Below are 144179 nucleotides of genomic sequence, written 5' to 3'. Positions count from 1 at the left end.
TAAAAGAGAGTATCCGTATGCATTGATTTGTATACTTATCTACAGTTTTGTTCCGAGATCTTTCAAATTTTGCACACTTGACCTTTAAACAAGAGAATGTCTACATGAAATGTTTAAAAAGTGTGCGAACAGCCCGGGCAACGTCGGAGACTTCAGCTAGGAAAGAATAAAGTTAATATTTTTAAACCTTTGGGGCTGATGGAAATTTTACCCTTGCTTCGACTTAATATCAAACGCGTAAAACACAATATGATACGTCCATAGAATATGATAGTTCTGTAAATATTAGAAAAAAATTGGTGCATTTCATTTTTCAGAACATTTTGCAATATATTACAAACATTTTTAAACAAATATTTAAATGTTTTGAACGCCACATCGTCCAAGTTACAGTATCAAAACAAACCAGTAATAATAACCCTCTCTCGTCAGCCGGGGTTTAATGCATCGCCGGAGCTTATATTTTGTACCGCGCCGTAATTGCTTATCTCCACACGAAAATGTACCAAAACGGCTTCCACTGCCGGCCCGGCCCTAAATGACGTGGCGCAGCCGGCCTAAAGAAAAAACAGCCCAACGCGACGACACCTGAACAGTGAACAAACATCAAAAGCCATGGAACTGCTTATTTGATTTTTTAGTATTGTTTTATTTACAAATATTTGTATCTTCAAGTTTTTTTTCATTTTATAACGGTTAAAAACTCATAACCCAGTAAGAATTTTTTCATTTTATTTATTAAGTTAAAAGAGATTTACATTTCACTTTCTTAACTTAAATATATTTAAAAAAAAATATTGAAGACAATATAAGTGATTTCTAAACGAAAATCTGAAACAGAAAAATCAGAAAAGGATACGGTCACATCTAGGACTCGAACCCAGGACCCTTGTCTTTCCGGGACACTGCTCTACCAACTGAGCTAATGGGACCTTATCCCCCTCGGTCACTTTTAACTGTATCATACTTCGAATAAGAACTACCAACATTGTCTTCATTTTTTCATCGCACATTTTTTACTGGCAACTATCTTTATGTATGATAGCTCAGTTGGTAGAGCAGTGTCCCGGAAAGACAAGGGTCCTGGGTTCGAGTCCTAGATGTGACCGTATCCTTTTCTGATTTTTCTGTTTCAGATCTTCGTTTAGAAATCACTAATATTGTCTTCAATATTTAAATATTACAATTTGAGGTTTTACCCAATAAAGTTAATCCGAAAAATAAAATTAAATATATAACATTAAATAAGTAGTTTTCTAATACTGTTCTAATAACTTAAGATTAAAAAGTTTTTTTTAAAATACATTTATACTCTCCGTTTCTAGTTTATCTGGAAGAAGATTGTATATTTGTACACCCTCGTGGCCAATGCCTCTTTTGCCACTTTCAGTCCTTACAGCATGTGTGTACAATTTGTTATGTTGCCTAGTATAATGTTTGTGTACTTGTGACGTTTGTTTAAATGTTGTGTTTGTGTGTATAAGTCCATTTTGGATTTTTTAGATTAGAAGGCATATGTTGTATTCGTACAATTTTTTTATTTTCAAAAGTTTCATTTCCTGATACAGTTTTTTTGTGGGAGTGTCCGGGTTACAATTGAAGAGTTTTTTAATAACTTTGTTCTGTATTGTTTGTAAATCATTTAGGTATGTAATGTATGTGTTTCCCCATATTTCTATTAAATAATTAAGATGGGACTGGATTAAACTAAAGTATAAGCCCCTCTTTCCCTCTGTTTGTAGGAGATGGGCAATTCTACCAAATACACCAATTAGTGTGATGATTTAATGATTTAATTTAATGATGATTTTTTTTTAATGATTTATTTGATTTAACCTTTGAAAAATAACCTTCGTCGATTCGACAACACCGGAACACAATATTAATTCTTCAATAATAGCAAATTCACTACGTGGCGTCATTTTAATTTAATTGAAATTAATCACTTTGTGCACACCACCATTTAATCAAAATAATCAACATATTTCCAAACTAATGGTTTCGGCATAAACTGTTATTTTTTAAGCTTCTGTCATCATTTTGGTAACCTATTTCTAAAAATTTGTATAGATTTTTCGTACATCGCGTTAACTGATTAACAGATTAAAACATGCCTAAGCTTAATTATGCACGTCGTCGAATCGACGATGGTTAGTAATTATTGACCAGTTGCCGGAATTATCGACCAGTTGCCGTTCTATGTTCCATCATGAAAATATTCGAGAAAATTCTACATAAATATATACTTAATCACGTTAATCCAATTCTTGATGACCGTCAATATGGTTTTAGACCCCAGATGTCAGTAACATCAAACCTCTTATGCATCTCAGATTTCTTATCACAAACTCTCGACAATCGGGGACAGGTGGATGTTGCTTATTTCGACCTGGAAAAAGCATTCGACAAGGTTGACATCGACATTCTTCTAAATAAGCTAGCTTCATTTGGTTTTTCCAAAAGACTACTCTGTTTTTTTGCTTCATATTTTCGAAATCGTAGACAGTTTGTTTATTATAATGGTTCCAGTTCTTTGGAATTCATAGTTTTTTCTGGAGTTCCTCAGGGGTCCATCCTTGGACCACTTCTGTTTCTGATTTTTATTAACGATATTGGTTCAGTCATCACACATTCGCTGTATTTACTATTTGCAGATGACTTGAAACTATATCGCTCAATAAAAAATCATCTTGACTGTATTCTCCTTCAATGTGATATTGACTGCGTCTCAAACTGGGCCAAAATAAATGGCTTGAACTTCAGTACACCCAAGTGCAATATCGTCTCGTATACAAGATCAAAGAAACCGCATGTATTTGAATATACAATCAATGAAATTATTCTCCAACACCTAAACCAAATCAAAGACCTAGGAGTTATTTACGACAGCAAACTAACTTTTCACCAACACATCGATGATTTAATAAGCAGAGCATACAGGCTTCTCGGCTTTGTAATTAGAAACTCATATCCGTTTCGTAACACAAAAACACTGACGTTATTATATAACACACTAGTCCTAAGTGTACTTGAATCAAACTCGATCATCTGGGCTCCACATGAATTAACATACACTTTACGCATTGAAAGAGTCCATAAAAAATTTTTAAGGTTTTTATTCTCGCGGCTCTATGGACGTTACCCTTGGCTTTACCCATCGATTTATATATTAGGCATGACCAATTACCACTCCCTAGAGACACGTAGAGGTATTGCTTTGCTTAAATATTTTTTCCAACTAATAAACGGTCACTTATCTAATAATGAGATACTGGCCCAATTAAATTTTTTTGTACCAGAGTCTCACTCTCGAGGACGTCATCACAATCTTCTATATAGTAGAGCAAGCCGCACTAATTTATTAATGAACTCACCTGTAGGGAGAGCTACGTACTTTTTGAATGCGGTAGATAAAAAATTAGATTTTTTTTTTGTGTCCTATAGCGCATTTGCGAGATTTTTGGCATTGCATATACACTGCATAAATGGTACAATTATAACGTCTTAGGCTTTATTACCTGTAATTGTTATAAATAAATGTACAAATTATATATAAATAAATAAATAAAATAAATAATAACGTCTTTTTGAAAATGCATTTTCCATCGGGTGTGATTTTACAAAAAATGAAATTCACCATAAATATACATAATATTATATCATTGGTGGAAAAAGCTTAGTCAGCGGCATGCCGCCTCAGCGTCTCAAGAAGAACAAAATGTCAACACGTCTGTTTGGAGAAGAGTCCGTCTTTTTTTTATTATTTGGTTAGAAGTGGGTGCAGCCTGACGGTCCGTAGTAATTACATTTTTTTTTTATTTTTTATTTATACATCTCTCCATATTTATACAGGCCACCGTGATTGAGGGGCAATGCTCTCGACTAGTAAGCTGAATGTCGCGGGATCAAATCCCGGCGTGCGCAAGTAAATTGTATTTGATCAACTTATTTGATCAAGTGGAAGATATTCTAAGTATCGCCATGTTGTAAGAACACCATTCAGAATTAAAACGTTGCTTGAAATTGCTTTAGCCATGTTTGGTTACCAGATCTGATTAATCAGAAATTCTCCCACCTTCCACTTTCCCATCTTGCTCATCTCCCCACTACTCTCAGCCTCACAATATACCCCACATGGGGACGCCATTGTCTCACTTGATCCAGACGCTTGGGAACAGTTTGGAGTCTTGCGGTATTCCTCTTAAAAAAACGCATAAAATGTTATAAATCCAGATATGTCAATTTCATTGCTCAGTACGGTCACAACCATTTCTTGCTCAAAATATCAATTTCGTATACCATTATTTGAACATTTCACTTGGTCGAAAACTTTCGCCTGGGGTAAAATTATTCGGTGTTATCGTGGTGGAGAAATGCCAGTTGCGGAAAGTCGAGCGGCAGAACGGCCAATATTCTTTAGACAGTAGCTACAGTAATATCAAACAGAAGAGACACACATAATATCGTGTGCGGTCCAATAAATTTATTTTTCGTATGAGGCGCAGAGCGCCAAAGGAGCTCAAGCGCCATTTAACAAAAAAGCCACAAAATGGTCGTCATGTTACTTATGTATTTTTGTACTGTTTTGTATGTTAAATTTATAATTTTGATATTTAAATACCAATGTAAAATTGTACCTATTAAGTCCCACTTATGTATTGTAAGTTCCTCTCGTCCTACAATGAGTTTTGTAAATCATCGGGATTGCTCTAGATAGAAATAAAAAATGTATATTATTTTAATTTTGAACTTGAATATTGAAATTGTCAATTATTTTCTGAACAAGGCAAATTTTAAAAAAACTCTATAATTTATTTGGAATAATATTTAATGAAAAAGATCAATTGGCTTGCAAAAAAGGTAGTGCTTGAGTCCCTTTGGCGTACAAAAATATGAAAGAAGATGGCTTTTGTGGCTTAAGCTTCTGTGGTATTAATATTTACAAACTCAGATAATGAATAATTCAAAAATAAATCCTTTAAGAAAACATCACTTTAGGGTTTGAATAGCAATAAAAAAGTATTAGATTAAATAAACACTTAGGACGGGTTTTTTCGGAGAATCTGAACAATTCATCAAATTTCAACGTTCATTTTCAAGTTCTGTGAAAGATTTTTTCAAGTTCTGTTTTTATTTCAGTTTTGTCAAGCAACTAGCCTACAATGATATAAAAACAGAACTTGAATAATTCTTTCACAGAACCTGAAAATGAACGTTGAAATTTGATGAATTGTTCAAATTCTCCGCAACAACCCGTCCTTAGAAATGGTCAAATTTGATAATTGTTGCATGAGTTTGTTTGGCATCAACTTTGAATTTTGATGAATTGTTCAAATTTTTTGAAACAACCTAACCTTAATATATGGTATATTTATACTGTTGATATTAAATAAATAAAAACAAAATAGGATTTTAGAAGAACAATTTTATCGGTAGTAGTGATAAATTTTATAGCTAAAACATTAGTATTAATTTAGAAAAGTTGAAGAACAGACTCATTTAAATCATTGTGATATCCTTGATAGTAATGTAAGAACTCACCCATAGATGGAACTCGTGGTAGTCTATTAGGCTAACCATAGATGGTGTTAGCAGTGGAGTATTGTAGACAGCGAGGGGATAATAAATAAGGGGTAACCTCAAGGTCGGAGTCCATATTAGTCCAAATAAGATATCAGAGCCTTCTAAATAAGATATCAGAGCCACAGTAAATCTAGCACATTAAGAGTCCCAATGTTTTTTTGAAGCCGGAGTTTTATTTAATCAATTTTTTGAATAACGATTGATAAAATAATTTATTAGATTAATATAATATTCAAGAAATTCGACTCATATGAAAGCACAAACGATTCACAAAAAATTATGATTAAATTTACTAAACCTTATTTTTGCATTGCTTAACTCCTGGACTTGAACCGTGGCTACAACCAATCTGTAGAATAAATTTTGCGCTAGATATCTACCTACTTAATATTGAATCAATACAACGTCTATGTAATAACGTGTTAATGTAATTAGCACAGCAATATTATCCTGATTAATGTGATTAAATTCAATAGCTTAAACGCAGCTCAAATCTAATAGTACTGAGCTTTCAGCGAACTACGTATCGATATGTATTAAGCACCTACATAATTATGTAGATAGCAGGGGCTATTCGGATTCAAACACAGGAATGTAGGTACTCTAAGATCACTTTACTAACCATTAGAGTACTACACTTACAGCCTACCTAAAAATGGTAGTGTAAAAAGTTTAATCAATTGTTAATCGACCGTGCATATGAAAACATTACTAATATAGAAACTGACGTGAAACAAACTGTTATATATATATTTTTTTATTTCGATGAAAGAATTTTTGAGCGGTCGAGTTCAACAGAGGGCGATCGAATAAGCACTAAATTCTATCACAAAATATTGCAGTTCGACGGAGAACAAAAATCGTCGGATGGAATGGGGATTTTTACAGTATGTATAAGCTGCGATTTTAGCTGAACTAAGTCGGTGGTCAAACAGTTGTTTTTATTCAGTCAATACATGAGACGTTGACTTGCAAAACCCGCCCTGGAATTTTCAGTAATCTGTATATGTCACGAAAAAATATTTGGAACACTTTGAATATACCCTTTATGCTAAATATCAACATAATTATGCATTCTTATTTTTATATATAGGGACAAAACTATTTTTTTTCCAATTTACTTTTTAAAAGCACTTTTTTTTAATTTCCGGAGGGTTGTTTTGTTAATCGATGTGTTATTATTACCATAGTTGCTTGAAATGGTTTTAGCCTGTCTGGTGACCAGATCTGAACTACTTCCCAACCATCCCCTACCCCACCTCATTCCCCTATTCACTCCCCTAAGCCACACAACACATTCCAATTGCGGTTGACAAAACACATGATCACAATATTATCGAACGACGTCTTTGATTGAATATAAAAGCAGATAAGCATTCGAGATTACCTGATAGAAATATTGGAATCAGAGGGGAGTGAACCGGGAAGAATGCAAACGCAATAAAGTTTATAACATGCACCACATAGTCTAATATACAATTTAATTTTAGAATTTATAACCAGGTATTCTTTAAAATGCGACAAACGATGTCAAAAGCTTGAAGCTTTTTGAACAAGTAAAAGAATTCTTAAGCGTTGCAATATTGATTTTGATATCATTTTTTCACTACTTGTATTTTCTATAATACATCCTTCAGTAATTATTACTTACCCTGTTATAATAAAATATTTTACATGTTTTTATCAAACTCTTTATCTTAGCTACAATTGTCATTTTTTTAGTGCCCTATTTATTCCACTGTAATATTTATTTAAGGGCAGATAATGATATTATGCGCATTGAGGGGTCAGCGCGCCGTTTAAAAGTTAATCCTCAAAGACAAAAGAAACGGTTTAAAGGATTTGCGAGAAGTAGGCTTAGTTAATGCGATTTTCTTAATTGAATTAGATGGGTTTCAACCTTTGCACGCAAAAAGAATTCAATGTTACTCAATCTTTTAATTGGTTATTTTTAAAATAGTAAAAAATTAAGTCATTCAGAAGCAAAGCGTTTTATCAAAATAAAAATTGTTATGTCAGTCATAGCTGATACTCTAATAATACCTGTTTTTTACTGGTGAAAAGTTACTGGTATGTTATTAAAAATCTATACTCACTCTCTTTACTGGCATATTGACCGCTAAATTTCTTAAAGATGCCGTCAAAAGGTTAGAGAATTTGTGTTTATTTCCACTTTACAATAAAATCTAAATAAATGGAATATTTCTGAACGTATCTGAAAACTAAAATCTGTTTTTGAAAGGTGATGAAATACACTTGTTTTAATTTAAATTTATTTCAAAAATCAAACATGTAGTTTTATAAATATTTAAACTTTGAATGCAAATATAAAAATAAAAATAAATGGTTTATCTAACGTTTTTTCGTCTAAACCACAGGTTCTCAAAATATTTCGACCACCGCCCACATTTAGATTTAAAAAAATCTAGTGCCCCTCATATTTTGAACGTATATTTGCATTACCATCTTTCGCACATCTTAAAAACAGTTATTGCAAATATATATTTTTAAACACGCTTTATTATAATTTGGATATGAAAGATATTTTTTTTTATTGGTGCCCTTGTTTACTCATTTAAAGTACGCTCTAGCGTGTTTAAATCGCACTTTATGGAACGCGCGTTTTTTAAAGTTACCATGGCAACATCAACAAATCAACAAAATGTGAAGTCTAAGGACGGGTTGTTTCGGAGAATTTGAACAATTCAACAAATTTCAACGTTCATTTTCGGGTTCTGTGAAAGACTTATTCAAGTTCTGTTTTTATATCATTGTAGGCTAGTTGCTTAACAAAACTGAAATAAAAACAGAACTTGAAAAAATCTTTCACAGAACTTGAAAATGAACGTTGAAATTTGATGAATTGTTCAGATTCTCCGAAACAACCCGTCCTAAATGTCAACTTTTTACTATAAATCCAACTATTAATCATATGTGATAGATTGGAAATTAATGTTTCTGTTTTTCATTTCCATGACAACAAGATATTGTGATATCACATCACGAATTCATTAATAGTTCTTATTTACAATTTTTTTATAATAATATCAATATTTATGTTTTCAAAGTGTACAAATAAAAAAAAATAGCGTAAAGTATTCGTGGATAACTGGTCTTTAAAACACTTGCTTTATTGAAAAATCCCGCGTGTTTTAAAGACCTGTTTATCCACTTATACTTTAATATACTAATTGCTTACCGATCGATTGGTACTGGGCGAATCGACTCTAATTTTAACGAGGTAATCAAACGATCGTGTTTATTTATCAAGGAAAATAGGAGTAGGAAAAGGATGCCTTTACGAAGTAATTTTTTACTTAAGTGAAGAAGGTTCCGTGGGCAATTTTATAATTTATGGATATACATCTAGCACCGTTCCACAACACAAACTGCTTTTTGATCAAACACGAGAATATTTTATTATTTGAATTCTTTTACAAACTTTTCATGAGATTAATTATATTGATTATTACGAAGGGAAAAACAATGCAACTTTATGCGATGATGACGAAATACGAACTTAAAAGAAAATTTAAAAAAAATTGCTATAGGTTCTTTTTGTAGGACCTTTAAGAAATGGAACAAAACAAGGAAAAATGGAATTTGGGTAGTAACTGGAATATTGGAACAGTCAAAAAGTGTTTCAATATTAAACTTTTATTTCGATTGGAAATGTAACAAGCACCAAAAGGAACAAGATAAAATTGCAACCGTTTATTTGGATTTTTATAGAATTTATCTGCCGTTGCCCCTCTAGATTTCTTAACGCCCCCTATTTTTTGTAGCCTTCTACTGCTCCCCTGAAAGCTTTCAGTGCCCACAAGGGCACAGAACATTTGTTTTAGATAAATGCATTGTAAACTTTACTATCACCTCGATTTTTTTATAAAAAAGTATTTAATAAAATAAAATAAAGTTTCATGACAATTTTCGTAAATTGGTTTCATAGAGATGTATATTTAAATTTTATATGCTTAACTTCAAGATTTGTAAATAAAGCGTGTTCCCTTAGTAAAACTGTTTAGTAAGTTAAAACACCACTCGGAGGACGAGATGACAGTAAGGGCTATTTTAGGATTTCTATGAGATCATTTGAGCTATTCCCAAAAGCGAAACAAGTTGACTCGCAAAACCGAACAAATAAGCCTGGGGGGTTAAAAAACAGATATTTGACGTGGGTAATTCCAATAGGTGAAATTTAAGTAGTTGAAATTTTCTTCATGTGTAATTCCAATAGGTGAAATTTAAGTAGTTGAAATTTTCTTCATGTGTAATTCCAATAGGTGAAATTTAAGTAGTTGAAATTTTCTTCATGTGTAATTCCAATAGGTGAAATTTAATTAGGTGACATTTTCTCCATGTGTAATTCCAATAATAACATAATAACTCCAAACCAAACATAACTAAACCATAAAAAGTGTATAATAAATAAACACGTTTTTCGAGATTTTACCAACTATACTCACACTTACAATACAAATATATGCACTCAATATATATTATTATTATTTTTTTTTTTACATATTTATTATGAATATTCAATTTACAAAAACTATTAAAATTTTATGAATATTCAATTTACAAAAACCAAAAAAAATAAATAATAATAATTAAAATTAAAACTTGTAAAAAATAAAAACTTTCTTCTACAACACATAAATACTTGTCACACCTATACATAACCACGTAAACACCTCAGCACAGGTTCTCCTAGTGAGGTGTTCACGAAACATACAGAATTAATCACATACAGTTTCACCTTCTCAAACCTACCTTACACAAAACATATTATAGTTATAAGTTTGAAATGTATCATGTACAAATATAAATAATTATGTGAACACTGTAAATATTATATAGAAATAAATTAATTATAATAATAATATTTTTTTTTTTTTTGGTAAACTAATGTTTTTTAAGACAAGATTTTTTCTATGCATAGCACGCCATAGCTCAGTGGTCAGAGCTGTCGACCGGAAATCGAAGGGACACGGGTTCGAGTCCCGTTGGCGTCATGTATCTTTTATCAGGAGATTTTTCATTGTGGATGAGTGTTTCAGGCGAATAATTATTGCTTGTAAAATAATAATAATAATAATAGATTAAATTTAAGTAGGTGACATTTTAACCATGTGTAATTCCAATAGGTGAAATTTAAGTATGTGACATTTTCTCCATGTGTAATTCTGGTAATGAAATTTTGTTTGGTGTATTTAATTCACCCCCGTGTCATTTCACCTGGATACCACACACCACAAACATTTTTTTAACAGCTAAAAACATTAGCCGTTAATTATATAAATAAATTTAAAAATATAACGGGCCAATTACTGACATCAGTTGATTTTTGGGTTCATTTTACATCACAACATCAGAAGATATATTGAATTAAGCAATAATTATTATAATTGTTTTAACTTACGGTTGAGAGGTCTAATTATGCTACACGGAACTTCGGCTCTGCTAAAAATACCCATTTTAAGTCAATTTGGCCAAGTTTGTATAAATATGTGTAGCAGCAAATGATGGTGTGAACTCAGTACCTACCCACGAAGATATATTACTTGAATATAACATGTTTCAAAGCGTTACTTGGAAATTGTAAAAATACTCAATTTTTAATTAAAAAATCTCCTTTTGAAATTTTCAAATAACTGTAAGAATTTTAAGCATTATTTTGTTTATTAAAGTAGTACAACCATTAAACTAGGCCATTTATAAAACATTATTTATATTATAAGTAAAAAAATATGGCAAAAATAAACAAACAACTAAGTAGGCATTAACTCACTTTCATTCATCCCACAACGAACCTGTCATCCCTAGAATGAAATTTACCTTGATACGAAACTAATATTCAAAATGAATATTCACTCAATCGTTCATAGGTCATATCAAATGCTTAGTTTTTTTAAATAGTGTTTTGTTCAGAAACCCTGAAATGATCGGAATATTCTATTTCGCATTAGTCAGAAGTACATTGGAATATTAGTCAAATGTACATTGGAATATTAGTCAAAAGTACATTGGAATATTAGTCAAATGTACATTGGAATATTAGTCAAAAGTACATTGGAATATTAGTCAGAAGTACATTGGAATATGCTTTGCCAATTTAAAAACTGTACATCAATAGCATGTAACGTATCAAAATAAATCTTTAAATATCTTACCTCCAAATTCAACAATATTTTATATCTTAATCAAATTGCTTACGTGTTATTTGTTATATGTTTTTTTTTATTTTTTTTTATTCCTGCAATACGTACATGTAAAAATATTGAACTGGTCACAGAGTATATATATTAAGGTATTATTATTGATTGTTTTTTTTTTAAATGGGACTTACAAAAAAATAAAGTCTGTGAACGTCTGAGATCTATTGTTAATAGATTATATCAATTAAAATTCTATGTTCCAATACGTACACTTAGAATTATTTATTTATCACTAGCTGAATCTATAACCAATCTATCCACTGTTTTGCTTCTATAATATAAAATAAATATATATATATATATTTTTATTATAAGATTTGTATTTGAATATACTACGGTTTTACACTGAAAAATTGCGTATTCATCTTCTCTTTTCAACCTTGATTTTTCTTCAATGTAATCCTAAAAAAATCGGTTTAACCATTCATGGTCAATTCAAAAACATTTACTACCACAGCACCAAAAAAACATAATACAACCTACTTGTAAAGTAACCACGGTTTACACTGAGGCAATTCGCATTCATGCTTTCTTTTTATCCGGTTTTCAGTCAAAACTTTCACCTTGATTTTCTTCTAAAGAACCCTTTTATAAAATCACACCAATTTTGTGAATGGTGTCCTTGAAACGTCAATATATTATCAGACCTTAAAAAACATCGAATAAATAGGGAGGCTTGTGTGTAAACATGTTTCATTATGGAATAAGGTAGAGGGTCGAATTAAATGTTATAATTTAATTTTTTAACAGTAACAATATGGTTTACTTCAATTTGATCTCTGAGGTCACTGGAAGCCGCAAAAGGTTACATTTATGTTTTAAAAAACGAACCGTACTTGGAAAAAATGGAACACCATTTCATTTGGCTTAATCGCAACACGTTAAAATTTTGACCTCAGTAGATACTTACTCATCTACTACAACAGTAGCGAAATATTCGAACATTGGACCTAATGAAAACTTAGAAATACTTGAGGCGAGTGGATGAATTTGAGTATTTGTTTACAAGATATGGAACGACTGATATGGATATGAAAGAAGGGTTATTGTAGGAAACTGCGTTAATGGTGGACTGAACGCCGTTATCGCTAATAAAAAAGGATCAAAGAAGCAAATGTAACAGTTCACAATGGAGTGTTGATACCAACCCTGATTTATGATTTATAGTGAGGCATCAAACTGGCAAAGGAAGGATAAAAGTAGACTGAATGCTGTAGAAATGTAAGAAGTTTCCATTCAACTTTAAACTACAACTTTAAGCTAATTCAACTTTAATTTATAGTTAACGAGACTTGCCAATTAATAGCAAACTGGCTGTTATCGCATCATCTATCACTCAACACAAACAAAACCCAAATTTTAAGATTTTGTCCAGTGCAAGCTACACCTTTAAATATAAATGTAAACATTAATAATAATATTATCGAACCTTCCCAAACCTGTTCACTACTGGGAATAGAATTTATTTATTTATTTATTTAATTCAAAAAACAGTTTTTACATAAAAAGCATACTCTGCACATCTCACTAGGGCATTCCTGTATCAAGATGTGCAGCTTTACAATAATATCATTTAAAAAAAACATATATGTAAATTTAAAATAATAACAACATTAAATTAAATTTAAACAAAAAAAGAAAAGTTTATGACACGGACGTTTCGAGACCGGTAGACAAAAATAAACAAAATTTTAGTAAGAAATGTATGAAAAAAAATAAAAACAAAAAACAAAAAAGTCAACAAAAGAAAAGAAAAGAAAAGAAGCATTATTAAGTAAGTTGGCAACAATAATATTCTTCTGTTAACTAAAGTACAAGGTACCTGTGCTGGCTTATCAGACACAGGCATAGGAAACCATACTGATAAGATAAAGAAATAAGAAAAAATAAAAAATAACTAGATAAAAAAAGGTAAATAATAACCGATAGGTAAGTAGATAATATTATAATAAAAAGTAAGTAAGTAAATATTTTAGCTAGACAATAATTAAAGTAAATATTTATACGATAATTAAGTAGATAATAATAATAATAAGTAACATAATAATAAATAAATAACCAAAAGTTATTTTAGAAGTAAATAAGTGCATGCGCAGTAAGTAAATAAGGATTGTATCGAAACAGAGCTTCCACAAGGAATTATGATATAAGCGACAACATGGGTGATCCAAAATCATCATTCTCAGCTAGTACGGAGATTTTGACCATTTTCTTGAATGAATTTAACGTACCTATAGTTTTTATATTTTCTCCAAGCATATTATATAGCAACGGAGCTTTATATGAAAAACTCCTTTGTCCGAAGGATGTTCTGGTATACACCGGCTGATACATTAAAGAAGAACCCATTCTAGTGATGCGCACTTGTTGAGATCTTTTGGCAGTAATAGTGTTGTTGAAAAATTTACAGAGAGCCTGTATTATGTACAACTGCCTTATTGTCATAATTTTGCTTTCACTATATAATAACTTTGATGGATACATAAAATTTCTCTTATACATTATTTTTAAAATTAATTTTTGCGCAACATTCAAAGGCTCTAAGGTAGTCTTGTTACAAGAACCCCAACAGACAACATTATATGAAAGCATTGATTGAACTAGAGCATAATATACAGTTTTTAATGTAACTTTGTCCAATATGTTTCTTAGATTTTTGAAAATGTAGGCTAGCCTTCTTATTTTGTTTCTTAATGTAGTAATGTGATTGTTCCATTTTAAATTTTTATCAATAATTAAACCCAGGTATTTGATGTTGGCTACTCTTTCCAAAGATTGACAGTTACACTCCTGCACACAACAATGTATTTTTAATGAACGTTCCAAAGATGGTTGATTTACAGAGGAAATGCTAAAAGTAATATATTTAGTTTTGTTCATGTTTAAGGTTAACAAGTTTTGATCAAGCCAATTTTTGACTGCCCTTAATCCTGCCTCGCACTTAGCATACGTTTCGTTCCACGTGTCAGCAGCAAACACCAAGACAGTGTCATCTGCAAATACAATTGAAGATCCAGAAAATTTCAGTTTACAGAGGTCGTTAATATATAACAAAAATAGAATTGGACCCAGAACACTACCTTGAGGAACACCATATACAATTGATTTATTTGAGCTAATGTGATCATTAATTATTACTCTCTGTGTTCTATTTTCAAGATATGATCTGAACCAATCTAAAGATTTATTAACAATACCCATTGAACTGAGTTTTTTAAGAGTAAACCGTGGGATACGGTATCAAATGCCTTAGACAAGTCTAAAAAGACGGCCATTGCTTTATTGCCAGTATCAAGAGCTTCTACGACTGTGGTAATCATTTTTAAAGCAGCATCACTTGTTCCCATGTTCTCTTGGAAGCCAAATTGATTATCTGAGAGAATTTCATATCTTTTTACATAAGACATCAACCTAATTTTAGCTAATTTCTCTATTATTTTTGATAACGTATATAGCAAGGAGATAGGTCGATAGTTATTTACATCTTTGTTATCTCCTCTTTTAAATAAAGGAATAACTTCGGAATTTTTGCAATGATTAGGGAACAAGCCATTCTCAAAACTAACATTTACAATGTGTGTAATAGGTATTACTAGTTCAGAAGCATTTTGTTTGTAGACCATTGCACTTATATTGTCATTTCCACTCGAAAAACCTGATTTTAGCTCATTAATCACATTTAAAACTTCATTACTTCATTCGTTGGTTTGAATTCAAAGCAGGCATTTTGCATAGATTGTGTTGGATTATAATTTTTTACTAAAGATTCTTCACTGGTGTTATTTGCACTACACAAAAGATTAGCAAAATTTTGACCTATATCACTAAAAAAATTATTCACATGGTTATTAATGACTGTTGGATTATCATTTATGGATACAATGTTATTATTTACTTTCAGTTTATTTATGGGCACTGATTCCTTTTGCAAATCCAATGCTTGTTTTATTATTTTCCATTCTTGCTTTATGTTTCCTTTTACCTCGTGAAGCTTCCCTTTATAATATGTCTGTTTGGTCGTTTTTATAATTTTAGAACACCAATTTCTGTATCTTTTATAATGTGCAAACAGTTCGATATTATTTGGTTCTTTACGACAACTCTTGTGTAATTTGTCACGTTTAATGAGGCAGTTAACAATTCCAGAAGTTATCCATGGTTTCAAGTGCTTTTTATTACAATGGATTCTCTTAGTATATGAGCAATTTCCAATATGTAATTTTAGACGTCTTATGAAATTATCAGCTGCAGTATTGACATCACTGGTGGATAAGACTGTATCCCATGTTTCCTCTTTCAGTGTCGAATTTAGTAGGTCATTATCCACAGTTAGTCTAAGCTTTACGTCTATTTTTTTTGATTTTGTTACTCTGGATTTAGGATATTTCAATAATGTAGCAAAATGGTCTGTAATACTGGTCCTGAATACAGCACTCTGAGGATCGTCTTTTGACTTAACCATAATGTGATCAATACAACTCTCAGTACTTGATGTTACTCTAGTCGGTGAAATAATTAATGGTTTTAGACCGTGGTAAATCAAAAGTGAAAGATATTGTTCACTTTCTATGCTGTTCATATCCAGAATATTTATATTTATATCACCACATAAAATCACTTCATGGTTATGTGTTGAAACAGAACGTAGTAAGTCATTTAGGTGGTCAAGAAAGGTATCAATGTGTGCTTGAGAAGGAGATCTATAAACTGCTAAAACACATACATTATAAGGTAGTTGTAATTTAAGACAGTTGGCATGTGGAATAGTTATTTCTTCAACAGAAACTATGACATCATTCCGAGTGTAAACGACAACTCCATCATTTTGTAAATAATTTTTTTTGGTGCTATGTGATGAATATCCAGTAATACTTGGGATATAGATTGAATCTTTCAACCAAGCCTCACTAAAAACGATAATGCCAAATCTATGTTGTATTGCGTCGAGAACAGCTATAGTATCATCGAAATTTTTTTTTATGCATCTTATATTCATACAATATATAGAGAGAGCAGAATGGTTAAGAAATTCATTACATACTGATGGGTCATCTATGTTGATATTGATTTCCTTGTCGTCATTTAGTTCTTCATCCAATATAGAATCCATATTAATACTTTTTTATACATGTTGCTGTTGGTGGTGTGACTCATAAAACAAAAGCAAATAATATGCGATGTAATTAATAATAATAATAAGAATAATAATGGGTGTATATTAATATTAATTTGAGCCCGTGAAAACTTGTCGAAAATGTAGGTATATCCCGTGAAGGTACAAACGAAGGAAATTATGTTTACATAATTATCAATCTTAAAGTAAATATTTATAATAAAGTGAATAATAGCAATAAAAGTGGTTATAGAGTGGTAGTAGATCTTTTGGTGGTAATAGATTGGTAAGACAAATAAGTTAGTATCAAGAACGCAACTAAAATGACAAATACATTCAATAACATTAGAAATACACAGAATGTGACTAAAATAGTGCGCAGGTATTTGCAATGATTTTATGATATTAACAAAACAACAATTATTAAATGATATTAACAAAAAAATATAGCTCAGAGCATGGAGCGTACTTAGGTTGTAAAGATGTTGCAAAGAATATGTTGACATAAAATAAATACATACAAAAACATTTGAAATACACAGCGATGTGGCCAAAATAGTGCGTAGGTATTTGCAATGAAAAATTTTTTTTTCAGGTATATGCACAGTTGTTATTTGTATGTTATTACCTAATGACAAATTATATGTGATAACAACAGCTAAGGGTGGTAGGTAAATATAGAATACATCACATTGCTTATTCATTATCCTATTGAAAATTATGAAATGAGTCTTAAATGAACAAGTAATGAATTTCATAATTACCGACTTATTATTCTTAATCAGAGCACGGTGAGTACTCAATCTGTAAATATGTAGGTGCGACGGGTGTGTTGCAATAGAAAAATAAGTTACAATTACCTGCGAACTAATCCAGAATCTGACCATAAAAGGAATATAGATATATACACGACCGGTCAGTGGTTGAGTGGGCATAGCGCTTGGGTCTCACCCGAGCGTCGCGTGTTCGATTCCTCGGCTGGCTAAGTCCTCCATCACAACACAAGCAACATTTTCGGCTTTCTGTGGTGGTAGTAGGAGATTTTCAAACATTGTTGGGTTATTCGTAACCCGGGAATGTTTGTCTTTCTTTTTAAAAAAAAAAAAAATAAAAAATAAATATTCTTTTATTTTTTTCCCAGATTTATATAGATTTACTAGAAGTATGAGGTTGCATGAGATCTTACTGATTGTGATAAAAATAAATGAGTATATAAATATTCTATAACAATATATTACAATATGAGAACATGAAATGATATCTTCATTAACAGCCATAATGACAGAGTGAAATAGAAGTCAGATAGATTGACTTTTTAAACGTTGCAGGTCATTGGCATTATTTATTGTTATGATTTTTGAGCTGTCAATTTTCTTCAGTAAGATACGTCCTGAAGATGTCCATGCATATTTAAAATTATTTTCTCTGGCGAATCGTTTAGTTTGTCCTAGGAGGAATTTTGCTTTTTGTGTTAAGTGATCCGATATATATATTCGTTGGGCATCTTGCGATACTTCTAGATCGTATGTATTTAATTTATTTGTGCTGGGAGTTGTGGCCTTTGAGTATGTTTTTATTTTGCATAAGAAATTATCTCGATCTAGTGTGTTATTAAAGGTCGCAATGATTGATCTGGGATTTTTTTCAGCAATTTTAGGCCCCATTCTATAGATTTTTTTTATTACCGAGTTCACATTTCCTGAAGAGTCCTCAAAGTTGATAATTTTTGTTATTTTATTGAGAATTTCTAAATAGTTATTAGAGATGGATTCTGGAATCCCTCTTATTTCAATATTACATATTTGAGACATATATTCTAGTCTGTCGATTTTGACGTCTTGTTGTGAGATTGTATTAATTAAAATGTTGTTTTGGTTTTTTAATTCGATTAGATCAGCATTATCTTTAACCTGTAATTTTTCCATAGAAGTCACACGCTTTTTTAGATCTTCCTGTTGATCCGCCATGAATTGGAATGACTTTAGTAGATCATTGTTTTGTTTTAATATTTCTTCATATTTGTGATCATAGATGCTTAGTTTATTGTCTACAAAAGAAATCATTGTTGTTTTAAATTTTTCAAGTTCCTTCAAGAATATTTCCAATGTTAACGGCTGATTAGAGCCATCTGTGAATGATGAAGCTAGATTTTCACTGGTTATTGTAGGTGTGGTTGTAAGCTTCGCTGTTTGTGCAATTTGTTTTTGATTTTTGGCAACAGGTGTCAGGTCTTGATTGAGTTCATTCATGTTATTATCGATAAGTTTCTGTTTAGTTGATTTCGGAATTTTAATGCACTTCTTACATTTCCATTGTTGCGATTGAGATTGATTTTTTGCACCTCGGCGAGAAGTTTCCACTATATCCGCACACAAAATGTGATATCCATCTTCACATACAGAACATGCTATAAAATCGGCCGGAACTTCAATGTTTTTTTCGCATGCAGTACATTGAGTATTCATTCTAAATTCGCTGAGCGTCTAAATTCACACTAAAAGAGCACTATTGAATAATTGTTTCCTTTAAGGATGGATAACTTTGCTACACTTGAGATCTTCACTCTTTGATATTCAAGAACTATGGCACCGATTTTTGAGTTTATGACACAAGCTCTCGAGGAAAAACAAAAAACTCTTTTTGGTGCAAAAAACACACTTTTTGTGAAAAGAAATACACTGGACAGTGCGCAATCTTCGATTTAGATGAATTGACCACTTTTTAGCTATTTTCTATTGTTGATTTTGTTAATTTTTTGATAATTTGAAGGAGATACAGAAAAACGTCAATACTAGACTTGACAGTGTTGCCCGTTATCGATATAAACATATATTATTAGATATAAACATAAACTGGAAAGAACATGTCTCAAAAATTGTAGCAAAAATCAGTAGTTTTTCTTATGTTCTGGGTACCTTGAGAAAAATATTAAACACCGAATCAGTAATAGCCGCATACTATGGTTATGTATATTCAATAATAAAATATGGTATTATTTTTTTGGGGAAACTCGGTAAACGCTAAAGATGTTTTCATCATACAAAAGAGATGCATAAGGAAAATTACAAACTCTGATCGTTTAGATTCATGTAGACCTATGTTTAAAAATCTGAAAATTCTGACAGTCACAGACATATATATATAATGGAGTTATGCATGTTAGTGCGATCATCTACAGACAAGTTCCCACTAAAAAACTCAACACATAAATACGCTACAAGGCTCACAGAAAACTTACTAATACCAAAAGCAAACAAAACAATATTCCAAAAAGGACCATACTACATGGCCATTAAAGTATATAACAACTTTCCACATAACATTAAACAAATACAAGATACACACAAATTCAAATCGTTACTAAACACTTTCCTTGTTAATAAATGTCAATACACGTTGAGTGTATACCTCACGTAAATGAAACGCCTCTTTTTATTGGTATATATATAATGATAATTTCCTTGTGATTTGAATGACAGTCAATTAAAACACAATTGAGTTTCTCTGTAATGAAAGAAGAGGTTTATTTTGTTAATCTCACAAGAGTTACATACAGAAAAGCATTCAGTAACAAAACATTACCTGTAATGAAAGAAACGACATTTAATGTTATTAATTTTATGTCAATTCCTTAATCACAATCACGATAAATTACAAATAAAATTTCCATCAATCTGTCATGTCACAACCCATAGATTATTTTTACTATGTCACCATAGATTACGAAATATCGAGTCGACTGTGTAGGTACTGTGGCGCACATCCAGCCAGTGACAGTCCACGACACACTTAAAGAAAATTATATTTTTCTTTACATCTCCCCCCCTAGGGAAGACAATAAACCCCAACCTATTAAGTATCCTCTTTTTGGTTCATTAATGCAGGAACTGGAGTTAACTTTGAGATGTGGAAAAAATTTGATTCTGATTTTTGTCGACCAGTGTTTATCTTGTAAATTGAGTTTGATAATTTTTCTATAATTTTGTAGGGTCCGATTCTCAATTCGTCTAGCTTCTTCCTATTAAGTTTGTTTCCATTCTCCACAAAAACAATATCACCAACGTTGAAGTTGAAGTGTCTCCTGCTTTTATCGTAAATTATCTTGTTGTAATTATGTGACTTCATAGTATTTTCCAGAGCTTTTTTTCTGTCTTGCATCAAACTGATGTCGGTCTTCTTATGTTTTAACTCATTTGGCAAAATCGTAACATCTGTGCCGTTAAGTAGATACTGTGGCGCATATCCTGTGATAGTGTGCTCCGTTTCATTATAGATTTTTACACAATTATGTGCTATAGTTGTCCAAGCTTTATCACCATAGGTTTGCAGAAAGTTTGATTTCCAATCTAACCACTCTGATTGTAAACTAAGCTTTATCATCATGGACGAATACCAATCTGTACATGATTTGTCCAAAAATAATCTGAAGATTTCAATTTTTTCTTCGTCCTTAGTAATGTCAAACCTTGCACATTCTGTTTCAAATACTTCCATCCAGTGACATGCACTTATATTTTTTCCATTAAATTTTTCAAGTACAAACCTGTCAGCTAACTTTTTCATGCTTTGTTTTTCGTTTTTCTGTTGATTTTCAACTAATTTTTCCAAAATTTTCACTATAGGGTCTTCTGAACTCCTGTTATTGGCAATAGACACTTGTTCTTTGGTAATTTCCTCTAGAAATTGGTCCTGAAAAATCATGTTTTTATCCTCATCCACATATGTTTGTGAAATATCTTCTGTCATTTTTATCCATACACTTCTGGTTTGGTGTCTTTTTTTAATGTATTTTTTACTATAGCATAAGCCTTAGAGGTGTAGATAGGTTTGTGGAGTGATGCTGCTTGACATTCTTCAGGAATCAGGAAAATTTTGTCATCTTGTGTAACAATTGAGGTTATGGCAATAAGATTAGACTTTCCGTCTGTTGTTGGTTTTGATTGAAATGTAAACTTCAACTTTTCCATATTGTGACAAGAAATGTCGTTTTATAATGATAATTTCCTTGTGATTTGAATGACAGTCAATTAAAACACAATTGAGTTTCTCTGTAATGAAAGAAGAGGTTTATTTTGTTAATTTCACAAGAGTTACATACAGAAAAGCATTCAGTAACAAAACATTACCTGTAATGAAAGAAACGACATTTAATGTTATTAATTTTATGTCAATTCCTTAATCACAATCACGATAAATTACAAATAAAATTTCCATCAATCTGTCATGTCACAACCCATAGATTATTTTTACTATGTCACCATAGATTACGAAATATCGAGTCGACTGTGTAGGTACTGTGGCGCACATCCAGCCAGTGACAGTCCACGACACACTTAAAGAAAATTATATTTTTCTTTACATATATATGTATTTTTTTATTTTTTCATTGGTATATTGTTATTTTATCTGTATAAACATTGTAATTATTATAATAAAACAAATAATATTATATAAACATTGTAATTAAATAAATGTGGTTAGCTGGAAGAAATGGGGTCTACCCATAAGCTACACCTTTTGTAATTTTTATTTTACAATAAATAATTTTTGATTTGATTTGATTTGATTTAAGCTACTTATAATAAAAAAAAACCGTTTTGTAATGTATTGGTACTATTATCACATTTCATGTCATATCATATTGATAAAAACAGGTATCTGCCTACTTTAAATTTTCTCTATGGTTATATAGTATATGGTTGACAGGATGTTCAAATTTTCTATAATATGGGATCACACTGACTTTGCGAGTCCTGTCCTTGAAACGTTAATACATAATTCAAAGCACAGCATTAAACCACATAATAGAGTACCATGTCCCGCAAAAAATTATAAAAAAACCTTTAGAATGATAATATTTTGATATATTTTTCATCCCAGGCAGTGTCTCCGCGTGGGGGGTGTCGAAGGTGGTATAATTCATCATTCCTAATGTGTTTTGCATACAATGGCGCCTAGTGGGGTGTGGGGTGTTGGGTGGTAGGGGTAGTTGGGGGCCCTTTGTGCCAATAATGCGAGCGATTTGTCTTGGCAGAGTGTGGAGCGGAGTATAGACTATTCAATGTATTCATGCAGCCGTAGACATTATGGTATTACGGCGACGTGGGTGGATCGTCTCGTTTCTGACCGGAACACGGAAAAAAATTCTTCATTAAAAGTTGTTAAAAAAGTTACAAGTAGTTTTTCCGAAGACATCCGTGTCAGAGTGACATGTAGTTTACTCATTCAATACGTGGAGTAATATTTTAAATTGTTGAACCTCGTTCTCTAGAACGATGGTAGATACAGGAAAAAAACGAACAGAAACGTACCTTCTAATAATAAAACGTACAAAAAGAAAAACACGTAATAAAGATGAAAAAATAAAATTAAATAAAACTGAAGGTATGGATATTCAAAGGAAATGACGAAAATGATAATCACCTTTTTAACATTTTTATTTTTTTAATTTTATTTTATTTATACGTCCATTGGGCTTTTACATACATACTTCGAAAAATATTCTGAAGATTGTAAATTCACAATAGTAACAGTAATAATACATTTAACCATATCCATTTGATATATTATAACAGCAAGTAAATAGTAAATGCATACAACAATTATTTTTAGGTATAAGCCTCTTGAACAAAAATAAGAATATGTATTGTTAAATTTTTACTTCTACCATCGTAAAGAATCACCTCCATAAGTTAGCGCACTTTCATCCGTACACTCTGTACATAGACAAACTTCAATTCTCCCAAATTTAGTACATAGTCGTAGACATATCCTCTTCTGCGTAGTTTTTTATATTCTTTATAAGTGTTATATACTTGTACTATTGTTTAATCACGTTAACTTTTGTCATAGTAGTGATTTTTTTAATATAAAAGTTAAAAACGAATTTTTACTTTCGTTAAATATTTCTCAAACATGAAGATTTCAATTTAAAGCGAGGCTTAAACGAAAAGAGCTTTCGCTATTAGATTCTAAAACACGTTATTATAAAGGAATAGAAAATTTAATGCGCCTTCGTAGTGTCGGATACGAGTCAAATCACCCGCCTACTTTTAGCTTTTCACTTCGCTGACTTGTTTCCTTTACTAACTGGCTCAAGAACTACCTGCTGCCGCTACCCCCTGCCTTCTCCCTTCTCACCACCTCACTCCACAGAACTACCCAGAGCCGCGAAAGGATTATTTATTCAAATAATATTTCTGAAAAAATCATAGTAAACAATTATGGATTACGATTTAAAAATTATTACAAACGATTTAATGTATGCGTAGAAAGCATTTGCTTTGAATTGTGGCTTTCCATTCTTACAACATAAACAAAAAAAATATATTTTAAAGAACTCTGCCCACATAACCGGAGCATACCATGATCATACTATTACGGACCAAATTATGGTATTAGGTACGAAGCAATCGCAAACAGTGCAAAAAGCCGCTTGCGGTTGCTTTGTTCCTTTCCGGTTATTCGTGGCACGGTCATAGCACGGTCATGGTATGCTCCGGTTATTTGAGCAGACTCCTTAAGGGTACAATTAAAATAATTCATATTCTGCTCTTTCATAAGATGGCGCTAATTTAAGTTTAAAAAAATTAAACATTTCGTTCTTAATTTTTGATGAATTATTAAATATTTATACGTGCATATTGTATATGGCATGTTAATTTGTAAAAATATATATAGCATAAAGAGCCCTCTGTCAGAGCGAATTTTGTGTAGCCTAATATATTTACCGAGCAAATGGTTTTTTGATGTGAGTTTTTTTCTGTTTGCTCGAAGTCAATCCAATTATTATGACATTATCCAACCTTTGACGGATCATAACTAGATTATGTTGAATTTGCGGACCCACGTTCTGTATAAATTCGTAATCCAAATGTCTTCCTATCGATTCTTGAAATACATTTTTATTTATATAAATGATTCGTGAAAGAAGAATGCGAATAAAACCAAAAAGCGACCTTAATTATTGAAAATAATTATATTAACATCAATTAAGTACGAAAAAATGTACATAGAATAAGACAACAACAACAAAAATCTGTCGTAACTGGGACTTAGAGGAACATGGGTTCCGGTGAGTATGGACTTAAAGCTACCGCAATTTAAAATGTGTATTTTGTTTATATTTATGAAACTTTCTGGTTACGAATCTATATTTCTGACACTTTATAGTAACGAATCTATATTTTGTTTACATTTCTGATTCTTTCTGGTTACGAATCTATATTTCTGATACTTTATAGTAACGATTCTATATTTTGTTTATATTTCTGATACTTTATGGTAACGAATTTATATTTTGTTTATATTTCTGATACTTTCTGGTAACGAATTAAAAAAAATGTAACTCTACGATGTATATCTCCCATTGTTTTTTTTTACATTTCAGAATTTTCTATTATTTTGAAATGGTGTAGTTTCATTTATCTTTGTAAATTTGTAATTTTGCATATTAAAAGTATTTCTAATGCATTTAGTTTTCTGACTTCTAACTTCTGTGCAGAAGTTATGATGAATATGTATATGATTTAAAAAGAATGTTTTTTTTAAATAATATTGATTCTTATGCTGCATACAGCGGTTTTTAGTGCTTTTTTATTGGTTAAAAATCAGTTGCAATGTGTTTTAATAGTTTATTTTGATTTTTTTTGGTACACATGAATTGGTATTACTTACGATAAATTTAGAACCGGTAACCTATAGATCCGGAGCCGAGGATCATATCCGCTCGATTGTGAGGTCTTCAAAGTGTTTATTTAAGCGGAGAAAAAAATTATTTAATGTAACTAACTAACTAAGCATCGCGCCGTTTCTGCAGAGAGTGTAGGCAGAGAGGACGGATCGCCAAACAACTAGGTCTTGACACACACTCCTTGCATCATTCATATGCATACATCGTCTAATTCACACTTTTCTATTATTCTGACTGTTGACATGGCCCGACTCTAGTATCTGGGTCACTTGATCGTGCCGTGTATTCGTCGGGCGTCCCCGATTTTTCTACCATTCTATCACTCCTGAATCTCTTTTCTTAGTTTATTCGCTCCACATGGTCAAACTATCTAAGCGTCGCTTTCACGATCTTACGTATTATGCATACATCAGCTTAGCATTTTTTGTAAATCTCCACATTTCTCAACGATCATAAATGGTTTTACCACACACACGTTCAGGGATCTCATTTCTAAAGCATTTAGTCTACTTTCATCCTTCCTCTGCCAGTACCATGTCTCACTGCCATACATCAGGATAGCTACCAGCACTCCATTGTGGACTGCTAGCTTCGCGCCAACTGCGTTCAGTCCTCCATTAATGGAGTTACCTGCATTTGCCCATTCATTCAATATCTCTGTCATACTTCCCATCCCTCGTAATCAACCCATTTAATGTTAGATTTTCATAAAGCCATATCCCCAAATCTCACCGTATAAGCAAAAACAGTGTATGCGATACACAAAACGATTATTACTAAGCATATTTTCGCATCTGTTCTAATATTACTTATATTCTAAATCTAGGACAATCGACGGCCGGCATAGTCCAGTGGTAACGCATTGGACTGCCATTCCGAAGGTCGCGGGTTCGAACCCGGCGTGCGCAAATAAATTTTATTTGATTAATTTGTGTTATTTCACAATTAATTAATTAAAATAATATATAGTATATTTGCGGCACGTTCCAGAGTGGAAGATACTACCAGTATCGCCCTGGTGTAAGACCACCATTCAGAATTGAAACGTTGCTCCAAATGGCTTTAGCCGTGTTTAGTGACTAGATCTGAGTAGCCAGCCTCACAACATCCCCCAATTTGGGGATGCCATAGTCTCACTGGCTCCAGACGGGAGCAGTTGGGACTCTTGTGAGGTATTCACTATAAAAAAAAAATATAAAAAAAATCCCCAAGTAAGCACAATATTTTTTTTATGAACATTTTATCTCACATCATCTTACAACATAGTCGAAAAACTTATTTCTAATCACATTAAAGGGCTGACGAAAAAAATGTTTAAATCGCCATTTACACTCTTTTGTTGAGAGTCCTTTATATATTTAGAACCCTTTAAAATAAATTTTGTTTTGGGTTCTGACAAATTGGTTTTGGAAAGTGTAAAATTATCGCAATTTCTCGTTGGCAGCCACGAATTTCACGATTAGTTTTGCATTCTTTAAAGTTAAACGTTTAAGGAACGTTTTATTTTTCACACAAAAATTTTTTTTTAAACTTTCTCTACCTAATATATAGGTACTTCGCGCCACTTACAAAACTAATTCTTTCAAAAGAATTTTTGAATTAACAAAAGAGAAAATACCCTAAAATAAAGTCAGAATCTTAAGAGAAGCAGCTCTGCGTTTGAAGTCGTGTATTCACAATATTTAGTGCGCGGCCCGGCGTTATGGACGGACCTACGGTCGCTTTTGTCCTAGCAGGCCTAGAAAATTGATCTTTTCGTGGGGCTTATATTAATTATTTCCGATGAACGTATTTCAAAAATCTCAAATGTTTCTAGAGGGATCCCTCGGAAAGATACTAATTGATGGTCTAGAAAAATAAAATCTAGTGCTTATCGCTAATTTTATAATGAATTTATGTTTTAAACCGTTTTAAATAAAATCTTTTCATGACTAGGTCCAGTTTTTATTAATATTTAATAATAATTACTTACATCCGCAGGGATCCCTCTAGAGACATTTGATGTTTTAGTAATATGTTCATTAGAAATAATTAAAATGTGAGCGTCGAGCAAACTCTCATTTTAAGAGTCTTAAGTTATTAGTTGTTTTCTAGTTTTGTTGAGCGTTCTTGTATAATATTTAACAAAATAGAGTTTTAAAAATGACAACATTAGTTGAAGTAACAATCATGGCGTAAAACATTAATTTAATTTTGGTTGCTTAACTTCATTGATAATTATTTCCAAGTGTTTCTTTACATAAAATAATCAACAACGCGTTTTATTACTATAATTTATTCTTCGTCGTATATTTTTTCAAATTTAACATAACTGCTGTACAAAAAATATGTATATATATATATGGGACGTGTGGGATTGCACTAACCTCCCCACATCCTGGAATAAAAAATAATAACAAAATAAAAAAAAATCTTCTTTTATCAGTGAAAATACATGTAAGATTAAATATATATTTTTTTTGTATTAAAGAGGATAGAACCATCATCCCCAGGAACTGACTAAAATGAGTGAACCGCGCTATCACTTAAACCAGATACTAACTGGATGGTACCTATACATATTTCGTTTTTTTTTTAATTTTACACTAACCCCACACAGGGGGCTTGAAGAAAATATATTCCCTCAGGGCCTATGTCAACTTTTGGGATGATGGGTGTAGAGAATCTTTAAGAAAAGGAAGGTAGAGGAAGTTCTGGAAAGGTAAAAGGTATGAGGGTTGGGTAGTAATCTAGGTATCAGTGTGTCCAGGAGTGACAATATGTACAAATCTCTCCCACTGCAGAGCAAGGCGATGGGTTGAGAGACCAGTTAGAGAGGTCAAAGGGTCTCACCAGACTAGCCTCCCCTGATCTGGCAAGACAGGCAGCTTGTGAGCAGATGCATCTTTAACACATATCACCCTGCTAAAACACCAAACGTAGCGAACCACTTGCAGGTGACTTATGGCAGAGGTTTTGGTTATCCAATAAATGGTTCCCTGGGCGGCGGTAGCTACACTTACATAACCCTTAAGAACCCTTGCATATTAACTGCTGTCAATTTTATACTATCATCCAAACCAGATAAATGCGTGCGAGTGTATGTGCGTGAGTACCGTCAGAATGAATTGTCATCGATAACAAGTATATCTGCCGAGTTTCAGCTCAATCAAAACGATCGGAAGTTGCTTAATTTCCAATTCCAATTCATTTAATCGTTGTGACATTTTCTTAAAGGTCGATGAATAAATTTTAGGTCTCATTGAAAAAAAAATAACAATATTACTAACATATTCGGCCAGTTATATGTATGAGTATGATATTATATGAACAATATTACTAACGGTTCCATGATAACTCAACACAGTGACTATCCAACGAACCTTTAAAAAGTGATATAAAGTCATTAAAAACGATGAAAAAAAAAATTAAACCTAACTTAACCTAACTTATTTAACCCTGTTAATAAAGTTTTTGTTTTATAACATTTCATGACTTTATATAACTTTTTAAAGATGTGATGAATTATCATTTTGATGATTTATCCGGTCACCTTACTAACGTATTCGGCTAGTAATATATATGAGTATAATATTAAATGAACAATATAACTAAAAATTCAACTAGCTATATGTATGAGTATGATATTATATAAACATTATTACTAAAAACTCAGCTAGTTATATGTATATGTATGAGTATGATAATATATAAACAATATTACTAAAAATTCAGCTAGTTATATGTATATGTATGAGTATGATATTATATAAACAATATTGGTAACATATTCGGCTATTATCATTATTTTTTTAATGGTAAACTAATGTTTGTAAGACAAGGTTTTTATTGACAGAATATAAGTATATTTTGTACAACATAGCAATACATATTTAAATAAAATAACTGAAAAGGATTAACGTAAATGATAACTTAACTGTTCTACTTCAGAACATCTACAACAAAAAGGCCAGTTATCATATTACGCATAGATAAATCTTAGTCTACAGAAATGTTTGCACTGCGTCAAAACAAAATTCGAAACTTCTTATAGTGTGTGGACCATTTCATTGCAGAGGCAGGCATTTTCTATGTAAAGTGGTTAGATCTAATCAGTTATACTAAGCCATCCTTCATCTTCGCTATCTCTAATGCTATCCTACTAACCCACGCATCTATTCCATTTTTTTCGTGCTTTGAGAGAAAAAAATTCTTGGTGAAAATTTTATTTAACCACATTAATGATTATGGTTACCACGCCTTGTGTTTGTTCAAATACAAACGATTTAGGAAAAATGTGATTTGCAATGTTCGCCTTATTTAAAATAAAAATGCTATTTTTTCTACACTGATTCTAAATAAAATTATAATCTTAGGTGACATAGAGTCCCGTACAACGAGATTACAAAAATCGCACAAAAATATTGCTATATAACAAGGGCACACCAGTGAAAAATAGAGGCGCTTTTGCGTAATGTGTTCCACTATAATCACGCAAGTAGCAGTGCGCGGGTACCGGATTCGGTAGTTTTCGGTCATTAGATATTACAACATTGGAGATCAAATTCTATTAATTGGAGTTAAAAAAGTTAGACCAATTTTTCATGCCTCATTTAAATATAATACATCAATGGGGATAGTCTGAATTCTCAACAATTCAGTTCCAATTTTGAAAATTGCAATAAGAATAATTTCCTAAACCTAATTACAAAAAGTCAAATTTCTACAAAATATTCGCAAAGGTAGATTCTTTTTCTTTTTCCTGTAATTTAATAGAATATTTTCTTGAAGTCCATCAAATTGAGCGAAACATTTTTTCCAGTTAGTCAATTAGTTAGTCCTTTCAATTGCGCCATAGCGAAATAATATGCTTAGATAAGTGATTTAAAAAGTTACAAGCCATTAACAAACTTTTTGGTATTGTCAAAAGACCTACATAATAATATATGAACTTTTGCATGTATTTTTGTAAAAATATCTACCGAGATATTTTAATATTATTAAAAAATGGAAGCAACTTAGTTTATTTTTGTTATTTGTTTTTGGGGTGTTATGCCCTGTTGCGCTAACTCCTTCTTTAGCCAACGTTTTGGACAGCATTGCAGTGTCCATCATCAGGGCAGATGTGTTATTTAAATAACACAAATAATTAAATAACAATTAAATAACACATCTGCCCTGATTACGGACACTGCAATGCTGTCCGAAACGTTGGCTAAAGAAGGAGTTAGCGCAACACGGCATAACACCCCAAAAAAAATAACAAAAAATACTTTTGGCCGTGAAAATCTTAAATCATAACTTAGTTTATGCTTACTATTTGAAAATTCAATAAATAATACACATTATTTTTATGTCAAGAGCCCATCAGAACGATGATAAATATTTCTCTAGAATGATCTAGAAAAAAATATCTGCGAAACTGTACTAATTTGTAAGTAGGTACTCAGTAGCATGTCGTAATTCTTAACATATTTATCGGTTCCAATTTTGAAAATCATAGTTAATAATTTTCTTTCAAAATTTTATATTAATTCTTCATGTAATCAGTTTCAATTCCAGAGATAATTGAAACAGACCTACGTCGAACATACAAACAACCGAAATTAATGTTTTTTATAATACATTATATAAAAGCACAAAAAGATTTAAACGTATTAAGAAGCATTGAAGAAAAAAATACATTAGTTAACGGGAAGAAATATTTTCATGTTAAAATCGGTTACAGTCGGTGCTGATTCGTTGTTGATGATACAGGCTACAAATATGTGCAATGCACTGGTTCAGTGGCTTAGACTAAGTTTGTATAATAATGTACAAAACTAATAGCAGCCTAATGAACACCGTAAGGGTAGAGCGCTATCATTAAATAATACATTTTATTGATTGAGAAATACACCCGACTCTATCTAGGACTGGTACTTAATGGTGACAGTGGTGACCCCTCCCAAAACATCACTATTTCTGAATCATTACTGCTAGAAAATATATAATTTTTATGTATACCAGATAAAATATAGTTTTGATTTCAATTATCGATTTAAATCCCTCTTCGTTTAAATAATTTATGAACGAAATGTCAACCTTCTAACTTTTCGACGTTACACATTTTCCGAGAAGAAATGAAGTGTTCGGATTAAGAGTAAGCGGAATCGCTTAGGTCCTGACTGTGAGCTTAATTCCGATTCATCATCTTCCCATCCCCCTCTATCTATCACACTATCTCTCTCTCTCTCTCTCCGCAGATTAGAATTAAAGCTTTTAATTAACATTTTGATGTGGCACTGGTCGGTCGGATAATTTCGGTATTTTTCGAAATGAATATAATTTCTAGTTTTGATATTTATTTATTTATTTAAACGCCATAAAATGGCTTTTACAATAGAGTGATTACAGAACAAGTAATGTGTACACAAAAATATTGTTGCAAGTGATACAGTTGTTAATAGAAGTGCAGTTAAACAATTCACAATTAAAAGAAATATTCACTAGTGTAGAAATAGTTGAATGAATACTAGGTTTGTATAAGACCTGACATAAATCGTGGTATGAGGTGTTTATGATAATGAATAGTAATTAATATAAAGTAAATTCAATAAAAGTCTAGATAGTTATAATAACAGAGAATATTTAATTTGAACAGAATATTAATATGTATAAAAAAGTGACCTTTTCACATGTATAATCTAGCAAAATATTATAATAGAGTAATTAGTAGTGATTTTATTGTTGCCTTCAAAATTAATTCTACTTGGAATATCTGAGCAAGTATCGCAATTTGGCTTTAGTAAAACAGGGCTGTCAACAATTTTATGATACTTTTGGATAATAAATAATATATTGTTTTGTTTCCCGACTATGATGCTAATTCTTTACCTGTAGAAAAAGTATGGCATTTCTACATGACGCCTGTAATCTAAAATGTAGTCTTCCAAAGGGCCACCCATTTCTGCACAGCATTGAGTCAGGATTTTCAAATTATTTTGGGGCACCAGATCATAGGTGACTACTAATGCAAGTGACTTGCGATTAGTTCAGGATCAGCAGTTGTTCACTGCATATTACAGTTGTGTATTATCATGGATTTCATATAAGCGTGTTTCGTTTATTAGATTTTTTTTGATTGGCGTGTCATTGTAATAAGTTTATAAATTGTATGTAAAAGTCACCCCTCTCCGAAAGGTGACTTTGACCAATATTTTTTTGATCCCCCAACAAATTGTGTACATCTATATATCGATGGTTTGAACATGTGCAATCAAATTTTCGTTAATAAATGAATTTAGAAAAAAAAGTTATTTAGTTTCAAAGTGTTAAATTCGGATATGCAGTCGATCGAATTCGAACGAAATCGAATCGATTTTTATTTATATTACACGCCCATAGTGGCTTTTACAAATATGTGATACAATTATAATAATGTTGCACTAATATAACAAAAGCTAACATTAATATTTATTTATGAGGTATGTTTTTATAGCCTTCTTGTTACTACATTTCGTGCAATTGAACACATCAACTACGTCTGAGAAAACATTGCCAACTGCATGTAATCTAGGTACAAGCGAGTATCTTAATGACTCAGTCCTGATTATTTTGTTGCAATTAAAAAAGAATTTTATATCGACTAGCTCTTGTAGGTATATGAAAGGTAATTAGACTCAATAAATCAGGGCTGTCTATGAAACCATTAACAATTTTATAAATAAAAATCAAGTCGGAAACAAGTCTTCTCTATCTGAAAGTTTTAATAAGTTTAGTTCTTACATCAACATTTTAACATTTTACGGGTTTTCATTAATTAATTTCATTAACATTTTACGGGTAACCTGATAAATCATCACAATGATAATTCATCACATCTTTAAAAAGTTATATAAAGTCATGGAAAGTGATGAAACAAAAACTTTATCAACTGGGTTATGTAGGTTAGGTTAGGTTAGGTTAGGTTTTAGAACCAATTCTATGATACATATATAATTTAGTTAATTTTTCAGAATTAATCTTTGAACCACAAAACACACGTCTTAAGAATAAAAAACCGCCTTATTTAACAACTTCTAAAATAACAGCATGCCTTTTTCATATTTTTTATTATATTAGAAGAATTTTACTATAAAATATGTTTTGGTAATGTGACCCTCGTTGAGTGTTTTAACCATGCGTTAAATTTAAGTGTACAATGTAAATAAAAATGTACATTATTGAAATTATGTTAATTAAAAAATTTGAATGAAATACTTATAAATAACAACACTAAAAATAAAGTATCAAATTAAATTATGTCAATACAAATCATAGAAAAATATAAATAAAAAAATATATAAGAAAGTGTTAAAAGAAAATGAACGGCAAGGATACATTTTTTCTACTTTAAATTTAACGAAGATCCACTGTTTTTAATGGAGTACTTTTAATAATGAAGTTTCCTATACGATAGCTGTTCGATTATATTTTTTTCATGCCCAAAAGTAACAACTTAAAACGTTCTATTTAAAACAATTTCAATATTTGTAAAAAAATACTGTAGCAAACTTTTATAAAGGGAAATATTTGTTACTTTATAAGTTATAAGTTAGAAAATAAAAAGCTTTTAATCTCTTAGCACTTAACAAATTTACTGTGTTTAGACAGAAATTGGTAAATTTAATTTAAAAAAACCTTTCACGATATTAACATCACCTCAAATGCCCAAGACATCGTTGTTTGTAGCTTTAAGATTTGGCAGTCTTTGTTTATTTTTCCAAGGAGGTGTTATTTTTTATTTGGTTTTTACTTTTTTGTGCTTAGTGATTATTTGGTGTATATTTGGTCACTGAGCACATTTTTTCAGTCGAAGCTTTGGATGTTTTAAATCAAGTAATTATTAATAAATATTAATAAACACGATATACAACTTTAGGTGTGGAATTAGGGTAACACCTTGAATTATTAACTAACGACTATGACGGCCGGCATAGTCCAGTGGTAACGCATTGGACTGCCATTCCGAAGGTCGCGGGTTCGAACCCGGCGTGCGCAAATAAATTTTATTTGATTAATTTTTGTTATTTCACAATTAATTAATTAAAATAATATATAGTATATTTGCGGCACGTTCCAGAGTGGAAGATACTACCAGTATCGCCCTGGTGTAAGACCACCATTCAGAATTGAAACGTTGCTCCGAATGGCTTTAGCCGTGTTTAGTGACTAGATCTGAATAACCAGGTACTTCCCCACCTTCCTCTTTCCCTTCCCCACTTACCTTCAGCCTCACAACATCCCCCAATTGGGGATGCCATAGTCTCACTGGCTCCAGACGGGAACAGTTGGGACTCTTGTGAGGTATTCACTATAAAAAAAAATAAAAAAAAAACTAACCATAACGCCGTTTCCCCGCAGGGGTAGGCACAGAGGACGGACCGCCAAACAAATCGGTCTTGGCACACGGCTCTTTTGCCTTATTCACATTCATACATACTCTTCTTTTATTTTCACTCTTGACATGGCCCGACTCAAGTATCTGATTCACTTGATCGTGCCATTTCTTCCTCGGACGTCCCCGACTTCTGCTATCATTCACGTCTGCATCATATATTCTCCTTACGCTTCGCTCATTCGCTTTACATGCCCAAACATCTTAGCGTCCCTTTCTTAATCTTACTCATTTCGCTTACATCAGCTTTGCACTCTTTGCGGATCTCTACATTCCTCACACGATAAAACATGGTTTTACGACATATACGTCTCAGGAATCTTAGTTAAACAGCATTCAATCTAATTGCATATGTAAAGTATAGTATTATGCATGCGAGGTCGATATGAGCGTAATGAATACAAATAAGAAAGGGATGCTTAAGTAGTAGATTGTTTGCATGTAGGGCGAGTGAATGTAGAAAAGTGTGTAAATAGAAGAAATCAATATAAGTCAATATAGTACGAATCAAATATAATCAAGTATCATTGCAATATTTCTAAAACATATATACAATTCATAACTGAAAGACAGTGACGTGTGATAGCTTTGTTTACACTTAATTACCACTCGCTAGGTTTTCTATCTTGCTTGGAGATAACGATTTAAATTGCTTTGTGTGTTTGCTATCTAACGTGAAAACTGTTTTAAATTAAAAATAAGGAAACTATGAAACCTTTTGATTAAATTCTTTATACGATTTTAGCAAAATATATTCAGCAGATAAGGGTACCTATTAGTAGATAAATTGAAATTATCCATCATACTAATTTAATAGTGAGTTACAACCATTGTGTCACATAGCGCGACGCCTTTCGGCCGAACGCGGGGCGGAGCGTCTCCCCGCGTCGCGACGCCCGGCGCTCTTCACGCGTCCCGGTGTCAGACGGAGTAATACTGCCGAGGCACGCGGGCGTCCGTACAGCCTCCCTGCACCACGTAAACGATCGCAAACAACCTCCCTCCCGAAAGCGACGTCGGAATCCCTTGTTCAATGAACCCAAAACTCTACAGGTAGACGCGGAAACTGAAAAATACCGTTAAGTGTAGATGCCAAACATTTGACTCGATAACTTAGGAAGCTTTTTTCTACGTGAATTTATTGAATAAATTTGTATTTAAAAAGTGATTTCAAATCTATGCGAAGTGACTTTTAGCTCGTTTTTTGTGGCAATTAAGGGGTTTCCGTTATTCATTGAACGCTTTGAAGGCTTCGCCTAGGTATTTTAGTGAAGCTATAAGTAGTCGTGATTTAAATAACTTCTAAGGATTCATCCAGATTTAGTATTAATGCGTTCGTGTTAGATTTTGATCGGTTGTTGTTTTGGTGGAACTGGATTTTAATGTGCACTTTTTAAATGCAGTTTTGAGTGCGATGCAGTAACTTTGACACTTTGAAGGTTGAAGTTCAAATGTGGACAATGTGGCAGGTTGAACGTTGATACCTGGTTGCTTCAAAATATGACCGGTAAGCTATTTAACATCAATTTTCAACTGAACTTTCTTTTAAATCTTGTATATTCGTATTTATTTTAAAAAAACAATATAAGTGGGCTTTAATAAAAGTTCACAGACATGTACGATAAACTATTTTATTCAATTAAATACCATTTAGGTAATTTTCCCACGAACATGGTGCTACAGAAGGAATATAATCATCATTATTATAAGTAGGCTTTTTGTAAAAAGGATTCATGAAAAAAGTTTTTTTTTACCAAACGTCAAAGAGACATTGTTTATTGTACTTAATTTGTGTTCCATGTGATGAGATATCATGCAGGCTAATATAATATACATTTAACTCTGTTGGTTGAGTTGGTACCTTATTGTCTTGTTGGTAATAGTTTACGAGTTTAAAATTATACAATATTTACATGAAATATAATTAATTACACATAATTAATAAACATTACTTTGGCACTGTTATGGTAAATCTTATTGTTTGTACGACAGAACGAATACCCGAAATGTGTGAATATTCTAATTAAACGAAGAAGCCTTAGGCTGTTCCAGAAAATGCCTCAATATAGATTATATAGAATTAATGGGTTTTACATTATCGAGGCTAATAATATTATAGTTTATATTAATTCCACAAAAAATGATTTAGTTTTTCTTTTTGTTAATTTAGTAACAATTCAAAATACTAATAATAGTCGAAATTCTCATGAAATTATAAGCATCCTCTTGATATTACATTTTTTTAAACTATACCTAATATAAGAAACACGAAAAAGAACAAGACACAGAAAAAAAAAATAACGGTTACAGCTAAGAATGGAATCCAGGATCTCTCGTCTTACCGGGACTTCCGGGACAGCGTATTTAATCACTCGACTATTGGGACTTTATTATTAAACGTCATATTAGTCGATCTCGATATTATTATCCATGGTATTATCTTTTTCTTCAATGAAATATTATTTTGAAGGATTACCTTTAAAAAAGTAAATTGAAAAAATATTTTTCCTTATTTTAGAAAAATGTAAATAAATAAAAACTATTTTTTTATCCAAGACACTATCTAGGTTACAAACCAATTAACTAGAACTTTGTGGTCATTTAAAAAGGTAGCTGCTAAAAATATTGGAAAAATTATTTGCAAGATGATATAGTTAATTCTGAATTTGAAATATGAGATCAACAAATATGACGTTTCATAATTAGGTCCCAATGGTCGAGTGGTTAAGGACGTTGTCCCAGTAAGACAAGAGATACTGTGACCGTAAATGTGACCGTCATTGTTATACCTACAATCTGTTTAATAAAAAACTTATTAAATCCGATTACCTACATAAATAGGACCGGGTGACTGTTAAAGAAATAGCACAATAAACTTATGACCTAAGTGCTCACGGGAACTTTACGTCAACCGTCTTTTATATATTTATATAGATAAAAAAAATCTAATTACTATGAATTGATTCTGCACGTAAAATAAACATGAGTGCATTTAACGGATCAATCCGTACATAGGTACTACAACACTTAGCCATTTTTAATACGGATATGAAGAAGATTTTCTGATTTTTTTTTAGAAGTTCTGTTATACCCAGTCATTTTAATTCTGAGATCTGTATAAACATCTCAAAATAAATGTTCTAATAATGGCAAAATTTATATTGCATTTACCAGATTTTTTTTTGAATTCTTAAACTTCCAGTTTAATTTAGAAGGTTACTTTATAAATACATTCTCTTTATTCAATTTGTTATGTAATTAATACTAAGGATTCTGATAATGTGAGTTTATATGTTTTAATCCATTTGTTTTAGAAGCAGATTTAACAGGGATAAACGTCCAATTGGTTTGAAGGTTTCTGATTACCAAAGTTTCAATGGGTTCTGAATTTATGTGAACAAAGAAGAACTATGGACAAAGTTTTTTAAAGAAAATAATTAATTAACTTTTACTTTGTGTTGTCAATTGTGAAAGATTCAAAAATATGCAACTGGTTTTTGCTTAATTGTATCCTTGCTTAATAACATTGGATAAATTATTGCTTAAAAATTAAAGTTTGAATTAATTTAAATAAAACGAATAGTCTTTTTTAAATTAAAATTACGCCACAATAATTTTGCTATAAATTAATGAAGAATTTTTAATAATTTATTGAAGAATTTTTAATAAATTATTGTAGAAATTTTAATAAATTTTTCATGAATTTTATAAAATTATTGAATAATTTTTAGTAAAATATTAAAGGATTTTCAGTAAATTTTTTAATTTAGAATTTTAGAAAATACTGTTCGTAGCGCAAAATATAAGTTTTGCTCTACGAATATTTCATACGAATAATTCATCCCAGATTTACTATTTATAATTGTCAATATCAATTTAGAATTTTTAATAAATTATTGTAGAAATTTTAATAAATTTTTGATGAATTTTATTAAATTATTGAATATTTTTTATTAAAATAAAGAATTTTCAATTAATTTTTAATTAGTTATTTGAGCCCACGGTAAAAATACAAATGTTTTTAGTAAAAATAATTTATTTTCATTTAAAATTTTAGAAAATACCGTTCGCACCGCAAAATATAAGTTTTGCTCTACGAATATTTCGTACGAATAATTCATCCCAGATTTACTAATTATAATTGTCAATATCAAGAATATCAGCTCAATGTCACCTCCATGACAACGTAACAACAACGTCACAACAACTTCGAACCAATAGATATGTTTATTTTTAAATTGATAAATAATTTTTCTACATAGATTTAAAATATGCCATTTTCGATTGACGACATTTTCGTTTTCATTCGTGAATTCAGAAGCGTTGACATCAAGCAGGGCTACGTTGGTGAGAGCACCAGCCAGTAGCGTTTTATGTCATAATGAAGTTGTAGCAAATTGGGACGGTTTCTGAATGTATTAGTACAATGATCACAATCATAAAAATAAACTTTATATCTTCTACACACTTTTAACGGTTTTCATGTTGTGAAAATATCCCATTAGCAGCTAGTAAAAAATAATAATACTAAAAGAAAGCCCAAGATTATAAATTTATAAACGACTTCGTATACCACTATTATTACGCATCGTACCAATTATTACCTAGAATAAAACTTATGTTTTTTATCTGCTTTAAAATTATTCGAACGTGAGTTTAAAAAGAAAGAATTGGTGTTTTTTTTTACTCTTCTCTTGAGGTTTACGGCAGTTGATGTAATAATTACAGGTTAACATATTGTTTTCAACCGTTTATGTTTTAGACCAACGCTGCGAAATAAAATATTTGTAAACAGTACCCACTTGCTATAAATAAATAAAACTCTTGGTTATATTATATTTTAAGGGAAGATTTATATCGGACGTTGGAGACAAAGAATCCGCTCATAATCTAATATATATTATAAATAGAAACCCGTATTTACCTACTCGTCTAATTTTCTTCACAACCAACCACTGCCAGCCACCGGTGCTTATGATGGTAGAAAGCTCTCGGTGTCACATCGAAAATAAGAGAGTTTGGCGGGGAGTGGCTGAGCATTAGTGGGAGTGGGTGATGAAAATGTGCTTTGTTATGGGAAGGCCGCGAATGCTTCAGATTATTTCATAGTGAAGTTCATGAAGGTTCTCGAATTATTATTCCACTCGTTTATAAAGTTGTACTAATTAATATAAGTACCGACAGACGGCATTGATTGCTATTTGTGCACATTTTCGATTTATACATAAGGTACATGACCAGGTAGACCAGGCCGCCGCGTAGAAAAGTTTCACAATGGACTGCGCTGTAAGCCCTTACCTTAATTTCGGACATTACTTTTTTGCGCGGCGGCCTGTAGCGGCGCGTGGTACCGCTGCTCTGAAGTGTACGTGTGGCAGAGCCTATTGTTTCTTGCAAGAATTTTGTAAATGTTCACATTTTTATACAAGTAAAGTAGGCTTCGAAGTGCTTATGTGTCTGTTTGAACTATATAAATTCCAATAAATAAAACAGCTTCTGGAAAAACGGAATAATGTAGGAGTATATTGTCAACCTACCCACATACTTATTATGTAATTTAGCGTGTATAACGGCCACCTGATAGCACAATGAAAACAATATATAATGAATTAATAACATTGTAGTATATGAGCGTGGAAATATTCTCCTGAAACTTCCGTATTGATGGTTTTGTAGCCGTTTCCCCAAATCGGTCCTAATTTAATTCGCGTAGAGCAACTAAATAAGACATCTTATTATTTCATGTACAATGTAATCCGATGTCAATGAAAACAATACAATATAAGCTAATGGAAAGACTTCAGTCCAATGAAAATGGAATAATATTCGTTGCGTAAGTATTTTTAAAAAACAAGCGAGTTCTTCGATTTATTTTGAGGTGGTCGAGTGAGCGAGGTCTAAAATAAAATAATGTTAAACACAGTAATTTGAATTTCACTTTCGTTCTCGGTAATGAATTAATGCAAAACTTGGAAGCGTAAATTAACCCACTTTCTGACATTCGATCGAGCTGAAACTCGACAAATATACTTGTGATGATGCATTCCATCAACCACGCATACAAACGCGGACATATATACATTTAAATATTGAAGACAATATTAGTGATTTTTAAACGCAAATCTGAAACAGAAAAATCAGAAAAGGAAACGGTCACATCTGGGACTCGAACCCAGGACCCTTGTCTTTCCGGGACAATGCTCTACCAACTGCGCTAATGGGACCCTATCCTCATCGGTCACTTTTAACTGTATCATACTTCGAATAAGAACTACCAACGTTGTCTTCATTTTTTCACCGCACATTTTTATTGGCAACTATCTTTATGTATGATCGCAAGATTCAACCCGAACTAAATGCAATCCTAGACAGCGTCTTATAGATAAACCTATCTTATTGTTTTTATTTTTAATGTGCGACATCTATTGACTTTTTCTGCAAGTCTAGAAATGAATTATTATTTTTCGGAATAACTTATTGAGTAAAACCTCAAATTATAATATTTAAATATTGAAGACAATATTAGTGATTTTTAAACGCAAATCTGAAACAGAAAAATCAGAAAAGGAAACGGTCACATCTGGGACTCGAACCCAGGACCCTTGTCTTTCCGGGACAATGCTCTACCAACTGCGCTAATGGGACCCTATCCTCATCGGTCACTTTTAACTGTATCATACTTCGAATAAGAACTACCAACGTTGTCTTCATTTTTTCACCGCACATTTTTACTGGCAACTATCTTTATGTATGATCGCAAGATTCAACCCGAACTAAAAGTGACCGATGAGGATAGGGTCCCATTAGCGCAGTTGGTAGAGCATTGTCCCGGAAAGACAAGGGTCCTGGGTTCGAGTCCCAGATGTGACCGTTTCCTTTTCTGATTTTTCTGTTTCAGATTTGCGTTTAAAAATCACTAATATTGTCTTCAATATTTAAATATTATAATTTGAGGTTTTACTCAATAAGTTATTCCGAAAAATAATAATATATACATTTCTCTGAAATTGGGAGACATTACAGCGGTTAATATGTCGGTTGTATCCAATTGGGATTTGGATCAGTTAACGCGGTTTACTACAGTCCCTGGGGAGGAATGTTGAATCTTTAGTCAAACCAAAAATAATAAATAATAGTTTTAAAATACATCTATTGATAAAATAGACGTGTTACATTAACAATGTTGTTTTTACAGTGATGATTTTTTTAATGCCAGTCTTGACTGCACTCAACTATTCGGAGGCAGTTGTCATCATTCTCAATCGGGGTATGTTCGGTAGATGAAGGTCGTGGAAAGGGAAAGAGGTTTGGGCAATACTTTGCTATTCAGTTCCGGTCAGCAAAGATGGCTAAAGCAATTTCAAGGAACATTTGGATTTTTAATGAAGTACCAGGATTCACCTGGACGTTAACCTGCGCAACGCGGTATCACATAAGCCCACACTTTACCACAATCACACCTGTCATGATTGAACATGAGGAAATTGAAACACTGTCCGAATGTTGGCTAAAAAGGAGGAAGTGCAATCCAGAAGTGCAATAGAGATTGGTGCGTTCAAAATAATTTATTTTTAAATGTAGTAAAGTGCAAAACCTTGACTTTCTTCAGAAACAAAAATCCTGTTTTATTCGAATATTCCATCAATAACATAGCTTTAGAAAGAGTCACGGAAATGAGAGATCTTGGAATTATTTTGGACGAAAAACTAAGTTTCACCAATCATATCCATCAAATTGTGAACAAAGGTATGAAAACACTAGGCTTCGTATTAAGAACAACTAAAAACTTTAATTCTTTATAAGCCATTAAACTATTATACTTATCTCTAGTAAGAAGTCTAATTGAATATAACTCAGTAGTTTGGTCTCCATCTTATAAAATTCACATTAACAACATTGAGCGAATACAAAAAAAATTTCTACGTTTTATAAATTTTAAATTAAATATCCCTGTCGAAGACTTAAAATACAATTTCTTATTAAATACTCTAAAAATACATACATTAGAAGATAGACGTAAAATAAACGATTTAACGTTCTGATTCAAAATACTTAACTCTAAATTCGACTGTTGTGAACTCCTGCAACTTATAAACATACATACACCCACAGTAACAACACGACAAAATACAATATTCTACAGCAGCACACATAAGCGTAACTACATTGCCCACTCTCCGATACAACGACTTCACACCATGGGAAATCATTACTTGGGTGAGGTTGACATATTCAATACCAACTTGGCAAGTTTTGTGGATCATTTAAAACATTTATTTCAACAATACTCCTAAACACATCATGTAAACCAACAAATAGCTGTAATTTTCTGTTTTTGTTTCTTGTGTTTGTATGACTTGTTGCATAGCTTTTATCAAATGTAATTTTATTCTTATTTTTTATGTTTGAAAGTATTTGTCAAATTAAAATTATACTACCGACCATGTAAAAGCCCTCTGGGCGTTAAATAAATAAATAAATAAAAAATAAAAAAATCCAAAATTTGATCAATTTAATACTTTTTGCAGTAAAAATCCTATCGTATCATATCGAAAACAAAAATGAAACCGTTTGAAATGACGGCTTTAATCTATATCTTTAACGCACGACATTGTTTAACAATTTGCATCGATGCTTTAGCATCAATTATAAAATACTTATGATTTGATTTTTAGATTTTAAAAATTACATTTATAAACGCACTAATTAATTTCACATTGTTGAAATGTTTACTTCTGTTTTCACGTTGTTGTGAAAACAGAAGTAATCAGAAAAATCAGTCCACCAAGCAAAGTAAAGTATAATTTTTATTTTTTTTTACATATTAAATAATATTGTTACTGGGTTTATAAAAACAGTTTATTTTTATACAAGTTCTGCTGTGCGATTATTATTACGCGTGACAGCTTTTATTTGATGATAATAAATAAAAAGTGAAGTATAATATTTATTTTTTGTTAATGAAATTTCATTAAAATGATTAATTAAATTTAAAAGTCATATTTTTATTTATGACTGTTACCTGTTTCAGCCTACCACGGCCAGCTTCAAATTTATACTATTTTTCCTTCAACTATAGTATACGCATATCAAAATTATGCGGTGTCAGAGATGGTAAACAAAATCATCTTCATAAAAACACATCTTAACCCATCTTCAAATATCAATATATAAAAAATCAATAGGCAGTCAATGTTCAATCAAAATGTTATTAATAACTAGTTAAAGTTTTTAATAACATCCCGATGACTCGCTTGATGACTCAATGTTCAATCAAAATGTTATTAATAACTAATTAAAGTTATTAATAACATCCCGATGACTCGCTTGATGATTCAATGTTCAGTCAAAATGTTATTAATAACTAATTAAAGTTATTAATAACATCCCGATGACTCGCTTGATGACTCAATGTTCAATCAAAATGTTATTAATTATTGTTATTATTAAGTTTAATTGCCATCATCCAAATTCAGCTATAGAACGAGTTAATTTACCTAGAAATTTAGGAGGTAGAGGTATAGTCAAAATAACTTCTTTAAAACATAATCAGGTAGAAATGCTAAGAACTTTTTTCCATAGGAAAGCTCATAGCTCAGAAATGCACAAAATAATTTGCAAGGCAGATAGAAATATTACACCTTTAAATTTATACGATGAGAATGCCAACATTTTTATAAATCCCAACCAGGAATTATTAGATACCTGGTCAAATAAAATTTTACACGGAAAACACTTCAATTATCTCAACCAAACATATGTTGACAAATTTTCGTCAAACAAATGGTTGAGTATTGGAGAGTTGAGCGCAGAAATAGAAGGATTTATGCTTGCCATTCAGGATAGAGTCATTAATACTAAAAATTATAGAAAGCATATAATCAAAGATACAAATCAAATTGATGATTTGTTTAGAAAATGTTTGGCTTTTCCGGAAACTATAGAACATATCTGGATGTTCTATATTAGCACCGTCCGAGTATACATTTAGGCACAATCAAGTTTTAAAAATAATTCACCAAAATTTGGTAATTAAACATAACTTGATTGACTGCCGTAATATAGTACCATACTATGAATACGAACCAAATTCATTTTTAGAAAACGAATTTTATAAAATATATTATGATAAAACTATACTAACAGACCGAACGATTAGTCATAATAGACCCGATATAGTTTTCCATGACAAAATTAAAAAAAATAACTTATATCATTGATGTCGCTATTCCAAATTCCTGTAACATTCAAAAATCTGTTAATGAAAAAATTAGAAAATACACAGATTTAGGAAACGAAATAAAAAGAATTTGGCATTCTCAGACTATAAAAATATTACCATTCGTTATTTCGGCTACTGGCATTATACCTAGCTCTCTCATTAAAAATTTAGGCGTATTAGATCTATCAAAAAATTTATATATAAATGCAAAAGTCGGTCATTTTGAATACATGTAGGATAACGAAAGATTTTTTAAATATTTATGTTGAGGGATCAGTAGGATTTATAGGCCCTGTTAGAAGTACTACCGAGCCGAACCCTCTGATATGAAAATATCTGGAGTCGGTGAATTTTTTTTTTTCCATTTGATCTCTGGTGAGTTGACGTGTTGTTGTTCTTGTATTTTTTTGTATTTATTTTACTTATATAATGCACTTGCATAGTGTTGATTGACTAGCTGATCATTTGTGGAAAAGTGAGTGGAAGGGTTTAGTTTTTCCTATGGGGAAGATTTAACCCGGACAACAAAATCGGAAGCATAAAATAATAAGTAGTTAAAGTTATTAATAACATCCCGATGACTCGCTTGATGACTCAATGTTCAATCAAAATGTTATTGATAACTAATTAAAGTTATTAATAACATCCCGATGACTCGCTTGATGACTCAATGTTCAATCAAAATGTTATTAATAAGTAGTGTAAGTTATTAACAACATCCCGATGACTCGCTTGACTGAAGCGAAACCGGTAGATGTGATAATTCATAAAAAAACTCGTGCTTAGTAAACATATTATTTTATTTAAATATAAATTTATGTATTTTTCTCAAAAATTATATTATTTTCACCTCTCTCTACTGCGAAACGTGATCACAGAATCAAATCAGAGACAGATTTCTACTCAAACGTTATTTGTAACGGCTAAATATTCGTTTTGTGGCTAGATGTGACGTCATAAAAAATTTTATCATGTATCTTAAATTATAAGGAAATTGTCCCTTTCATCAAAATTCAAACTATGTTACCATGATAATATTATGCATTCAATATCAGACTCATTATCAGTGTTTCATTTATGTGTGTTTCATATGCGTTTCCCCAGATTTCAAGAAAGTAATTTAAGTGTGAATGTACAACGCTATAATAAAAACCTTTTTAAATTTTATTTGGCAATAGATATGATGACCGGCTAAATTCGCTAATAAGGGGGTGATTTTATCTTTAATATCTTGAATGTGCTGTTTAAATGTTAAGTGCTTATCAATGCACAGCCTAAGATATCTCTCATGTATAAAGATTTGCAGGTTGTTATTTTCAATTTTTAAGGATACATGACGAGGAGGAATGATTTTACGGGTTGAGCTTAAAATCACGTATTCTGTTTTTTTAAATTCATAGCTAGGATATTTTATATGAAAAGTTGGCTCCAAAGCCAACTTTTGATTTTTTCTGTTTCAATTATGAATTTTCTAGTAAGATGTCAAATCTTTACCCCAGTAGAAAATTGCAATTTCATCTGCATATAAAAACTTTGCCGTTTAAATCTAATTGGGAGATATCATTTATATAAATTTGGCAAAGTAGTGGTCCCAGAATGGATCCCTGCGGAACTCCATAGTTTATTGGAAGGTGATTGCTTATTTCATTATTGATGCTAACGAATTGCTTTCTGTCTTTAAGACCAACTACACCAATTTTCTCGAGTTTCTTGAGAACTATGTAATGTCTTACTGTATCGAAACTTTTTGAAGGTCAATTAGTACAGATAAAATATAATTTCCAGCATCAATGCTGCTTTCAAGTTTACTGATTAAGTCGTTACAAGAACGATATTTTTTATAAAAAGTTTTTTAATCTTTCGTAAATTACACGTTCAAAGATTTTAGATAAGATTGGTAAGATAGAAATTGATCTGTAGTTTAAGGTAATCGTTTTGGACCAACCTTTGTGAATTGGTATTACCTTAGAAATTTTACAAATATCTGGAAAATATCCCACTTTAAAACACCTATTAATTAACTTTGATAAAATAGGAACCAAATCTGTGGAGAGACTGAGAACAGCTATTTTACTTATTTCTAATTCCTTAGTAGATCGAAGATGTAATGATTCAATGTTATCATAACTAATGTTATTTCATTGCCTGGATTATGTGTGATTTTATTATGTATATTATCAGCTAAGGAGGAGCAAATGTTTATTTGTTAATGTGTTAATTGTACTAATTAATACTGAACTTAAAATTGATAAATCTTGAAAACTATCTCTCTATTTTTCATATTTTTAATGTGAATTTTATGGTGAGGTGACCAAATGACGGAATTATATTCCAATTGGCTACGAACTAATGAAACAAATAACATTTTCATGACAGGAGTTATTTTAATGCCAACCACAATTTATTTTGAAAATGGTACGGCATAATTATAATTAAATTAAATTACTGTCTCAGCAAAGCTCTATGTTTACTTTTAAAATAATTTTCCAGATTGGCATAACAAGAAAAGCGCCACGCGACAATGTACAAGTTATTTCAGGAAGATTAGCAATTATGCGAAGTGTTTTCATCGGATAACTTACGAGTGCCTGATTGTATAATGCAATTATCTCAGTGGCAGTTTTGCGGACTTAATAGATGGAAGGTCAGAGGTTAGGGGTCAAATGGACGAGAGAGATACGAAGAGGAAGATACACGGAGGAGTTAAGCAGCGAAGGTTAGGATGAATACATTGTTGTGGGGGGAAGCTGTTTGATTTGTGGACAAATCTGTTAACATTCATCGTTTTAACCCTTCACGCTAATTTGTTCGCTTTTGGGAACAACTCATATAGCTCCCTTACGGTCATGGTAAGAAATATAATCTAAACGATGTTAGAAAAAAAAAAATACCATGCCTAAAATAAATTTCAATTTGCGCCTTTATGATACAAAAGGTAACGGGTTTTGGTAAGGAAAAAGGTATGAAGGTGGGTAAGAATCTAGGGATCAGTGCGTCCAGGAGTGACGGACATATTAACCTATCTATCCTGCTGCGACGCAAGGCGATGAGTCCAGATAACCCAGTTGGAGAGGTTAAAGGGTCTCCCTAACCGGCCTCTACGGATCTGGCTAGCTACGCAGCTGGTGGGAAGGAGCATACTGAACACACCTCACCCGATGAACTCGGGCACCCCTGCTAAGTCACCAAACGAAGCGAACCACTTGGATTGACCTATTCCGTGGTTCCCGGTTTTCGGGGCGGCGCTACCCAAACCCGCCTCCCAAATTGCAAATAATTTTCCAAAATTTTATTTTCAATTAATATATTCTACTCTTTTTGTCGTTATGTAATATAACATCTTTTTGTAGTTTCCAATTTGTGAGATGTGGCTTTTGGGAAATGAGAACATAAACAAACAACATTCTTTCAATTTATGTAGGTGCTTACTTCGCGTAAATTACCCACCAAATAAAATAATGTATTCATATTTCCAGTCCCTTTATCGAATGTTTATAATATGGGCATACATATTATTGTAAATGTGTTGATTATAAGATTTCCTATTGACTATGTTTTCATGCTTAGTTCTACAATAGCAATTACAAATCATGCGATGTGTAGAGCTTTTAATACTGTTTTATGTGTCCTGCGCTTTCAAATAAATAATAATCTTCTCTAAATAGAATAACATAAAGTCAATATCCGCGTTCTTCTGTTTGCGCGCTTAAGTTTTCTGAATTATGCAACGAATGATAGGGTTTTGACTATCATTTATAGAATTTATTCCAAAAGGTTTATCTATACAATATATGCACATTATATTTACAGAAAATAGAGAAAAGTCAAGCAACGTGGAGTACACGTCAGCTAGTCTTTAATGTATAAAACATTAGCCTGCGTATGTTTCGCTTTGCTCTTAAAACTATATCGATGAAAAATTCAAAGTTTGTTCTTATTAATACCAGGAGTGGTTTGAATGTTAGAAGTTTTCCTTGGAGATGCCCGAGGAATACTTAACGCTTTATCTCTGCCCCGGAATAAGATACAGAGTCGATTTAAAGTCGATGTAATGTAGTTTTTTCATAGTAATATTGTGGTATACAGAAGTGAATGATGGAAGATGTGGTGAGACGCCTGAGAAAGACATTAGCAATAGCGAAGTATGGCGGGTTCACTGGTTATGTTATATTTTGTCTCACTTTATTTGTATATCCAAGCACACGTTATGTAATTTTTTATTCGTTTATTTTGTATCCTGATGATGCTTGTATTAAGAGAAACCGATAGGTCATAATAAATTAAATAAATTCGTAGCTATATGTACACAAAATCACTATTGTTTTATTTCAGATTTGATTATTATTACCCACTTACCATGCGTATTAATAATTTATTTATTATTATTTACTGAACATCAAAAATATATTATATTGTTCAAAAGAGCTCATCTACTCGAGAGATTGGTGTCATAATATATATATGAGTATATATATACATTTACCATATAATTTATTAAATACTATTTCTCAAAATATTAATATGGAAACATATAAAACTGCTTAATGCGGTTTAAAGCCAATGAATCCACGTAGATAGACAATGATTTCACCGTTTATCCCATATTTTTAGGTGCTATAATTTGGCACATTATAGCAAGTGATCGCTCAAAACGTTTTTATAAACTTGGCATAGTATGCCAAAAATCACTCGAGTGGTTAAAAGTTTTTTTTGTTGACAATGTTTTCATTAGTATTTTTTAAATCTTTAACAGCAAATTCTTTTTTTTTTTTTTTTTTTTGTTATTTGTTTTTGGGGTGTTATGCCGTGTTGCGCTAACTCCTTCTTTAGCCAACGTTTCGGACCGCATTGCAGTGTCCATCATCAGGGCAGATGTGTTATTTTTGAATAGCAAATTAATAGCAAATTCTTCTTCAAATCTTCAACAGATATAACGAATTTGTATGAATTTATGAAGTAGGTTGGTTCAACTTTATTGCGCTGGAGTGTAAATGTAACAATGCTACTGAAAATGAATAAAAAACTTTGTCACAGGTAAGTTTTGAGAATATTATTGATAATATGTTAATATTTATTTATAAAATTCTCATTAACCACAACACACAAAATTTTTTAAAATTAATTGAATCGATATAAATAAAGTTATGCACATTTTTAATTTAACTAGAAGTGTACTTAAATAAATTATTATTTTTTTGATAAATTAATGTTTTTAAAGACAAGATTTTATTTATGCATAGCACAAAGGATAACAATTATTTTTATAATTTATTTATGTATTTACGTCATGTATTTTTTATCAGGAGATTTTTTCAATGTGGATGAGTGTTTCAGGCGAACAATAATTATTGCTTATAAAAATAATTGTACTTAAATACTTAACAATGCAGCAAACACAAAAAATAAACAATGAAACAGATTAACTTATGCATCTCGCTGCTGAACATTTTTTGTGAGTTATAGTGATTTGTTTTTGGGGTATTATGCCGTGTCGCGCTACCTCCTTCTTTAGCCAATGTTACGGTGTCCATCATCAGGGCAGATGTGTATAGACACGATGGATGATGATACACACTGTTATAAATGTGTCAATGTGACCGTAAATAGATACATTTCTAGATAAGTACGGAACCAAAAAATAATTTGGTATTTTTGCATCTTACTTTTAACATTTTTTTATTTCTGTTTAATTCAAAATATATTTTAATCAATCAGTAAAATCTTTATTTTAATTTCGATAATAAGATTTTTTAATTTTGTTAAACCATAACACGTCATTTTCCCTTATGTTTTATTATTTGTTTTACAAAATACTGTTTTGTTATTCTTACATAAATCACGTACGACCACCATAATACGGGTATGAGCCAAGTATGGTAGTTGAGAAAATCATCGAAATTGTAATCTTGTAAAACTTATTAAAAAAAAATAACCTTATTCAAAACATTTGCTAAAAAAGGGTGGAGCGCAACACGACATAATACCCCAAAAATAAATCGCTTTAATACTTTGGCCGTGAAAATCTCAAAACAAATATTTTTTTTACGCTAACCCCAAACAGGGGGCCTTGAGGAAAATAATTTCCCTCAGTGCATGTGTCATCTTTGGGGATGCTGTGTGGAGAGTGTTTTTAAGGAAAAGAAGAAGAAGAAGTTCTGGAAAGAAAAAATGTATGAGGGGTGGATAGGAATATGGGGATCAGTGTATCCAGGAGTGAAGGACGTATGAATATATCCCTCCTGCTATGTGACCTATGACAGAGGTGTTGGCTATGCAATAAATGGTGCGGCGGTACCCAAACCTCATAAATTAATAATTAATCCTGTGATTAAGAAAAATTCTTACTAAGATTACCCAGAAAATGCATTCACCAAAAAATTTAGGAGCGTTTATCGAAACCCAGAGACTTAACCCGTCGAGTCGTCCCGAATTAAGTTCGTTAAAGTAAGGTTACGGTCTGCAGAGTAGTTCAGTGTGAAACTTTTCTGCATGGGTTCTTACAGAAATTGGTTTATATCGTTTGCTTACCGACCCGTGGGACTACGATCTTAGTTATCCGGGAGAGAACATTTGCAGTCGTGCACAAATCTACATTGATATGGTATCTTGGCAAAATACGCCAATCACCTTGGTATCCTCCCATTTCGAAAGAAAAACTAGAGGAATGCCTAATTTCGGAAGTCTAGAAAAAGTTCTATTTTCATCTAATTTGACAGGTTGCCCTGTTACACACAATCGGTTGAGCGTTGTGTGAAGGTTTTGACTGAAACATCTTAGAAAGTGTGTGGCAAGAAAAACATGGAAGGTTTATTACTTCCACCATCATAGACTCTTGAAAAAATACGCCATAAGTTGAAACAAAACGTTATTTTATAACGGAATAATTGATGATATTTATTTATGCATTCTGCAGTAATTATGACTGCAATTTTTAATTTTGTAATTGTTGCACATAAATTTTTACTGTAAACTCTTTAATTACATATTATTTGGGAATAATTCACAATTTTTTTACAATAACATATTTTTATTAACATGAAAGACCTAAGAAAACTTTTAATTAGTAGCACGAATGAAATAAGAAATATTTTCACCATTAGATACATATTATTAGATATCAGCGCGAAACCGTGAAAAATCATGAGATGTTAGATTTATTGGATGATTTTTGGTGCTGAAAATATTTGCATCAGGACCATTTCCTATCCATTTTTTTTAAATCAGATGTTCAATATCATTTAGATCCGTCAAAGATTTAGATATGAGAATATTTTTTTTTAAAATTGGTTGGTACTTACTTACTTCATAATTATAAGTTTCAATTTTGAAAATTAAAAGTTCATACACTGGAATTATTTAACGCATTATGCATTAATCCAATTCGAAATAACGCACTCTTGCACCGACAACTGATAACTGATCAACTGACAAACGATCATTAGTACCTATGCCAATGCTAAATGGGAAACGAATTTGAATTTTGAACGTAGAAACCTTAGCTCAAAGCTTTTGAAAACTTCTCATGGTAACATCACTATTTCAAAGTAACTGAGTTTTACATACATTGGTTATTTATATTACAAGTCAGCGTTTTATCTGGAGGTGATATGTGACAGTCCATATTATATTTCCCAGGATCCCATTATACAACATTAATGGTTTTTACATATTATAACATTTTTGTGTATATTCCCTCAGGATTTTCCCGGATCAACATTTAGAATCGAAAAGCTGTTCCTCAAAAAGGCTTTTGTTGTGCTCGTTGATCAAATCTGAATAGCCAACTACTGCTTGACCTTGTTCTTCAACATTTCATTACCCTACCTTCAGTTTCATGGCATATCCCATTGTACGTGTGTCTTAGTAACACACGGAAAATAATACTAAATACTGTTTAAAATGTGACACATGACCCTTTCCTAGTAAAATATTAGTCTTTCAGAATATATCATTGGAACACGTGTTCACGCAGGTGTCCTTGTCCGAATAAATTTAATAGACGAGTGGCGAAAATATTATTATTTTGAAAAACACGTGTTCTGACTTCCTCATATCATATTCGTGCTTTACTGATTTTTTGTGAAATTTTTCATTGTGGGCCTCTAGTACTGTTTTTAACAGAAAAATGAAAAATTTGACCAGATTTTCAATAAATTAACAATATTTTACAGCAATAATTTTTCTCCATATACTTTTGCTTCCTACAATTTTTTTATGCTATTCACAATTTTCAAATCTCATTCTTCTTCGTGTTTTTGGGGAAAGTTTGTGGAGGTCAAAGTTGGATGCTAAGATTATTATAGACTAAGGCATCAGGGTCACTTGGTTCAGAATAGATGTGCCTCCAGTAAACCGGTGAAGAGGACGTTCTTCTTCGGTGTTCAGAATCCTTTGTCAAGAATTTAAAATCCACAACGGCTGTGACTGCACCGGATTTGCAATATGTCTATCGCCACGTGTTCCAAGAGCCCAGAGACAGTGCGACATTCTGGTAAGGTTACATTACGATGCTGAAGACAGTGGCAAAGAGAAGTAAATGAGTAAGATGTTGGGAAGAACATAGCTATTAAGTACCGGTTTCTAAATTTGGGTAAAGCCATTTCAAACAACGTTTCGAATCGTAATTTCGGTGCTATTTAACAAAAAACAAGCAACAGAAAAAACACTAGGTATGTTAATTTTGAGACAGCATATAACTTACAATACCTTAATATTTATATTTAAACTCAAAAATAAGATGAATCCGAAATGCATGTTTAAAAATGTCCATTTGAATTTCGAAATACATGACTACTCCACGAAAAACTGTGGAGATTTCAGATTTCCGAACACAGATTGTAGGGAACCCAAAAAAATTTCAATGAACTACCGACAGATATTATAAGCTTTACTGCTAAAGAATAAGTGTTAGATAAAGTAAAGTTTATTGTGTAAAGTGTGCATAAATGTTGTAGAATTAAAATTTCAGTAGTTAGTAAAGGTTTATACAAGATATTAAAATGTAATTTTTTATAACTAAATAAAAATATTCAAAAGAGTAAATAAATAACAGCTGGGCCCCTGAGGTCGTCAAAAAGTGCGCTCGTGATAAGCGACTTGTTATTAGTTACACTTCCACAAGAATTCTACAAAGTGAATTGCCATTGCTTTTGTTTTGAATTTTCCATTCTTGCTTATTATTTCTCATGGGTTGAACCCACATCGATTATCACACTTCGACTCCTCCATCCATGGTGTTCTCGTTTCGTAGGATAAAATAGATTGTTAATCTTCAAACTTTGAGTATCCCTTATCTCTAATGGATCAATACACAAGGTCGTTTTCAAAATTTTGAGGACAAAACACCCAACATCAAAACGCTTATTAAATTCCCCAACAACCTTGAAAGTAACTCCGTATAATCCTGGCTACACTTGGTTGGTTAAGGCTTTTGGTATATTATTAAAATACATATTAATATCTCACGGAGAAGCTCACAAACCTCATAAAGTTCCATTCTCGGTGCCTGAATTTGTATCACTTAATCCTATCTGGTTCCCAAAACAAAACAAACTGATATACGACAAAGGCCCCAAATGTGGTGGTTTGTATGCGGTGAGCTTTATTAAATGGATAAAATCATAAAGGTTATGATGTCGCGCTAAAACATTGGTAATGATTTATAATTATCTTTGTTTCTTGGGAAAAATAATCGTCCATTACGTTGGTTAATGTCGGCCATGAAAATACAACAGCGATAACCTATAAAATCGGTCCTATTTATACTACTACAGTTTATTAGGTTATCTGTCGCAAAATACACATTCTGTATATCGTGTGTGCTGCGCACGATCAAGTCAAACAAATACTTTAGTCGGGTTATGTCAAGAGATGGAAGAACACATGAGCATGAAGGATACGATACATGAATTTGAATGAAGCTAGGTTTATGTATGGACAGATTTGAGTGGATTTCCATCTTACCCGGCACTGTCACGAAACTCTCACCGTTACGTAACGTCGAAAATCAAAAACTTTTTAAGAATCTTTAAAACTATAATTTTATTTTATTATTTGCAAGTAGATAATGTTTATTTATATTACTGGTATCTACTGGACATTAAATTTATAAACATCCTTTAATTACATTTGTGTTTTCGTGTATGAATGAATGCAAATCTTGGAAGATGAAATTTTCCCAAATTTTGGAAACTTTGCAAATAGACTGGTTGTCAATGACAATGAAAATACATTCTATTGTCTCTCAGTGGCATTCATGCACACCAACGCGGACATGTACGCATTTCTGTGAAATTGGATGAAATTACAGCAGTTAATATACGAAATAAATGTCGGTCCTACCTAATCGGGATTTAGTGCAGCTGTTATCACCATTAACTCCAGTCTCTGGGAAGGAAGGTTTGATCCTCAGGAAAACGTTTTTTTGAGTTAAAGTACATTTTAAAAGTTTACAGCAGTTTAAGAGCCAGTCGATGGAGAGAATGATTCAATCCTCATTCAAACAAAAAACTATTTTTTTTTTGAAATTGTCTACTTGCCGACCTTAGGGACTAGCAACTACCGCGACTAGGATGAAAATTGAAAATGGGAAAACACCTCTTTTTTACACTGGTCGATTTTTTCGTTATTCTAAATCCTGATATTGGTCATTTTAAAGTCTTTTCATTATATTAAATTTCATTATATTTCGTGACTAAATTTTTATAATCTAATATAGTCTCGAAATGATTATATTAGATTAACTTTGAAAATCACATTGAATTCATTTTGTAATGGAATACGGCATTAACCAACAACGGCATATTTTAAAAAGATTTTATTTTAATAATATTTGTATATGTGTTAAAATTATTATTACAGGGGGGCACGTACATAGTTTTTGTTTTACAAAATGTGAACCAACCCAATTTTTTCAGTTTCTTTAAATGGTTGTACTCATCGACCAAAAATTACACCAATGGTTGTGTAGTGGCAGCTACTAGAATAATACCAGGTACCAGATACTTTGATTCTATTATTCTAGATAGGTACTAATAATAATAGCAGACTACCTACTTACGGCCTGTGAATTTCTAGACTTTACTATTCGCGTTTGACTACTATATAAATACTACATCGCGGGACCTAGCGGTGAGTCTTCAGTAATCATAATTAGACTCGTTCAAGTGCCCATCTGCAACTTACGACAGGCGGCCGTTCCGACCTCTCGCCGCGCTCCCCGCTCCCCCAAAGGTTCGCTGGTACCTTAAAGCGTATCCGGCTTTGCCCGCTGTTCGAATTCAAAATCATTTGGAAACCAGGTCCACTATCTTTGGCTTACTTCACGCTGGAGTACGAGGTAGACCCATGGTCTAAACCAGTGATGAATACCACCTGCAAGTTTAGTCTCCACCGACGCGGCGTCGAGACACCGACTTCATCCCCGTGATCATGGACCATGGATTATATACATGACCTACAAGCATCCCATCGTAATAAACATCAACTATCATATCGACATCGTCTTTCATCGTCAACAACAACTGTGACTACTCTGGTTACTCTATTTGGACTCTGTAACATGACTACATCAATAACGACGCTGCTAGAATACCACAAACATTTTCCATTCGTCTCCTTACCAGATTCCAAAGGTTGTACTAAAAAAAATGACAAAATAATATGCACTGAACTCAACGGTAGATAATTATTTTTTTACTGTAGTAAACTAAACATACCTATCGATATAAAATATAAAAAAATTCACATTACTTTAAACCTTTACGTTTTCCCAGACCTGTAATTTATTAACGAAACGAAAAGCTTTTAATAGCACGCTTATTCTAATAATACTGATATCAAACCATATTTTTTTTGGTTTAATTATTTATGTGTGTCATTAATATTGTCTCTTTTCTCTCACTGATGTTATTTTCCCCTTAACACGCAGTATTATGATAAAAAACTATATTTATTCGTACAGTTGAAAAATAACTAGTAATTAATAAAATAAAATACTTTTTTGTTTTAAAACCACGATATTTATTAATTTAAGAACCGACCGGTTTCGCTTTACTTAAGCATCATCAGGGTACAAATTAATACTAAACAAGAAGTACATAATGTGTGTATATATATAACAAAATATAGAGGGAGACAACATGATACAAATATAAGCAACACAAAGACGGTCATAAAATACATTAACATAAGTGCACAAGTAATGGAAAAACCGCTAGATAATTATGTAGACTAATGGGTTATATCAATAAATCGGGAGAAACAAAGCATCAACTGGCATGGTGGTAAGGAAGTAAGGAGAACTGGGATTTTTTTATGGGTTTATTGGAAACAGACCTAATATTGGACTACTTGATATGTCTAATTGATTATTAAGTATCTGACTTTTGGTTTTTACAGCTTTTTTAATTTCTAGTGCCTCTAAGTTGTTTAGTCTGTTACCATGCCCGTTTTTATGTAAGATGTTAGCACCGGTGCTATGACAGAATGTATGATCTTTATCGATCAAATGATTTGCGAATTCGGAAAACCCGTTATTATTGAGGCAACGAAGATGCTCCTTTATCCTAATATTAACATTACGTGATGTCTTACCGATATAGAAAGCCGAACAATTATTGCAATTTAATTTATAAATCCCCGAATGACTTAATTTATCGTCCTTATCTTTACACCTCCTTATCACTTTTCTACCTTAAGTGTAAAAAACCTTCCTTCTGAAGTCAAACCGGCCTTTTATACTAATAACAATATAGGTAAATTTCTAATTAATTCTAAAGATAAGGACGATAAATTAAGTCATTCGGGGATTTATAAATTAAATTGCAATAATTGTTCGGCTTTCTATATCGGTAAGACATCACGTAATGTTAATATTAGGATAAAGGAGCATCTTCGTTGCCTCAATAATAACGGGTTTTCCGAATTCGCAAATCATTTGATCGATAAAGATCATACATTCTGTCATAGCACCGGTGCTAACATCTTACATAAAAACGGGCATGGTAACAGACTAAACAACTTAGAGGCACTAGAAATTAAAAAAGCTGTAAAAACCAAAAGTCAGATACTTAATAATCAATTAGACATATCAAGTAGTCCAATATTAGGTCTGTTTCCAATAAACCCATAAAAAAATCCCAGTTCTCCTTACTTCCTTACCACCATGCCAGTTGATGCTTTGTTTCTCCCGATTTATTGATATAACCCATTAGTCTACATAATTATCTAGCGGTTTTTCCATTACTTGTGCACTTATGTTAATGTATTTTATGACCGTCTTTGTGTTGCTTATATTTGTATCATGTTGTCTCCCTCTATATTTTGTTATATATATACACACATTATGTACTTCTTGTTTAGTATTAATTTGTACCCTGATGATGCTTAAGTAAAGCGAAACCGGTCGGTTCTTAAATTAATAAATATCGTGGTTTTAAAACAAAAAAGTATTTTATTTTATTAAATATGTCAAACCACAAAGTGATTGCTTTCTACAATAACTAGTAATTATGTTAATAATAATAACTCCTGATATTATAATGGCATAATGGCCAAAAATTCATATTTAAATATTAAGTTTGGTACACGTTTATTAAAAGAGCGTTACGTTTAAAAAAATTAATAGAGGAAATTTAATGTTCTTACTTTTCCCATTTTAAAATGATGTCATATTCTCCCGAAGTTTTGTGATATAATCTGAATAGAAGGTGTTACACTTACATTAAATAATACTTTAAGAAGTGAAGCTAGCAGTCCACAATCGAACGCTGTTACCTACCCTGATGTTTGGGAGTGATGCATGGAATCGAAATAGGAAGGACGAAAGCAGACTAAATGCTTTAGAAATGAAATCCTTGAAGCTTAATTGTGGTAAAACCAAGTATTATCGTGTGAGAAATGTGGAAATTCGCAAAGATTGCAGTCTGATGTAAACGTAATGAGTAAGAAGAATCAAGGGACGCTTGGATGATTTGGGTATGTTGAGCGAGTGAGCAAAGAAAGGAGTGTAAAGAGAATATATGATGTGAATGTGACTGGTAGAATAAGTCGTCCGATGCCCGAGGAAAACATGACATCAATTAAACCAGATACTTAAATTGGGTCAAATCAATACATTGTATAACAGACGAGTATGTATGAAATGTTGTATGAATGTAAATGAAGCAAGAAGTGTATGCCGATAACGAGTTGTTTGGCAGTCCATCCTCTCTGCCTACCCCTGAGATAAAACGGCATAACGATGAGTTTGTTTATTATATTGAACTACACAAACCCTTTAAGAAGCATCCGCTGTTGTACATAATATTAATAAAACCCATTTGGCGTAATACACGCAAATGATAATAATGGTATATTTCAAATGATATTAATTTCTCGGCCGTATTTCCTGGAAGTGATTCTTGAATAGATTGCCGCTGAAACGGGGCCCTGAAAGAGCCTGGTAAGGAGCCTGAAAGGGCCCGAAAGGGGCCTGAAAGGAGACTGAAATAGGTCTGAATGGGCCTTAAAGGTATTCGAAGGCCTTTTGGCTGTTTTCTTTCAGTAGATCTCATAACTTCCGGAATAGATTCACGATAATCGCACCACTATTAATCCTGAATTTCTCCCGGCTTTTCGATAAATAACTTACATATTTCATCAACATTTTTCGTGGTTATCTTTCCAGCAAATAAAATAGTATTAAATAAGCCTAAAACCTTTATTTCATTTTACACGTGCCAGTAGAGAGAGAAACACCTTAGTTAGTACAGTATAGTTTACGTCAACTAATTTATTTTTAATGTAAATACCGTACAATAATCCCAACTGCTTTCAACCGTCTGGATACCAGTGAGTCTATGGCACCTCAATTGAGGTATGTTAGGTTGAAGGTAGTGGGGAGGACAAGTAGATAAGGCAGAGGAAGGTTGGGAAGTATTTGGCTGTTCAGATCTGGCCTACATAATGCTCTTTCACCAGGGCAATACAAAGAGTATCTTCCACTCACAAACGTGCCACAAAAAGACTATGTTTTGTTTTCTATGATAATTTAATTGATTACTGTACTATATAATACTATTACTATATAATAACATTACTGTACTATATAATAACAGAACATAAAGTGTACATTTTATATTTTGCGGTGATTTCTATGAGATCATATGATCTGATCCCAAAATTAAAAATAAATCTGAGGGATTTAATTTAAAATCTTATTATTAATAATTTTTTTGTACACATTAGCACTTTGTGATTAGGCAGAGATTTTACTGCCCCGCTACATAGCTTTTAATAACTATAACTATATGGTAACTATATATATGATAATAATAATTCCCTTGAAATATCAATACAAATTGAAAATATTTTCCGAGTAAAAATAAATGCCGCCGTCGGGAAAAAACAAAAAAAAAACTTAATAATTATGCTTAAAATCTTAAAATTTATTTTTTTTATTTTTTTGTAATTCCATCACAATACACGTGGAATAATTTAATAACTTGAAAAAAATACATGAAAATTTACCATGGTTGAGTTCTTGCCTAAAATAACTCTTGAGGCCTACAAGGCCAATGTTAAAAATGTCAGGAGTCCTTGAAATAAATAACATTTACATCCATTCCATCCATTAGCACCATTCTTTTTGTCATGTTGTGATAGGCCAGCACGTCCGATCTCCCTCTTGTCGTATGGAATACATAGCAGGTTATGGTGTCGACTTTGGCGGTAGTTGTTCGGTGTGAACAGTTTATAGCATTCGAGGCATTATGGGTTGTCAATAAAATCCATTTTTTTTCCATTTTTATTGTTGTTACTAAAAATGCCCCGTTTATCCTAGATTGGAGACTTTTCCACCACTTCTCAGAGAGCAAATCCAAGTGATGCATGAATCTTATGATACGAAGTACTAACTACCCATAGCCATTGGAACTATTGCATCACAAATTGCGTAGTGTTTTGATGCCTCTGAAAGTTGGGTAGAAGAGGAAAGATAATTAGAAAAAGGTACCTGCTTATCCAAATTGGGTCATTTTTCTAGCAACACTTTCATAAAACTGTATGAAGGTGTCTGCATGAAGGTAGTGCTGATGGAATCTTTTACTTATTTAAAGAATAGGGTACTAAAAAAAGTGCCTAATTCATGGAAAATCCAAAGAAGTCTGTCGACATATTTTATTTAAATGCACGGTAAAATAGAAATCGTACGAGATTGTTTTCGGAGCACTTATAAATTTAAAACGCAAAATTATCAATCTCTCACAATATCTGCTTGTTTGCTTAAAAAACACTTTGAAACTTTCTCATCGGGCCCATCCCCAAAAAGTTTTTTGTTTGGAAATACATTTTGCGTTTCAACTTCGCAAACTTCGGAACTTGTCGGGCTAATTCGGAATCAATGTTTACTTTCATCTTCGTAATATTTGCTCGGCCGATCGAGTTTGCTAAGTAAATAATAATCTTGGGGCGTGTGTGTTTATAGTAGAGACATTTCCAGTGTATATTCTTTATCGCTTAGGGTTTAATCAAGTTTACTCTGCCGGATGAGGACTTAGTCACAAAGACAAAGATCACGTGAAAATAGCCATTCTAGCAATTGTTAGTTTTTTTTAATACGATGAATATTTTTCCTTTTTCTGTGTCTTTCTCGTGAAATGGCTTTATTCGATCAACTCGAACGGTATTATAGCTAATCTCAATATTAATCTGGTCTAAATACACCATTCAGAATCAAAACTTTGCGTTGTTTAATTATTACGCTAGCTGTATTTGGTGACCACATCTAAATAGCCTTGTACTCCTAACCTCCTTCTTTACCACCTTTTTTAAAAAATTAACGCCACACAAGATTTAGTTTTAAAATCTATTATAAATTGTTTATTGTTACTTAATATTAAATATTTTTATGTTAGAATTTTTAACCTGACTGGGACAAGCCTGCGTCGAGGTTAATAATTATACAAAATAATTAAAATCACAAAGATTATATATTGCGAGTACAATATTGTTTCATTAAAGTTTTTACTATTTGGGTACTTACAAGGTATCTATTAAGCTAATTCCAGCCAATTCATTACAGTATAATGTAATGCTCATGTAGGGTGACCATGATATACATTGATATTTGATGGTAAAAAAACAACAAAAACAAAAGTAAAAAAGAATCACATTATAAAAAGACAAGGATGAAAAAATATACATGTACAACATATTATGCCATTAATTTAAGTACAAAGAAATGAAAAAAAATGTTGACAATCCTCCGATAGCACAAATAATTTAATACTAGCAGTTAAAAACCCGCTCCGCGGGTTTTTTTCTGCTAGGCCCGGCGGGCGGCTCTTAATTGGGCTTCGCCCATTTTAAGTGATATTAACAACAGTTACATTTAAAAGATAGATATTAGAACATTCACAGAGAGAGGGTGAGTATATATATATATATAATTAATAATAACATGCTAAATTTACGCATAATAAGAATGACAGTTGTTTGAATAAATGAAATTTTACGTATTTGTGATGGATTATTTCAAATGAAACACTATTATTGACTACATGTCTACAACTGATATAAACTGTTATCGTACCTAATATAATTAGCTCATAGGAGACTTGCAGTGCTTAAATATGTGTTACAACCGTCAATGTCTATAAGTTGAATCAATATTGTTTAGTTTGTCACAATTAAAGATAGTTTTAACAAAGTTGACATAAATAATAGATTATTACATATTGATTAATTGTACCCGTGTTTATGAATAAAAGGAGGGTAATTGTGCGATGACATAAGCAGTCGGTTTAATTAAAAGGTGTTAATTTTACTCCAACTGGTGGTAATTCTTTACCTACAACTGTTACTGTATCTAATAAAGTTTAAAGCTAGATTATATATACACCTTCATCAGGAGAGTAAAAATCTATATATAAAGGTAGATTATTACAATATAGCGCCCCTGAGGTGATATCTCACAAAAGCGGCGCTATGCAAATTGTCCAATAAATAAATAAATATAATGTTTACATTTTATTGTGTATACACCGAAGTCAAAAATTAAATATAGATTGCAATTGGGAAATAAGAAGTGGAAGGAGGGGGGAGGGGTAAGAGTAGGCTGGGTTTATAATAATTAGGAATTACAATATCGTTAGACGGGAAAGACCAGTTGAGTGGGAAAATATTTAAAAGAGAGTTTATAAAAAAATTCTTGTTAATTATATCTGCTTTTATATTAATATGTTTCCTCATTTCTAAAATTTCAAAATTATTTAAAGTGAAGTATTTTAAGACCTGAAAAAAACAAATAGCATATAACCATAAAACAATATATTCATAAGACAAATAGCATTTAATAACGGTTATTCTAATAAATTGATAGTTGAAATACTAAATAAAAAAATTAAACACATTCTCTTCAAACGGTCTTTCTAAAGATAGAAATAAACAATTTCGTAGAATTCTGTTTGTGGATAACGATACGTCTAAAATTATATATATAAACAATCCTGGTACCATTCAACTGGCGTTTTACACTAATAACAATGAAGAAATATATTCTTAATAATAAAGATAGCAAAATTCAAACAAAAAAATCAGGAGTTTAAAAACTCAATTAAGATGATTGTAATTTATTTTACAAAGGTAGAACCAATAGAAACTTTGAAGTCAGAACTAAAGAATTTCGCAGGGCTATAAATGGAAATAGTGAATCTGAGTTTGCAAATAATCTTTTGAATAATGATCACACTTTCGATAAAAATTCAGGTCTTAAAATACTTCACTCAGGATATAAAGCATCGTAAATAAATAATTTTAAATTTTAGAAATTAGAAAATATGCCAATATAAAATCAGATATAATTAATAAGAAAAAAAAATATAAATAATAATGATAAATGCCATTACAAAGTGATAAGCTTCCAGAAGAAATCTTCTTATAAAACGCTTGTTAATGGTAAGTAGTCAAGTATTGTGAGCTGCATATTTAAATATTCGCGCCAGGCATTTGGTTCGTTTTTAAACCGCCAGAGGTGCGCTCTGTCGGCCATCTTGAAGAAACGCGTGAATTTTTATAAACGTCAAACATAATCACGTAACTGTGGAGAATTTTCACTGTAATGTAATTAATCCAATGGATTATGAACTTTCTAAAACATATTTTCTTCGATATTATCCAAAAATTATATGAGCAGAAACGATGCTTTTGAAGAAATCTCGTATTATTATGAGGCGATCCTATTTTAGTATGGAATCGTGTCTTAATATTCAAGTTACCCGAAACAGACAATTTTAATTTGACCAATCAGAGGGCCTACATCGTCCAGACGCTGGGACAATAATACTATCAGATTTTTTTTATAAGTACACAAGGAATTATACGTCTTAATGTGTTTTGGAAGGCTATTAAATACAAGTGGAGCCTGATAAAAGATAATTTCTTTGACCAAATGAAGATTTAGTGTGAATTATATACATTAGAAAAGAATCATGAAAAATGTTCAGGCTTAGCATTTTTTCGTAGAGCGTATATGCTGTGACTGACTATAATATTATTTTGATTAAAGCGTGCTGAATATTTACCCAGCCACACGTACTATTTATTCAGTACGCACTAAACGAATTGGTAAATACGCTAAGTAATATTTGCAAACGTATTTCTTTGCCTTTGAAACAATTAAATCCTGGTGGAATTTAATAAAGAAAGTCATGTTAAACGTATTTGTTATTACCTTGTAACCTGTGGCATATAAAGATACTCTAGAAATTCGGATATCAGAAAAATGCCTGGAATGAAAATTTATATCATTTTCCTTATTGAATAAGTAATCACATTTGAAATACGAAATGCTCATTGTATTGAAACAATATCTTTACCATGAAGAAGAAATGTGTTTTATAAAATAATCAAATGGAGAGTTGAAGCATCATTCGTGTATTAAAAATTCCGTACAGGTCCCTATTAACTTCCTTTTTAATAAAAATATTGCTTTTTTATAAATATTCACATTGTTTTTCAGCTAAGCTTTGGTATATAATCTATTTGTAATAAGTGAGAAGTTGACATCTGGCATCACGAGATAGTAGGTACATCTGTTTTTCCTGGAAATTATAAGACGCAGTCACATTTTTTTACGAACCTTTTATTAACAAATTTTAATTTGCCATAACTTATATATTAACATACTAATTTCGGTTGTTGGTCCATGGGTAAGTAAGTAATGTGAAATATTTCGGCGTTATTGGTAACAAGCAGTTCAATTCATGTTTTTATTGTAAAAATTGGAAATATTTATCATATCAGACAAGCGATAAAGTAGATACCAACATTAGATTATTGTTTAATAATTCTCTATTCGAAATGCGTATTTTTCGTTCAAATGGTTTGATTAACAGAGTGAAAATACGTTACTGAGACAGCGGCCGTGGCTTCACTTAACTAGGTATTCGCTAGTAATAATAAAATGTGTTGATTATACGATTTTATAAGGGCCTTCAACTAGAAGTTACCATATCCAAATGAAATGATGAATGCGAATGAATATTGTATCACCGAAAGATATTTCATAATACTGACTATAGTCGGTTCCTAAAGCTAGGTTGTTGTCTTGAGTCAATGAATTGTTTCATTTGTTAGGTTGTTCACAAGCACGTAATCCGGTTACGAATGATCTAATCAATGTTATTAGTTTCAAGACATTAACAAAATAACCCAATTTAACGATTTGCGCATTCACTGAAATTCAGTGAACTCTATTAACTCTTTCAGAACCGAAATTTTGTTTCAATATATAGACCAAATTTTAATCTTGATAACACCTAAAATAATTATTTGGACATTATTGATGCTTTATACTTAACCGGTTGTGTGCCTTCAGCGTGTTTACGCGCTCTAGGTAGCCGTGCTCACAAGGCCGGCCATACAAAATGAGCGCGTTAACACGCTGTTCTATATGACAATTTTTCTTGTCAAACTCAAGTAATTTGAAAAATCTAAAATATGGAACCCACGGTGACATCTATTGGGATGATGAAGAAATAATTATAAAATAACAGTTCACAGATTATATCGACTTTAGAGTGTTCTAAATGAAGCTTCTTTTAAAGCTAAAAAATACGCGGCCCGTCGGTACATCCAAGCAAAATACCTTCCGGCACTTAAAGGGTTAATAAAACTTAATAACTTTGTGTTTTTGTAAATTTTTTGGACGAATCCAGAAGTCGTGAACTTGAATCCCGACGTGCGCAAGTAAATTGTATTCAATTGTTTGTGTTATTTCAACTTTAGTTTATGAACGAATCTTACAGTATTGTTTAAATTAGGCTTAAGAACAAAAGGGTAAATTTCTTTTTAAATAAAACACTTTGTGGAAGTTGAAATTAAACTGAATTTATTGCTGTTTTTTCAAAAAGTTTATATTGCTACCGACACTTTGTGGAGATCACTCCTCCAACGGAGAGCGAAATATATTTGTCACTTTGGGTTCCTTTAGCTAGAAACTATCGAAGAGAAGTGAGTTCCCTAATCAAATACCCTAGTTTCGCTGCCTTTAAAGAAGGTGCAAACTAGCGACATCTATATTCTAAACCAGTAACTCTTTTAAATTATAATTGGTTTGAAACTCGGAGCAATTTTCAACAAGTATACTTGCGGCATATTTCAGCGCGGTAGATACTCTCAGTACTGTTTGTTGACCAGATGTGAATACGCAGGTACTTCATATTTCTATGCTTTTCTCCTCCCCATAATAATAATAAAACAATTGGATAATTTAATAATAAAATCACCTCATGGGCGCTGTACAAATATGAACCCGGCTCTATTTAATTATTTAGAATAAATATATAAAACACGCTTACCTGGCAGGTCATCTAAAAATAAAAACTTTCATTAATGTTTTGTTTGTAATTTAATTGGAGAAGATACGACTTTGCACGCAAAAGACACTTGAATAAAATCACTGGAAATTGAATGATTTCACAGATAGGTACTATTTTACTGTCCATTACCATCGATATTACATTTATTAGAAGATTAGTGGCAAAACTAGATTTGGTATTTATGAAAAATAAAGAATCTCTCCAAATGATTGGTACAAACGGTTACAAACTTTTAGCAACTTACTAATATATTAAAACAGGTATTTATATACCTACCTCAATTTGCCTTGATAATATATTATAACGAAATGCGAAGGTATTAACATTTTCATGAAAGCGTGTTCTAACATCATGATGATACATTCGTATTTCAGTAAAAATTTATCAGGGAACCGATCAATTCAATCGTTAAGGGCCTGTCATTCCGATTTTAACCGGATTACGAATAAATTGAAGAGATTCTTAATAAATTATCAATTTTTTTCCGTGTGCTATTGTCAAACTGAATCCGATTTGAATAGGGAATTTAGGACTCTTATGAGTTCACATAAATATAAATTAATCAATATTTTCATAAATTCTCCAATAGATTTAAGGGTTGTCTTAGTTATACCAGCTTCGGGTAGCGGTACTTTGTTTGGTGAGCAAAGATAAAAAACTATTCTTACCTTAAAAAATTCTTCAAATCATTACGCACGGTTGCGCACGATATTGCGAAATAAAGCGTCTGACTCATGTAGGAATATAATTGCTGGCAAAATTCGACTCTCTACCGTGACGCACTGAAGCATTTTTATGGAAAAGTAGAGACAAATGTGATATGTAATTCAACCTTTAAAATCTTTAAAATAGAATCTAATAGAAATGTTGGTATAGGGTTAATATATTACAAAATACATTACAATACATTACAAAATTACAATACAATACATTACAAAATGTTCATTGTTTTTTGATTCGTTTTTTTTATGTGAATACCGCACAAGTGTTCTAACTGCCCCCAACCGTCAGAAACCAGTGAGACAAGGGCGATAATGGGGAGGGAGAGGACGTGGGTAAGAGGAAAGTGGGGAAGTAGGTACCTGGCTATTCAAATCTAATCACCAAAGGCGACACAAGACTCCAATAACGGAGGTTGTAACGATGTGTAGCCGGTAGTATTTTAAGACCGATCCATTTAGATGTACTTTATTTATATTTAGAATTAATAAAAACAGTACCTTGCCATTAAAGCATTTTATGAAAAACGGTTTTAAAAACGAGACCAAAAATATTAAATACATAATATTATATGAACGCACATTTTAAACGTACGAACGTACACTTGTTGTTTATCTGTAAGTTAGCTTATGATTGCTATTGACTTAGTCCAGACTTAGTCCAGAAGGCAACTGTTAACCGATTTACGCAGAAATCGTGCACTTTTCGATTTCCATGTATCGGGTATGAGGTTAAACATTTTCGGCCCTAAATAAGAGTATTTTCTTTGAGCAAGGGATGTCTTAGTAGTAGGTGGAACTACTGGATTACTTCCTGCGTGACGGATGTCGTGAGAATGGTTGATGGAAGTGTAGTGGTGACGATGTTTTTGTGTACGTAATATAATTTTTCTTATGTATAGTTACTTTTCGTTAAGAACTCGTATCTCTTAGAATAATACATAACTGGGGTAAACATGTATAAAAGTTACCGAACCAATTAGTAGCTACCGCTACACTAATGTAATATACTAGTCCTAGCAAGAGATTGTGCGTAAAGCCATCGTTCCAGTATCTTCCATAAAAAAGAGGACGAACGTCGATGACGTCCGGACGAGCTCTCGCTGGAACTAGTTTAGCTCACATTCCTCTCAATTGTCCAATTATAGGGATCCTTAACCCATAATTCTATTATACTAGGTACATGTTTCCTTTGTTATATGGCGATGTCTTAAATAAATAAATGCAACAATATTACATGTTTGAATAACAATATTTTTTATATTAAAGCCGATTGGTTTCGGAAAAACCGAAAATAATGGGTGAACATATCGTATTAGGGTTGAGACATGATGATGATTTTCTTTAAACTATGATAAAAACATACACAGTTAAATATTCTCCATATTGAAAATAAAAATAATACGCTTAGATAATTAGAGAAGCCTTATAAATTAAGAAATCCCTTGGTAAAAAAGAGTCTGTTACATTGAACAAAAATATTATCTTACAGGCCATCCAGATATTATTTGTTTTCCATTCCCCTTCCGTTTCACCTCCCACTCCCAGTCTTCACCAATTCAAAGTCACGCCTCCCCCCCACTTCAACACTTAAATAAAGTAGTAATGCTTAATTTTTACTCGGGAGATATTTTCAATTTGTATTGATATTTCAGGCGACTAATTATTGCTTATTTGTTATTCTTTATGCTATGCATGAAACCTTGTCTTATAAACACTAGTTAATCATTAAAAAATAATATTATTGCTTCATTTATTTTTTAAATGGATTACAACAAATTTATAGCTGCATTCAAAGGTCTAAAAATAAAATTAAATTTGTTTACTTCCAAGACTTCTCAAGAGAAAAAAGAAAACTCAAAGGGGGTTCAACGAGATACCTTCAAAGTCTAGAAATCTCATGAAGCAACAGTTACTCTTTAGGTACATCTATCAAAAGCTGGCGTTAAAATAAATGAGGTTGTTAAATTCTACATGAAGATTACAGTCAAAGTTTTAAGTGTTTTATCTCTAGGTCTCGCATTTAATGGTTCTCTGGCCAAGCCAAAGACAGGTTACTTAGTTTTGGGTTGGAACATATTTTCTTAGTAACTAATATGCTAAAAGCATGTCTTCCAGTATATTAAAACATTTGAAAATATCTGTACAAGCCTGATTTTGTCCGACCTCTGAAAGGTTGTAAAAAACTTTTAAATGCATACTACCTACAATAAAACCACAGTTGGTAAAATATGAAAAGTTTCTTAAATTGCCTCATTTATTAGCACAGTGCTCTTGATGTGATTTTTTACAAAAAAAATTCATAAACTATTATTGTTATTACTATACCTACTAGGAACACAAGACAAAATGTAACATTCTTCTGTAATACATAACCAAATATCAGGCACACTCACTTGCCAATTGGATGCATGACATGGGCATGTTAAGGTAATTTAATTACGGACTCCATTTATAGAAGTAAGCATAATCTAAATCAGCATTTTGTTGAATCCTACAATTTATGGTAGTTTTAGTGATTTGTCTTATAAGTAGTATTGTTTAAGTGTCTATTTTTTCTATAACTGTACATGTTTTACTGATAATGTTGAGCATATAATTTCCAGTTTATCGTTATTTTATGCTTTATAAACTTAGTGTATATTTTTCGATAGCTCACTAGGCATATTCTGTTCTTATAATTCACGTAAAAGCCTGCGTCAAACAAAATTATTTTGAATAAAAAACAATATTTTTAAAGCTCAAAAACCTAAATTGCTTAAGGGAAATTTGTTACAAATCGGTAGAATTGATTCGAAATGTTTAATTTTTTTTTAATTTTACTAATAAGTAGCAATTGCAAAGATTGTACATGGTATTGGTGTAAAGCACACGTTGGATAAGTAAACTTAAAGAAAAACTATCGACACTAAAAAAAAATTAAAATCGGTATTTCAAACTCGCGACCTCTGGATTTGAAGCCGAAGATCTTTTCGCTCAGTCACAGAGTTCGTTGTATAGATAATTAGAACGCATTCCGATGAAGATTTTAAACATTGTTTGAAAACCACTTCATTGAATAGGTACCTATATAAAGTGTTTAAACACCAACCGCTTTTGGCGCAGCCTGAAACTTTTTCAGGGTAGTATAAATAAGTAGGTACTTAAATTGCGATTTTCATTTTTTTCTCAAAATTATAATCATGCTTAACCACAAAGTGATCGCTCCTTGTGAACGCGAATAATTTAAGGTATTTGAGAGATTTGAGTGTCCTTGATTCTAGTCAGCCACCAAACCATGTTTATATTGAGCAGATCGACAGAAACAAGTTGAACTTAGTACAATATCATTTGCTAAACAAAATAATAATTTGTAGTGAAATTGAGGTTAATGCATAAACTTTTACGGGAAACATTGATTTTATGTACCACAAAATAGATTCCGTGAATTTGCTGGGAAGAATAATTGGATCTCTACCAAGAACCAAAAAACAGTTATTTTTTGCTCTACGCATTCCATATACAGTATTTAAATGAAACAGACCTACTTATGATAAAATATTCTGTCCGATAGATTATAACAAAAACCGTTACCGCATAGATTCAATCGATAAAAAGACGATTCGAGGCAATGCCAAAAACCAATATCACCCGCAGTTATGCCCACTTTTACCCGATCGGCGATTTATTTTACTACACTACCTTTCTCCCATTTTACAATAATAATTTCGCAAAAGCTGGCCAAAGTTACCCCAAAACTAATAAGAAAAGTCTTTATATTATTGACTTTTCATACGGCCATTATTTGCGGGGAGAAATTTTACGCCTTACAGCAGTTTTATTATTGAATTTGTCATTTTAAAGTTCCTTTCCCTTAATCTTTCCGTGGAAGTTAAGTGAAATATCACCCCGAGAGAACGACCGCTCAATTTCATCTAAGCCCCATGCAAATAGTTAAACACTCTGGATCAAATTTCTCCAAAATGGATCAACTGCTTTTGAGAACATGTTACATGAGTCAGAAGTAATATTTTTTTAATTATTTTTTTAACAGTGAACATAATTTGTTATATTGAAGATAAAAGTATCTGTTGATAGTGTAATTAGATGATAAAACTTGGTAGATATAAAACATTAATAAACATTTTGTACGTCATGGGGTACACAAGCAACTTTAGTTGCAGGCAACAGTTGCGCGCATCAAAATCCATTAATCCATACTCAATTATTAAAAAGTTATCAACTATAGTTGCTAGTGTCTAGGGGTACTAACGCTGCAACAAATCAACGTTCAACAGTTTCCATTCACATTTCTTCAAAAAAAGCTAGGTTTTTATTTTTCGACAATGTTTCTATTTGGTTTAGGTCGTGATCTATTCTAGTTGTGACAAATTATTGCCAAATGAACACATTTTTCGATCTTTTTTCGTGGTGCATATTAAACGATTGTTCTCATCCAATCTGTTTTCACAGGAAATTTGAAATAATTGAACAAAAAGTTCTTAATAAATTCTTATAAAAAAATATCACCTAGTCGAACATTCAAATTCACAACATCAAAAGTGATAACAAAGTTTTTATTATTCCTAGTCAGTAAAGAAAATACACTTACGTTTACAAATAATTTGTTTTTCAATAAATGTCTGCATCCTCTCCACATTTTTAATCTAAATTCTCGTACAGCCATAGAAATATTAATGGTAAAATGTTCAATTCGTTTTTATGGCCCTTATCCAGCTCTCATTTTCCTCCAGCAATGGGGTGGGTGGCTGGGAAGTGGGTGGGATAGGGCAAAGGGTGTTCCCTGTTAGTACGAGGGTATACATTATGTAGGGGATTTGCAGCGGGATGTTCCTATCACGCTGCGTGAAGGGTGATTAATTTGCGTGTGTTTTAAATTTATTTTCGATGTATCAACTTTCTTAATAAACAATTTATTACTGAAGAAGAAGATAAAACCAATAAATTTAAATGAAATATGAAATAAAAAGACACAGCAAAATAAAAAAAAAGATCACAGCCAGGAATCGAGACAGGCGTCCTAAACCACTCGACAATTGGGACATATTTATTAAACGTCATATTTGTCGATATCATATCCTAATTTTTGGCAGATACCCCTTTTAAATGATTACAAAGTTTATAATAAAATTGGTTTGTAACCTAGATAGTGTCTCGAATAAACATATATATTAAATTGAAGGATATAACCTACAAAATAAATTTCAAAAAAATTGTTTCCAATAATTTTATTGTTTCTTTAAAGCGCAACTCATTTTTCTGAAGTATCAAAACATTTTAGTACAGCGAGTTCAATAGTTGATAAATCTGCACTGGTAATTTTAATAAAACAAATAATGTTTTATAAATTGACAAACAACTAAAACATAATTTATTTTTGAATATTACGCCGTGTTCTACCTCCTTCTTTAGCCAACGTTTCGGTTAGCATTACAGTTTTTATCATTAGGGCATATTTATAATCGTTTATTTTTTTCTTCATTTTCTAGATTCTCATTTGTCATGAAGCGGCGAATCACTTAAATTTACTGAATTTAAAGTTAATGTTCTAAAAATGTTTACCTCATAAAGGTGCTTAAAATTTTACCTGGCCATTATAGACTTACAGGAAAAAATTGTTACCTAAAAACCCTAGATGTATAATCGAAGAATGTGTTAAAGTGTTTTCATGAATTTGCTATACCTACCATGTTGCAGCTCCTATCCTCTAAGAGCTGCAAATATAGTTTTTTTTTTCTATAAAATTATTAACTTTACCAGTTTATATCTAGGTTAAAAATTATTTTAATGTTGAATAGAATTAACAGAAAATAAACGATGCTCATTATAAAATAAGGATTAAGTAAATACAAGACAATTCTGCTTGGAAGGTCATTGAACATGAGCTAAGTAGTAGAACTATTCGTTCTGGAAAAAAGTTATCAACAGAATGAAAAATGATCGAAAACAACTGTCTGCCAAGAAGTATAAATGAACTTTAGTGCAAATATAGTTACAATTTGGTTAGCGATGGTGAGTCAGGATCAGAATTTTGTGAAATGAAGTCGAGACAATACCTTAAAATATAGTCGGAATCTTAATTACGTAAGTGAAAAAGTAATGCACAAAACTATGCGGCACTGGTTTATTGGACAGTCCTGCGGTTGAATTTGCCCTATCAAATCTCTAAAATAAAGTGGGAATTGACCTAACTGATAGTCATATAAAAACAATATTCGGTGCACGGCAAGGAGTAATTTATTTATTTATTAATTGACGCCCCTTTTCGGTGCTTTTACATAAAAATATTAAGAAATATACATTATTTATTATACATAACTGAATTGCTTCATTTACAATATTTTTATATTTGTTTAAAGATAAATCGAAGATTTCCATTGACTTGGTATAATTGTTTACCTCCATTAGTATTCTGGGCAAAGAGAAATACATATGGTAGTTAGTCCCAGAATTTCTGCACTGAAATATATCCAGACTTCTATTATTACGTAATTACTGTCTAATTTGCTCTAGCAGGCTTAGAAAATTATTTTTTTCCGTGGGGCTTATTTTAAATATTTCTGATGAACTTATTCTGATGAAAGCTCTGATGTTTCTAGAGGAATCCATTGGGAAGTTACTAATTCATCGCTTAGAAAATTACTAAATTCTAGTACTAACCACTAATTCTAAGTATGTACGTAACATAATAGAATTAAAATGGTTTACTTTTAAGTCGAGGAATGTGAATTTAATTCTCTCAGTAGTAAATGCTAACATTTTAAGTTTACCGTAATCTACAATATTATTATTCCATGCTAAAATAATAAAGACATTTAGATCACTCTTTTGAATTATATAACATATTTAAAAAGTGAACTATTCGTTTTTTATTTATAGTTTTAGTGCGTTTGTACAGTAATTTATTTCTCTAAACTAGGTTAAAATTGTCACAGTGGCTCGATTTCACATTTAAACTTTCGCCATAAGGGTCATGTCTAAATTCTTTGCAAATGTTGGTGTCTGTTGACTGTCTGGTAGCCGTGGGTGTCTCTCACGTTTGTAAAAAAAATATGTATCCATAAAAAGTGCAATAATGTAATTTTGTAAAAACCAACAAAATTTCTGCATATTTCATTTGTAGGCAGTTGAATCATAAATTTATTTCACTAGTACTATTTTTAGTTCTATACAAATTTTGAATGTCCGACTCTGACTCGTCTAGAATTTTCTACGATTTTATATCAAATAACTTATGCCGCTATTTGAAATACGCTCTAAATGCAGTGTAGTGAAAAAAATATGTAATAAGGGTTACGTAAAACAATATGATTGTAATTTTATAAAATAAATTTACATTGCCCTTGATTTTCTTCCGTTGTGTAATGTCAATTGTGTAACACCATTTAATTTTTAATATTTTTTTGGTAAACTAATGTTTAAGACAAGATTTTTTATGCATAGCACAAAGGGTAACAATTATTTTATAAGCAATTTCTCAATCAATTTCTATTCACATCCATTGCTTTGTGTAACTGTCAGTCGAGGTAAGGGTTTTGCGAGTTATTTCACTCGTTAAAAATTTCACAGTTTTGAATCATAAAAAATACTTTTACTAGTTTTAAATACGCCAACACATGTTAGAGAAATAGTTTATTTTACGAATTATAAAACATTTTAGGTTTCGTTGCATAGTTTTTTAATCCCATTGTAGAATAAAATGTTTAATGAAATCGTTGCACAATTGTATAGTTTAAAAACGTTTTATAAAGTTTTAAAAACCGTTTTAGATAAAAATAATTGATTATAGGTTTCTGTTTTTATTAATCCCCTAGGTGTCTCTCTAGAAATATTTGAGATTTTAGTAATACGTTCATCAGAAGTAATTAAACTAAACCCCCGTTATTAGAGTCTTATGTTGTCTTGATTGTTCTCTAGCTTTTCTTCGTTGCGCTAGTTGACTAAAAATTCACTTTTACCACCACAAACAACTCGCGAGCTCACGATTGCTTTACAGTTTGGACACAGTCGAACAGGTGGGGGGACTCCCATGATCAGACACAGCTTAAGTGCTGACAGGGTGCCTTATAATTTTTATAATACTTTCACACCTGTACTCTTGATTGATTGTAGTCGTCATAAGGTCGGCCAAAGATAAATTTGTAGGTAGGAATAAAAATAGGAGAGATATAAGGAACAATTTTAGGTACCAACACAGTGGGGAAATTAATATTTTTATAGAATTCAACTCTCGTATTTTATGCTTTTCTGTTTCTTTAAGGATATTGTACGTTCTTTTATGTAATTGAAAAAAAATCATTTTCAAACATTTTTATTTCTCTGTAATAGAGATTTGTTTTTAGGTAAACTTTTAGATGCCTCAAATAATGAAAGATACAAGTATTTACAGGAAATATTATTTCAGTATATTGTTTGGAGCAAAGATATTAGAAGAACGAGATATGCTATGTTGGCCGCCGGACCGTAGCCGGAGTACTACCTAATTATGGTACTTTGAACGGTATCGGGACGTGTACGCACAGAAATCTGTTATATGTATTAGTGCGGATACCTTAGCGTAAGCGAAGGTGTGCAGTAGTATTGGTGAACAAAACCGGCGACACTCGGCAAAACAATTCCACTCAGTACGAACTGCTCATAGCACATCTCGTTCTTCTACATAATATCTTTGGTTTGGAGCCTTATTTGCGGATAGTTTGTGGTTTATCGTTGTGTTAATATAAAAATAAAACCACTTTCATTTGTGACTTTTAGATTTTAGAATCAAGAAAAAAAACTAAAGCAACTAACATTTCCAAATTTTGTTTCAAAGGAAAGTGGGAAAAATCTAAGACACCAAGCGCTACACCGGATAATTTATTTTGAAACTGTTGTAAATAAACTTAAAAATTAGATTACCGGATTCAAGGTGCGCGATTCGAAAACAAAGTATCTAGATTTGCATCTGGAAAGAGCACTGACGACCTTAAGTCATATTTAGAAAGTAAAAGATTAAAGACAGTTGTATAGATTGAAATTCTGAAACTATTTAGAAACCCCTTTAGGGACTTTAATATCATGATTAGGCAAAGCGACATTCAAACAGCATTGAATCCCGATTTCTTGCACTAAGGAGATTCAAAGAAACAAAATGAATATTTTATAACATGTAATATAGTAATTTTCTTTACATCAAAGCATCGAAAATTCTGATTGAAAGGGTTGGAAAAGGTGAGGGGCTGTTAATCGAAATTTCTTTAAATAGTGACCTCTCTTTTATTTTGAAGGTTAAGTGTTCAAAATTTGACCAATCTCGAAATAAATCTATTAATTTGTTTTAAAAAAAAGCCACCCACAGACACTCATCTTTATCTCCATAATATTCAGAAGAAAATTTATGTAATATATTCTTTTTTTATTTTATACTTGCATGTTATTTATTTATTTTTATATTAGTCTTATGTATTATTTTTCTTATATTGCTGTACTGCTGAAATCAAGAATATTATTAATATGTTCAAATTCATAAATAATGAACGTTAACCATTACAACACATTAACACATTTTGTAATCGGTCGTTTTATTGGCAATTATAATACCTCTACAAAAAGTAAGGTTATCTTGTACGTAGTGCTAAAAGCAAGTTAAGGTACTGTAGAATATCATGGTGCGTGATTTTGTTAAAGGTGCGATTTTATGTTTTTATTTGTTCTGCTCTATGATGGAGGAGGTAACATATCAAAATCTTGTCTTGATCAAATCTTGTACTAATCTTACATAAAATGAACAACATATTTAATCCATTCCTATTAGTAGACATAGTAATATCTGATAATTGACACTATATCGCTGTCCGAAACGTTGGATAAAGAAGGAGGAAGCGTAACACTGTATAGTAACCCACCATTAATCACGATAAGGCTTTAACAGTGTTTTGTGACCAGATCTGAACAGCCAGGTTCTTCCCAATCTTAATCGTTATCTCCTTCCCCTCCCCATTTGCTTTTGCCTCAAAACATACCTAAATTTGAGGAAGCCCTAGTGTCACTGTTGAAATGCAAAGTGGTCGGGTAAAAATAGAACTTCGCCATGCTCAGTCAATAATTTATTTATTTTGGAATGTAGGGAGATTAGTACAATCCCATTCATCCCAAAACATAATAAATGCACATTTACGAGCAATAACATAAATTTTTAAATAATCCAGCGGACGATTGATGGAAGACATAGCAGATAAACAGACCAGTACGAGTGCAGTTCCTGGTGAAGATTGTCTTTATTATAGCCAACCTCCTATCATAGGAGAAACACCAGGATGTAGATTCCCGTAAGTGCCCCTGAGGTGATATCTCACAAAAGCGGCGCTATACAAATTGTCCAATATTATTATTGCTCCGAGTGTGGTTTCCCCTTTTTCTTAAACCATTTCTGGATATCCAATCTCTTCACACGATACTTATTTAACCAATACTTAAGATTAATGTTCGCCAATTTAACACGTGTGACATGTCATTACACCATTAGCTCCGGAACTCCAGAACACACTAAAAATATATTTTGCTTTCTATTTCATCTTCCGTTCTGAATGTATATAACTTCTATTCCATCTTTCATCCGATTCAGAAGTAAAAAACCTTTTTTCTTAGTTTTGATATCACTTCATCGAAGACACTCTCCAATGTCCATAGGTAGTGTTAATGAATGAACTCTGAATTTACATGAAAATATTTGAAAATTGCTAGTGCAATGATGGAGAACTAAGCTAATAGAGGAATTAAGCCCATAAAGCCTCAATGGAAACTCAACAAATTTGTCCACTCAGTTACTAACCACTTTCTCACTTATTTTGAAAATATAATAATTATTACTAACTAGAAAATAATTAAAAAAAATTCAAATATTTAATTATTGAAAACAATATTAACGATTCCTAACGAAAATTAGAAACAGAAAAATCAGAAAAGGATACGGTCACATCTAGGACTAGAACCCAGGACCCTTGACTTGCCGGGGCACCGCTCTACAACTGAGCTAATGGGAACCTATCTCCTTCGGTCATATTTAACTGTATTATACTGCGAATAAGAACTACCAAGATTGTCTTCATGTTTCTCACCGCACATTTTTATTGGCAACTATCTTTATGTATGATCTGACCGTATCCTTTTCTGATTTTTCTGTTTCAGATTTTCATTAGAAATCGCTTATATTGTCTTCAATAATTAAATATTACAATTTGAGGTTTACTCAATAACTTATTCAAAAAATAAAAACTAATTTTAATAGCTTGTCGGTAAAAGTTAATCTATAAGTTAAAATAAAACAGAAGTTGATATGACTTTAACCAATTTTAGTAATCAGATTTGATTAGCCAGGCATTTTAAAACCCTTATTTACCCCATCTTCTACCTCTCCTCACATCCTTAAACCTCAAAGATACAGGAAAATTTGGGTATGTCGTAGTCCCACTGGTTCCATTCTGTTAGGACTCTTGTACGATACTCACAAAAATAGTGATATCGCAATCTGGACTGAAAGTCTTATCTGTAGACCACATCGCTATGGAGACCACGAACGATTAGGCATTTATCATATTATATCATAGACATTCAAATCAATGGACTTGCCTTTACATGAAATTTGGGTATAATTTCGACGAGCTGGAGGAAAACAACGTGATATTTTTGGCACTAGAGGGGTTCGAGACTGCTTTGAATAAACTATATTTTATTGACCACCGAAGAGCGCCCATTGAAATAATCAGATCTGGTGCAGATATGTAAAGTTCGCCAAAGCAAGGAAAAGGTTTGCAGCACTATCCACTGTGGGACTTTTCTGTGCTGTATCTGAATGTTCGTTTTTGAAAAAATCGCTTTGTGTAGCTACGCTAAAATTGAGTAAAGTGGGTAAATTATAACACATATGTAAAAGTGTCTAAATAGTGTAAAAAATTTGAAAATTTGAAAACTATCAAGTAAAATCAAGCCAGCAAGCAAGCAAACGAAGAAATTCGGAAGCAAATTTTATTTTCGAGGACCGAATGATGTCATTGCGATGCGAGTTGCCTGTATACTGTCAGATAGATTCAAGTGAGACGGTCACATCACCTCTCGCGCTGTTGGCAAGTTGGGTTGTTCTCCTTTCCTTGATTGGCACGTCTATTAATTTAAATGTCTATGTATCATATATAATATAGCTATTGCTTGAAAAGAACTATTCACATGTGAAAAGCTGCAATACTAAAATATGTGTTCTCTTTTCGGTATCAGTAATTTAAATACACTATTTAGACGAATAAACAAAAGATCAGCCATTTTTAATTTTTTTTTCATCTTTGATTTCAAAAATTGAATATCTATTTAAAAAAATATTTGTTTCAATCGTTTTTTTTTTAATTTTCAATCAAGAAGTTTTCCAATTATTTGGATTTTATCAAGAAGCCGAAATTCATCTTTAAAAAATATATGATCAATATGCCAGAGGCCTGAAGAGTTTAATGTGTTTATGATATATTTATTTTTCAAGTCTTAGTTATTACTAAAGTTAGTATTTTCAACAGGAAGATTATTGATGGGAAATTCAGCTTAGGGGAGATAAACGGTGGAGGGGTTGGATTAGGGTTGAGATTGGTTGAAGGGATGTGTTGTGGAAATTATAAAATAAGTTTTAATTGAGAATTAGTAACAGGGAAGAATCAGGATACGTGAAACTAATATTTTAATCACAATAACCTTGAACTGTCACGATGTCGTATAATAATACATATTTGCTTAAGACAAAACAGTAAAATGTTTTCCAAGAAATCAAATATTATTCAAAGAAGCTTTAGAAGTAAATATCATATTTTCAATAATGTATAGGAGCTTCCCTTTTCCTAGAATTTTACAAAAATAATATTCTTGTCGCTTTTCTTTGTTTGAGTTAGATATTTTAACATGGAAAAATAGAAATACACAAGTGTAAAGTATTTATTATTTGCAACGTTATACATGATTTTTTATGATTTATCAATGTTAGGAAAAGAAAAGGCATCGTTTTTTTCTTTCTCATGAAGAAAATATTTTGTGTCGCCTACGCGAAATTATTTGCCAAACGACAATATGAAAATATGTAGTTTAATCCATAGACATCCTATGGTTTTGTAGCGGTGCTACGAGAATATTCTGGAACGATCGCCAATGCAAAACGCATTGTAGCGGGAACTTTCTAGAAGCAATGCGAGCTTTTGGCGTTCCTACCTACAGGTCTAAAATGTTTTTGATGCACTCGGGCGGCTATATAATGAGGTGCGTCGAGATGTATTTAGTCACTCATCAATTAGCAGTTTTAAGAGTGACCAAGCTGCGAGCTCGGTGACCGCTTGCTGCGTACTGGTACTGAGGAGTCGACCGCTATGGCCAGTTCCCTCCACGTCGCGCCCCGCTGTTACTTCACCGCGCAGCTACAGGACCTTGACTTACACCCGGCTCTGCACGGACTACGAATCAATATGGACTCCTCGGGATCACATCAGCGCCATGGCCTGGGCTATCATTTCTTGCCAGCGCTGAACACACGCCCCTAGACCCTGCGACAACTTTGCCGGTCTGCACCTCGGCTCCGCGGCATCGTCGCTGGCCTGCACCTCTCGTACATCTGCCGATCAGGTCCATCACACCTTCGGCTACCTTGTTCACACTGGAGTACCCGGAAGACTCCACGTCTTCACCTGTGCTGAACACATCCACAAATACGGTCTCCACAAACGCGGTGTCGACACACTGACCACAGGCTCGACTACTCCATCGCCGTTATCGCCATCTACATCTGGTGTCATCCTCATTGGTCCTGAATCATCTCCCAACTGCGCAATTCTACTGACTCAAAATAAATGCTGTAACACACCACAACTATCATCTTTCATTGTCTCACTGCCAGATCCCTAAAGTTTTAATCGTAATATATATTTTGTTGCAGTGATTCGTATACCAAAATTGTCGTACCTCTGAAAGTATAATATTCCAAAGAAGGTATTCATATCAATCACCCAACCGCTTACCATGCTCGAGACATCCAGGCATTAGGCACTAGGCACTAGGCATAATCCGGCCAAAAAACATGTTGATTAATTGAGTTGCATTTGGCAGCGACATACCCGTACTGTTTTCTTCAAGCAAACGACATCCTACATAATTATCTTACGTAATGCTATGTAGTATGTAGTTCGCATGGGATCCTTTTGAGTAGCGATCATTTCCTTTGGATTATAGCTTGTTTTATTATTTCTTACACTAGATATTATTATGACCTAAATTCTTCTACACTCGCGATCTTATTGTAGTTCAAGAATCAAATTACGGATTGGTTTTTGAAGCAACGAGCGATAAATTCAGAATATTTTTTTCACATTCAAAAGTACGTAGGTACGTCTAAAAAAGGAAGAGCTATGTCGCTTGTAAAAAATGTCCCCTTGATAAAAAAAAAACCATGACAAATTATCGAAAAAATAGAAACTTATCAACTAATTAAATTAAAACAACTAAAGAAAACTATCACAAAAATGAAATTGACTTGGCTAAATGAAATGTAAAACATATTTGGAAAACGATGAATGAAATAAATAATACAAAAAAACACTTGAATCTACTGACCCCGTAAAGGTACCGACAAAATGTGCTTAATATCTTTAATAAAGTCAGACAAACTTTATCCCACTCGGATCCAGTGGCGGCTCGTGACTTTTGGGTGCACTAGAGTGTTAATATTATGAAAATGGCATTATTAATGTTGTTGTATCGGAAAATGATTAAAAAAAATGAGTTTGAAAAATTTCATTTCCTGAAAATCTTCTTACAAAACCAAATGTTCAAAAAAACATCATTTTCAGATACAACAACATCAATAGTGTCGAATTTGTAAAATTTTGCATCCTATCACACTCAAAAGTCTGAAGCCGCCACTGCACGGGTCGATGATAATTATAAAATAGATCATTTCGAAAAAGACTGTCTTAAAAAAATAATCTCTCTGTTTTCCAAACTGTAACTATAGATATATAAAGTGAAAATATTATAAATGATTTAAAAGTTGGAACTGCACCAAGATTTGATGGGGTCACAGCAGAAATATTGAAACGTTGAAACGATTTATTAAGCACTCGAATTACAAACATTATAAAGATAAATTTGAAAAGTGGAATATTCCAATCAAATGTTTTTTAAGTCAAACAGCCAAGACAAAATATAGAATTATCGACCTATATTGCAATTTTTTTGAAAAGACTGTTGAATAACAACTCATGTAGTTTGTTTTTTTTTGGTTTTAGGCATTTCACCCTGTTGAAAATACTTAGTCCTAGTCATTTTGGATTTAGAGAAAAACTTGATCCTCATGATGGCATTGCAGAACTAACTTTAACTATAAAAAAATGCTTGGCATTTCTTATAGATTTATTGATAGTAAGGCATTTGATAGTATCTCATGTACAAAACTTATTAAATAATATTGGCATTAACTTTAATGATATTGGCATTATTGGTAAGGTTGGATAATTGATACAAAGCTATCTTACTCAAAGAGGTCAAGAGGTAAAATCAAATAATATACTAACTGAATATGAAATTTGGAATTCCGCACATGACTTTCATTGGCCCAATTTTCTTTATAATTCACTTTAATCAATTGTATAAACTATCACTTAACGGTAAACATCTTTTTTCTGATGGCACTGCAATAATAATTGAAAAGATAATTAATTTTTTTTTGCTATGAGACATTGCACAGTAAAAAAATTTACGGCCTTCTTTCGCATTGTACATTCTACCTTACTCATCGTCTGATGTTCATTACATTCACTATGAAATTCTCGACTGAACTCGTTCTCACCTATCAAATTAATGATGATTGCGCTAGATTCTCTACTAATTCGGCCATGCTTTATTTACTTGTTATTTACTTTAATAAAGTAATTTTTTTCCAAAGACGCAAATAAAAAACTTTTTTTGGCTTGACGTGTTCGCGCTTGTATGCTTGTAGTTGGCCACGTTGGCGTCTGTAGTGTACGAGTACGTGTGAAAGTTACAACGACGCAACGTAACGAAAAATGGTTTTCTTTGCTTTTATAAGTTGTAAGCTTTAGTAAAAACAACATCTCCAAATACACATTTAAAATATAAAAGAAAGACAAACTTTCAAACGAATAACCTGCCGATATTCGAGGTACCATGAATCTATACGTTAATGCACTTTGTACAATAATGGAGAATTGAACGATGGCGGAGGATTGAACCCCCCATTTTGCCTACTCGACGTCTTAACTCGCTGGCCCGAATAGATAGGGTGCATCGAAACAGACAGTGCAGTTTTGAAGAGCTGGAACATCCCATGTAATGTGGGTAGGATCCTGAGTGGGGTCGCATTGTGTCGGGAGGGTCGTGCCATTTTCAGTCGTTACCGAGGTTTACTCAGGACAACTCCGAGGCGTCGTCATCCGCACGTTTCTTGAAAATGGCCGTTTTATCGTCGCCACCCAAAGGACCTTCCGGCTGCAATTCGCGCCTTCTTTCTGTGACGCTACCTGAGAGAAAATATTTTTAAATTTTTATTGCTGCACCCTGTACATAAAGTATTTACAAACTTACAAGCTTTGTTAAAAATAAGTTTAAATAATCAAGTTGACATTTATTGAGAATGTAAAACCAGGTCAAATCTTTCTGAACCCATTCAATTATGCGTAATTCAACCTAACCTAACCCAGTGGACAAAAAAAATACAATGTCTGAGAATGTATGACCTAGGCAAACCCTTTTTAACATCTCTAATCCTACCTGAGCTCTATGTAACGCAATTAAAACTCAATATAAAGACAACATAATTGAATAACATGGCAGAAGAGGAAGGAAAACATGAAATTTTCTACAGCACAAACTAGCTCAAGTGCAGCTGAACATGAGCCATTCAGAGCTTAATTACATACTCGTTGCTTCAACATCAGACCAGACACACACTACCAACTACCACTCGACTTTGCGAACTGTACTGTGCTCTACACCGAGCACCATATTGTGGTGGATGTTGCAATTTGTACCATGTTACCTATTGAAAACTTTGGAACTTCCTTAAAATGCATTAAAACTTTTTGTGAGTCGATATAGTTTTCCGATTCTTGGTGGAGTGTCATTGGAAAGTTTAATGATTTCTAGACTACACAGCATTGAAAATCCACATTAGAGATTTTGGTCACTTAAAACATAAAGTATCCCACACTCTAATGACATCTTTGACATGCTATGTAAGAGAATTACAAAACCTGAGGTTGAGATATCATTATTGTAGAAGGGACGATATACATCATACCCACAAAGAAAATGTAAACCATCTTAATGCTGGCTAAGGAAAGTTGTTAAAAACACTAAAAATCATACTAAACCTATTTTAAATTCTTGCAGAGGTTAGGTTAATGGATGTAGCTACTTTAGGCTAGGTTATTCTGAATGTATATATATATTTTTATAACTTTAGAAAACAACAGTATTTACATAAATAAAATGGATGGTAAATAGTTTACAAGATTTTAGAAATCGCTACAAGGATAGGTACCTAAGATATGTTTATATGAAATTTGTGAGTGATTATATACATTCTTCCGGGCGAGGTTTGTAAGTAGACGCTAGGGAATGATTTGAGGTAAAGATAAACGATATGATATTTAAAATGGACGTGTTTTAAAAGTGTATATGTGTGTGTTTGTGTGTGTATGTGAATGTGCATAAGTACCCATGTCTGAGTTGCTACGTCTATACCCACGAGGTAAGAAAATTTCTTCCAAAACGCAATCCAGCGGAAATAATATAATGTGGGTTTATACGATTTATCCTGGTAAAGTTTTTAAACCAAATAAAATAAAATCGTTTATGAATAATCCCTCATCCCTTTTAATCCATAAAACCCCACCCACACCTCCATTCTCAGTATCTCAGAAGGTTCTCCACGATAGAAGGATGCCGTTGTACAAACTCCAGTTGACTCTGGACTGTGAGGAGTTTTTGTATGCAGTATAGTGTTTTTTTTTTGTTGACTGATAAAAAAAAAGATTATGTGGTGTTTTTAATGTCACGAAAGCCAATGTCATGTATCCTTTGTCATTGGTTTGCAGTAATGTGCTGAATATGAAGATGTACAGTTGTTCAGCTAATGTAACAAACAAGACGTGGGACTGTGATTAATTAAAAAAGAGGATAAGGGAATTAATGCGAAATAAAACCCCGGCTTGTGTGCTTAAGTTACAAAGACAAATTTGAACACTTTGTTGCCTAGGCTTAAATTATTAACTTCGAGGAGTTTCAGTTAGTGGGTGGTGTACAACATAAATAAGACGTTCTTGGTGAATTTCTCATTAGAATTAAACAGAATCGTCCAAGCAGTCAACTACAAATAAATAAATAATTAAAATAAGGTGGCTTCTTCTTTTGCGTCTAAGGTTTTGTTTGAAACCGGTCCGCTAGGTAAAATTAATACAGTGAAATAATGTTCAAAAATGGTTTCATTATTTATACTATTTTTTTATTGTTATTTTAGGCTAAATAGGGAAGCCGATAAATGAAAATAGATTATATTGTGTTTAAATGTCGGATGTGAGGGCGGAATAAAGTTACGAATATTGCTTAGTTTTGCGCGTGGTCGGTTTTCTTTTAACGGCTTTTTGAGTGATGAAAAGGGTTTTCTTGTGGTAATTAAGCTTAACAGAGATACTTATTTTCAGTGTAACTTGGCATAAGTGATACGATACGATTATTATAGGTGAGGTCAAATTATGGGATTCTGATAAAGTCTTGTAATAACTTAATATTATTAAGTGCGTGCTGGTTTAACGTGACCAATATTCATTTCATCTATCAGAAAAATTATTTGTACTCTCCGTTTACATTCCGAAATGGTGGAGGTTTTAAAAATTCACTGGCTTAACGTGACCATTTTGCATTTCGTCTATCTGTAAATTTATTTGTACTCTACGTTTACATTTCAATGTTTTTATAGTTCGCTGAAGATTTTTTTTTAAATCTGAAATTATACTGTTTTTTAACCTTTTTTTAACTCGTTTCAATATTATGGTACCTACCTGCCAACAAAAATAATTTTCATTAAGATGAATTGAAGTAAAAGATATCGTAAAATAATGATTTATAATTAAGTAGGTGGGTATTTCAGTACTTACTTATTAATCTTTTGATTTCTGAGGAAATTTTGGATACGATTTATTAAATAGGAGAAAATTATAAAGGGAATTTTTTCGACCTATTACAACTAAAGTTTAAAGTCTATTACAACTAAAGTTCTGACGTGAGGTCTACTTAGAGTTCCATATATAGAGTATTTTAAATTAATTGTTGATTTTTACTGCTTTTGGAAATCCTTATTTCTAAACCGCCAAAAAGAATTTTGGCCGTTCTGTTTTTTATTGGTTGTCCATTATAGAGAGATAAAGTTGTCACCGTTAATTAAAAATGTTTATATCTACGTGTTACAGATATTTAAATACGTGAAAAGTGGGGCTTTATAATGCTGTCGGTCCTCATAAAATTTAATAACGCGAGACTGTGCAAAGGCGTTTCATATTCTGTTGACCAGATTACGTACAGCGAGAACGACGGTTATTCAGAGTACAAAAGCTTGTAGTCACTTTGTCAATCAGACGACGTAGAAACGTATTTCATAGTGACCAACCAACCAAAACCAGAGTTCTCATAATGTCAAATTTATTACCTTAACCGAGGTAGGTACTTCATCAGGTTATACAAAAATCAGAATGGGGGGTGCATTCAAATTTATTACATTAACTAAGTAGGTACTTTATCAGGTAACAAAAAAATCACAACTGGGAGTGCATTCAAATGTTTTAACTAGGTGGGTACTTCATCAGGTAACAACAAATCAGAAGGGGGAGTGCATTCAAATTTATTACTTTAACTAAGTAGGTACTTCATAAGGTAACAAGATAAAAAGAAGGGGGGGTGCATTCAAATTTATTACTTTAACTAAGTAGGTACTTCATCAGGTAACACAAAAATCAGAAGGGGAGTGCATTCAAATTTATTACTTTAACAAGGTAGGTACTTAATTAGGTAACAAAAAAATCAGAAGGGGGAGTGCATTTAAATTTATTACTTTAACTAAGTAGTTACTTAATCAGGTAACAAAAAAATCAATAGGGGGCGTTTTTAATTCAAGCAAACTTACGTCTTTTTGGTTACGCTTATTATTAACTTAACCCGACCTATAACAAAATACCACTTGATAGTTCCAAGTGTTCCCAACTGTCCGAAGATAGAGAAACAATGGCAACCCTATTCCCCAATTGTGTGATGTTGGGGCTGGAAGAGTAATGAGGGGAAGGAGATGAGAAAAAAAAGGAGTACCTGGCGCTAAAGCCATTGCAAACAAATGACGGTCTTTCACCAGAGTGATAATGATACATAGCAACTAACACTTTTTCTCATGTCATGCCTCCTTCCATATACTTATACAGTAGTAACACTATGTTCTATGGTGGCGCGTTAAAATCACGGCGTGAGGTGAGATTTAAATATACTATCAGTATCGCCCTCGTGGAAGACGACCATTCATAATTAAAACTTTACTTGAAATTGTTTTAGAAGTGTTTGGTGACCAAAACTGAATAGCCAGGTACTCTCCTATCTTCCTCTTCCCCATCTCATTCCCCGTCCTACTGTTTTCAGCCTCATAATATTCCCAGATCGGGGATATCATAAGCTCCAGACTCTTGGGAGTAGTAAGGACAGTTAGGAAAAGAAATTAAAAAAATATATTGACACAGCACTCGATTACACCGGTCACAAATTACTCCCACATAATTAAAATATATTCTATGTCTAGCTATAATCCTTAGCCATCCATCTGCTTAGCCACTAAATAAAGCTTTAAATGAATTGTTAATAAGAATTATCGTATAAAGTACAACAATGCTAGAGCGGCCAAAGTTACAGTTAAATAAATGGCCCCTTACTTAAAACAACGCTCCGGTTAATCCCGGATTCTCGCGGCGTTAAATGATAAATCTGGCCGACTTCTCTAATATTAGTTTTATTCAGCCAAGTAAGACGTTTGCTGAAGTATCGGGCTTACGAGCCTTAAAATCCAGCACCGCATTCACGGTAGGTATGATTATAAATATGATAAGACGCAGGAAAATTACGAAAAAAAAAATTTTAAGTTATTGATAACAACAAAGTTATCTTTTTGAAAAATGTTAGTTTGGTGGACGGTATGTCAGAATAAGGTTAATAACGTTCATTACAGTAGTATAGTTATTATAAATCATATCCCAATAATCAGTTACTAGCAGTTAAAAACCCGCTCCGCGGGTTTTTGCTGCTAGGCCCTGCGGGCGGCACTTCGTTGGGCTTCGCCCAGTTTGAGTGATACTAACAGTTACCTTTAATAGGTAGATATTAGATCAATGGGTAGATATATAATAGAAAGACATTCTGAACCATTAAACACCCCTCACCCCAAAATAAATCTCGTCAATGAGAAAAATGTTTCCTCTTCCATACCACCGAAATGATTTAATTTTTAAATCGAAACTTAAATTGCAAAATATTTATATGTAATTTGAAAATAAAAAAATATCAACATATTACAATATTACATATAACTTTGGTAAAATAATATACTCTTACCAAAAGACTGTCAAAGTAATTACATTTTTTTTTAAATATATGAAGAATTATTTTATTGGGATAAGTCCTAAAAATCTACATATTTGGGTGAAATAATATTACGCTCTTACCTAACGATTGTCAAAGTAAATACACCAAAACTCTCTTAATTCTTAGGCTGGAAAACCTTACAGGTGGGATAAATTGAGTCAAAAAACAAAACTTTTTAAGCAAGTACAATTTATTATACTTTTATTTTTTACAATCTACAACATAATATTATACACTTTCATTAGGAAAAAATCTCTTTATAAACAATATTATCCGTATACCAATCAGTCAGAATTTGTATAAATAACGATGACTGCGCTCAAACTGTCCATAAGAAAATACTGGTTCAGGAAGTAACAGTCCACCCCGTTCAAAAGTTTGTCCTTGAGATTTATTGATGGTCATTGCATAAGCTAATTTGACTAATTGTAACATCCGACAAAGTGTTTTAAATTCTAGGAATGAAATGTACTGTACCTTTTCTGTTCCCCGTAATGATTTTGGCTTGAATTAAGTTACAGCTGAAATTTTTATAGCACCGCTTTTGTGAGATATCAGCTCAGGGGCGCTTTCCGTTGAAGTACATCCTCATTGATAGCATAAACATGACTATTTTTAGGGCACAATATGGTACGTTGACTCATCACTAAGGCATCAGGAGTTGTATGTGTCTCACTGTATATATAGTGAATAATATCTTGACAAATATTTACATTGGGAATAAGCACAGATGATTCTAATGTTCCTTCTACCGAAGGAAGTTTGCCATCTTCCAAGTCCAAAAGCCATTTAGAAAATATATTTTCACTTTCTAAAGCTCTGACATTTGTTTTTAATTGAAAAGTTTTCAAATGGTACCAAAGTATGCTGCTTTTTATGCAAGCGGCAATTAATTGTCCTCGTGAAGTACGTCGACACACTGGAAGGATCTGACGAAAGTCTCCGCCCAAAACAATAACTTTGTTACCAAAGACAGAATCACTTCCCATGATATCACGTATAGTACGCTCAATAACTTCTAAAGCTACACCTGGTGCTTCATCCCATATTATAATATCTGCTTCCGTTATAATTTTCCGATTCTTTGATGTGACCTTACATGTTGTATTGTCCTGTAAATTGATGGGTAAATTAAAAGCAGTATGATAAAACTCTTTTACCTTTTCGTCTTAGAGTGTGAATTAAAGTTTAGTAAAGGTATGTTTTCCATGTTTCGCCTGGGCCATCAATGAAGAAACATTCATTGTCATCATTTTCATGTGAAAAAACTTATTCAAAATAGAATTATATGCTTGAAGTTGTACGTCATTGAGTTTGGCAGCCATCAATTCACCTAAAGTGTTTTCAGAAATTACATTAAAATCAGATACTTGTCCAAAACTGCAACTTTCATCAGGTTCAGGTAAGCCCTGCATTCTGCAAGATGAATTCTCCTTCATAAGAATATCCTGTATGTTTAAAAGACAAAGATTAATTAATAGCTGTTTCTTCAGCAACACCACGATGAAAAAAATCTTCAGCCGAAGATCGAAGGGATACATTGTATTAAAATTAAAACAAATAGATGTCTAAGAATTTTAGGCATCAAATACAATGAAGCCTCCGTCATGCACTGCGTCCATTCTCGTATGTCATCAATGATGTTGTCGCCTCCCCGCTGTCGCCTCGTCCACTTTTTACCAGCTGAAAAGACATAGTTATTTGGTACATCTTGATACAGAATAGAGCGTCCCTCAATATCTTTAAGATTTAATTGGAACCACGCTGTTAAAGAGGTGTTCCTTGTAGATGCTTCCCTAAGAGCCTGTTCCTCCCGCCCCTCTACAAAATAAACAGATTGGCTGTCGGGTAAATGTAAAGCCAGAAGTAAAATTGAGTGAGATTGATCATGTATAGATAAGTGAGAAAATCTCTAAAAACCCAGTATAAATAAATAAATACTATCCAAAGAGGAACAAATTTCAACATTAATATGAGCATCATATTTTTTGCTAAGGAATGCATTATATGGAACAACAAATCGATTGTCGATACGTATATCCCGAACAACGTGATTTTCAGAAAAATTATCACGTATCCTGTACTCTGGGTAACCTGCGGAATTATTATCAGTAGCATCTTTAAATGATTTGGGGAATTTTTTAGAGCACTTACCGTATACCATGCAGACTGACCTTGGATTAAGTACGCCACATGGTCCATGAATGTTATTTTTTTAAATAATATGGTACAAAGCCGTTCTTCGGATGGGGTAGTTCTGCAGATACGGCATTATCAATATCAGAAGCTGTATACAACTTATCTTGGCTGCAAAGTGTAAACACACCATGTAGATGAGGGAGTCCTCTTTTTTGCTGATCAATTACAGAAGTATACACCCAACAAATTACCTTTCCAAAAACATGTTTCTCAGTCATATCATGAATAAATTCCTTGACTTTTAGATGGAAAACCTTGGCTACTATATCAGGCCTGTCCGCGGCCGATTGATAATGTTCCAATTCGGTTGGTATTTCTGTCCATTTGGGATTGCATGTAAAAGTTATGACGACGACAGGACGACCAAATTTACGTACCATTGCCATTGAAACTTGATAAAGTTTATTCACATGGCGTGGTCCACCAGTAAATGAAGATGGAAGAATGACTGTATTACCTGCACATACTCCTCTATCAGTGGCTAAATTTCTTACATGGTTTTGCAAACCTTGATAGCATTCCACTCTGAGGTGTCGTTGGTTTTTCCTAATGTAATCTAGGCGACCAGATTGGTAAATAATGTAAGCATGAATTAAATACTGTTGAAAAAGTTTACCCGCATAATGGATTGGATTAAATATGTTTCTTCGCACTGCTAATTTACTTGCATAAAACTACATAGCAGTTACAGTATGACATTGAGCAGTACAGAAATCAGCATGATGCTGAAAGCCTGGAGTCCAACCACATTTACCTGATGGAAATAGTAGTGGGAAAACCATGGGATCTAAATGCTTTGATAAAGTTGCCATCCTTTGAGGTCCTTCAACATTTTTAGGTTAAACAGCGATATCTATACCCGATGACAAATTCCCGTCTGTCTGCTACGTAAACCATAGCGATATCGTGAGAACTGGTTGGAGCATTGTACCTCTGATGAACGTGTAAATAATAGACGTATATCTCTCACCTGCCCACCCTCAGCCGCAATGCGTATTTCTTCTTCCTCGACAGCTTCTTTTAGTTCAATCATCAATTATTTGCATTATATTTTTATAGCAATCGGCATAACATGGATGACTCATACGCACTCTAACAGCCTCATCAGGATCATATAGATAAAGCTGAGCATAGGAAGGTATTTTACCTGCAACTTGTATACTTCTGGAAGTCAGATGATAAACCTAACCAATTTTTTTAAAACAATATGGACCATTACCTGGGATATTAGCTATTTGCGCTCCAAATGAGGCAAATCTATTAACACTGTATACATCAAGTAGCATTTGTATTGACAAACAAAATTCCTAAAGTTTTTAGATTGACTACAATCTCCTGTCAATCATTCGTGCTGGAGGATAAGCTAAAATTTGTAGTATATGGCACTTCAATCGCTTGGTAAATTTCCCTCTCATTCGAACATTCCGAAATTTGACCAATTCTGGTAAAATATTGCCCACATACCTTTTAGCCATAGTAATTAAATTGAAATAATAATCTGAAAACAAACATTTCTTTTTAGCGATTCACAGCGATAGTTTTTAAAAGAAATATCTACGGTTATCACGTCAATAATAATTCTGTAATTATCACATATTAAACATGACAGCTGATGACAGCGAATGGGGTCGGTGTTGTAATATCAAAAAAATAATTAATTACGTATTTAAGTATCGAGTGGAACTGGTTATTTTTTATTTAATTTATGATGGTGGATTTATAATTATAAATTATATTTATTATTTATAATTATTTATAATTATAATATATCTCACATTAAATAATCACACTGACATTGTACATTGCTTGACACTAACTGGCTATAAAAGTTTTTTACATTTTTTCCATATACGCTGGCAACACTGAACAATCTGTCTTTCGCGTGAATAATGATAAACGTCAAATTTTAATACGTAATTGTGGATAATTTTTACTGTAATGTAATGAATCCAATGGATTGTCAACTTTCTAAAACATATTTTCTTCGATATTATCCAAAAATTATATGAGCATCGTGTCATTTTCAAATCGTGCCTTAATTTTCAAGTTAGCGGAATTTAACTGAAACAGACAATTTAAATTTGACCAATGAGAGGGCCTACACCGTCCAGACGCTAGAGTATTAATAATATCAGATCCCAACACAAAGTTTTGGCAGACCATTTGTTATTTTAGTAAATTTGGAATCTGAATTTCACTTGTTCACCATCGGCATTACAAGTTGTCTCTAGAAATTGATTTAATTGTATTTAAATAATGACCCTTATATTTTGATAAATTTTTTACATATTTTTTTTACAAACAATTATGGAACAAAACAATATAAACAACAAAAGAGCTGCAAAATGGGTTTAGCTAAAGAAACCAACAATTATTATATAATATACCAATAATCAGTATTTTTAGTTGAAATTGTGCTAAATTGCCTATCGTTTTAAATTTGAAAACTATGTATACGTTATGAATTGTGTCAGGCCTAGACAAAATTATATCATATTATCAAAATATTTCAGCTTAACAGTCGACTTCAAATAGATTTGCTAGTAAATAGATGGCGCTAGTTATAAAGCTTACTCCAGAGTCCGACAGATGTCGCTAGAGTGTAGCAATTACCTGTGGGATATTATTGACAGGCAAAAAGCTTCTTGAACCAGAGAATTACCAACCCTCGGGTAATGAAGAGTGTACCTAAATCCAGACCTATTATTTGTAACGTAAATAAATACAATCATAAGTAGAATTATTTTTGGCGGTTTTCTGTTTTATAGATTTTTCCAAATAATACGGGAGCGTCTTTTACAAAATTTTATAAGCGAAGATAAAGCTTTTTATTTCTCCTTTCTAAATCCATTTTATTTTATGTCTCTCCGTGATATAAAGTGAGATAGAACGAGTTTTATGAGGACAGATAAATTGACTTCGAAAATTTCATGTAGTCAACAATGTAACATATCCACTTATTTTCATTCAATTTAATAATAGAAAATATCCTGTTAAAGAAGCCGCATGATTCCTCCCCTATTTCCACCCCTAGCTACTCGAACGGGAAAAATGCTTAAATTTCAAACGAAAGCGTTTTCAATTAACAACCAGATATCTTCAGCAAAGACGTTCACTTTCGGGTGACCAACGTTTGCGTCTGCAGATGACACATTTCATTATAGTTTGGCGTTGTTTTTCATGCTCAGTAAAACGTGATAAATGAGTGACAGACTGTCACGTTTTATATTTATATTCTACGAACCCATTTTCTTACATATAAATGAAAATTTTGTTTGCTCGTTTCTAAAGCAGCTACCGTGAGCAATAGTATCATTCAATATGCACTTTTATATTTAGATTTTCAGATTAGCTCAGATCTTTTAGCTCATTTTCATTCTCATTGTGATTTTCACCAATAAGATAACTGTTCTATTAAAGATTAAATAAAAGTATTTTGAATCTCAATGCCGGGTTTTTTCATACAATTTAAAAACTTCAACAACTTTCAAAGTTAAAATTTAAGTCCCGTGAAAGTTCTATTCGAGTTCTATTATTACTTCAACATGGTGGATGTTTCACAGTATTTGGGTAATAGCTTTGAAATTATTTTATGAATTGTTCAAATTCTAAGAAACAACCTGACTTATACCATATAATAATTTAGTATATTCATTACATTCCTTAAATCCTTTTCTGATTTTCTGAACATCTCGTTGCGCCTCAATGTTGATTATTTTGAGAGGTGAAGCTTATTTCTCCGATTTACGTCAAAGTTTATAATTGAATTAACTTTAAACAAGCATTACTTTTCTTGAAACTAGCGAGCAGCTCTGTGAGGTGTAAGGTGACACAGGTAAAGGATATATTTATGACAGGTAAAAGATCGGTTAGGTAAGGTTAGGTTTCCCAGGCGTCGCTATTAAATTCTCTAGTGAAGTCATCCATCATGACGGGCGTAAATAAATAAATAAACATGTTCTGCTTATCATAATGCATGAGGAATTCACATATTGTCATGTCAGTAGCTATAGAATATTTGCCTTTGATAGTCACGGCAAAAAGTACTATCATGATTCATATTTGGGTTATTATGTTGTGTTGCGCTTCTTTTTTTTTAGCCGACGATTCGTATGGCGTTACAGTGTCCATCAACACTCATCAGGGCAGGTTTTTAGAGTGTAATGAAGTATATGTTGCAATTTTCAAGCATTTAATTACAATGGATTTGTTCCTGATATCCAAAACGCATCAAACACGCATAATTACGGAGGCAGTTGAAATCCACAATAAAACGCTATCAATATTAATAAATACGACGGAGCTAAGCTTAAAGGTTCTTGGTAACTTGAGCTTGACGGCTACACCTAAACTAAACGCCGAAAATAAAATAAATTTAACTAATTATTATACTGAAATGTCTAAGAGGATTGAATCTAAGAACACGGTATCACCACTTCATATATAAACACACACTTTGCCACAATCTACATATCTGCCTTGATGATGGACAATGTTACTTTGTCCAAAACGTTGGATATAGAAGGAGAATTGAATCACTTTAACAGCTTTACCTGTTGAAGCAGTGTTTCATGTCGACATTTTGCAACATTGAGTAACGCTTGGCATTTGCGGTCTTAACATCTATGGACTTAAAATGCCAAGAGATTGAATTCCAGAAGGAAGACGCGGAGTGAGCCGCACCAGACAAAGTTGGGAAAGCAAATCCAGAGACTATGCGGTAGTAAGGATAGGGCTTGAAATGAATGAAAGTCACTGAAGTCACTAGTGAATACAGGGATATCTGGAGGCCTGTTGCTTAAGCAAGGTTTCCTGAATTGATTAAAACGAGGGGAAGAAGATGAGGCTGTCAGATACTAAAAATAAATGTTCTTCAATACTTGGATTATGTTTGAGAAAGTTAATAAACGACGATCGGTGCACAAACTGCACACACACTATCGCCACATTTACGAAGAGCAGTACCGAATTCATGGAACCCAATAAGCCAATGCCCTCTAATCTGCTGATTTATAGAATTCACTGGATTGACGACCGACGGCTGCCAATCACCGGAGGAATTTACGAAGATCGCTGACGAAACGATTGAATTCAACAGAGGGCCATGAAGTTTGAACTAGATTTTATGACAACATATTAATTGGAGTTCAATGGAGGACAATCTTATCAGCGGTAGTAGTGGAATAAGGAATTTTTACTAGATTTAGATCGTAATCATGGTTAGCGTTAGTCAGTATGTAAAACAGTTGATTTTATTCAGTCAATAACTACAATAATCGACGTGTTGTCATTTATTTATGCCTCCGAATGGCAGACGCGGCAGCCAGTTGGCTACTGACGACAGCATAATTCTTCCGCAAAGTACGGAGCCACGACAATAGTCTGACTCCAACATATTTACTGAAGTGTAGAATATAAACCAAAGGTTAATCTCACTCGCCACCCACTTAATACCATCCCCAAAGGTCAGACTAAATACTTGCAATATTTCTCTTCTTAGCATTTTTTTCAAGATGTAGATAGTAGACCTTCGAGGAGATAAATTTTCATTATAACTCGCTTTATCTCACATTAAAAATATCCCCCACATATTTCAGTCTTACCGTTATGCTCTTTGGTAAAAAAGAAATGGAAGATAAGATACAGGACCTTTTAATGGTTTAATATCTTCTGGTTATGTCTTAGCTATTTATGAAGATTAAAACTTATTTTGTGGGCTATAAAAGAGTTTTGAAATCAACATCGTTAATCTAGGATTGTGGAATAGCTTACTGTGCCAATATTTTCAATAATACTGAAAAATCTAGGTGTAAGTACAGGCGAATCGTTGCAAAGAGGGCACATTTTAATGCAAGCACACCGATAACATCAAAAGTGTCAAAAAGTTTTTCAAACTAGCATGGAATAATCGCCCACAGTCACTTTTACTTTTCTGCATAGGAACTGAATGTTCGTTCTAAAACGAATCGCCTGGCCTAAAGACGCTAAAATTGAGTGAGTTATCTATCTAAAATTTAGATTGTAAATAGTGAAACAAAATATTATATTTTGGATACATGACCGAATTTTTTTGCATGATTTTGGTTATGCTGTTAAGTTTTTACGCAGCCAGCAATTTTCGCGCCATTATAAAAAGGACTAGAAGTTTGTAAGCATACATTATTTTTGAGGACCGAATGGTGGTATTATGTACATTATGAGTTAGCTGTATACTGTAAGGACGGGTTTTTTCGGAGAATTTGAACAATTCATCAAATTTCAACGTTCATTTTCGGGTTCTGTGAAAGTCCTATTCAAGTTCTGTTATTATATCATTGTAGGCTAGTTGCTTGACAAAACTGAAATAAAGACAGAACTTGAAAAAATCTTTCACAGAACTTGAAAATGAACGTTGAAATTTGATGAATTGTTCAAATTCTCCGAAACAACCCGTCCTAAGAGTCATTTATTGACAAATCACTAAAAGTGAGACGTTCACGCCGCCTACGGCGCTCCTTGCAAATTGGTATGTTTTCCTTTCCAAGATTGGCATGTCTATTAATTCGGATGCCTTAGACTTTAGACCTATTTGACGTCATTTTCGTAGATCTGAAATTTTGGTTTAATATTAACACTAATAACACTTTTATGACTATCCCAACATTACAGTTTCTACATAAATTGTTTTTCCCTTGTTTTGTTCCATTCCTAAAGAAAGAAAGAAGAAGATTTGAAAAGAGAAGCCCACAGCAAGTGTCATTTGTTTTTATGTTCGAATACTCGTCGTCGAATGTAATTGCATATTTTTCACCCTGTTTATAAAACAGTACAAATTATCATCACCTAGAAAATATACAGTAAATTATTATCGTGTGTGATCACAAAACAGTTCGTGTTGAAGAACGGTGCTTAAATGTACATGCATAAACTATTATACTGCCCGAAAACACCACAACTTTTCTAAGAGAAAAAAAAACCTCATTCACAAGGTAAAAGCCTTTATTCTTTACTCCTAATTTTCCTTTATAAATAAACACGATCGCATAATTATTTCTGTCTCATTATTAATTACAGTCCATTCAAATGTACCAATTGTCTGTACGCAACAATCGCAATATAAAATTGTTTATAAGATCAATAAAATTGTGATGTTTTACAATTTAAAAACAAATTATATTTGCACCAATATTTTATAGAATAAAATAGGTGGAAATTTTATGATGCCAAAGATCACCGCTCGTGAGATTTTAATCATACGAACAAGCTGATTGTACTTTTAAAGCTCAGAAACCATATAAGAAAATATTTTATATCTTGCGAATCCCACGAAATTCTTCTGAAAACTTGGTCTTCCAGATATGAAATATGCAGGGACGGTGTTTTCTCGCATCCGCAGTAAAATATAATTCCATTACTGTGGCCATTATACTCTCCTTTACGGCTGTATTAAGTTTTATCTTTTATTGCGAATTTAATTATTTCGTTTTATTTGCCATCACCGCGAAGGTGGTCGAAACACCCTACCAAATAATAAAAATAACAGCTGAGTTTTAATTTTTCTTATTATTTTCATTGAAACTAAAGAAAATAATCGCGGTTTTAATGGAAAACGTTTTGTGTCCAACGTAATGCTGTAGGTAATTAATGAAATCCTTTGGATTCAAGTGATATTTTAACAACGACCAAATATTTTGTAAAGTTTTTTGCAATGTAATATAATCGTAGATCTTTGTTCTCCAATTGTAAGATATTTGTGAGTGAGTCTTTTATAGCAAAAAATAATTTGGTCGCTAGTGTTGAGGGCCGGAAATTATTAATTTGGATTACAAAGGAATTGAATTGAATGACAGCATAAACTCAAGTACCACGAAATTTGTAAAGTGAATTTGTACCACGAAGTTGTCTGGGAGATTTATCGGTGATTTTAAACTGTTTTAACGAGAACGGGCCGTTTTTTAGACTCGTTGTGGAACGAGGTAACAGCATCTGTTTTTCCTTCTTCATACAACCCGGTCCTCTTCGATACTCACATAATCTAATCCACTGAGGGTATAGTTCCCCTTTCTTTATACTGTGCAAACAGGAGCGCTCTTGTCAAATAAAAAAAGCATTGAAATCATTGACTTATATCTACTACGTAAGATTTCGCCATACCTATTGATTATTTTTCGTAATATTTATCGAAGCAGTATGTGATAATTATACCAACTAAGATTGCTACTTAATTTTTCATCTGCTATGAATCATCTTCGCTAGGAACGAAAAAAACATCCTAAGGGGCCGGAACCCTGCGTTTGCAGTGTTGAAGAATCGTGCCCAGGCATGGTTCGAAGCACTGCAATTGCGGTGTCGTCCTCATACATTCATTTTGCCATCGTGATAGTTAAAGGCAAAAATAAAAATTGTATTGTCTATAAGTAAAAAACTATTTTTATTTACAAAAGTTTCTTGTCATCCTCTACAGGATAAAAACAAAGTTGGCTTTTAAATCATAAATACAGAAAGTCATTCGATTTTATATTAATGACGCATATTACAAGAATCGACACAATCACATACATAACATAATAACACCAACTCAAAAAGTACAAGTAAAAAATAATATAGTGTAATTATTTCACTCCATTCCAATCCTCAAATGAATTAATCAATATTTTTGCCTAAATAGAATTTTATTCTCAAACTCAAACTATAATTTTTCATAAACCAAATAAAACTGCCTCCGTGGTCAAAGGGGTAAGGCTCTCGACTCGCAATCTAAGGGTCTCGGGTTCAAATCTTTTATTTTTTTTTATTATTATTTAATGAGCAGGCAGCATTCTGTTAATTCGCTCATATCTGATTTCACAACAATTTAATAGTAATTGAGTTGTTTTAAACATAAAATAAGTTAATCCCTCTTTCTCTCCAAATAATAACCTACATTGATTTATTTATATTAGTAGAATCGATGGCATGTCGTGGAAGTTTGTTCCATACATCCTCTACTCGATTTACAAGGAAGCTTTTCCAAAGATTGGATGCAAAAGGTGTTTTATTTTTGTTTTGAGTTTCTACGGAGATTTGTATTTTTATTGACGGAGAATATTACTTGAACGCCAACTATAATTTTATGTTTTGATATTCAATCGTAAAAGATCAATGGTTTTGTTGCTTGTGTGGCACGTAGCGCCGTCTTGTTGAAAGTAAACGCTATCCAGATCAATACCACCCAATTTCAGCCATAAAAAAATCATTAATCATCTCTCGATAGCGCAATCCATTCACCGTAACTGTTGCTCCAGCCTGATTTTCGAAAAAATAAGGTCCAATGACTCCGCCGGACCTGAAATTATTAGAAGTGAATTTTAATAATTTCAATGCGTTGTTGAAGCGTGTATCGTTCCATTTTTATTAATGGCGTAGTTTCTACTTGTCAAATGTTAAAAAATGACAGCTTCAAAAGTAACATCTACTGAAATAGCGGGCTATTCAAAATAACATCTCTTATTGGAAAACCCTGTAGTGTGCTTGCGGCACCTTCCATAGTGGAAGACGCTATCATGGTTGCCTTGGTATAAGACCATAATTAAGCATTGAAACATTGCTTGAATCGGCTTTTGCCGTGTTTGGTGACCAGTTCTGAATATCCAAGTACTCCCTTAGTTTTCTCTACTATTATCTCTTTCCACTCCCAACTACCGTCAGCCTCACAACATACTCAAATTGGGGATGCCATAGTCTCACTGGTTTAAGGCGGTTCGGTGCAGTTGGGACTCTTGAACGGTATTCACAAAAATAAAATTCAGAAATTTTTAGAGGTTTAATTTTCAAATGAAATTTACTTCACCTTAAATGATTGGGTCGAAATTACAATAAAAGAGTAAACAAAATCGAAGTTATGGTTTCATTTTATCGATAACGGTTTCGATAAATATAATGGTAAAAAGATTATTTTTTCTGTGATCTAGTTTGTTTACAAATTGGTTCCGTCACGTCATAAAGTACTAAGTTCATGGGTTGAAATTTTCATGCACAAATATCACTTATTTTATATAAATATTGTATTAGATTTTTTGGTTTTGTTATTTGAAAATCAGTAATGTTCGCATTTTAAAGTTACGATATACTCAGTGTAATTATTCAATTATTTATTGCCTTTTGTTCCTGGTACTTTCATTTTTTGTATTATTGATTAGTTTTCGTTCATAATTTTAATGACTCTGAAATGTTCGAGCACAAATGAAAATGACTCTTTACTTTTTAAGAAAAAATACAAGCATAAATTATCTTCAAATTCAAAATAGTGGAATGCGATTGGATAACTTAAATGCCTTGGAATTTAAAAAATCATGAGAATATTAAATCAATAAAAAAAGCAATATATTTAATAAATTAAATATGAACCCCCACCCCCACTTTGACACTTAAATAATATATTATGCCCATCCATTGTTTTGTAATGTCAAATTAGTATATTTTTCCTCGAAGAAGTTGTTTCGAAACTGGTATTAAAAAATGTAGTGCTTCAAACAAAGTAATAATAATAATACTTGGATGACTTATATAGCGCCGTTTTTGTGCAAAAACACCTCAAGGGCGCTGTACAAACTTATAATACATTTCTACAGTGATCTATGTTGTTACTTAACTATTTATGGAGAAAATATACATTACAATACTTACCTGGTAGGTCACTTGAGATTAACACTTAATTAACATTTTCTAATTGTTTATTGGCGAAATTTAGATACAGGATTTAGGACTTAATTAAAAAATTGAATATAACTGGACTTTCTCTTAGGATTGGCATATTTAATTTAAGGGTACGACAGCTTAAAAAGGTAAGTTCTTAGTTTAGACTTTAATTCTGTTGGAATTGTTATGGATTTTAGTTCCGGAGGGAGTTTATTCCAAGCCTTCGGCCCAGATACTCCGAAAGCGAGATCACCAAACTTAGTATTTGGCTTGCGCTTAGGTTCCATCAGTCTGCCTACAGCTGCTGATGTTGCTGATCTAAGCGTTGACTGCCTCAGACCAGTGTTTTCCGGGAAGCATAGTTCAGAGATGTAGGGTAACATTGTTTCATTAAGACGAGACAATACCCTTAAATAAAGCCAGAATCTTAACGACGTAAGTGAAGCAGCCGTGCACAAAAATATGCGACTCTGATATTTTGGGAATTGGGACAGACTAGCGGCTGAATTTGCTTTATAAAATCTCTAAAATCTAAGGTGAAGCTTAATGCCAAATCAATATTTTGATTAATCTTTATAACAATTTTATGTACATCATGAATACCAAAAAATATGCTTTAGATAAATTGAAGGTTTGAGTGGAATACAAATATATAAAAAAAAATTACTCAATAAAAAATATATAACTTTTAAAAAATACAGTATTTTAGCTAAGATTATGACAGATTCATTTGATTTACTCTTTTGCTTTCTTATAAAATTATTTACAAAATAAATAAAAACCAGTTTTGTGCTTAAAATCGAACGTTTCTCGACTTCTTTTGTCAAGCGATTTTAATGCCTATTACTTACAATATAAGGTATACCATGAATATACACATTTTTAGCTTGTAGCTTCCTCTTAAGTACGTAAGTAATTATCATTTGAAAACAATATTCGGCCAGGCGTAAAGAACGGACCTACGGTAAAGGTTGAATTTGCCGTGCAGGCTTAGAAAATCGATCTTTCCGTAATGTTTATTTTAATTATTTGCAATGAATGTTTTACTAAATTCAAGAGTTTCTAGAAGTATCTCTCAGGAAGTTACTTATTCATCGTCTAGAAAAATAAATTCAGGTGCTTGCTTCTAATTTTATGATTGAAAAACGTTTTATAAGATTTTAAAAAGATTTTACATAAAATATTTTAATGTTAAGATCCTGTTTTAATAATCTCAAATATAAATAATTTATATCCGTAGGGATCCTTTAAGAAACATTTTAGAATTTTAGTAATCGTTCATCAGAAATAATTGAAATGTGAGCTTCGTGTAAACCCCCGTTATTAGAGTATTATGTTGCCACTGTTATTGTCGAACACCTGAAGTAATTTTTTGTAAGAGTAATCAACAGGCGGGCCACAACATAAACACTATTATTTATAATATGTAAGAGGTAATAACTTATCGCAAGATGTGCGTTTAATGCGATGTCAAAGTTGTTCCTCTTAAATAAATTAGTTCAAGATTGTGTCTTGTCCTTGAGTAGAATAATAATAAAAAATACAATTCTAAGCACTGGAAAGCAGCCCTTAAGTAAACATTTAATTAAATAACACAATTTTCATTTTTTTTAAACCCTGGAATACTAACCTTAACCCTGTCGCTTCCGAGAAAATGAAAACACATTCTACTATTGTAAACATAATTTTCACGCCTTTTTAACGTATTTTTGAAAGTTTCAAAAAGCATTTAAGAGTTACTCTTATATAATACTTACTATCCGAACCTCGTGCTGGCACTGTTGGTGGCGCGGTGCACTCTTTTGCTGCAGTAGCTGGTCCAGTTTCCTCACCACCTGGGATTCTTGCTGCAGAGTCTCCATCCTCTACCTTCGTCGAATGTCACAGCGGTGCTGCCAAGGTCTGGAATCCATGAGAGGACATTGTGTCAGCGCTCTATTAGCAGCAGACACATACCTGGAAGGATGACGAACCTCGTGCTGGCACTGTTGGTGGACGCGGTGGACTCTCTCGCTGCAGCAGCTGGTCCAGTTTCCTCACCACCTAGGATTCTTGCAGCAGATTCTCCATCTCCGTGTCACCTGTTTCTGTACTTCATTTTATTTAACTTAATTTCAATTTTTAATATTTATATTTTTTTTTTGTAATATCTGCATTAACTGTACAGCGCCCCTGAGGTGATATTTCGCAAAAGCGGCGCTATAAAAATCATCCAATTAATAAATAATAAATAAATAATATCCGTTTTAACAAAATATTATTGTGCAATTTCTTTTTTTTTAATTATCATGTAAAATCTACCTTATTCGTGTTCTTCAAAGCATATTTTTTTAAATGTACGATGGTTAACATGTTCGTTGTAGAGTTTTTAGCACAATTTTTTAACCATTTATTAGAAACTATTTTTCATCACGGGCGGAGATTTTTGATGAGGGAAAATGGTATGATTCTACTGAAGGGTTAAACTAAGAAGAATGATATTATATTTTCTCATAGAGAAAAGTACCTAAAGTGGTGTAGTTACGCTAACGGAAAATATATTATTATGCTTCTTGGGGTGCGAAATAATTGCCGCTGTATCGACAGCATTAGTTAACAACTACATTTTATTACAGAAAATACTGAAATAGATAGCCTGCGATCTGCGACCGGTGAAAAGATTATTTTACCAATTCAAGACAAAAGAAAAAAAACTTGAAAACACTTAAAAAAATTACAATTAGATCAATAAAGCCTTACTAAAATTTACACCTTAAAACGTGGTGTAAATATTGCGCGTAAGGTCAAAAAAAAAAAATTACCATGGCGTTTGTTTGGTTGAAACGGCCTTGAACCAGTCCTAGGCTGACTATTACCACACCAAAGTTGAACGGGCGTGTATGAATCTAATTAGTAACAGCTTTACTAAAAAAATATGCAAAGATTTACGCAGCGCATAAGGTCACATCAGTGAACAACTAGAATTATTACCATTGCGTTTGTATGATTAAAACTCTCTAAAACCAGGCTTGAGGACGACTTTGCCATACCAACGTTGAATGGGCGATTAAGAATCTAATTAGTAAGACATTGTAGAGTTTGTAAAAATCATTTTTTGCGATCCGTTTTTTGTAGGTATGAATATCCATATTCACTTTAAACCTGAGTGGAAATTTGAACGATTCTAAGATTACCAATATCATACTGTTCATTTGATAATTTTGCGAAAATCGGAACAAAAGTTACGCCATCGCTAATTATGTATTGCAGTCATTTAAATTTGGTTTTTGTTTAAAGGTCTTTCAAAAGTTCCCCTTTATTCCACCATGGTGAATTCATTATATTATTTGAGGATTATTCAAGCGAGACCTTATTTTTGTGAAAGTGGCTGTAAAATTAGGTTTAAATCTACCTTAAAAGAGGGAGTTTCAAAAATACACCCAGCTACTCGACGGTTATCAACCTTTCTCTCTTGATGAACGTTATTTTTTACCTGGGCCAATTTAAGAATACTCCCGGTAAAAGGTAAATAAACGAGGCTGCTACCCTCTGGGGTGAAAGAACGGTACAGGTAAGGGTACATATAAAGAACCACCCCTGAAGATCGATGTTCTGTGGGTCCGAGTATCTAAGGGAAGCTTTTGGGTTTCCTTGTTCATTAAAAAAGAGCATTTGTGATGAAGCTCGTGTCCTTTTAAGAAGGAATAATAAAGTATACGCGGGAACTTTGTAAAGGTACGTAAAAACATAGGTATAATTTTCTTTTTGTACATTTCTTTATGTTCGAAGGTTTAATTTTTCTGCTCAAATTTAGGTAATTAAAATACCTGCCGGGTTTTGACATTTTTTCCGTGGTTTTCTGTACGGTTAGCAAGAAAAATACCGTTTGAAGCCATTTAAAATAGCGCAGCGTTTGAACTCATTAAAAAAAATGATAACCTTCAATAAATTTTATCATAAATTCTTATTGCTATTTTTTAGATACCTTCCAAAATATCATGTATTTATTTACTGCAGAAAAATTCCTACATTGTTTCGCAAGCCCTTTAAAAAAATGTGCAGTAAAAAATCCTTGTCCTCATATTGCTAATATTAACTGTGAACATGTGTCAACCATGACCACAAAATAGTTTGATTTCTATTTTACTAGGCACCTGTGGACAGGGATTAATGCAGTCAGTTGGTACATTAAAACAGGCTTCATTATGACTTGCTGAGCACACTCGACACGTTTGTCGCTTAATGATGCGATAATATCTCAATTGATCTATTTATTTGATTAAAAACAAATTATATAGACATGTAGGTTATTCAAGTGTTTTGTTAGTTAAGTCTAGACATGTCCCACCTTTACAAGGTCTAGAAATGGTCAAGAGCAGGTCATTATTGAGAGCCATGTATCTGTCCTGTTTTGGAAACCACGTTAACCCGCTAGACTTCAATGGACCCCCGATATTTGAGGTAGTCTGGAGTACCTAAGAGTATTTCAAGCATTTCGAAGAATCTTGTTTTCGGGAGAATTTTTCTAAATTGTATGTGAACTAAACATATACAAATTCATATTTTTTCTATTAAGGAGTTCCAATAGATAAAAAAAAATTGCATTACTTCTAACATTTATGACATCTGCTGATTTATCAAAATATTTACTCAGGATTATTATGAGACGTTTTAGTTGTCAGGAAACCTACCGACAGCAACCTGACGAACGTAAATATTCCTCAAGCTAAATGCAACTGAAATTCTGACTTTACCTACTTACAAAAACGATACAAAAATTTTATCCTTTTCGAAACGTATAGGAAACTTAAATATAAAAAAATAATGTAAATGTTCGTTTGTTCAAAATCTTAAATCTCCGAAAGTTCTTCAACGATTTCTTTTAAATTTTAACACAACGTTGCATTCGAATAGGTGTATGTTTGTATATACCCATATATCTATATAAATAAATTGTTACCTGTATGGTAAAAAAAAATTTTTTCTGAAAACAGCGCCCTCTATTTGACCTAAAATCAACACGGGCTATTGTTCCTCTATCTGCTTATTCCGATTGAGCCACAGCAACGCGTGGCTGGGTACAACAAGTAATAATAACATTGAAATGAATCTACACATGTAGCAATCACTTTGAGAGGGAATACATAATTATAATTAGAATAAATGAATCTTCACATGTAGCAATCACTTTTAGAGGGAATACATAATTATAATTAGAATAAATGAATCTTTACATGTAGCAATCACTTTGAGAGGGAATACATAATTATAATTAGAATAAATGAATCTACACATGAAGCAATCACTTTGAGAGGGAATACATAATTATAATTAGAATAAATGAATCTACACATGTAGCAATCACTTTGAGAGGGAATACATAATTATAATTAGAATAAATGAATCTACACATGTAGCAATCACTTTAAGAGGGAATACATAATTATAATTTGAATAAATGAATCTACACATGTAGCAATCACTTTGAGAAGGAATACATAATTATAATTAGAAAGAATTAACTGAGTTTGAATATCACTTTATTTAAATATTTTATATAAACCAACCGATTTCGATTCGATTTGAACCTCTATCAGGATTTTAAAATATATACTTCTTTTAAAACTGTTTGTACTAAAACACTGATGAAGGTTGAGGTTGAATCGTAACCGGTCGGTTTATATACTATACTCAGATACAGTAGTATTTAAACTTAATTATTTCATTCTAATTATAAAAATGCAACACCACACGCATCATTAACATGAAAGTTCGAACTCCTCAGAATATTTTCCTGGTTAGTACCTGAGTGGACACATGTATCGGTTTACTAATTACCCCATAAGATTTTTGGTTTCAATTTTTTGCCATCCAAAGTCATTATTGCACAAATTCAAATCATTGCACGAGCAACAAATTTTAATTTTTTATGAATGCAGGAGGAACCAAAAATTTCTCAGGTTACTCGTAACCCGGAAATATTTGCCATTTAAAAAAAACGTAAAACATTATTATACACCATGATTATTATTTCTTCTCACTCGGTCAGCTGTTATGTTTAAGATTTAAAATATGAGGGTGGCCATTTTGTTGTACGAAAACTTGAATTACTCGCAAAAGTGAAGGTACGATTCCTCTTGACAATTTTTATCAAAATGACAGTTCAACACAACTACAAAAAATTATATTAAGTCATAAAAAGTAATGAAACAAAAACTAGGATAAATATTTACATATGTAACCTTTTTACCCTAGTTTTAGTTTCATCACTTTTCTTGACTTTATATCACTTTTTGTAGGTGTGTTTAGCTATCATTTTGATGAATTATCGTGGAATTGTATATTTATAGTTATATTATAGAATACACGAAACAAAACAATATGAAGACATATCATAAGCTGTTATTTACTTAACACACGTTAACCTCAACATGTAAACCATTTTTTATTATACATTGTTATTGCTACTATTAATTTGTTAAAAGAAATAAAAAAACAGTTTGCGACATAAATTCATAGTAATTTGTATAAATATGGTACAGGTAATAGGGTAAATACAGATTTGCGTAAAGTTCACAAAATAAACAGTTAATTCATTCCACACCACTTAATATCGTCGCACTGAAAAAATACGGAATACCTGGTTTAAAAAAATAAAACTTTTTCCGAGACGTGAAAAAATTTTCCCGAACATTTTAATAAATACTCACGTTTAAACCGCCGGATAAATTCTTCGAAAAAAAAACATTAGGTGATTGGATTCAGTTTCTTGAAGCGTTTCGAAAGAAACGGAGCGATTTTCTTCGCCAAACAAATACATTTTCAGCATTGAATGATGGCTGTGTGTGATTCGACTGAGAGGTACTAATGCTCTGAATACCAAAGGTTTTTGTTGAACTTTCAGCCGACGATGGTGTAACTTCACATTCAGAGAATTTATTGAATGGGAATGATGTAAGTTTAGTTTGGAATAAGTTTTCTGAATGGCGTCGTGAATAAATGTATGGAAATGGTATTAATTATTACTTTCTGTTTTTGTGAGAGTTTATATTCGTTTGTGGATATACATACTGTGTTAATTCATCAAATACAGCGACACTTTCGAAGACGTTGGTTATTTATGTGTTACCAAGAGCCAAATAATCATTTAATCTGCTTAGAATAACTTTAACAGTAAAGTTAATTATTTTCTCACTACCTATGTGGTGCAAAATATATTACATTTTAATTACATTATTTTAAAGATTCCGACGTTCAATTTAAATATACTTTTTTTCGAAGTAGGAAATTACTTCGGGGTGTGACATTATATTAACTTATATGCAGAATATTAACATATGACAGTCAACCAGATTTTGCTTAATCTAAGCTTCGTCAGGGTTTATATATCATTATCATATATCATTAAATACAGACACACATATCCAGGGTGTTCGGAGGTAAAATGCAATAACTTCGGGGGGTGATTTTTGATGAGTTTTCCAATTGTATCTCTGTTATTTTATTAATAAAAATAATATAATGACAGAAATACAATTGGAAAAGAGAGAGACAACTTATTATAGGATGGTTTGATTAATTAAAACTGGTGTGTTAGGAAGTGTGTTTTTTTAAATGAAAACTAAACATTTTAAATTCATTATTTTTATACTACAGCGTTATGCTACGTATACATATGCGAGCCAAACTATTGAACTCAACCTCAACTTATGGGAAAGGAACGAAGGAACCGAAAAAGTAGCGAAACGCGGACTGCAGTTGATTCGTACCTTTCCCGTTATCCGTGGTTCGCGTTTTAGTTCGCAAATTTATACAAACCATTTCAGTTTTCATCACTAGGGCAGATGCGATGGACGCTAAAACGTTCTCCGAAACTATAGGTAGAGAAGGAAGAAGCGCAACATGACATAATACCCCAAAAATTAGTCACGATAATTTATTAATTTATTATTTATCGATAATTTATTGGCCGTGAAAATCCCATTTTTATAGTTGTCTTAGGTAAATATTTAAAAAAAACTCCGATTACTATCATTTTAAGCGAAAAGTGTTGCCTTCATAATGCTGAAGGACTTATAATATCTGTATATCAGAGGGTTATAACCCACGACGTCTGGATGGGAACCCGGTGCATTTAAAAGCTCAACTGCTACCCGGCCATTAACGATTTTCAGTGTTTCCATACATATATTTTTAATTTAATTTATAACATCACTCACACCTTGTTAGCTCACCCGTGTTATATGAAAATGAAAAAGACGGAAGTTACTAGAATATTGATGTGCACGTACAACCCCTCTCTAGGACTACTGTAAGTGGATAAGATTGAAGAATCAAAAAAAAATTCAAATGGGAAATGGCCGTGTTATTTGGACTTTCTCATTTGTATTTTTTCAATATTATGATACCTGTCTAGTAGGGTGGAGTGACGTTGTATGGGACTTTTTTTTTTAAAGATGCCAGTACTGTAATAGCAAAAAAAAGTTGCCTTTATATAACACCTCTTCCGTCTAAAAAAATCAACTCGATCGAAACATTCCTTTATTCAACAACCAGCAAATTTATATTTAGAAAAAAATTGTATGAAAAAAGTCGCTGAAAACTCTGCCAAGCATTATAAACAAGCGATATTCATAGCAAAAATACAATTTTATTAGGGGTTTTATAGCTAATAAGGTGCATAACACATGTGAAAATAAAAATAAAATTACCATACTTTCAAGGCGGGGTCTATTTTTGGTTTTTTGAAGAGGATTATCGATTTTTTATTGTTTTTTTCGTGTTTTTGAGAAACATGTTTTTTCATTAATTAAAATACTTTAACAAAAAGATTTTTTTTTTTAAACATTATCGAAGTTTTATAATATTTATCGTGTTTTGAAATGCGATTTGGTGTGAAATTGGGGCATTATATGCCTAGATTTTATTGTCGCCCGAATGAATCCATCTCTTGCTTCAGGCCCAACTGTAGACAACGATGCCTGGGTAACTAATTTGATGCACCTCTCGACTGCTTGAGTGTGGCAGGGAAATCTGGAAAATTCAATACTGTCCTTTTCTTCACCGAAATTATTTATCATTTTGACTAGGTCGTCATTACTGATTTCGGATAGTATCGGTGGCGGTGTAACTTCGCATTCCTGCCAGTTGATAATATCGTAATATTTACTTGCTGAAAAGTTTATTGTTGGAATAATAAAGTCTCTAACAACAGATGGACTCGGACATCTATCTCGCACCTTTAATATTCGTCTCAAACCCAATTCTCTTACAATAAGGTTGTCATCCATTATCATGGATAGTAGCAGATTTTCCGGGTGGCAAAAATAGGCGTTTCTTTGAATTACTGGATTAATTATATCTCGTAGATCGGTGCTCAAATATCGGGTGAGTTTTATTATAGTAAAAACTTGTAATGCCCCATCTTTACACGACGGGTGCCTCTTTATCTCAAACCATGTCGGAGCATATGCTTTAACAACATATTCAGCAAGAATTTTTAGGTTCACTGAAGGGTTAGTTGTTCCTATATATAATCGAAGTATTGAGTTTGCTGTCGTCAACCAGCGTGAGTGACAAATACTACCTGGATGACGGTTTGCTAAATTTGGTGGGCAGTGACCTGTTGTAACTGCAAAACATATTTCGTACAAGTATTTTTGGTCCGTGCTCAAATTTTTCAATTCCTCTGCGTTGAGTTTGTGCATCTCAAAGTGTATTGGTGAATAATTTATAACGGTGTTTTTAGAGCTGCTTGAAATAAGTTTTCCAATAGGTCCTGAAAACCCTTTAGGTCCTGTTGTAGCACCATCTTAGTGTTGAAACAAGTGGCGAAGGGGAAGTTCGTTTGCATGCAGCTGACAGATAAACCATTGTAACGGATGACCTAATTCCAATTCCATGAATCTAATAGTTCCATTTTTTTTTGCCTGTATTGACAGCAGTCCCATCACATCCAATCGCTGATAAATCATTCAAATTAAAACCGTTCATTTTTAAATGGTGTAACATGCTCTTTGCGATGTTTTTGCCAGTTCCTGATGATGGTGTAACATGTCCAACATATTGAGACCCCGGCTCAGATAAAATGAAATAATGTTCTTCTGAAATCGTTCTCCGATGATATCTATCCCCTATTTTTTCCCGAGACAGTGTTTTATCCTTCCTTCCGTCGAAATATAGACCTCGAATTTTTGTTGACTCCGATGACATCTGCCATGTTTTTATTAAAGAAGTGCGACACGTTTGTCTAGCTCGTCTGAGTTTGCTCCTATCAATCACCGTTTTAGAGTCGTCTTCGGTTACTATGCCAAAATCTTGTAATGTAGCACTTGCAACAGTTGATGCCGACCTGTCTGACAAACCATACTGATCGCAGATTCTGGCCAAAGTGGGGAGTTTTAACATCATACGGGAATTTTCTGGAGGTTGCGAAGAATGTGATGAAAATGATTGGTTTTCATCAAAAAAGGGTTGACGTGGTTTTGTCGCTGATGCTGTAGATGAGCTGACCTTCGAAGCAAGTTCAGATAAACGAGCTTGCATTCTCATTTTCCGTTGTCATTTTTTTGTTGTGTCGGTGTCTATTGCTCCCAGCATCATTTTTCTCGAGGATCTTTGGTCTTGAAGGAATGCTTGTTCTTTGGTGGGTACCTTGCGCGTCTTTTCGCAGGAACACATATTCAGATTGTTACATTTGCATGAAGCAATATCGAAAAGTTTATTCATTTTGATTTTATAAGAATTTAAGTTAACATAATAATGCACAATTTTTTGGCCAATTCTTAAGTTTTAAGTATTCGTTATAATGATCTTGGATCAGTTTCATCACTCGATTGTGTGAAATAATGGGAATAGAAGCGCGCTTCCAAATTCCTTCAACAATTGCAGATATAACACTTTTTATTTCGAATACTGACGGTTTTTTGTAGAGTTAAGATTACGCTCATATCGTAAGAACAAATAATGTTTAATCACTTCTGAGACAGTAGGTAACACTTTAGAGTTCATTTCAGTTGGTGCCCCGAATATTGGACATAAAATTTTGCTTCTCGTGTAATTTGCATTCATTTTCACAACAATTATATGTGTTAAAATTTAATCGGACAAGGATTCTAACACGTCTACAGTCAGCGGTAGCCGAAACGAAACTAGATGCAAGTCGCATCTAGTTTCTGCGACGAAACAATAGGAGCGAAATTATCCCCCCGACCTCTACAGCGCTCACAAACTCACTAGTTTAACAGCAATTTATGCAGTGTTTTTTTTTATAAAACATGTAATGTTCAATAAGGTAAATGCAATTGAAAGTAATGGATATTATTTTATATTTTTGAGATTGTACTCAGATTTTGGGAAAAAAGGCTAAATTTACGTTTTTTACGTTACGAAATCGCTAGGTTGTTTAATAAAGACATAAGTTTAGATTTTTTAAAGTATTTTTACGAGAATATGAATGACATGAAGCATCTTTTGGCAGCTATTACAATACCGAGATTTGATTTTTGCAATGTCGCTCCATTCTACGTCTAGTATCTACCTACCTAAAGAAAGTTTGAATAAAAGAATTGTCATTGCCATAGTGACGTTTCTTTAGTGACGAAATTGTATAATTCGAAGAAATAAGTCCGAAATAAAAAAAAAGTGTATGGTTAACCTGAACCATTATAATTAGCACGAAGAAAGTTTTAAAAAATAATTATTGTTACAGAGACGTTTATTTGAACAAAACCCACAATTCCTTATTTGAAATAAAACAGTATTTCACAAAATACTCTATGCTTTAAAATTAAGAAGGTAGATATTTGAGTACTTTCTTTCAAATCTTGTGATTTTAGAAAAAGTTTTGTTTTTATTTATTAAATAAGAGAGAATTAGAAACAATTTTTTCGATCCACTGTTACCGAATAAATGGGTATTGATATTTTAATAAAGTTTTGTAATATATAGGAATTAAAAAAAAATTGTATGGAACGTTTTCTAACAACATTTAAAAAAAATACTCGATGGCGAAATCTAAAACATGCTTCGACTAATTTGCAACAAGTGTTTTCAGATAGAAACCTGATACCTGACGGAAGTTCTTGGTAGATACACAGAGTTGTGGCAGAGGTACTAAATTCAATGAAAAAAATAAACAAATTCTGTGTATCTGTAAAAAAGCCAAAAAATTGCTTTCCTGCTTTGTACAAAAATTTGACTTCAAGGCCGAAAATCATTAAAAGTAAAAATAAAACATGACGCTGGTGCTTCCAAAGACGCAGCGAGTTTTCCAGTTCAAACGCTGCGAGTGGATAAATGGACTGCTCTGTCGTTAGTTGTTAAATTGACTCCCCTGGTGTTAGTGGTTAAATGATAAAAAATTCAATGTTTCAATACTGAAATAGAAAATATAAATTAAACAATAACTTAGTAAACATCACTTATAGGTAAATACTTAATGCCGACCGGGTTTCGCTACAACCGTAGCTTCATCAGGGCAGTATTATACTGTCCTGATGAAGCTACGGTTGTAGCGAAACCCGGTCGGCATTATAGTATTTACCTATAAGTGATGTTTACTAAGTTATTGTTTAATTTTAAATTATAATGTCACATCACAAAGTAACCGCTTCATATGAAGAAAGAAAATATAAAGCTTCCTAGAAAAGGTTTTATATAAAGGTTTTAGCCGTCAGAAAAGGGCCTGTGATGTTTTTAAAAAAGTTTAGTTTTTTTACAAGGCGAATTACGTTCCTTCATATGCTTATTTTTGGCATATTTACTAGCCTAAATGTAAAACATGCCTTCCTTGTAACCTTTGATAGACTAATAAAATCATCCTTTACATAATTTATATCATATAGATAGGTAATACCATAATCATTGCATTATATCTTCAGAAAGGAATCCGCGTACCTTAGTTATATTATACAGACCACTAATAATATAAAATATTAAAAAATTGGAAAATTTGAAACTGAAAAATATGCGGTCGCATCTTGGACTTGAACCAAAGACCTTCGTCTTGCTAAGGCGCTGCGCTACCAAATATTTCCTTCGGTTATATTTAACTGTATCACACTTCTAAAACCAATTACGGTTTAAGTAATTGAGTTAATTATTCCAAAAATAAAAATAAAATATTCATTCTAGACTTGAAGAAAGTCGGATGTTGCACATTAAATTTAAAAAAGGATATATTTATCAAATAGACTATCTAGGTTGCATTTTGTTCGAAATGAATCTTGAGATTATACATAAATATAGCAGCCAATAAAAATGGGCGATGAGAAATGAAGATAATAAAATAACCACACTGATAATATAAACTGGATACTTTAGCATATAAATTTTTAAAAAAACGAACAAAATGGTACTAAATTTTATGTAAAAAAATAGGTGAAATGATTCATACATTTTCTGTTAATTATGTAATTTAAAAAAATATGTATATTTATTTTAAATGTGTATATTGGTACAGTTAAATATGACTGAAGTAAATAGGGTCCGATTAGCTCAGTGGTAGAGCAGCGCCTTGGCAAGGCGAAGGTCCTGGGTTCCAGTTCTAGATATACGACCGTATATTTTTCTGTTTCAAATTTTCGTTTAAAAATTGTTAATATTATTCAATAACCAATAATTTTGTTGTGAATGGTTCTTTAAATAAATACAACATTTGTACAACAAAATGCAGTATCGTTTATTCAGATATAAAACTCTTGTCATTGTGATCAAGTGCATAGGACAGCCTGAGGGCCAACGTCTACGTAATAGGCTATCAAAAATCTCTCCGTTGGTTGAAACCTAATTCCAAGCTCACATCGCTTCTGAACTAGAAGGGCAAACTTATATGATAGAGACATCTCTTGGAGAACTATATCAACTCCAAGAGCTACTAGCACTAAAGCCATCTATGTTGCGTAGTTCGAACTATCACAAATTTGAAGTAGTAGGTATTCGTTCTAAAATATTACATCCATGCACATGATGCATGAATGTCATTGGAGTATGTAAATATAGATGTATAGTTTTTTTTCCAGGCTAAATATAGAGGTTAGGCAATGTAATATAATCGGTATTAGCATTATATCAAAAACAATAAAAAAATATTTTTATGCTTGTGCGTATTTACGTTTTAAATCTATGGAGGGAAATAAATATTGTGCCCCTAGAATTATGATGCAAACAAAATGATTACTTGTTTTTTTTTACGATCATGCGTATGAAATACACGTTTTTACATAATGTGTGGACGTAGATAAAAGAAGTATTTTTTTTAATTAATATAGGTATATATAAATTCCTACTGCTTGCCGGAAAAATTAAAACTTGAAACCGTGTTTTATTTAGAACAGAATTACGTTTCTTATCTAAATAAATACCAAACTTAAACCTAATATTTTAATGACAGTTGTTTCATAAAATGTCTAACGCAGTTATTTACATGAACGTTTTTACAACAGTGTTTCAGAAAGACGCAACACGGTCTTTTCTCAATTGATTAATATATACCAGGATATATATAACTTTGAAATTTTATGATTTGTCAAATTTTACAACCCGTCCTTAAGGCGATGCACTACGTCGTGTAATATTTTTAATTTAGCCGCTATCAATAACAACCCTTACGTAGATGGCAATAAGGTTAAAATTTCCGCTTAACACCATCCGCCTGTTTTGATTTATGCAGAAAAAAAACATGGCCAAAAAGTGCCTTTTATTTTATTTTGTGGATGTTCAGGCATAAATATTTAATTTTTTCGATCATTTTATAGATGACTTAATTTGCCACATTATACAATAAAATCAACACCGAAAATGGGTTCGTAAGTAAAAAATTTTGAACTTTAAAGCAGTTTTCATATGCTTTATACATTATTTTTGTCTGGGCTTATAAAAAGACTTATCTAAAAAATACTCGATTATTTCAAAGTCCAAGATGTATAGTACTCGCAGTATTTAATTAAAGCATCTAAAACATTTTTAGGCGACAAAATTTTCAAACCAAAAACACATGATTGTGCATTACTACGTATGGCATCGCCTTAATAAGCAAACAAATATCGAAAACTTGTGACAAATCATTAAATACTTTTTTGGGAAGCTGTAAAATTGTTCGCAGATGAATGGAAGATATTCTCCGTATCGCCCTAGTGACGTGGCTTTATCGGTGTTTAATCACCATATCTAACTAATCATTCACTTCCCAACCTTCCTCCTCCCCATCTTCTTTCCCTCCCTACTATCTTCAGCCAAAAGACTAACCGCAAATTGGTATGCCATAGTTTCATTGGCTTAAAACAGACGGTTGGGAGTAGTTGGGAAACTTGTGCGGAATTCAAACAATATTTGTAAGCGTGTAGGTTTGAAGCAACTTAAATATAAGGTGGATATATTTTGTTTATGTAAATACCGGACAAGAGTCTCAACTGCTTCTAACCGTCCAGAGTCAGTGAATGACTATGGCAATGTCATAAGGCTGAAAGTAGTGGGGAGGGAAAGGCGTGCTATTCAGATCTGGTCAAACACGGCTAAGAAATTTGATGCAACTTTCCGATTCCGAATTGCGGTCTTCCACAAAGGCGCTTCTGAAAATAAATTCCACTCTGAAATGTGTCGAAAATTTACCATATATTATATTCAATTAATAAATTGTAAAATAACATAAATCAACAAATAAAAAGTACTAAGGCATTCCGGGATTTGACCCTCTAGACCCCATACTTATTTGTATGTTTTCAATATGTGGAATTTTTTATTTTTTATATTACTTCCACACAGGAGGCTCTGAAGAAAATAATTTCCCTCAGGGCCTATGTCATCTTTGGGGATGCTGTGTGAAGGGTCTTTTTGTGGAGAGGAAGGAGTGAACGTGGGTCTTGAAGAGTCCCATGTTGTAGGAGGGAGGAAACACAGAGGCCGGCAGTTCGTTCCACAGCCGAGCTGTTGAACTTAAGAACGAATCGTAGAAGCGACCCGTTATCATGTGACAAATGTCAACCGTGTACAAATGTTGGGCGCGCGTTTGGCGTGTATCCATATAGAACAAGGACAGCATACCTACCTGACGCCTGTGCTCTAAAGATTGCAGTCCGTTTGTTAAGATTGGGGAATCTATCAAACGGACTGCCCGTTTCTGCACAGAGTCAAGGGTTTTTTTCAGGTATTTAGGGGCTCCGGACCAGAGATGGCTGCCAAATTCGACAGTAGGGCGCACTTGCGATTTGTACAGGGTCAGCAGTTGTGAACTATTAAAGTATCTGCGGGCCCTGTACAGTACGCCCAGCTTCTGAGAGGCCAATTTAATCTGGCTTCGATGGAGCCCCCGTACCTGAGCTGGTCACTTATAGTTACACCAAGCATATCAATGGAAGGCCTGTTCGGAAGATTGCTTCCGTTTTAGGAAACTTATATTAAAATAAATGCATCGTATGTACCTATCTAATAGCCACTCTCCAATGTCATTATTATTATTCTGAATTATTAAATTTGGTAATATTCTCCTGTAAGGCTCTCGAATTGCAATCCGAAGGTCGCGGGTTCAAATCCCTGCGGGGGCAAGTAAATGTTATTTGATGAATTTCTGTTATTTCACAATTCATTAATTCAAAATAATATATGGTATAGGTACTTGCGGCATGTTCCTGATTGAAAGCTCTCAGTATCGCCCTGGTGTAAGAACACCATTCAGAATAGAAACGTAGCTTGATATGACTTTAGCCGTGTTTGGTGACCAGATCTGAACAGCCAGGTACTCTCCCACCTTTATTTCCTCTTCTCCCCCCCCTTCCCATTACATAAAGTGTCAGAACATAGTATATATATATATAGTACGAAGTAAAATAGAATATAATTCAACAGTATGGTCACCGTTCTACAAAGTCCATTCTCAAGCCTTAGAAAAGGTACAAAATAAATTTCTTCGGTACATCAATTTTAAAATGAATATTCCCATCGAATTTATAAATTATAATAACTTACGTACCGAAACCAGACTTCTCAAACTATCGGATAGAAGAGTTCTAACTGATATATTATTTTTATTCAAAATTATCAAATCTCTCATTGACAGCCCTGAATTATTGGAATTAATTTATATGAATGTACCTGCCAGACAAACTCGAAGCATAGACACTTTTAAATGTAACAATAACCTCAATACTAACTACTCTTTGTACTCACCAATTCCAAGAATTCATCACCTTGCAAACAAATATTGTAAACTTATCGACATATTTGGTGTTAATAACTTTGAGAGTTTCAAAAGGCAACTAATTTTAGACCTTTTTGCTAAGTATTAACTTGTAATATTTATTAGCTTTAAAAAAAATGTCTAGCCTTCATACTTTGATTTACTTTACCATATTATTTTCTAATTACCTTATGAGTAAATTATATTTAGCTATTTTATCCATGTACATGTTACACTTATATACATATACTGTCAACTTACTATGTAAAAGCCCGATAGGGCGTTAATAAATAATAAATAAAAATAAATAAAAAAACATACCCCGATTTGGGGATGCCATAGTCTCACTGGCTCTAGACAGTTTGGACTCTTAACTCACAAAAAGGCATATCTAGAATATTGTTACTAAAAAATTGTTAAGTTGGTGTTCTTTGACCTTTTTAAAACGTGTATTGTTTTAAACTTGACTTCAAAGAAGACAACACTTTTAAAAGCCATAGTCAAACAAAAGCCTGAAAGTTTTTCTCCTTAGGCGTAAAACCAATATTTACGTGAATCTTTCTTTCGTCTCTGTTATTCAAATGTGGACATTTCTTCTAAAAATCCTTTTCAAGAGGCTTTTACACCCAAAACGTCCACTCAATTTAAACTTTACGCAGAATTCAGCGGGCGTTAAAAATAAAATAAAATTTAGAATATCCTATTATTCACTCTTTGCTTGTTGAAAGTAAGTATTCCAAGAGACTTTCGAGCTCTTTCAGGGAATATTTATGTGGAAAACCTGACTACAAAAGCTCTGTTAGGTCCTCTCTCAAAACATCTTAAATTATTCTTTGTTGGAACGCCTTCAAAGTGACGACAATAATAATAAACGAAAACTTTTTAATGTGTCCATTTATTTTAACTCTTGTAAATTTTTCACTTGTGGCATTATTCTTTATTGGGGGCTTTTACAGTTGCGGAAATGACGGTGTGAAAAGAATTATTACCGAGAGTAGCCTGGAGAGGAGATTGCTCGGCTGGTAAAGGGATGGATTGAGTTCAATTCTCTTGTCATAACTAATCATCCTTTATAATTGAGCTGCATAGGAAAAATAGGTATAACTCAAAGTTGTTTAATATTACACATTATATAACCTGCTGAACCATCAGGCAAACATATCTCAGATGTGTCTTTATTTTGAATTATTATGAATAATAAGGATGATATTATACAAGATATAATCGAACAGAATGAAGATATCAAGAATGTGATGATAGATAAACCAGAAATTGAGATGACCTTAAAAAAGATCTTGAAAAACAAATATAATAACACATCTAATTACATAATAGAAGTTAGTACTGAAATAAGAAGAAGGCTAGTATATACCGGTAAAATCTATGTGGGATACCAGAGAATACAAGTAGAGGATGCCCATCCTCTAGTGCAATGCTATCACTGCCTGGGCTTTGGACATACTTCTGTCAGGTGTCTTCATAAAGAAAAGGACAAACCATTGTGTACACACTGTGCTGGTGATCATTCCTACAAAGATTGTGCTAACAAAGATAAAGAACCTAAATGTAAAAATTGTGATAAAAAAAATAAAAAAATGAACTGGAATATTGACATCAGGCATTCTGCAAACGATAAAACGAAATGTATTGTGTATAAAAAAATGAGCCTTTTAGCAAAAGAAAAAATAGAATATTGACTAGAAATAAGATTAAACCTGTCTCAAAGTAGATTTAGTGTTATTACATTTTATTACATAAATATCGTTATAAAAATTATAAAAAATCACAAATTTACTAACAAAAATAACATTATTATATTACATTATTTCTTTAATAGTAATATCATAATGTCACCTTCAACAACATTTTTTTGTTTACTTAAACATGCTTTTTTTCACTGTGTACTATATTTCACATTCATAATTATAAAAAAAGCTTTTAAAATTTTTTTAAAATATGAAAAATATTCTGAAATAACACTAGATGTGAACATACAGTTTATTTTATATTTATTAAGCCTTTATCAAAAATTACTTGTACCAATTAGCTTCAAATACAATGAATTTTATTTTGTTAAATATTTAACATTAAATTCTTCAATTTATACTCAAAATATGTCTGTTAAACAAAACAAGAAAACAATTAATTACCATCACGAATTAAATGGCGCAGAATAATTTTTCTTATATAGATAATGATAATGAAATAGAAAGTAGTACAGTAAATAATTTAGAAGATTGGATAAAAAAACAAAACATAAATTCGTCTGATAATCTTGTTTGTATTCAATTAAATATTAGATCTATACAAAAATATTGGGATGTGTTGCATATATATTTAATTAATTGTTTGAAGCATATTGACATTCTGATGCTATGTGAAACATCTATTCAAACTGAAAGTATGTGTATTTACAATATTCCTGGATATAATGCATATAACTACTGCAGGACTGATAAGTCAGGAGGAGGTATTATATTGTATATAAGAAACAAATTTGAATTTAGACTAAAAACATTAAAATCAATACATTTTGAAAATATATCAGGAAAGCTCATACTCCAGGACAAAACTAAAGTCAATATAATAGCTATCTATAGACCTCCTAATTTCAGTAAATCTTCATTTCTGACGGAATTATCATCATATCTTGAGACAATTAATAGTAAGGAAAATATTATCTTACTTGGAGATATAAATCTTAATTTGCTTGATGAACAAGATAATATTGTAACTTCGTATGAAAACTTACTTACTAACCATTATTTAACTAAATGCATCAATGTAGTAACCAGAGAAGCTGTATCAAATGGACAAATTACTCGCACGTGTATTGACCATATATTTGCCAAATTTAGAGGCAAGAAAATAACAGCTTGCGTCTGTGAAAATAATATTGCCGATCATTTTATCACTGCTATTAATATAAAATGTCATAAACGTCAGGTAGACTTTGCAAATAAGTATATTCAAATCATCTCACAAAAGGATATTGATAGACATATCAGAGATTATAACTGGAGTAATCTTATAGAGGATAAGGATTGTATTTCATTATATGAAAAAATAAAATCTTTATTTAATAAATTTTACAAGAGTAGTTCTAAAACGATAGTGCAAAAACCGAAAACACGACCTTATGCAATAAATGAATGGGTAAGCAGTGAATTATTATGTCAAATCAATAAAAGGGATAAACAATATAAAAAATGGAAAAGTACACCAACAAACAAAACATATGAAACAGAATACAAAAAATCACGAAACCTTGTCAATAAACTTATAAATAAAGATAAAACTAACTACTATAATAATAAATTTAAAAACTGTTTTAATGATACAAAAAAAACCTGGGATGTGATAAATAATATTTTAGGGCGTAAACCCAAAAACGATTGTGATGAAACAATAACACGATATATGTTAAAAGATAGAACTGAGGATTCTGTGTCAAATGATTTTGTGAATTACTTCTCGGATAGCATCAGCAACATGTTACATAAATGCAATCACAAAGCTACTAATATTGTACTGGAAGAACTGCCTCACAGTTTATTTATACCAAGAGCTACTTTAACTGATATTGAAAACATTGTTAAAAAAATGAAAAACTCTAAAAGCACAGGTATTGACAATATAAGAATGTTTGATTTAAAAAGAAATATAAAAACTCTTGGGCCAATAATTACTCATTTAATCAATACGATAATAAAGCAAGCAAAAATTCCACAAGAATTTAAATGTAGCATTACTAGACCAATATTTAAAGGTGGAAAACACATTGAACTGGGAAATTATAGGCCTATTAGTATACTACCTGCGTTAGAAAAAATTCTCGAAAAATTTTTATCAAATAAATTAAATAATTACATTGAAAAATTCGCTATCATAGATCCAAATCAATATGGCTTTCAAAGAAAAAAAAATACTGAAAAATTACTGCAAGATTTTTCCAATTACATAAATAATCAATTAAATAATAAATTACATGTTATTGTGTTATTTATCGATAACTCTAAAGCTTTTGACACAATTAACTCTAAAAAACTGCTAGAAACCTTAGAAAAAATTGGAATAAGAGGAAATGTGTTAAATCTATTTAAAGATTATCTTAGAAATAGAAAAATATGTACCAAAATAAATAATACTTTTAGTAAAACAAAGAATGTATCTGCAGGAGTTCCACAAGGTTCCATATTGGGACCTACACTATATATAATTTATGTAACTATAATGAAAAAAAATTTCTCTTTTGTTAAACATTTTGTATTTGCAGATGATACGGCATTGGTCATATCACATAAAGATCTAAAAATTGCAATTGAACTCATGCAAATTGACTTTAATCAACTTTGTAAATGGTCACATGATGCAGGACTATTAATAAATGCTAAAAAAACCAAAGTTATGCATATAAGATCACCTAATGCCAGATTTCAATTTAATCCTAATATTATTTCTCATAGTTTTAATTGCATCCATAAAAATATCCCGACTAATTGTAAATGTGAAAGCTTAGAATTAGTTACAGAATATGTCTATCTTGGTGTTACAGTAGATTGCTTTTTCAAATGGGACAAACATATTAAAAAAACATGTAAAAGACTCAGATCAATTGCTGGCAGAATGTACACATTAAATTTTTTCCTATCAATTGAAACACTTAAAATAATTTATATGTCAATGGCAGAATCTATTATAAGATATGGATTAACCATATGGGGAAATACTAGTATAACCAATCTGAAACAAGTCCAAGTTGTACAAAACGCAATTGTAAAATTACTAGTCGTCCCTAATATTTTTAAACAGAGACATAATACACCGTTGCTGTTTCAGAGTGCCAAAATATTACCTGTTAAGGCTATACTATGGCAAAAAATCATAATTCAGTATATATTTACCCCGCAGCATAAATAAAAATTAGAACATAAATACAGTACTAGATTCACGCGCAATGACGGGTTAATAGTTCCGAAATTTAATAATAAATACGGACAGAGAACGTTTGAATACAACATACCGAAGATATTTAATTTATTACCTGATACTATAAAGCAATGTAAATCTATGAATAAGGTTAAATATATGGTGAAAAATTGGCTATCGGAAAAAAAATATTTATTTTAATATGTATGAAAAATTGTTAATTCTGTAGATATAAGATGTAAATTATAACTTTAAAAAATGTATTTGAAACTAACTTTAAGCACCTGTTGACAAGCCAATTCAATCGGCTTAGCAGGACTTGTTTGTTGATATTATGTATTAACTATTTATTCAATAAATAAATAAAAAAATAATAAAAAAATAAAAAAAAAAAAATAAAAATGCAAGCGTGCGTACTTTTTATTAAATTATTATGAATGTAAGCGTGCGTACTTTGTTATTAAATTATTATGAATGTAAGTGTGCGTACTTTTTATTAAATTATTATGAATGTAAGCGTGCGTACTTTGTTACTTACTTTGTACTTTTTATTAAATTACTATGAATGTAACCGTGCGTACTTTTTATTTAATTAATAAGAATGTAAGCGTGCGTACTTTTTATTAAATTACTATATATGTAAGCGTGCGAACTTTTTTTTATTAAATTACTATGAATGTAAGCATGCACATTTTTTATGAATTTACTAAATAATTCTATTACGAACAATTCTTAAGGATTAAAGTACCTAGATTCCTTTTTACAAACATAATTATAGTCCAGACGTGTAGTGCTAAGCAGATTAAACACTAACAGAATTACTAAAAAAATACTTAAGAATGCTTAATTAACATATTAATATAGAGTTCGCTCAGTTTGTAGCTTAGATTCGATTTGGTACTAATAAAAATGTTTTTAACTGTGCTCCGAAAAAGCTGGCAATGTTGCATTTTGGAATTTCGAATCCCCGTCTTGAAAAATTTAGGTTATTTTCGACATTTTATTGACTGTTACCGCGTGAATTCAATATAAATTCTATGAAAGTGAATTTTTTTAATAACATATTTATTAAATGTCTTACTCAATAGTAAGTAGGCATAAATCCTAGAAATCATTATTAATATTACGCAAATAATACATTAAAAAAAAAAATTTTAAACTTTTATCGTATACACGAGATGAAAAATGAAGTAAGTCTTCCTAAATAAAAGGAATGTGTTTTCTAAATTTGGTATTCTGTACAATTTTTTGACGTTTGGAGTAAAAAAACATGTGGTTTTATTTCAACTTTTTCGTGTTTGAAATTAAGGCGATGCACTACGTAGTGTAATATTATAAATTGAGCCGCTATCAATAACAACCCTTATGTAGATGGCGATAACGTTTAAATTCCCGCTTAACACCATCCGCCTGCTTTGATTTATGCAAGAAAAAAACATGGCCAAAAAGTGCCTTTTATTTTATTTTGTGGATGTTCAGGCATAAATATTTAATTTTTTTTCGATCATTTTATAAATAACTTAATTTGCCACATTATATAATGAAATCATAAACGAAAATGGGTTCGTAAGTAGGAGATTTTGAACTTTAAAACAGTTTTCATAGGCCTTATACATTATTTTTTTCTGGGCTTATAAAAAGACTTATCTAAAAAATACTCGATCATTTCAAAGGCCAAGATGTATTCTACTCGCAGTATTTAATTAAAGCATCTGAAAAATTTCTAGGCAACTAAATTTTCAAACCAAAAACACATGATTACCACGTATGGCATCGCCTTAAATTATTATTCAAAATCAATAAATATCAAAGAACATCTAAGAAAAAACAATCAAAAAGTATTTTTTCCAAACCGGTTCGATCAGTTCGCCTACATCGATATGTGTCATCCCAAAAAATGATTTGCCTGTAAACCTAGATTTGTCAATATTTTTGAAAATATTGTAAGATAGGTAAGTTAAAATTACGATATTTTTTTGAAAACCATTTTACATGCCACTATGTGAGTTTTCCTCCTCATAAATAGCTAAGACTTAACCAGAAGATGTGAACAGATAACCATTATGGGGTGCTTCGTCTTATCTCCAATTTCTCATTTTCCAAAGAGCATAACGGTAAGACTGAAATATAAAGGGGATTTTAATGCGAGATAAAGCGGCGTTATAGTGAAAATTTATCTCCTCGAAGGTCTACCTATATATTGAAAAATGCTTAGAAGAGAAATATTGCAAGTATTTAGGCTGACCATTGGGGATGGTATGAAATGGGTGGTGATTGAGATTAAAATATTTGGTTTATATTTTACACTTTAGTAATGTGTAGAAGTTTTATGGCCTCCGTGGTTGATAGGTAAGGCTCTCGATTCGCAAGCCGGAGGTTAAGGTTTCAAATTCCCGCGTGCGCAAGTCAATTTCATGCGATAAATTTATGTTCTTTCCAAAATTACTACTTAAAAATAGGACAAATTATACTTTTAGAGTTCTCTCATCTATCGCCCTGGTGTAAGATCGCCATTCAGAATTAAAACGTTGCTTAAAATGGCTTTAGCCGTTAATTCAGATCTGAATATCCAGGTACTTTTCCACCTTTCTCTTCCCATCTCCTCACCCTCTCCCTCCCTTCAGTCTCACAATATACCCCAATTGGGGATGCAAAAGTCTCACTGATTCCAGATAGTTTGGAGCAGTTGGGACATTTGTGCGGTTTAATATAAAAACAGACCATTTTCGTGTCTCTGTACTTTATTTAAGAGTTACGAAGTCGTCGGCTGCCGCGTCCGCCATTCCGAAACATACAGAAATGAAATCACGTCTATGTCTATGGTGTGTTAATATTTTCAAAAATGAGTTTTAAGATCTCTTTAACACTCCGAAGAAATACTTATTTTAAGTGTAATATAATTTAATAAAATATTCGCTCCCTTTATCAAGGCGGTTATATTGAGGTTAACATATGAGAGGACATGAATATGATGTTATAATACGGCAAACTGCGGTAATTTTTCTCTAGGCGAGAGGAGACGCTGTTGAGGGGAAGAGGCTAGAGGACGTAGGGTGATTTATCACGATGCTGGAAGATGAATCCCACGCCAAGATCAGTGTAAGATAATGCAGGAAGATAGATATTTGCAAAGCCTCGTACGTTGGCGGAATATGAGAAAATACAACAACCTTAAATCGAGGGGTTAACACTGTACGGCATACAGGTTTTACAGAAATACACTATAATTATTTTTAAATTCAATTAAAGTTGATATAAAAAATCAAATCCATCTACTAATGGTTCTAAAATCTACTGCAAACTGTCGAAAAATAGGATGAAATAAATTTAAAAAAATGTAATTACAATTCACTTAACATCTTACAATTATTATTGCTTGAAAAAACACGCATTGATGACTCTTCATCATAGATACTAACGGAAAAAATAATTTCCATCTGAGCCTCTCTTATCTTTGGGGACGCTGTGTAGATGGTCATTTGAGGAAACGAATAAGAAGATGTTCTGGAAAGGAAAAAGTTATGGGTCAGTGTCAAGGAGTGAAACGTTTGAAACTGTCCCCCTCAATGCAGTGCCAGATAGTCCGGCTGGAAATGTGCTAGGTTCTCCTTCAGCCGGCCTCTACCAATCTGGCCCATCACTCAGCTGGTCGAAAGAAGCGTTCACCGCCAACACTTGAACAAACCTCTCCCCATTATCCCAGGCACTCCTACTTAGTCGCTTGGGGTGACCTATAGCATAAGTGATTCTAGTGATTCCCGGGGCGGTGGTAACCATATCCTCCTCCCAAATTGTTGATATATGTATGTGATACCATTGGTACGAGTCAACCTCGTGTATTCAAAACCTCCGATGTTGGCCAACCTCTGATAAGAGTGCTGATAGAAGAAGTGGAGGAAACGTCGAACTTGAATATTTTCTTAGAATTATACACGTCACAATTTTAATATCCGAATTAATTTATCACATTGTAAAAATGTTTCGTTAAATCCAAATTAACTTCTTCATAAACAGCCGATAGAAATATCAGCGTTGATTTTACCATCAGTCTGTTATCATGTCGAAAACGGAAACATGCTATATTGTCTGCATGGGTAGGTAAACGTTATGTTACTAAAGCAACTTGTAGCGTCGAAAATTACATGGGTAGGTAACGAGAAGATTATTTTGCGGCGGATTTTAATGTACTTTGGCATAAAATAATTTCACGTTCGTGGTAGACCTCGTACCTTAACCTTAGTAGATTTTACCGTATGACGGATGAGATCACGGTAAAGAGTATGGAATAAATATGGGAAATGTGGGAGGAAATAGAAGTTTGACTCGACCACGAAAAGGCTTTGAAAAGCTCGCTTCCCTTATCAAACGAAGGCTTTAGTTGGCTTTGAGGATAATATTTCTACCATGCTAGCGCACTTAAGTTATAAGCATCAAATCTGCGGGTATGGATCTTATAAAGGACAAAACTAACGGTTTGCACTGATGTCAGTGAGTTTTAAAATAACTTTCTTTCTGATTAACAGGTGAGCGTTGATGACACTTGTTATGCTTCATTTCGTCATTCAGATGCCGACAAGTTCTCGCTGGTAAATGAGTTGCATCATTCGATTATTTTAATGCATTTTTTTTAAATAATGAATTTCACGGGTCGATAGGACCAAGTGAAACAAAAACTTGAAAAAGTAAACTTTTCAATTCTTTAGAATAATTTTATCCCAACCTTTAAAATAGACCCAGTTTTTAGGTATACTAGAATTCACAACCTCAAAACTTAACTCCAAACTATTCATATAAAAATTAAGAGTATTGAAAACGACCGAAAATATTAAAAATGATGTAAATGTCAGGTCGATAATTCCTACCTATTCAGATTTTCTGTTCTAAAGAACCTCCAAATGCTCCAACAGTTATGAGTTTGTTTATTTTGTAATTATTTTCGTTTTTCTTCAATCGATCTACTAAGTGTTTAATTAATAGGTACGAATAGTAATTTTAGATGATAAAATTTAACCGTTTTTTAAACTCCTTTCCAAATGAATAAATATTGTGTACTTCTATGGTGATTTTCTAATTTATTTTCGGTCCCAAAAACCATCAAGGTACATGTCGTATGATACTTTACTGTATTGCTCCCCGATACCAGTAGAATCTTTGTGATATCTAGTAATGTATTTATGATTATTTTTTCTTTTCAAGGTTTTTGTGTTGTTTAACCTTGTAACCTTTTTAATTTTGTTTTGACAAAAATCAAGGATATTATATTATTTGAACAGATCATCGCTGGAGAGTTGGATTACGCTTAATGACTCTAATTATCGTAGAATAAAGAAAAAAAGTAGGAGTGCCTTCTCAATAAATTTGAATGGAAGCAAATGAGCTACTGACTTACTACTTTTTGTTCTATACTATTTAGCACGCAGTCTGTCTCACTTACACTTACCTGAATTTGTATATCGCCACCCCATTTGAATTTCTTAATCAAGGTGAAACACAGTAATGTATGAAAACGTTGACCCAAATTTCGCTTACACGTGGATCACAAAATAGGCCCAAAAGGCACTTGTTGTGTTATTCTCTGTTCTATGCTTACTATGGATTTCTGGACGGATAAGAAATAAATTATTCTTTCAGATATAAACCTATACCTAATACCTAACCTAACCTAACCTTTATATTCTGAATGGTGGTCTTTTACTTACACGATACTCAGAGTTCCACATACTACGAAAAATATTCAGTATTAATATTGAAGTTTAATAAAGTATTTTGATATTGTAAATCTTGTTTCGCCCGAAGTAGGAGAATTTAACCATACTTCGGGCGTATCACGCACGCCTAACAAACTTATATCTTCAGTGGTTACATTTATTTTATAGAGTAAAATTGTTGAAAATATATTTTTCTTCTTATTTGCAGGTCCTAGAAGACTTCGGATTGGTTGACAAATAAGGAGCCATGTTTTGCTGTTGCCATGGTGTTGACTTTTCGACTCTTGGGAGGGCTGACGACCTTAGGTTAGTTCAATCTCAAAAAATAATAACACACTTTTTATTACTGAAAACAATTAATCAAGAAAAAACAACTTAAGAATTATTTTTAACACTAATTCTGTAGTTGTTCGCATTCAAGGAACCAGATTAAATTGACAAAAAATGTTCAGTTGTCAAGCATATTTATGTAATCTTTTAAAACAAATAATGGTACAAAAACCTACGTAGTTCTAAATCTGACTTAAGTGAATAAGAGCGAGTTCTTAGAAATTATGTTTGTGAGAGACAAAAGGGATGATACGGACGAAGATAGAAGGTTGAAAGCAAGGAATTTTATCTAATAGGGGACTGAATGCATTACTCCTTTGACTATTTAAAAGTTGTCGAAAGAAACGAGGCTGAAAATCCACAAGTTTTATTTTCAGCCCTGATGTAAAGCAGTGATCCATATAATTTAGATAATGATTATTTTGTGATGGATAGAAATAGTGAAAGTCTCAGCAGAATATGATAATTTTAACTCCTCGGGCCTTTGGTATATAGACTGTTATATTTATTAAAGACGCTATCAGTAGAACTGAGAATTTTGGGTATATTTCGACTTTGCGATTTAATTCAAATAAATGGAATATTTCCGAATGTAACCAAAAATTTAACACTGTTTTTGAATGATTAAAAAAGACGTAAGTATAAAATAAAGATATTTTTTTTAAATAAAACTTTTGGATGCAAATATAAAAAAAATGTGTCACCTTAAGTTTTTTTTTCTGAACACTGAAATAAATTACTGATAACGAATAAATAAATACATTACTATTAGAAAAATGTCTAATAAATATTGCGATAACCCCACTTTTTATAATTATGTATAAAATTTCACAAAATTTCTCAGATTGTGGCCGGAACCATTGGTTTCATAGAGGTGTACATTTTAATTCTTTTGTGATTAACTTCTTGATTTATATATAAAAAAAATAGTGTTTTCTTTTTCTATAACCGTTTAGATCATATTTCTCATAGTAAGGAAGATGCAACGATTTATCTCAGATCATATGAAGTATTCCCAAAAGCGAACAACTGAAAAATTTGCCTGAGGAGTGAAGAGTTTAATTATTTTAAAAATTGTTCGTGATTATGCGTGCAAAATATAGCGAGCGATAGGATCAAGTTTAGTAACATGTTTTTTTCAGTTCTTTATATGAATTGTATATTTTTTAAACTCATCTTTAGAGTTAGTCTCAAACGATTGTTTCCGATATTTTAAGTGGTTTTCACAACGCATCGCAAAAAAAGCTCTGCAAACACGATATGTGCTATACGAGAGTAGCGCTGCAAAAGTGGGAAAAACCTGAACTTCGCGAAATTATTTCAAATATTACAGACAAAGCTACGCTTTCATTTTCAAACCATATTCAATAAAAACACACCTTTAATATTTTCAAACAACATAAATGTTTATAAGTTGTTCGTTTGATGCAAAAATTAATCATTTTAAGCAAGTTTTGCAGAACAGTTTTGTTTTCCCTAAAATAGAATGAAAAAGTTGTCTAGATTATAAATACCTTTAAACTTTATTTGCAGCATTCTTCAACGTGGTTCTTCTGATGCTGTTGATCAGCGCGGGGGCGACTCCTGACTGGACAGACTGCCCCGCGCCCTGTCTCTGCAAATGGACCTACGGCAAGAAGAGCGCCCTTTGCGCTTCCTCCAACATCACCGCTCTTCCCGCCCTCAACTCGGATCTTCAAGTCCTCGACCTACAACATAACTTCATCACTTACCTAAAAAAAGACGAATTCTCAACAGCAGGGCTCATCAACCTACAAAGGATCTTCTTGAAAAATTCAAACTTAAAGGAGGTCCACAGGGATGCCTTTAGAGACCTAAAGATCCTTATTGAAATCGATTTGTCTAACAACCAAATTTCTGTTATCCCAAGAGACACTTTTGCTGGAAACGACAGATTAAAAGTTTTGATCCTCAGCGGGAATCCCTTGAGACAGCTTTTCAATGAGCAATTTCCTGTCTTACCTCACCTACGATCACTGGAATTAGATAATTGTCAAATAAGAGCAGTGGGAAGGGACGCTTTTGTGCATTTGGATCAGCTAGAAAAGCTGAACTTGCGGCACAATGAATTGGAGAATTTATCTGAAATGGTTTTTATACCGATTTTAAATCTCAAATCGCTAATTCTAGATGAGAATCCTTGGAAATGTGATTGCGCACTTAGACCATTTCGAAATTGGTATCTTTCAAGTAAATTGCACTCAATTTCGTTGATTTGTTCGGAACCTTCAAGAGTTAAGGATAAGCTTTGGGAAGACGTTTCGTCTCTGGATTTTGCTTGTCCTCCGGAAGTTAGAGTAACAGACACTCTTTTAAGGTTGCAAACAGGTGATAATATTACTCTGGGATGTCATGTGAAAGGTGATCCTGAACCTGCAGTTACTTGGATGTTCAAAGGCTATCCAGTTGGAACACCTAACACTTCCCATGTTGATCAAATTCTTATCTTAGAAGTTGAAGAAGGGCTTATAGATAAATGGGTCAATATTAGTATGTTAAATTTGACTAAATATGATTCTGGTGAATATTCTTGTGTAGCGAAAAACTTTTTGGGTAAAGTTAGTAAAAATGTGACTTTGTTTGTTCAGCAAGAAGTTATCCCAGTGACTTTGAGTAAAGCTGATTCGCCCATACCAGTAGTTGGACTAGTTGGTGGCAGCGTTTTCACCGTAGCTATCTCGGTGGTTTTAACAACATGTATGTGCTTAATGTGTGGATATCAGAAGAGAAGAAGAAGGCACAGGAGAAAAGGTCGGATAAAAAGCAGCGAAAGTTTCAACGAGCAAGATAAAAAATTATTAGATGTATCAATCAGCACGGAAAGACAATCAGGAACTAGAACCCAAAGCTTAGAAATGTTCGGAAGCTGTCACGGAGATTTGAAGATGCCGGAAAGCGTTTCGACGATGACGATGGAACTTTGCGACCCTGTTCACATGTCACATGATAGACACTTGCAAGATCCAAATGCAATAAGACCGATCGCAGCATCGTATCCTAACACCTTCGGAGTCTATCAGCAACAAGTGGACTATAATAATTCAAGACTTGTGCAAACTGGAGCTTATGGCAACATCTTCATTTCAGTAAAGCTAGGCAAAGATGCATTCCTGGATTCAGAAACGTACCCGGACTTATTAGAAGTTCCTTGCAAGAACAAGAGTAGTGGACCTGGTATCAGCCAATTGCCCGAATCAACATACTGCACCATTCCCATTTCATATGCCACCTTACCAAGAAGGCCAATGAGGACCATCGCCGAAAGACAGCAACAACAGCAGCAACCAATGATGAATGCGCCAGTTTATGACAAGTTGGGAAGAAGAGTGACGATGCAAGGAAGTTCCACCTTATCTTTGCCCGATGCACAGAATGAAACCGTCGTCGAAATAGTCAAAGAACCACCAATTACTATAGAAATGGATGAGTACGTTTCCCTTTAAGCTACCTAAATAAACTATCAAAATTTTAATTATTTAATTATACGAAAGATGCTGGAATATTTTTAATACATCATGAAACTAGGCCATAAGAACTTGAATATTGGTAATTTTTTCTTTGAATTGTAATACTTTTCCTTAGAAAAAAGAGAATAACGCAATGTTATTTGTAAATACACAGAGGCCCAATAAGAAATCACCCAAGGATTTGAAAATTAATAATATGATTGATTTATGAGAGATTGATCAAAGGACTTGTTTTGAGTAGGGTGTTTTTGAGTATACTATTTGTATTGTGATGATATTATTGTCATCATTATTTTAAAATAGATTTCCTATTTTTTTTTTGAGAAAACTGTTTTATCACTCAAACTCGTCAATAATACATCTACTATAATCGTATATGCTTAAGTTAGTGAAATCAGTTTTACAATATGAATTTTGTTCGCTAAATGATTTTTTCTAATTTCTACTAAACTCCAAAAAAATAAAAGTAAATAAAAAAATTAACTTTAAATAATTATTACTTAACTGAAAATCATCTCGTTTTAAATAAGACGCATTAGAAAAACATAAAGACAACAATACTTCAAATGCACTCCATATTATGCTCGTCCCATGCATGCCTGTTCAAAGTTAGTGTGGTAAAGCCGGCCTTGAGCCTGATTTAAGACCGTTTTAACCAAACAAACGCCAAGTTATTCAATATTCTGACCTTACGCGCCGCGTAATATTTACACCACGTTTTTAGTAAGGCTTCTTGTATTTAACCAATACAAAATTTTTCATATAATTTATTAAATTGTTTTTTTAATATGATGCAAGCAAATTTGTTGATAATTTTGATAGCACCGTATTTAAATAATTTTACATCAAAATAAGTTAAAGCAGAAAAATGAGTAAATATTATACACGTCATGTATGTTTAAGTCATAACGAAATAATAATAAAAAAAGCATTGAATTAACTGATTCAAATTGACTCCACTCTCTTTTATCCGATGCTTTCTTTTTTTTTAAATTTAACTAACTAACCATCACGCCGTTTCCCCGCAGGGGTAGACAGAGAGGACGGACCGCCAAACAACTCGGTCTTGGCACACATTTCTTGCCTCATTCACATTCATACATACTCTTCTATTATTCTGACTCTTAACATGGCCCGACTCGAGTATCTGATTCACTTGATCGTGCCATGTCTTCCTCGGGCGTCCCCGACTTCTGCTACCATTCGCATTTGCATCATATATCCTCCTTACACTCCTATCTTCGCTCATTTGCCCTACATGCCCAAACTATCTAAGCGTCCCTTTCTTAATCTTACTCATTACGCTTACACCAGCCTTCAACTCTTCGCCAATCTCCACATTCCTCACACGATCAAACATGGTTTTACCACACATTCGCCTCAGGGATCTCATTTCAACAGCATTCAATCTACTTTCATCCTTTTTTTGCCAGTTCCATGCCTCACTTCTATACATCAAGGTAGGTACCAGCACTCCATTGTGGACTGCTAACTTCGCTTCTTTGGTAATTTTTTTGTTAGCACCAACTGCGTTCAGTCCTCCATTAACGGAGTTACCTGTATTTACCCTTACAATTTAATTTATGATAAATAATATTTTGATTTATGATACTCATTGTATATATATTAGTAGCTATTAATTTAAAACTTTAACACACAAAACAAAATAAAATAATTTATAATACTCAACTCACGTTTTGACTAACAACTCACATTGTGTATAAACTCGTATTATAGGGCCGCTGTGTATATATCGTGTACCTAAAATTAATCAATTTGATCGTGCATATCTCATTGTAAATAAAATTGAAATAATCGTCAGTATGTTTTAAATCACCATTAAGAATTCTATAATACAAATGTTAATAGCATTAACTTGGGGCGATGGTGCATTTTTATTTATTTATTAGTAACTTAACTGCTTTTAATGAAAATTCAAAAAATTTTATAAAATGGATAATTTAAAAAACAAAACTTTTTTCAAATTATTTTCAATTTAAACTAGTATAACTTACTTAAAACTTTATTTCCCTAGTGCATTTTTTTAAAATACTTCTGAGTTAATTATTTAACTTGCACCAATATTAAGCTATTTCTTTGTATTTCTTAATTGTTTTTCCCAGAGGTTAAAGAATTTTTTGTTGTTTGTTAACAATGAAAAGCACAATATTCTAAATTAATTCTATCTTGCAAATAAAACCATCCTAAGATAATTATTATTTATGAAAATGAAACCATTTAACTGAGAGCTAAATATTTATAATATAATGTGTAGATTTATGTATGTATGTAATTAAAAAAAGTATTTGAGAGAATGACTTTATTTTTATCCTAATTCTTCCCTTCATCTGGAGGGGGCCCTCCTTTTTCAACACGATTCCCCTTCAAAGAGTAAGCCCCATAAAAACTAGTTTCACAAGTATAATGCTGCATATAGAAACGAGAAAAACCCGCAAGTCGAGCCACAAATTACGGGAAAAGAAACGAAGCAGCCGCAAGCAGAGTTTCGCGTAATTTGTAGTTGATTCGTTCTTTTAGCATAAGTCGTGTTTCAGCTCAGCAGTTCGGCTCGCGTGTTTATATGCACCCTTAGAGTGAAAAGTATTCACAAAAGGTTAGTAATATTCTCGATAGAAATGCGGAAGTTTTTGAAAATTGATTTTTTTTATAAGATGATAATGAGTATGTGTGTACGGGAAGAATGTTTACGAGAGTTGATAAGGCTCAATGGTAAAACATATATGTATATATAGTTAATTTTTTTAACTCATTACCAGAAAAAATTAGAAACATGAATGCAAATATAAACGAATTCAAAAGCCACCTTAAAAAGTATTCCGAACAGTTGAACTGAATCGTACCAAATATAAACAAATATAACAACACCCCCATACACACAAGCCCTGCTTATTTATGGGGGTACATCGAATACTTATATTATGTAATTAATAACCTACTATATTGTGTAATTATATTATGTAATTGTTATATTATGTAATTCGTGTATCTTTTTTTTACTAATAAAAAAAACTTTAAAAAAACTTTAAAAAAAAAATATATATATATATATAGAAGCGCCCTTGAGGTGATTTTTCACAAAAACGGCGCTCTACAAATTATCTAATAATTTTTTTTATGCTTCCGATTTTGTTGTCCGGGTTAAATCTTCCCCATAGGAAAAACTAAACCCTTCCACTCACTTTTCCACAAATGATCAGCTAGTCAATCAACATTATGCAAGTGCATTATATAAGTAAAATAAATACAAAACAATACAAGAACAACAACACGTCAACTCACCAGAGATCAAATGGGAAAATAATTCACCGACTCCAGATATTTTCATATCAGAGGGTTCGGCTCGGTAGTACTTCTAACAGGGCCTATAAATCCTACTGATCCCTCAACATAAATATTTAAAAAATCTTTCGTTATCCTACATGTATTCAAAATGACCGACTTTTGCATCTTTATATATAAATTTTTTGATAGATCTAATACGCCTAAATTTTTAATGAGAGAGCTAGGTATAATGCCAGTAGCCGAAATAACGAATGGTAATATTTTTATAGTCTGAGAATGCCAAATTCTTTTTATTTCGTTTCCTAAATCTGTTTATTTTCTAATTTTTTCATTAACAGATTTTTGAATGTTACAGGAATTTGGAATAGCGACATCAATGATATAAGTTATTTTTTTAAATTTTTTATTTTTTTATAAGTTATTTTTTTATTATTATTATTATTTTTCCAAGAAGAAGAATTGCAGTATTTTATGCGTGTGTATGGTTGCAGATTACATTCGTTTTAGTTACTTCAACTGGTAGGTACTCACTTAAGCACATTTTGATAATTATTACCAACTGCGCCTTGCGATAGTAAAAGATTTTTTTAATCCTAATATTTTTCACTGTTGGTCACTATATATTTCCTAGTCTTGTATTATTTAAAATGCATGTTTTTTCTAGAACCATTATATTCAAATCACGAAAAATTAAATATAAATGCCTTTTAATGTACAATAATAACACTTTTGAAAACTTCGAGCAACTTGAAAGCGGATTTTAAAACTATATTAATGGAATCTCTTTAAGCTTTTAGCATTTTTGAAGTTTGGTAATCTCTTGGAGCTTTTAAGTAGGTGAAAACTTTACAATAATGTTGCGGTTATTACTGTTCTGTGGTTCTTATTAAAATCACAATTTTAGTTTTATGGTGAATTGCGCGGTTACGATTTTCAAATAATATTATAACTTTATGTTGAGATAGTATGATCGATATAATTCCTTAAATTCCAATTATTTGTGGCTTCATGGTCACCATTAGAAAAATCTGTGCTACCAAATATTACACAAATTAATAAAAAAAAATTAAATTTATTTAAATTCAAAATAAATTAAAATTATTAATTATTTTATTTTTAATTTTAATTTTAAATTTTAACTATCATTTTTTTCTATTTTTTTAAATTTTTTTTATTGAAGAGAACAAAGATACAGACAGTAGTAAACATGACAGTAAAGAAAAATTAGTTGGACTATTATTATTACTGGACTAACTATTTCACACAGATTATAATGGAAGCCTTTAAAAATAATAATAATAAGCCTTTACAAATATAACATTACAAAGTAAGTTGTATCAGACGGGAGTCCTTTAAATTTACTGGGAATAGGGGGTGCTGGGATTTCTAGTCGGTGAGCTGCTATATGTTCAGGGTCTGATCCGGCTGCTGTGATGTCGTATTTCCTAGGAGAGAGAAGTCGGTAGTCCAAGGGAACGCAAACGCAAACGCAAGGTCAGAAGTCAAAGGCGGTTGTAGTGGTTCCAGCGGGAGAAGCAGTCCAGAGTGAAACGGTAAGAGTCAGAAGAGAGATGTCAGGACCGCACCATGTTAACGAGGTGAATTTTTGTGCAGCTCCGTGTGTTTTCATATGACTTTAATAGTCAATATTAAAATTATTTATTTAGTAGTACTCTTTACGCCACTTCATCTAATGAAAACTGCTTTTTCCTAGCATTTTTAATGTTTTTATAATAAATTGTACAATATGAATCAGTGGGTTCTCAGCCCGAAATTGGTGTGAGGAAATCCTTATAACTACTTAATATTAATGTTTACATATTTCAATCTTACTTTACAACATAGACGCGAGTCCAGCCTTTAAACCTGTTTATTTTTTATTTAGAATTACTGCGGCGAGACTCACGCAAATCTTATATTAATTTGTGCAATTATATGTGAAAAGAGAAATATTTCTAGCTATTTCGGGTTTTGCAGTGATTAGCTGACGGCCGCCGATCAGTGTTTGGCCTGGCTTCGCCTTGGTAAAAGAGAGGGGATAAGAGGTAAATACTGTGACCGCAGCGCGCGCTGTCTTAGTACTAGCCGGTCAGGGAGGGGATACGATCTAAATTCTAGCTTTCTTATCCTTCTATGGTCAGAAAGCTGCGTTGTGTTCTTTGGGTAGCATTGCGTTGGATGCATGAGTTATTTAAAAAAATGTAAATTAAAAATAGGAGAAAGTGCACAATAACAAATGTTTCAAATATTTTCTAGTGAATAGAAGGTAAAGTCAATTAATTCTAAAATGTTATTTAATAGTAAAACTGCTTTCAATTTTCTACTATATGTTCTGCATGTATCAAAAAATATGTCTAAATCCTTCAGGTTTTGATTTTGATTCAACAGTTTACAGATTCTTCTGATTGGATCCCTGATACCAGCATTTGTGACCGGCTAATGCGGAATAAGTCGATAAACCTAGTTGTTCTGGGTGGTATTTTAAAGTGTATAAGTGTGTAGTTTGAGTAAGTTAGTACAGTCGACAACGTTATACCATAACTTGATTCAGTATCATGAGATCAAGGTACGTTTGCCGGTAAGAGAGTGTGATAAATAATCAGTGAAACAATTTCTTTCGCTAACAACAAAAACAACATTTAAAAAAAATTATGTTAATCTGTTGACTGCCGTGGTCGAGGGATAAAGCTCTCGACTAGCAAGCCGAAGGTTGCGGGTTCAAATTCCGGCGTGCACAAGTAAATTTTGTTAATTTTTGTTTTCTTCACAATTTATTCATTAAAAATAATATAAAGTATACTTGCAGAGTGGAATATACTCATAGTATCGCACTGGTGTAAGACCGCCATGTTTGGTGATCAGATTTAAATAGGTACTCTCCCACTTTCCTTTCTCCTTCCCCTCCGCACAACCTTCAGCCTCACAACATCCCCCACTTGGGGATGCCATAGTCTCACTGGCTTCAGATGGTTGGGACCAGTTGGGACTTTGGTGCTTTATTTATATGTAAAAAAAATACCAGTGAAACATTAACTAATAAAGTTGATATTTATTTATTTATTTATTTTCACATATACGGCACAACATGTGCCATTCACATACTAAATTACAGAGAATAGTACAGCAACATAAGGAATGCAACAAGATAAATGTAAGTATAACGGTATAATCAGTAAATAGAAGTAAGGTTAAAAGTATGAAAAAAAGAGATATAAATAAAATATAAGTAGCAATCTGTAGTATAGTATTAAGTCAAAGTAAGAAATTATATGTAATAATATACAATAAAGTAGTATAAGCAAGAATGAAGTGCTTATAAAATGTCTGAAAGGCAACAAGAGTTTGTAAAAAATAAAATAAAAAATTTTAGAAAGGTATATACTATTAGAAAATGAAAATAATAAAATATATACTATTATAATATGAAAAGGAAAAAAAGTAATAAATGGGAGAATCGCGTGTATAATAATAATGTGCGACACTGCTTGACAGTCCGATAAAGTTTTACATAGTACCTATGATGACTATATTATGTCATTTGATTAATATATTATATTATATATTATATTAATATATTATATTATCATACTATATTATGTCATACTATATTATGTCATTTGCAGTAAAAAAGTAGGAATTAAAGTAATAAATGGAATGGTTTGTAAAGGATATGATTGAGAAGGAATGATTTCCCTCAGTGCCTATATCATATTTTGGGATGCGGTGTGAAGGGTTTTTTTAAGGTCTTCCCAACCAGCCATTTCCGATCTGGCCACGCTAATGGTGGGCAGGCGCAGACTGAACACACCTCCCTCGATGAACCAGGGCACCTCTGCTAAACCACCAAAGTAGCGAACCACTTGGGGTGACCTATGGTAGAGGTGTTGGTTATCCAATAGATGGTTCTCGGGCGGTGGTTCACAAACCCGCCTCCCAAATTGGATACTAGCTGTCCACAAACTAAGCTTTGCTTTAATCATTCGGGTAGTGCCTTTTTGTGCACAGTACATTGATAGCGGTAGTCTTCGGCACAAATTGAGATGGACTCATAGCCGTTCTAGCTCATTTAGTATTATGGAGAGATATGTTTTTGATATAAGCAGATTCAGAAAAATGCAACACCGTGATTTATATTTTCTGTTCAAAGTTTATCAAAGACGCAAGAGAAAGACAGTTGAATTTTTTGGTAAATTATTTTTATACGAAACAGTTAACTATTGAAAAAAATCGGTTCCGCGCCAATCACTCCCACTAGCGGACTAATCATAATGTAATTTTAATAGAAAAAAATCACCAGGCTGAGAATGTGTGAAATAAATTTCTTTTTAATTGCACATTTTTGTTTGTAATGTAAATCTGAAAGGGTTTTTCATCTGTTTTCAAAAACAGTATTACATTTTGGAATACGTTCAAAAACAGATATTCTGTTAACAAATTATTATAAGCTTTAATTACTTTCCCGAAATATCCATACAAATTGAAAATATCTCCCGAGTAAAAATAATTGCCGCCGACGGGAGATATTTTCAATATTTCGGGCGAGTAATTAATACTTATAATAATTTGTTATCATTTGTGCTATGCATAAAAACGTTGTCTTATAAACAGCAGTTTATCATTAAAAAAATATATATTCTTTTATAATATACTAGAAAATTGATGACGAAATAATTAAAATCTATTGTTGAAATCCAAAACACTTCATTTTCGTAACTAAGATTTTAGCAATATCTTTACCAATATTATTACTTCCCTAAAAGGGAACTCGATGTTACATGTGGGTAGAATATTGTGTGCACCAGTAATAAAAAACTCTAATAACAACTTTATCATTTATTATGTAATTCTGTTACCACACATATTGCTCTAGGAAGTTAATATTAAGCATGAGACTCATAATAATCGCTTTAACACTCAAGGCGTGTCGAGTTAAATATTACCTCGATAGATTACAAAAATGCAAGTCATGACAGTTGAATTTACGAACGGATAAAATGATGCTATAATGAATTTACTGGGCGCCAGCTCAGAATCACATAATTCTGAACACATTTTTATATACTTAAGAGAGTAATCCCTAAGATACTAAAGAATAAAAGTCAATCTCAATTTGGAAGGCATCATACATATAATCCTAAGTCCGCCAAGGGCGGCAAGCTTCCACAATCGTCACGTGTCCCCGAGTATCTCGCCACAACTGACGGAACAAGTTCAAACGATCTACAGCGCTCTTCAGACCCGTAGCTCGCAAATCAAAACGGCAACTTGAGAATGCTGTCAGTCGCTTACGATAGGAACTAAAAAACAAGACTGCTACAAGATAAAAGTACAAATATCTGCCCAATCGAACGTATTGATATTCATAGATTTTGTCATGAAATAGTGAAATTACAATACATTCAATTTATTGATAATAACAAAAACATACTACGGGGAACGATAATATTATCAATGTTGTATTACATTAACAAGAGTTCACATCTTTACCCCCGTGCCCTGAGACTACTTTCAACGAAAATTCAGAAGAGATGTGACAAATTAATTATGAAATTCATCTTTACTTTTCAAAAGAATCATTTATTCGGCATTTATTAATTATATTAATCATGAAAACTTTGGTGAATTTTTAAAACACAAAAACTTCTCAAGTTTTGGTGACAGATGTTTGGAAATTACGATCGGAATTAAATTTGAATAATCGCTGAAATTCAACAATTCTTTGGAGAGAAAATGCTGACTCTAAAAGCATTTGTTTGTTGAGAACATTAATTGAAAAGGATATTGAAAAAAAATACGAATTATGAGGGCAAGTTAAAAAAAACAGGTTAACACACTAAGACATGGAATTATTATTCGGGTTACTAAATAATAATTGGCAGGGAAAAGATTGTTTAAGGGATACCTAACTTTTAATTACTCTACCTAACCTACCCTAACCTCTGATTATTCTACAGGCTGACTTATTCTTAAAAATTTTAGTTGTTATAATTTAATACCTAAAACAGGCATAATGCCAAAATTTGTAAAAAATTGTTCAAATAAAATTTACATCAGGGGAAACAAAATGTTGACTAATAACTATTTTTAAAAAAATACGTGATGTATAAGTACTTTCAGTGCCACATTAGCCGGACGCACACAAATGCTGATGTCAGAGATCCAATCAGAAGAATTTGCGAATTGTATAATAAAAACCAAAACCTTAAGGATTCCGACATATTTTTTGAAACATATTGTACTTTTGGTAGAAAATTGGAGTCTGTTTTCCTATAAAAAAAATAGAATTTGTACACACTTCATTCACTATACTCTTTAAGCACTTTTTTATGATTTATCTTTAAATTTGTATAAAAAAAATATTTGTATACTTTTATTTGACATTGAGCATTATCTACATACAAAATAATTTTCTTTTATACTTTTTCCTTATTTACATGTAAAAAATATTTTAAATTGTTATTACCAGTCAATCTGTGAGAAATAGTTAGGATGCAGGCGAATTCTCAAGTTATTGTTTTATAAAATTCTCTTGTAACTATTGTTTGTATCTGTATTTTTTTCTTAAAGCGATGTAATATTTTGAATCGAGCCGCTATCAATAACACACCTTACGTAGATGGCGATAAGGCTTAAATTCTAGCTTCACACCATCCACCTGTTTTGTTTTATGCATGAAAAAAACATAGCCAAAAACTGCCTTTTATTTTATTTTGTGGATGTTCAGGCACAAATATTTAAATGTTTTTCGATCATTTTATAAATAACTTAATTTGCCACACTATACAATAAAACCATAACCGAAAATGGGTTCGTAAGTAGGAGATTTTGAACTTTGAAGCAGTTTTCATAGGTCTATATATTATTTTTTTGGGGCTTATAAAAAGACTTATCTAAAAAATACTCGATAATTTCAGTACTAATTT

The 144179-nt window shown here is 32.3% G+C and overlaps 1 protein-coding gene and 1 pseudogene across 1 annotated transcript; one reads left to right on the top strand and one right to left on the bottom strand.

Annotated features, from left to right (window-relative positions):
- Positions 1-20766: 20766 nt before the first annotated feature.
- Positions 20767-21997, bottom strand: LOC149413636 (uncharacterized; annotated as a pseudogene).
- A 13972-nt stretch (positions 21998-35969) lies between these two features.
- On the top strand, positions 35970-134832 carry LOC149413635 (uncharacterized). The gene is made up of 3 exons (XM_089644543.1): positions 35970-36510; positions 130344-130441; positions 131999-134832. Exons 2-3 carry the CDS (start codon positions 130399-130401, stop codon positions 133927-133929), a joined length of 1974 nt encoding a protein of 657 aa, XP_089500669.1. The 5' UTR covers positions 35970-36510; positions 130344-130398; the 3' UTR covers positions 133930-134832.
- The last annotated feature ends 9347 nt before the right edge of the window (positions 134833-144179 follow it).

Source organism: Hesperophylax consimilis, chromosome 21 (genome assembly GCF_061612785.1).
Source record: "Hesperophylax consimilis isolate HC1 chromosome 21, BYU_Hcon_1.0, whole genome shotgun sequence".
NCBI lineage: Eukaryota > Metazoa > Arthropoda > Insecta > Trichoptera > Limnephilidae > Hesperophylax > Hesperophylax consimilis.
Note: the sequence above shows the minus strand (reverse complement) of the source record. Positions and strands in the feature narration are given on the sequence as shown.

What these genes read in the sequence shown, in the direction of transcription:
- LOC149413635 (XM_089644543.1), top strand. Translation starts at nt 130,399, where the DNA reads ATGGTGTTGACTTTTCGACTCTTGGGAGGGCTGACGACCTTAG. An exon ending in GGGAGGGCTGACGACCTTAG is followed by an intron (nt 130,442 to 131,998) that starts GTTAGTTCAATC and finishes CTTTATTTGCAG; the next exon opens with CATTCTTCAACGTGGTTCTT.